The sequence below is a fragment of the Gobio gobio genome (genome assembly GCF_949357685.1).
Source record: "Gobio gobio genome assembly, chromosome: 1".
In the NCBI taxonomy this organism is placed as follows: Eukaryota; Metazoa; Chordata; class Actinopteri; order Cypriniformes; family Gobionidae; genus Gobio; species Gobio gobio.
Genome location: NC_137097.1, coordinates 24,811,701 through 24,955,879, shown reverse-complemented (window position 1 = coordinate 24,955,879; position 144,179 = coordinate 24,811,701). Strand labels below are relative to the sequence as shown.

Sequence of the window (144,179 nt, the reverse complement as noted above, 5' to 3'; positions counted from 1 at the left end):
AACTCAACTGTTAGGCATACATTTTAATACCTTTTGAAGTAAAACCACAGCTTCATAATGAGACGGTAAGAGTAATTCACACACACAATCTCTCTCTCATTAATGCATTCAGATAAATGTAATGCAGGCCTGTGTTGATTTATCTGTATCTGATGTACAACAAGCAGAAATCTGCCCCATAGACAATAACTGCTGAAAGTGAACCGTTTCCTTCAAGTATTTTAAAATCACAAAGAAATGCACTTTTTCATTAGAAAAAAAAATCCACCTGTTCTATATATAAATATGTAGAACATATTTACAGTACAAGTGAACTTACTCAAAAACCTTGTGAGGGCAAAAAACAAAAAAACAAAAAAAAAAGCCAAATTATCGTTCATTAATCGTAATCGAGGTAAAATGTTCAATTAATCGAGGTTTTTAATTTTGGGCAAATCGTTACAGCCCTACCTGCACGTCATCACCACAGCAATCACCACCTGCACTTAAGCCCCACGCTCACACTCAGTCACTGTCCGGTAACGTTTGCACATGCTACAACACATGCTTGCTTCCTCGGACTCACCTGACAACTTGCCTGATCTCCTATGTATCCTGAGTGTCTCCTCGTCTCGTCCTGTCTCCTGGTCCTCGTCTCCTTCGATCCATTGTCCCTGTGTTCAACAATCAAGAAACTTATCATATCACCAGCATATCCAGCATTCACCTGAAACACTCTCTCTGACTCACCTCATCTGCTCACATCCTGGTTCAGCAAATAAACTCTGCTTTCACCTGCCTCTGTTATCCGTGTCACCTCTGTTTGTAACAGTTGCAGACATGTTGACGGAGATACCAGTAGATTTACAAGGGAAACAATGTCCAGAAAATGTGCAGTTCTCAAAGGCCACCAATGGAAGGGAAACGCTCGGAAGGGACTGGCAATGCTTACAACAAACACACAAATGCTTTATACTGTATTTATTACTTGCTTGCTTTTCTCAAATTAACTGAAAAGAGGTTCCAGCAAACATTCGCAAACTGTATCACAACCTTGTCAGTTTGGAACGACAGCTCTCGACCGTTAGAAGTGTAGCTCCTGTTAGTTTGAGGTGTCGACATCATTGATTTGCTGCATCTTGGCTGTGTTGTATTCAGAGTTACTGTCCTATTCCTTTAGCAGACTTTACCATCCATTTTGAAAACATTTGGAAAGCTTAAATGCATTTAATTAAAATACTCCCCATCTCACAGAATGAGAATTAAGAATGAATGGCATAATGCCACTAACACTGATCTGAGATCAGAGAAATCTCTGCTGACAATGTTGTCTGTCTATTTACCTGTCTGTCTGTCTCTGAACTATATATTTCAGTCTGCCTGTTTATCTGTCTCTTCAGTGTCTCTGTTCTTACCTGTAATTTCAGATGCATTGTGTGTCTTTTAACAAAAGACAGTGATTCTCCACATTTCCCAGTTTCACATAGTTTCTCTCTTATGTCATGAGTTCTAATGTAAAACGGATTCTAGTTTTCCGAGGAAATCGGTATAACAGGTTTAAGTTCTGGAAAACCCCCACTACCACTACCACCACCACCACCACCACCCCCACCTCCACAACCACCACAGTCCTGCAGAAATGAAAATGCAGAACTGAAAGGAGGTTCAAAACAACTTCTGCTCGAGACAGTTCAAGTTCAGTGGAGGAACAAGAAACATCCACATTATAATTATTCATGGTAAGTGAATTCTACTTCATAAAATACTGATAGAAATAGATTTTAAAGTGTCATGTATCCATTCACATTGATCTATACTTAACGTACAGCATTGGGTATAACTTCTTTTATTGTTAACAAAACAACTTTTAAACAACACAGCTTTTTGATGCTTCATGTCTCTATTCTCTCTTAATAAATAGCCACATTAATCTCATAACCTTTATTTCAACTCATTTAGATTATTGCTGTCAACATATAATTTTTTAACTACACGATTGTCGCGGCCAAAAGAATTAAAAATAAAAATATATACTGTGATATTTATAGAAATCTTGACAAATTAAATAATGCTAAAAGAAAATATTTTATGTTTTCTTTTATGGCCAATGAATCACACCATTGCATACTGTTTTATGGTGTGTAGTTTAACCTTAAAAGGGCAAGTTCACCCAAATATGAAAGGTAGCTCATGATTTACTCATCCTCAAGCCATCCTAAGTGTATATATATAAAAAAAAGCCCTGGCTCTTTCAAGCTTTGGCAGTGAATGTTGCTCTGTTTTTGAAGTCCATAAAGGTGCATCTAAATCTATCATAACTGCTACACACGGCTCCGGGGGGTTAATAAAGGCATTCTAAAGTGAAGCCATGCATTTGTGTTAGAAAAATTGTAATATTTAATACTTTAATAAATAAATGATCTAGCTTCCGGCCGACCGCCTTCCATATTAGATCAGCTAATATGGATCATCTTAACTTTTATATAACATATATAGTATTAACATAATATCAGATTTGTCTCATTTTAAATAAACAGAAAACAGAGATGAAAAATAAACTTAAGTAAGAAATGTACTTTTGCTATGGTTAAATACATGTTCAGTGATATCTTCCAAAGACTTTTGAACATTGGTGCAGTTTTATCTCTATATAGTGTTGATATGGCAACTAGTAAATACACGTAGTTTCGTCATGCTAGACATGTGTGGGAATTTTTAAAACGTGTTACAACAAACCCGCGTTACTTTGTGCCCGGCTCGCCCCTAATCAGCTGCGTGTCCCACATCGAGAGATACGGCTCACACTGACTGATCTACTTGTCCAGTCATCTCATTGTCTTTTATACTCAAGCGGTCCACTGCCGAAGCTTATCCTTTGCTGTCATCAGTTGGAAGACTGCCAAGTTTTCCACAATCCTTTTATGTTGTAACCTGCATTTTCTCCTGTTAGCTCTACGCCTCTGTATCCGTCTCCTTTTCGTCTGTAAAATATGCCTTATCTACAGCATTACATTTTCCTTACAAGCAATTTTTATCTAATAAAAACTATAACTAACACTGGATAATAACTAGTAAGTTAAAAAACCCTGATCTGAAGTTTTATACTGCCAAAAAAACCGACGGAGTTGTTCGTCAATTGCGAAAGCCTGTGCAATACGTCCATTACAATTAAACATTTGTAAAGATTAAAAAAAGAGATTTAATGAATTGCAATGGCAAAAGTTTGTTGAACAAAACGCCAATAAAGTCATACTTGTCATGGGACTTGAACTGCGTCAGAAATGCAGTCAATTTATTGTTAACGTTACACATATTAATACGTAAGGTTATTAATGTACAAAACATTCAAAAGTCTTCTTTATTTCATGATGGGAAGGGCTGGGCTCATGTTTGTGCTTCAAGCTTAAGCTGATAGTCGCATGTACGACACTTGTATTTTCTCGTCAAAATGCTGCTCCCACAAATATTACATTACAAAATAGCTAGCCTACTTCATAAATCACAGTCTTTTGGTGAAGACGGTTGCTGTGAAAAAAGCAAAAACATGTTTTTTGCTATTGTCAATAATTTGAATAATATTGTGACATGTCAACTCTCATTCACTTAATATGTAAATGCTGAACTAGGAATTAATTTGTGCATGGCTGTTACTAACAAGAAAAACAAATACATAAACAGATGAAGCCACATGCATGCAAGACAACAGAAAACTGACGGATGTCTAAACTTTATCTAAACCCATGTCATTGATGCCAAACAGCTCATCATATCACTGGATGTTAGGCTTTTGACAAATGTTTGTTAAACGTGGCACTGCGGTAAATGAACGTTTGACATGTCACGTTTCTATTCTAGCCCAAACAAATACAGAAACAAACACCCTTTGCATTGCACAAGGCATATATATGAAGGTATTTTTGGTGCAAAACAATTGAACACATGTGAGAGTGGAATTTGTAGCTGTAGAGCAAAGGTGTCCAACCCTGGTCCTGGAGGGCTACCACCCTGCAGATTTTAGCTCCAACCTGAATCAAACACACCTGAACCAGCTAATCATGGTGTTCAGGGCTGCTTGATAGAAAGTTATATTGTGCTGTTGAGTTGTTGAGAGCAATGTAAGCGCGAGTTTATTTTGTTTGTATCTGAGAATTTTGAATAAACACGAGTCCCAGTCACGCGACCCTCACTGCATGAAAAGTGGGATTTTCGTCAGTATGTGGCACTGTAGATTGCTGTGGAACTTCAGGTTTATGACTGTGCACGGCAATTTGCAGGCAACACCGAAAACTGCCGTAAATTGTCGGAAATTGACGTGGGCCTTGCTTGGCAGTTGTCCCCCCATGATCATTGGCTGTATGGGTCCTCAGTAAATTAATGTGGCATTTAAATGGCAAAAGTTATTCTTGTCTCTATAACTTATGGCTTCCTAAAGACACGTTTATGGGTAAATAAAATATTAATAATATAAATAAAATGAATATCAAAACATATTTTAAATATAATGAAGTCATTTTATTATAGCACTCATCAGATGTTCCTGGAAACAAAACAGAGACAGAACAGTATAAACAAACTATACAACAAACTAAACACCAAATTACAAAAACATTATTATGTGAAAGTGAATAAAAGTTGTGTGTGTGTGTTTTCAGTTATAAATATGTGCTGTGTAAATTAGCCTATATATACTTTTAGAAATTATATATAGCCTAACTTTAAAAAACAAACAATAACCCATATAGATAAATTATAATAATTGTATAATATTAAGCATTTACTTAATATACATTGTAACATTAGGCTACTTTACTCTAGCACAGTAGTCAGTTAAGCAATTCATTAATATCTTATATTAATATGTATGTAGCCTAGGCTACATCTAAAGGTAAGTCTGCTTTAAAAAAAAAAAAAATTACACTTCGACATATACAGAATGTGCGCGTTAAGAAACACGTTCAAATGTGTCTTCTTAACATGTTAAAACTGTGCGTCTTTACACGTACTAAAGTAACGCGACGACAACTGACGCCTTAACACGACCAGAATGTGCGTGTCTACACATACAAAAGAAACACGTAAAAAATTGCTGCGTTGACGCGGACAAACAGTGCGTGTTGACACGGTCAAAAGTCACGCGTTTCGTATAAAGAGATTTGGCCCCGGGCGCGTTCCATAGTAGAGCCCTAGTCCAATGACGTGCGAGGTCATGGCCATGACGCGTAGAAGACGAGCTTTAAACTTTTTTTTTTTTTTTTTTTACATTTCCTATGTTTTTGCTGCTTTCCTTTTTCGTGATCAACAATGACAGGACGCCGTCTTTAACTCCTCTGCATGGACGCGACCAACTTTTTGGACTCATTTTCAGGAGGCTGTCTTCGTCTTCACAACTCTGAGGTAAACTGCAGGCGCTATGAACCACAGCATGGGTAATGTAACGTTACGATTTAAAGAATATGCTTTTATTCAGCTGTATAAGGAAATGGATGCGTTAATAGATCCGAGCTTAAAACTGCACATTTTGTTTACACAGACTATCCTCGCCTCATAACGAAGCCGTGAGCTCTTATCTGCTTGGAGCGATTTCCGCGAGTCCAGATTTAACCGCTGAACATGGCGACATTGTGTGTAAGTATAACGTCTAATGTTTTTCTCATTCCTTGTTTAATTTTACCGTGACTGTTTTTATTAATACCAGTCTCATGTAATTGTTTTCCAGCTGCCTGTAAGATGTATTATGAATCGACACGCCGGAGCTTCAGATACAAACAACCTGAACTTACATAGCAGGCGGAAACTGCGAAGTTTAGCTCGGAGTCGATCAAGAAGAAAAAGGGTAAGATTTATTATATTAGATCCGTTTTTTGTCAATGTGAGTATTTTTCAGGTTGCTTATTGTCTTTATGGATTGTATTACAGTTGCTGGAAGCGCGAGTGTGCTGGGTGAGGATGAGATGGACTGGAAGTGCGCGACCATTGAACTCATGTCTGATGAGGAAGACGGCATTGTTGACGGGGTGTCTGGATGGATTGTGCGGCCACCGCCATATACGCCTGTGTTTCCCGAATGTTTTGGGCGCTTCTTTTTGACGTTTTTGGAGGACAACATAAGAGACATTACTGCTGCACTGTACATAGTTGTGTGTTTGACAATAAAGCTCTTTCTTTGAATAAACAGCTGTGTGTTTATAAGCTCTTTCTTTGAATAAACGGCACGGTCCGGGCAAATTTTCCCATATATTCCTTGATGGTATGAATAGTGTAGTTCATAGCACAATAACATTACTATAAAACTTAAATTATTACAACATAAATTCTATATTTATTATTATTATTGGGGTTTACATTTATAATGAGCCAGGGTGACCAATAATGATTGGTTTGCAGTGATCTGCCAACCAATCACGAGGGATTTTTCTTGTTTAAATGTAGTGGCTTCAGCCAATACTCAGTGAGTAAATTCAAGTCAGGCCGTTGACTCTCTGGTTTCGCTGCTATTCATATGCTAATTAGAGGCGTCGCACCTCCGTGCGGTCTCTCTGCGGGTGGGCTCTCCACCTACGTCATGGTTCGTTTACGACAATTTGTGGCACAGACGAACGCGACGTTCGCTGCCTCTAAATTGTCGAAAACTGCCGAAAATTAGGGAGATTTCCGGGAGTCTACAGGCGTTTACGGGGTCGAAAATCCCACTTTTCATGCAGTGCCTGTCTTCTTCCTCCTTATTCTACGAACTTTGTAACATATGTAATGTACCATTACAGCCCTTGAGATGAACGAATCGTCAAAGTGTTGATTATAGCATTATTTTTAGATCTTTTCCCATCACATGAAAAGCTGCAGTAATGAGCATTGAGTACACAGACAGTCAGTTCATCAGTGAATGCAGTGATCTCTGTGTTTTCTCTCACAAAATGCTTTGACCACAATTAACAGCAAACACGACATCGATGTGAATACAGAAAGAGCTTTGTGCAGCATAACAGTCTCATTCATTATAATGGCAGTTTGGGCAAGTGTGCAGATACACTCACGACGTGTGATTGACAGATCCGATCATTATAAAGAGAGTGTTCTTTGATCGCTTTCTGTAGTTTAATCATTTAAATAACAGATTTGTTTCATGCTACTAACAGAAAGGATGTGAAGTTTATTGTTTAGTCACTGGCTTGAGTCACTGATGCATTACGCTTAGGGCAAGACGGCCAGCAGTAGGACTGACAGTAGCTAAACGATTTAGAAAGAAAGTCTGCGTGAACTTGAATGATTAGCTACACATCAGAAATCACTGATTACAGATCAGGCATTAATGAAAACTGTTACTCACTGTTTGTCGATGTGCTGTCGAATCCATATGGTAAAGTCTGTTTGTAAAGCCTGTGATGACATCGCGACTGATAAACTGAATCCATTCTCTCCAAATTCTCTGGGCAGGCAAAGCAGAGTAAGTGGAGGTAACCGTTCCCCGTATGAAGGGAAGATTCCAGATCAGCTTGTCTGAGCTCTCATTTTTCTCAAAGGCAGAGAAAGACAGCCAGAACTCGGTTTACACCCATCAAAATTTCTAGCCACCTGGGGACCATATGCAGGCTAGGGGAACTCATATTAATGTTAAAAAACCTCATAAAGTGAAATATTCATGCCATGGGACCTTTAACATAACTCCATTCATAGGGTTTTCAACCTGTGAAGACCACGTTTTCAATAATAAATATAATAAATTTATAATATTTTAAGGGATAAATGGGAAAGTTTGTTTAAATAGAAAATCTATTTTATCGTCATATCCTTTACATGTCTTGATTTACTATATTTTTTTACAGGTTGATTTCAGATTCAGTAACAAGAATGTCCCACACTGTCATACCCGTGACCTCTCCGACGCTTATCCTCCAGTTTCAACCACCAACACAAGCAACAGCAGCTGGAACTGGGACAAATGCTCCTGTGCCTGTTTATGGACTTCAGCCGTTTCTGAAAGGCCAACCAAAAGCACTTGGGGTGAGAAATTGTGCATAAACCCAATTGTATATTTTTTGTGTGTACGTCAGTGTGAGGTAAGGTTTTTGTTCATCTGCAAATCAGTGTGTGAATTCATGCAATGAGAGTCTCTAGATATTTTAGTAGTACAATCATAAATCCATAACTACATTTGTTATAAATGTATATTGTTCATGTTGTACCGTTCACCAAAATGTAATACTGCTTTGTAAAGCCTCTCTTGTCCTTCACAGACTGTCCAGATAATGATCGGTCTGTTGATTCTCCTGTTGGGAATCGTGTCCGCAATTCATGCAGATTCCTTCTTTGTCATTAGTGGTATTCCTTACTGGGGATCTCTCATCGTAAGGAACAATTAAGGGTTGTGTCTTTTATAACCGGGTTACATATTCCAGCAGTCGTGATTTTTGTCTTTCTCTCTGCTCTCAGTACATTATCACAGGCTCACTCTGCATTGCTGCTGAAAACAAACTCAATTCACCCTCCAGTTTGTTTTTGGTATGTATACAACATTAGTTATATTTAGAGGTCCAAGCACTAGAGGTGCTGCAACCCTATTCTGTTTGTAGTGATTTCTTCTTCTTCCGTTATTTTTCTGCATATGGGTATTAGTGCCCAAAATAGACAAAGAACCCAAACTTGTCAGTGTCGTGATCCTGGTTGCGTGCCTTGTGTTTTATATGGAGTTTTATATGGACTTTCGTTTGTTTCTATGTTCAGTTCCTGTTTCTTCTGATGCATTGTTTGTTACCATAGTTACCCTGATTGTTTGTTAGCCCAACGGTTCAAACAAATACACTGTTTAAAATGGTTGTATTGGCCACACATATTATACAATAAATAATAAAGACAAAAAGGACATTAAGATAAATACTTCTGGACACAGACAGTTTTGAGCCTCAAATTATAACTCCATAATCACTTGAAATTGACCTTTGAAATCCTATGACATGCATGAATCTAAATTTCAATGTTTAACACAAGTCCCATATATTTTTTGATCGCATATCTTATGACTGTTTTGGACTAACAGTAAGAGGGGGGATTTCCAGTTATTTTATTTATTTATGTCAGTATGTGTATTTTTATCACATTCAATACACATTAAGAAGCATAAAGTTCTTGTTATTTATTAATCTATATATTTTTTTCTACCTCTAGGTGAATGGTTCACTTGGAATGAACATTATCAGTGCTATAACTGCAGGCACTTCCTTTATCATAATTGCAGTGGATTTGGGTTTAGGGCCATTCAACACTTACTGTAACAATTGTAAAGGTTATTATGTTGAGGGAAAGTATAAGGTATGTCACCAACTTTTATATTCACATATATTTAGTAATTACAATAAGATCATTGTGTGGTCAGTACACTTGGACAGTCAAAAGTCAAGCCTTATTCTGCACTCATCTGTCCAGTCTTTTCAGAAGTAGTTTATAGATTTACTTTTACTGCTCATTGACTATGCAAGAGAGCATTGGCATTATACATTAATTGTAAACTCATAAATGTGTTGTATTCCTATATGAACCTCAGTGATGGTAGATTCTGACCTGCTGAGCAGCCAGTGTACCAGTGGGAGTGCTAAATATCAATTATTTTCTCTTTATTATTTGTGCTAATGTTGAATTCTCTCTCAGACTCTCTTCTTGGGAATCACTGGTGTATCACTGGTATTCGCCATCCTTGAGTTTATCATCTCCATCTGTCTGTCAGCATTTGCCTGTAAAGCCGTCTGCTGCTGTTCTCCACAGGTGAGTGACGTCAGACGTTCACAAACGTTTTTGTCAGCTGATCCCCTCAGATATGCATACAGAATGGCAATGGTTTCTTTTAAGGGTGAAGAACCCTTTAGAAGAACCAACAAATAATACAAGTTACAAGACATATATATATATATATATATATATATATATATATATATATATATATATATATACATCCATCCATCTTCTTCCTCTTTATCCAGGGCCGGGTCGCGGGGGCAGCAGTCTAAGCAGAGATGCCCAGACTTCCCTCTCCCTAGACACTTCCTCTAGCTCTTCCGGGGGGACACCGAGGCGTTCCCAGGCCAGCCGGAAGACATAGTCCCTCCAGCGTGTCCTTGATCTTCCCCGGGGCCTCCTCCCGGTTGGACATGCCCGAAACACCTTCCCGGGAAGGCGTTCAGGAGGCATCCGGAACAGATGCCCGAGCCACCTCAGCTGACCCCTCTCGATGTGGAGGAGCAGCGGCTCTACTCCGAGTTCCTCCCGAGTGACTGAGCTTCTCACCCTATCTCTAAGGGAGCGCCCAGCCGCCCTGCGGAGAAAGCTCATTTCGGCCGCCTGTATCCGGGATCTTGTCCTTTCGGTCATGACCCAAAGCTCATGACCATAGGTGAGAGTAGGAACGTAGATTGACCGGTAAATCGAGAGCTTCACCTTACGGCTTAGCTCTTTCTTCACCACAACAGACCGGTACATCGACCGCATTTCTGCAGAAGCTGCACCGATCCGTCTGTCAATCTCCCGTTCCATCCTCCCCTCACTCGTGAACAAGACCCCTAGATACTTGAACTCCTCCACTTGAGGCAGGAACTCTCCACCAACCTGAAGTGGGCAAACCACCCTTTTCCGACTGAGGAACATGGCTGCACACTCGGCTGCAAACCGTCCCAGTGCATGCTGAAGGTCCTGGTTAGAAGGGGCCAACACGACAACGTCATCCGCAAAGAGCAGAGACGAAACCGCGTGGTCCCAAAACCTGACACCCTCCGGCCCCTGGCTGCGCCTAGAAATTCTGTCCATAAAAATTATGAACAGAACCGGCGACAAAGGGCAGCCCTGCCGGAGTCCAACATACACCGGGAACAAGTCTGACTTACTGCCGTCAATGCGGACCAAACTCCTGCTTTGGTCGTACAGGGACTGGACAGCCCTTAGCAAAGGACCCTGGACCCCATACTCCCCGAGCACCCTCCACAGGATGCCGCGAGGGACACAGTCGAATGCCTTCTCCAAATCCACAAAACACATGTGGACTGGTTGGGCAAACTCCCATAACCCCCTCCAGCACCCTGTAGAGGGTATAGAGCTGGTCCAGTGTACAACAACCCGGACGAAAACCAGACTGTTCCTCCTGAATCCGAGGTTCTACTATCGGCCGTATTCTCCTCTCCAGTACCCTGGCATAGACTTTCCCGGGGAGGCTGAGAAGTGTGATCCCCCTGTAGTTGGAACACACCCTCCGGTCCCCCTTCTTAAAAAGAGGGACCACCACCCCGGTCTGCCATCCCAGAGGCACTGTCCCCGACCGCCATGTGATGCTGCAGAGGCGTGTCAGCCAAGACAGCCCCACAACATCCAGAGACTTGAGGTACTCAGGGCGGATCTCATCCACCCCCGGTGCCTTGCCACCGAGGAGTTTCTTGACCACCTCGGTGACTTCAGCTTGGGTGATGGACGAGTCTTCCTCTGAGCCCCCAGCCTTTGCTTCCTCAATGGAAGGCGTGATGGCGGGATTGAGGAGATCCTCGAAGTATTCCTTCCACCGTCCGACGACATCCCCAGTTGAGGTCAACAGCCGCCCATCGCCACTGTAAACAGCGTTGGTAGGGCACTGCTTCCCCCTCCTGAGGCGCCGGACGGTTTGCCAGAATCTCTTCGAGGCCAGCCGATAGTCCTTTTCCATGGCCTCACCGAACTCCTCCCAGGCCCGAGTTTTTGCCTCCACAACCACCCGGGCTGCAGTCCGCTTAGCCTGCCGGTACATGTCAGCTGCCTCAGGAGTCCCACAAGCCAACCAGGCCCGATAGGACTCCTTCTTCAGCTTGACGGCATCCCTTACTTCCGGTGTTCACCACCGGGTTCGGGGATTGCCGCCTCGACATGCACCAGAGACCTTACGGCCACAGCTCCGAGCGGCCGCTTTGACAATGGAGGTGGAGAACATGGTCCATTCGGACTCAATATCTCCAGTCTCCCTCGGGATCCGGTCGAAGTTCTGCCGGAGGTGGGAGTTGAAGATCTCTCTGACAGGGGGCTCGGCCAAACGTTCCCAGCAGACCCTTACAGTACGTTTGGGTCTGCCGGGTCTGTCCAGCTTCCTCCCCCGCCATCGGATCCAACTCACCACCAGGTGGTGATCAGTTGACAGCTCCGCCCCTCTCTTCACCCGAGTGTCCAAGACATACGGCCGCAGGTCAGATGAAACGACCACAAAGTCGATCATTGACCTATGACCTAGAGTGTCCTGGTGCCATGTGCACTGATGGACACTCTTATGCTTGAACATGGTGTTCGTTATGGACAAACCGTAACTAGCAAAGAAGTCCAATAACTGAACACCACTCGGGTTCAGATCAGGGGGGCCGTTCCTCCCAATCACGCCCCTCCAGGTGTCACTGTCATTGCCCACGTGGGCGTTGAAGTCCCCCAGTAGAACGACGGAGTCCCCAGTCAGAGCACTTTCCAGCACCCCTCCCAGAGACCCCAAGAAGGCCGGGTACTCTGCACTGCCGTTCGGCCTGTAGGCACAAACAACAGTGAGAGACCTATCCCTGAGCCGAAGCCGCAGGGAAACGACCCTTTATATATTCCGATATATATATATTTTATTCTTCACTTTCAAATGATCAAACCTTCAAGGTTTTACCATGTAAAGTGATCAAGCTTTAAACTTCTGTCCTCAAAATGTTGGAAACTGTGTGAATATAAATAAAGTGAACTTAGTACACTTGTAGAACTACTTTCTTACACATCTCTTCATCCAAAAAGTTATTTCAGAGCTAGTAATGGAGGCCGTTGAAATGCAGAGACTGATTAAGTGTATATGAATCACCTGAGTCTGTGCATCTCTACTATTAGCAAAACTCAAAAACAGCAACATTACCATCTACTGAGAAAGCATAAGATTCAACTGTAGTAAATCTCGTTTGTACGGGAAGAAGGAGGCGGGAACCGGCGAACATTAAACAAACTTTTAATCAAAATAAAATGGCGGCGACAGCCCCTCACGGTCGACTGCCGCCTACATACAAACAAACACAATGAAAATAAAAAGCTGCAGCCCCTCACGGTCGACTGCAGCAACACATAACAAAACATAAATAAAACTCAACATAAAATCCAGGCCTGGTCCTCTCTCGTCCCTCACTGTTGTCGCTCCTCCTTTATAGTCCCTCACTCCTCCGCAAGGGCCGAGATCGCTGCGGCGCGCAGCTGGCGCTCATCCTCCCTGATGAGCGCCGCCTCGTCCCGCCCTCACGGTCCCTCGGCCTCGCTGCCCGCCACATACCCCCAACGCCCTTCGCAGGCCGGGGGGTACTCCCGAGTCTGCGCTCTACTCCCCTCCCTCCCCCCCCCCTCCCCGGGGGGGCCGATCACGGCGGCCGCGGGACCTGGGGGTAAGAACAGCGAGGTGCGAGAACGGAGCGAGGAACCTGAGGAGCGACAGGGACGAGAGAGTGGAGAGAGGAGAAAAGAGAGAAAGAAAAAAAAAAAAATTCTGGTCCGGTTCCCAGACACACTGCCGCTCGGTCCTCAGCCAGCCAAGAGGTTCTTCTTCGCAGTGCCATGCGGTGGTACTGGACGGCCGGTGGACGGCTCGACGCTCCTCCGCCCCCTGGCGGCCGGCGGTGGCTCCTCCTGTCGAGGGCAGCCGGCAGCGAGTCCCGCGCGCTCCCTGCCCCTCCCCTACACGGCGGAGGGATACAGGCTCCGGCCCACGGCAAACGCCGGTGACTCCTCCGCGCTCCCTCTAGGACGGCAGCCACCCCACCTCGACCCAGGGGCACGGCAGCGAGCTCTCCGTCCCACCGACCTTCATCCGCTCCAGCACCACCGCTTCGGGCAGCCGCTCGCGGACTTCTCTCCTCCGCGCTGCCCGAACTCCGCGGCACCGCGATCCCCCTCAGCTGCGAGGGCTCTTCGACAGCGCGTCCCTCCTTCCTCCCGGGTTTCGGCACCACTGTAGTAAATCTCGTTTGTACGGGAAGAAGGAGGCGGGAACCGGCGAACATTAAACAAACTTTTAATCAAAATAAAATGGCGGCGACAGCCCCTCACGGTCGACTGCCGCCTACATACAAACAAACACAATGAAAATAAAAAGCTGCAGCCCCTCACGGTCGACTGCAGCAACACATAACAAAACATAAATAAAACTCAACATAAAATCCAGGCCTGGTCCTCTCTCGTCCCTCACTGTTGTCGCTCCTCCTTTATAGTCCCTCACTCCTCCGCAAGGGCCGAGATCGCTGCGGCGCGCAGCTGGCGCTCATCCTCCCTGATGAGCGCCGCCTCGTCCCGCCCTCACGGTCCCTCGGCCTCGCTGCCCGCCACATCAACTCTAGGTCATTTCAGAAGGATTTTTGTCTTATGCTTTTTTTCTACTCCATTTGAAGTACATAAACCTGTAATACTGTCTGCCTGTGTCATTGCATATGTTGCATTTCACATAAAGAATACATAAAACGCTTCTTATGCATTTATCCAAAGGTGCTGTTTGTTCCACAAGTTGTAACTCCACAGCCCTGTGATTTTAGGTCCAATCACTTCCATGATCTTAACAACTCAGAGGTAAGATATACTTGTAACCCCAGTTTAATTGAACTTGAAGTATAATGGTACTAAAAACAATGTATTTAATTTAATGTCACTATATGTATGAACTCTAAGTGTGTAAAGCACTAAGTAATGGGTGAATTGTTTAATATTATCAAAGAAAACTGATCATATAGCTGTTTTCTTGCAGATGTATGTGGTCAGCAACCCTTCCATGCATCACCATCCTGCAGAAAATCCTCCACAATACAGTGAATTTATTTAAATATGAATATTAAAACAAGAGTCGACAGAGTTGAGGTGGGACACAAGGGTTTCCCATTGATTCCCTGTCCATTATCTCTAATGTAGAAGAATGTGCTGATGACACCACCGTTTTCTCCAGAGCGGCTGTACGGCTGAATCAAATTCTGTTGCATTATTTTCCTGTTACCACTATGAAGCTGCTTTGAAACAATCTGCGCTATATAAATAAAGATGACTTGAATTGACTAATGTCCTTTCATTAAAAAGGAAACATGACAGCAAAGGAAAAATCATTTGATCAGATAAAAGTCTTACATTTTAAGTCACAAACGTATAAACAATAACTATTCAAGACTAGATACTATTTCATGATTTTCTTCCTTTAGTTAAGTCAAGAAAGTTTCCTAATCATTAATGAAACTGGATAGATTGTTTTGAAAAACTAATTGTTTAGTTTTGCCCCCCACGGGAGAACAAATACTTGTAGTATTTGTTACACTGACGATTTTGCAGGTTTGCCCACTTACAAAGCAGGTAGAGGTCTATAATTTGTATCATAGGTACTCTTCAACTGTGAGAGACGGAATCGAAAACAAGAATCCAGAAAATCACTTTTTTTTAAAGTAATTAATTTGCATTTTATTGCATGACATAAGTATTTGATACATCAGAAAAGCAGAACTTAATATTTGGTACAGAAACCTTGGTTTGCAATTACAGAGATCATACGTTTTCTGTAGTTCTTGACCAGGTTTGCACACACTGCAGTAGGGATTTTGGCCCACTCCTCCATACAGACCTTCTCCAGATCGGTGGCGTAGGCAGAAAGTTGATGATGGGTGGGCCTCCAATAGTGTGGGTGGGCCGGAATAATTTGCATTACCCCTTAATTTGGAAGAAAAATCCAAAAATCTGACTGAAACATTGCTAACCCTGCTGAAAAATCCAGCTAAAACCAGCCTAACATGGTCAGGCTGGTTTTAGCTGGTCTCCCAGCCTGGTCATAGCTGGTTTTTCAGGCTGGTTTAAGAGGGGTTTTGAACACTTTTTAGCTGGTCTTAGCTGGTCAGGCTGGTTTTAGCTGGTCTCCCAGCTGGTTTTCGCTGGTCTCCCAGCCTGGTCATAGCTTTTTTTAGCTGGTCTCCCAGCCTGGTCATAGCTGGTTTTAGCTGGTCTCCTAGCCTGGTCATAGCTGGTTTGCGAATTTTTTATTTATTTTAGCTGGTCTTAGCTGGTCAGTGTTGGTCTTAGCTGGTCAGTGTTGGTCTTAGCTGGTCAGTGTTGGTCTTAGCTGGTCAGTGTTGGTCTTAGCTGGTCAGTGTTTGTCTTACATGGTCAGTGTTGGTCTTAGCTGGTCAGTGTTGGTCTTAGCTGGTCAGTGTTGGTCTTAGCTGGTCAGTGTTGGTCTTACATGGTCAGTGTTGGTCTTAGCTGGTCAGTGTTGGTCTTAGCTGGTCAGTGTTGGTCTTACATGGTCAGTGTTGGTCTTAGCTGGTCAGTGTTGGTCTTAGCTGGTCAGTGTTGGTCTTAGCTGGTCAGTGTTGGTCTTACATGGTCAGTGTTGGTCTTAGCTGGTCAGTGTTGGTCTTAGCTGGTCAGTGTTGGTCTTACATGGTCAGTGTTGGTCTTAGCTGGTCAGTGCTGGTCTTAGCTGGTCAGTGTTGGTCTTAGCTGGTCAGTGTTGGTCTTACATGGTCAGTGTTGGTCTTACATGGTCAGTGTCTGTCTTAGCTGGTCATGTTGGCAAGATCTAGACTTGTCCTTGAAAAAAACAAGCTACAAAAAGTAAGCATCACTGTTTAATCTAATTGACAGTCGGACTGATTGATTGATTACATGTTCTCTTCTCTGTGTTTCTTGCCACTGGGTGTTGAGACAAATGTAAATAAGTATACTTTAAATAATCTCCAGGAGCACACGCAACCATTCAAACAAACTGTTTTTATTTGATCTTGCAGCCCCTTACACACATATATATATATATATATAATTGTAACAATAGATGTGAACAACAACAGAATTGTAGACATATTATACATTTTCATGTTTCCTTTCTTTTTTTATGATGTCCTGTATTTTTTGCGATATATAATACCCCACTTGCTTCTCCCTCTTCTCTCTCTCTCCTTTTTCAGGTTCCCTTCGTTTGAGCCAGTCACTGAAGCAGACTTGAAAGAGAAATCATTTAGATTATTAATTTGTCACTTTTAAAACTTAGAAAGGTAAATTATAGTGTCATGTCTTTGTTGTATATTTTCCCTTTTTAGTATTCTGCAGTAATTTAGAAACATGCCTCTGATAGTTGGTCCTTATTTATTGCTAATACAAAGCTAAATAGTTGATGTATAGTAATCTTTTCTGTATACCCCAGTTAAATTAATTAAATACATCTGAAGGTTTAATTATTTTCTATATATTTTATTGACCAATAAGTAAGTATAAAAGGATGACTATGAATAAGGACATCATTGTAACACAACAGGCCGGTTGCATAAACCGTTAAGACTAGTCTTACAAGTTAGACATACATTTTTTTCTTTAAGACTGTTCATAATTTATTTAAATCAGTTACATAAAAACATAGACTGGCCTAATTTAATACGAAAAGTAAGACTGAATGCCACTTGCCTAACTGCTAGTGGCTCATACTAGATCTTAAGACACTGTCTTAACATAATGGCTTAGTTTATGCAACTGGCCCCTGAACATTAACAGTTTTGCAAACAATAAAACTTTTAACTAATGTAAAACCATTTTACAGGATATGAAAGAATATATAGAAAAAATAGCTTACCTCTCAAAATTTGCAGCTTGGAGGGTCTCAGGGGAGGCTTTGCAGAATATTTATTTGTGGGACACTCCTTTCCTGACACACTTCTGCTTTTTAATGTATTTGTCCCCCACAGTGCCACAGCCATCTCCTTGATGTAGAGAGAATCCTTTGTAGCGGAATTAATTTTCTTCCACACCTCTTCTCTGATCCAAATGTTGTCTCCTATGTGGATCTTAAAATACAGAAAATAAATTAGCTTCAAATGTATGAAAACAAAACCATTCAAAGATCCTTCAGAATACCTAATTTTATGTTCCACAGACAAAACAAACGTATATATGTTTACAATGTCATAGGGGTGAGTAAATGATCATGATGACAATTTTAATTGCTGGGTTCAATATTTGTTTAAGGGTATTTAAGGGTATCACAAATTAGCTTGAAATTCAAAAGAATGGACAATCTTTGTTGCTGATGGGTGTTGGGAGTTTTTGTGGACCCCAGAATTACAACATTTCACACCATTATAAATTGTCCTGATATGGTATAAATACTATTATTCCAAAAGACCAGAGGAAGGATATATATATATCAGTTGTTAGCTATAAGTATTGTGCTGTTCCTTTAAGTACTTTGGCTACCACATAAGAAATTGTGGTCAATTGCAATTACAATCAAAAATTAAAGCTGCGAGCAGCGATGACGGGCCCAAGCCGGTGGCACCGCCACCCCGGTGGCATCAGTTTAACTGTGCACGGCAGGCAATAGGCATTTAAAATGGGAAAACATAAAAGGACTATGTCAAAGTCATCTGAATTCACCACATTAACTGCAGCAGTTGGTGCTGCTATGACATCAAACCACAACAGCCACATCTATGAGATCAATTAAATTTATATGAATTTCATGTCAGATTATGTCAATGGTCAAATTGGAATGAGTTCAGAATACCATTCGAATGCTGATGTTGTTTTATTCTAACACTTCTCTTCATGTGTTTTTGAGCTACCTTAGCTACCGTTTGTGCACCAATCTTATGCACCATAAAACATGCTTTAATTTCAATATGGGTGGTCCAATAAATTTCTTTTAATAAAAAATGTATAAATGGAGCCAAATCACAGAAACTGCAAAGATGATTTTAATATCAGTGTCAGGTAAGAGTAAGATGCGTGTCTACATTTTATGGAAGTTTATTATAAATAGCCACTTTTATAAAATCATGTGAAATTTATGTTTTAATACATTTATATTATATCAGTAAATAATTAATTTAAAGACATGTGCATCATACGTGATCTTGGCAAACACATCACATGACGTTTTTATTTCAAGTGATAGTTATTTGTGATAGCCTATATGAAAGGGTTAAATTATGATCAAGAGAGAAAGTCACACACACTCACACACACACACACACACACACACACAAACACAATGATAGAGTGAGAGTGAGGGGGAGGGTAAGGACTGAGAGAAAGGCACACACACAAACTCACAGGGTGAGAGAGAGACCCCCCCCCCCCCCACACACACACACACACACACAGATAGAGAGGGGGAAGGGGAAAGACAGGCAGATGGCATTCCATAGACTTAATGGTTTGTATACTGTACAAACTGTAAATTCTATCCCCCTACACTACCCCTAAGCCTACATATCGCACACACACACACACATACACACACACACACACACACACACACACACACACACACACACACACACACACACACACACACACACACACACACACACACACACACACACACTACCCCTAAACCTACCATCACAGAAAACATTCTGCATTTTTACATTTTTATTAAAAAATTGTTTAATATGCTGTTAAAGCTATTTTGATTTACGGGGACACATGAAATGTCTTCATAAACCATGATTATGTTGTAATAAACACCCCTCCACCTATATATGTTATATATATATTATGTTATATATACCATGATTATATCCCAAAATAATAAATGTTATATTTACCCATGGCCTTCCCTGTTATACAGAAATGTAATAGTTATCAAACCTTCCTTAACTGCATAAATAATAAATGAAATATAGATGAATCATCATTAAAGCTACAATTTTCTCTATTCCCGTTGTTCTTTGATGAACATTAATGACAGGCATCATCAGTGCTCCTGTCACTTTAAGAACAACCGCGGATCTCACGCGCGGTCCCGCGCATCTCATTTCCTCACAACTCTTTAAAGTTCATTTAAGACGTTATTTAACTAATTTAAGACTCTAATATGAGAATACTCAAAATCCTCTGTGTTATTGTTTGTTCAAGAGCAAAAGAGAACTCGATGTGAGCAGGAAACTGACGCGAGTCTATCTATGCGTCGAGTGTGTGTGTGTGTGTGTGTGTGTGTGTGTGTCAGTGTCCCTTGATTAGCTGACATGAGACGCATCCACACAGATAGGACACTGACACACACACACACACACACACACACACACACACACACACACACACACACACACACACACACACACACACACACACACACACCGCAGCATAGCCATACAGTTTAAGTTCACCCACACTATATATTAATAAAAAGGTTTACAGTGCAAATACTGTTGTTGCAAATACTGTGCATAAAATTTGAAAACATTTGCAAAAAACACCACTGTATCATTACATTTTTTTTTTAAACCTTTAAGTAGCCATTTTTTAAACATCTATAAACATTACATTTACATAGATAGACGGACCAGATATTCCTAACACTTTGGGAATACTTTAGGGTTACTAGTTGTTTTGTAAACTGTCTATAAACATTATCTGGATGGTTATTGTAAAGTTGCAACCGATGACTATAATACCTTGTTAAATAGTTTAATAAACAGTACCAGTAAAACGTGGGCAGTACCAGTAAAACATGTAAACAGTCAAACATGTGGGTTGTCCTGATACTGTACTTCAAAATGTAATAGTGTAAAAATTGCCACAGAATAAAGTAATTGTTCAAGATCTATTGGTAACTCATAAAAATAATGTCATATTTGCATAAACTGTCACTACCGTATATCCCGACACTAGCACATTAAGATAAGCTATGAAAAAAATCATGTTCCTCTGCCTCTTTCTGGTTAAATAATGTTTATAATAATTGTTAATATAGCATGCTATATTAACTATTCCAGGTTATTTATGCATAGCATAAATAATAGTTAGTATAGCATGCTATGCCACTTTCATCAAAACCTATTACAAAGCTATAGCAATCTCATGTCATTCCGTCTGTTCGAAAAAAAAGTTGCACTAACTGTTCGTTACAAGCAGCATTTGCCGTCAGGCAGGTAACGATAGCTAACATAAACATATTTTTGCTAGCCTACCTGCTGCAAACTTACACTTTTTTTGTACAAGACAAGTAGAGCTATTTTATCCAGTGTAATTTATCACATACCACTATCTTGTTTTTTCTTATCCTCCTCTTCCTTTCTCTTTTTTCTTTTCTGGCTTCCTGAAGCATAAAATTCCGCTTCAAATCCGAAGATTTTGTATTTTGCCGCAGCAGAGATCGCGTGGTTGGCTGGCTGCTGTCAGCGACTTCTGAGAGGGGCCCCTTAAGGGGGATCCCGATAACAGTGTCATTGCACTTTACTGCATTGACTATCAATGGGGCGCTCACACAGTTTGTCGTTTCATTTTATTCTTAACCTGTCGCTGTCTTGGTGCCCCAGGCCAGCTCGAGGCCCCAAGCAATTGCTTGGTTTGCCTGCCTTGTCGCGACGGGCCTGCACACACACACACACACACACACACACACACACACACACACAGACAGGACACTGACACACACACACACACACACACACACACACACACAGGACATTGGCATACAGCGTGTTCTCTTGTGTCTTGTCGCGCTTGGAAGCATTTACATGAATAGGAGCGTGATCATGTAACGCTAAGCAAAAATGGATATAAAAACGGACGCTGCGTTATTTGCGTTAAATATTTTTAATGCGTTAAGCTTCCGTTTCACGTTGACCGAGTTTGGTGGAGATTGAATAAATCGACTACGAGGAGAACGTAAAAACTCAGAAACTGAATTATACAAATATTCACGTTCAAACAAACTTTCTGTGAAAAAAGACACTTATAAACAGACACTTGTAGAAAATAATGTGAATTTTTTTTTTTTTATAAATTTTAACTATGTCAGTAAATAATGAATTTAAAGACAAATGTGTCAAAAGTGATCTTTGCAAACACAGCACATGACCTTCTGTAAAGCACATGTATAGAAAACACACTCACACTCCTCTGTTTTAAAAAAAGAGTTCTGTCTGAATGAGTACATGAAATCACGGCTGTCAGGTGAAAAGAATTGTAACTCAAATGTCATTTAGAAAATTAGTCCTGTAGTGATATAGTGTCATAGTTCATGTCCACATTAACCACTACGTTGTAATATCAGTGTAATACCCATGTCATCATACACATTTGTGTCCTCATGAATCACATTAACAAGCACACATACAGAGAAAGGGAGTTTCAAAAATAATACAACACTGCCACCTTGTGGTGATAGAGGGGAGGGCACACAAACAGCCAAAAACATTATTAAACTTTGACATGTTGCCATGGCAACATTTTTTGAAATATTAGGAATCCATTCATATGTCTCTATCTGTCATGTTTTCACATTATACTGATGAAGTTTGAAGTCAATCAGGTGAAAATAAGATGGGGATTCAAAGCATTTTTGAAAGTGACACACTTCCTGCTGCCAGTTGGTGGCGCTTTAACTTTGACTCACAAAAGTCATATCCATGTGATCGGCCTCTTACAACGAACACACAGCTGAAGTTTCATCCAAATCATTCAATGTTTGCACAAGTTATTACACACTTCCTGTTTACCTTTTCTCGCCATAAATTCGTTGCTTCGCCACGGCCAAACCGTTTGAGTTATCAAAAATCCGCTCGCAATTTAGCATCCTCTGTGTCTTGACTTCATGCTGACCGAGTTTGGCACTGATTGAAACAATGGCCTCGGAGGAGTATATTAAATTCCAGAGCATGTGTTTTCAGAACAACCCATATTAGCTCACTTCCTGTTGGGCTGACACGTAACTTAGAGCACGAAAGTTGTTTGGCCCAATGAGGTCTATATGTGTACCGAGTTTCATACATGTACGTGCAAGTGTGTTTGATATATAGACCAAGTTTTCAGACCCCACTTTAGGGGGCGCTGTCGAGTCCCCCTGCCACGCCCGGGTACCAGCTTCAGCCCGGCTCTGATGGCCGCGCATTCCGATGTGTGTGCTAAGTTTCAAGAGTTTTTGAGCATGGTAAGAGCCCCAAAAGTGCCAGAGAAGTCGATAAAATAATAATAATAATTAAAGCTGCGAGCAGCGATGACGGGCCCAAGCCGGTGGCACCGCCACGCCGGTGGCATCAGCTTAACTGTGCACGGCAGGCAATATGCATTTAAACAGGAGAATATTTTAGAATCGCTCGAATATGCCACATTTACCGCAGCAACTGGTGCCACTATCACCACAAGCCACACCCATGATGTAATTTAAATCTAGATTCATTTTAATGTCATAGGATAAAATAAATAAAAGTTATATTTTCCTGCTCAAAATTTTGTAAGTCCAGAAGGCCAGTATTTAATTCAAGGTGTTTGTAGTTCTTTTTTACTTATTCACACTAAAGTGATCGTTTTTTGTAATAGTCTATGATACGAAAGGGGTAAATTATCATTCCGAGAGAGAAAGGCACACACACAAACTCACAGGGTGAGAGAGACACCCCCCCCCCCCCCACACACACACACCACACGTGCGCGCACACACTCAAACACACACACACACACACACACACACCCAGGGTGAGCCTGAGAGTGAGGGGGGAGGGGAAGGACTGAGAGAGATGCACTCTGCACATTGAACAAGGTTCACAAGATTTTAACAACAAAAAGAAATAAAATCTAAATGGTGGGAGAAAGTTTTTTTTATTTCACTCTCTGAAAAAAATATGTTGAATATATTTGAAATCAATATGTGTGGTCCAATATAAAAAATAAATAGAAAGTCACACACACACACACACACACACACACACACACACACACACACACACACACACACACACACACACACACACACACACACACACACACACACACACACACACACACACACACACACACACACACACACACACAGAGAGTGATAGAGAGGGGGAAGGGGAAAGACAGGCAGAGGGCATTCCATAGACTTAATGGTTTTTATACTGTACAAACTGTAAATTCTATCCCCCTACACTACCCCTAAGCCTACATATCGCACACACACACACACACACACACACACACACACACACACACACACACACACACAACCCCTAAACCTACCATCACAGAAAATATTCTGCATTTTTACATTTTTATTAAAACATTGTTTAGTATGCTTTTAAAGCTATTTTGATTTACGGGGACACATGAAATGTCTTCATAAACCATGATTATGTTGTAATAAACACCCCTCCAACACACCCATTTCTGAGGCTTTGCCCATTTCCACTGACTGACATCTCTGATGTGTGTGTTGAGTTTCAAGCAATTTCAAGCATGCTAAGAGCCTCAAAAACAGCCAAAAGATGATTAAACTTTGACACACTGCCATGGCAACAGTATGTAAAATATCAGGAACCCTTTCGTATGTCTACATCTGCCATGTTTTGTCATTATACTGATGAAGTTTGAAGTAAATCGGGTGAAAACAAGACAGTGATTTAGCATTTTTGAAAGTGACACACTTCCTGCTGCCAGTTGGTGGACACACACACACACACACACACACACACACACACACACACACACACACACACACACACACGTTTGTTTTTGTGAAATGTGAGGACATTCCATAGGCGTAATGGTTTTTATACCGTACAAACCGTATTTTCTATCCCCTTACACTGCCCCTAAACCTACCCATCACACACACACACACACACACTCACACACACACACACACACACACACACACACACACACACACACACACACACACACACACACACACACACACACACACACACACACACACACACACTGCCCCTGCCCCTAAACCTAGCCCTCACAGGAGACTGTGCAGTTCACTTTCAGTGAAAAAAAACCTTGTTCTGTGATTTATAAGCATTTTGAAAAGTGAGGACATGGGGAACGTCCTCATATTTCACCCTCTTTTTGTAATACCTATGTCATACCCATGTCATTATACACATTTGTGTCCTGATATTTAACAAAAACATGCCCACACACACACACACACACACACACACACACACGGAGAGAGAGAGTTTCAAAAATAACAACACTGCTACCTTTTAGTGAGGGGAGGGCAGACAGAGAATAAATATTCAGAAGAAATATATTAAATAAAATAAATATATTGATCTGAAAAATAGTATGATTATTTTAAAGCTATTTGATTACATTTGAATAAAACATTGTTTTAGTATGTTTTTAAACACACACACATACACGTTGTAATACCAGTTTAATACCCATGTCATTATACAAATTTGTGTCCTCATAAATCACAAACAAGAGAGAGAGAGAGAGAGAGAGAGAGAGAGAGAAACAAGTTTTTTTTTTATCCTGCTTCAAAACTAATACAATGCTGCCATCTTGTGTTCATTGAGGGGAGAGCAGCAGACACAGAGAATTTCTGTTCCCCTTTTTTGTCCTTATTTAATTCCTTGCCATGGAAACACCGTTTGAGATATCCAATATCCGTTCACATTTTAGCATCTTCAGTATCTTTGTTTCATGTTGACCGAGTTTGGTGGAGATTGAATAAATCGCCTACGAGGAGAACGTAAAAACTCAGACCCCGATTTAATCAAAAATTCACCTTCAAACAAAAATATCTGACTTCCTGTTGGTCGGAGCTAATGACTGTAAATTAGAAAGTTGTCCGGCTCGATGAGGTCAATATATATACTGAGTTTGGTGATTGTAGATGAAACGAAGCCCTTCACTTTTGTCAAAAGGTGGCGCTAGAGAGCCCCTCATCCCCACCCGTTTCTGAGGCTTTGCCATTGTGTACTGACTGATATCTCTGATGTGTGTGTTGAGTTTCAAGCAGTTTCAAGCAATTTCAAGCATGCTAAGAGCCTCAGAACAGCCAAAAGATTATTAAACTTTGACACGTTGCCATGGCAACAGTATTTGAAATTTCAGGAATCCATTTCATAAGTCTCTATCTGTCATGTTTTCACATTATACTGATGAAGTTTGAAATAAATCGGGTCAATATAAGATGGTGATTTAAAGCATTTTTGAAAGTGACACACTTCCTGCTGCCAGTTGGTGGCGCTATAACTTTGACTCACAAAAGTCATATCCATGTGATCGGCTTCTTACAACGAACACACAGCTGAAGTTTCATCCAAATCAGTCAATGTTTGCACAAGTTATAACACACTTCCTGTTTCCCTTTTCTCGCCATAAATTCGTTGCTTCGCCACGGCCAAACCATTTGAGATATCAAAAATCCGCTCGCAATTTAGCATCCTGAATATGTTCACTTGATGCTGACCGAGTTTGGCAATGATCAAAACAATGGCCTCGGAGGAGTATATTAAATTCCAGAGCATGCGTTTTTCGAACAACCCATTATAGCTCACTTCCTGTAGGGCTGACGCATAACTTAGAGCACGAAAGTTGTTTGGCCCAATGAGGTCTATATGTGTACCGAGTTTCATACATGTACGTGCAAGTGTGTTTGATATATGGACCAAGTTTTCAGACCCCACTTTAGGGGGCGCTGTCGAGCCCCCCTGCCACGCCCGGGTACCAGCTTCAGCCCGGCTCTGATGGCCGCGCATTCCGACGCCCGTGCGAAGTTTCAAGAGTTTTCGAGCATGTTAAGTGCCCCAAAAGTACCCGAGAAGTCGAAAAAAAACAAAAAAAAAAAAACAAAGAATAATCTGAGGAAGAACAATAGGGCTCTGCGCCCTTTGGGCTTGGGCCCTAATAATAATTAAAGCTGCGAGCAGCGATGACGGGCCCAAGCCGGTGGCACCGCCACGCCGGTGGCATCAGCATAACTGTGCACGGCAGGCAATATGCATTTAAACAGGATAATTTTTTTAAATCGCTCGAATATGTCACATTTACCGCAGCAGCTGGTGCCACTATCACCACAAGCCACACCCATGATGTAATTTAAATGTAGATGATTTTTAATGTCATGGGATGAAATAGATCTCTTTCAAATATGTGAAAAGTTATCTTTTCCTGCTCAAAATGTTATAAGTCCAGAAGGCCAGTATTTAATTCAAGGTATTTGTATAGTTCTTTTTTTACTTATTCACAAGTGATAGTTATTTGTGATAGTCTATGATATGAAAGGGGTAAATTATCATCATCAAGAGAGAAAGGCACACACACAAACTCACAGGGTGATAGAGAGACCCCACACACACACACACCCAGGGTGAGCCTGAGAGTGAGGGGGGAGGGGAAGGACTGAGAGAGAGGCAATCTGCACATTGAACAAGATTCACAAGATTTTAACAACAAAAAGAAATAAAATCTAAATGGTGGGAGAAAGTTTTTTTTTTACTTCAATCTCTGAAAACATTATTTTGAATATATTTGAAATCACAGATGTTGGGTGATGAGAATTGTAACTCAAATATAATTTACAAAAACTAGTCCTGTCTGAATAGTGATATGTCAGTGAGATCAGCTCGGGCGCGCACACCGTCTATGGGTGATGTCACGTATTTTGCGAAATGCGCAGTTAGGTGATGTGTCGCCCTCCACACGTTGCGAAACAGACTCCGAAATGGGGAAATGTAAATTTGCGGACTCCTGGTTGGAGTAGGATGAGTTTAAACAATGACCGCAGGGTTTTTCTATGGTTTTTCCTGCATAGCGGCCGCCTCCGTCACATTTCGTGCCACCTCCGTCTGTCGACAAAACTCAAGACAGGCAGTCACTTGCTCAGATTAGGCATGTCGTGGTAATTAAATAATCATCAGAAATATTTATTGTCACATGATCTTTCAGCAATCATTATTAGTATTTTATGATTTGCTAGTACAAAGTTATCTAAAGCCATTCCATAGCTGAATGTCTTTCCTCCGCTGTAGCTGTCCATCATTCTCCGTTCAGCATTCAAACTGCGTGTCGTGTTTGGTTACAGTCAGTCAGCTGCTCGGTAAAGCTCACTCCAAGATGATATATTCCCGTTATAATACTTGATATGCAGATAAAATAATTTATCTTCCTGGAGTTTATCTAGCGGTTTCTGAACGATGTTGTGCTCCCTACCCGGGTGACAACACAAGGCATCACACGCACAATAACCGGAATTTAAAACTGTGAAGAAACCGACCGATATACATAGTAGACTAGGATTTGTGCGCTCAACGCTCATCGTCTCTTTATGCCGTGAACTTTTTAATGTGCACTCGCGGTGCACTGCGCCCTCTGACTCCATGTTGCTTTAAGCGCATCATTCTGCACCCGGGATGCGCATAAGCGCATTGTGCCACGCTTTCATATATTTTCATAGTTTTGTGCACTTAAAGATGATTAAAAAAAATCTTGTTCTCACGTATCTATCATATATTTGTTGCCCCTTTACAGAGCTGCACATTACGTTTACAATAAACTATAAATCTTGAAATGTTATATTATTTGTGTAGGCCCATATAATTATTTACATTCATATATAAATTAAAGATAAATTGTTTTTTTTATAAATGTATTTAATAAGAACACAAAGTAATTTGTACCTTTTCATTAACATTTTTAGATTTTATAAAATTAGTCCAGAGATGTTTTTTCAAGAATTACTTTTTGTAATTGCAAATTTTTTTAACTATCCACTCACCTAATTTAATATATATTTTTGTTATAGCTTATGATTATATATTTTTATTTTATTTATTTTATTCTCATCGCCGATGAGGTCTTTAAATATTTTGAGAAGGTCTTAAAAAATTCTTAAAAAGGTATTAAAATTTACTTCAGGATTCCTGCATATACCCTGCATATGCATCATACGTGATCTTGGCAAACACAGCACATGACGTTTTTATTTAAAATTAGAAAGTTTTAAATTAGTTAAATTAGAAAGTTGTCCGGCTCGAAGAGAACAATATATGTACGGGGACACATGAAATGTCTACAAATGTATGTCCTCAGAAATCACAGAAGCACACACACACACACACACACAAACACACACACACAGAGAGAGAGAGAGAGAGAGAGAGAGAGAGAGAGAGAGAGAGAGAGAGAAACAAGGTTTTTTTTTATCCTGCTTCAAAACTAAGACAATGCTGCCATCGTGTGTTCATTGAGGGAAGGGCAGCACACATTCCCCTTTTTTGTCCTTATTTAATCCCTCGGCATGGCAACACCGTTTGAGATATCCAAAATCCGTTCGCATTTTAGCATCTTCCGTATCTTTGTTTCATTTTGACCGAGTTTGGTGGAGATTGAATAAATCGCCTACGAGGAGAACGTAAAAACTCAGAGCCTGAATTATACCAATATTCACGTTCAAACCAAAATATCTGACTTCCTGTTGGTCGGAGCTAATGACTGTAAATTAGAAAGTTGTCCGGCTCGATGAGGTCAATATATATACTGAGTTTGGTGATTGTAGATGAAACGAAGCCCTTCACTTTTGTCAAAAGGTGGCGCTATAGAGCCCCTCATCCCCACCCGTTTCTGAGGCTTTGCCCTTGTGTACTGACTAACATCTCTGATGTGTGTGTTAAGTTTCATGCAATTTCAAGCATGCTAAGAGTCTCAAAAACAGCCAAAGACATTATTAAACTTTGACACGTTGCCATGGCAACAGTATTGGAAATTTCAGAAATCCATTCATATGTCTATATCGGCCATGTTTTCACATTATACTGATGAAGTTTGAAGTCAATCGGGTCAAAATAAGACAGTGATTTAAAGCATTTTTTTAAAAAAGTGACACACTTCCTGCTGCCAGTTGGTGGCGCTATAACTTTGACTCACAAACGTCATATCCTTGCGATCGGCTTCCTACAACAAACACACAGCTGAAGTTTCATCCAAATCAATCAATGTTTGCACAAGTTATAACACACTTCCTGTTTCCCTTTTCTCGCCATAAATTCGTTGCTTCGCCACGGCCAAACCGATTGAGATATCAAAAATCCGCTCGCAATTTAGCATCCTGAATATCTTGTCTTAATGCTGACCGAGTTTGGTGCCGATCGAAACAATGGCCTCGGAGGAGTATATTAAATTCCAGAGCATGCGTTTTCCGAACAACCCAAAATAGCTCACTTCCTGTTGGGCGAAGTTTATGACTATGAGTGCGGAAGTTGTTCGCCCCGATGAGATCTATATGTGTACCGAGTTTCATACATATACGTGCAAGTGTGTTTGAAATATAGACCAAATTTTAATAGGGGGCGCTGTTGAGCCCCCCTGCCACGCCCGGGTATCAGCTTCAGCCCGGCCCTGATGGCCGCAGATTCTGACGTATCAGCAAAGTTTCAAGAGTTTTTGAGCATGGTAAGGGCCCCAAAAGTGCCCATTTAGTCGATAAAAAAAAAAAAAATAATAATAATAATAATTAAAGCTGCGAGCAGCGATGACGGGCCCAAGCCGGTGGCACCGCCACCCCGGTGGCATCAGCATAACTGTGCACGGCAGGCAATATGCATTTAAACAGGATAATTTTTTTAAATCGCTCAAATATGTCACATTTACCGCAGCAGCTGGTGCCACTATCACCACAAGCCACACCCATGATGTCATTTAAATGTAGATGATTTTTAATGTCATGGGATGAAATAGATCTCTTTCAAATATGTGAAAAGTTATCTTTTCCTGCTCAAAATGTTATAAGTCCAGAAAGCCAGTATTTAATTCAAGGTATTTGTATAGTTCTTTTTTTACTTATTCACAAGTGATAGTTATTTGTGATAGTCTATGATATGAAAGGGGTAAATTATCATCATCAAGAGAGAAAGGCACACACACAAACTCACAGGGTGAGAGAGAGACCCCACACACACACACACCCAGGGTGAGCCTGAGAGTGAGGGGGGAGGGGAAGGACTGAGAGAGAGGCAATCTGCACATTAAACAAGATTCACAAGATTTTAACAACAAAAAGAAATAAAATCTAAATGGTGGGAGAAAGTTTTTTTTACTTCAATCTCTGAAAACATTATTTTGAATATATTTGAAATCACAGATGTTGGGTGATGAGAATTGTAACTCAAATATAATTTAGAAAACTAGTCCTGTCTGAATAGTGATATGTCAGTGAGATCAGCTCGGGCGCGCACACCGTCTATGGGTGATGTCACGTATTTTGCGAAATGCGCAGTTAGGTGATGTGTCGCCCTCCACACGTTGCGAAACAGACTCCGAAATGGGGAAATGTAAATTTGCGGACTCCTGGTTGGAGTAGGATGACACACACACACACACACACACACACACACACTACCCCTAAACCTACAGAAAATCGCCCACAGAAAAACCCACAGAAAACATTCTGCATTTTTACATTTTTATTAAAAAATTGTTTAGTATGCTGTTAAAGCTATTTTGATTTACGGGGACACATGAAATGTCTTCATAAACCATGATTATGTTTTAATAAACACCCCTCCAACACACCCATTTCTGAGGCTTTGCCCATTTCCACTGACTGACATCTCTGATGTGTTTGTTGAGTTTCAAGTAATTTCAAGCATTCTAAGAGGAATTATACAAATATTCACGTTCAAACCAAAATATCTGACTTCCTGTTGGTCAGAGCTAATGACTGTAAAGTAGAAAGTATTTAAAATATCAGGAATCCATTCGTATGTCTATATCTGCCATGTTTTGTCATTATACTGATGAAGTTTGAAGTAAATCGGGGGAAAACAAGACAGTGATTTAACATTTTTGAAAGTTACACACTTCCTGCTGCCAGTTGGTGGCCACACACACACATACACACACACACACACACACACACACACACACACACACACACACACACACAGAGAAAGTGAGAGTGGGGGGGGAGGGGAAGGAAAGGCAGAGGACATTGCATAGACTTAATGGTTTTTATACTGTACAAACTGTACATGCTATCCCCCTACACTACACTAAATATACATGATAATGACATGACAGAATATACACAGTTAAGAACTGTATAACTGTACTTATAAGTTACATTTGTATAATGTAACCGTAAACCAGAGCTTATTGTACCATATATAGGCACTAAATGCAGCTGCATTAAAAGGAGCAGAGCTGCCGCGGCTAACAAGCGGTGTCCGGTTACAAAAGTGTGTGCACAGGTTTAGCTCTGTATAACAAGTGTTAATATGCCGATCAGACCTGATACATTTTTCCATCAACATACATTACAAGCAAATATTTTCTATAAACGAATAAACATTGTTAATAACTGAATGATTATTCAAATAGGTGAGCATTACGCTATTGTATGTTGATACAAAAATACTTCTGAGGTGACATCAACTGAATTACGCGATGACACACTCTGAAACACATCTACAATGACAATAACTATTATTACTTACGGAGTTATTAACGCACAGAAATACCACACAAGGAAAAACAGACTTTTGAGGAATAAACAAGCCAGGAAAACTCCGTATAACTCTGTTACTGGAGCTGCTGAGATGAAAACTCTCTGCACATGCACCAGACAAGTCTGAACAAGTTGACGCGCACAGTGTTAAAACCGGTTAAAACGCGAAAGGCGAAGCTTGAATTTACGGGTATGTCCCTCTTTGGCTAATGTACTTTCAAGATGGAGGGGCAACATAGCGACCACCGTTAGATCCCATTACCTTATGTATTTTCAATGGCATATTATAAACTTACGAGAATACTTTATTACTTGAAAGAAGTAAATATACATTAATGAGCACATATATTTTTGAAAGAACTAAGTGTTTTTAGCGAAGAATAGACTAAAAAAGTTACACAGTGTAGCTTTAAAAAAATCTTTACATAAACCCAAAATAATAAATGTTATATTTACCCATGGCCTTCCCTGTTATACAGAAATTTAATAGTTATCAAACCTTCCTTAACTGCATAAATAATAAATTAAATATAGATGAATCATCATTAAAGCTACAATTTTCTCTGTTCCCGTTGTTCTTTGATGAACATTAATGACAGGCATCATCAGTGCTACTGTCACTTTAAGAACAACCGCGGATCTCACGCGCGGTCCAGCGCATCTCATTTCCTCACAACTCTTTAAAGTTCATTTAAGACGTTGTTTAACTAATTTAAGACTCTAATATGAGAATAATCAAAATCCTCTGTGTTCTTGTTTGTTCAAGAGCAAAAGAGAACTCGATGTGAGCAGGAAACTGACGCGAGTCTATCTATGCGTCGAGTGTGTGTGTGTGTGTGTGTGTGTGTCAGTGTCCCTTGATTAGCTGACATGAGACGCATCCACACAGACAGGACGCTGACACACACACATACACACACACACACACACACACACACAGGACACTGACACACACACACACACACACACACACACACACACACACACACACACAGACAGACAGGACACTGAGCGTGATCATGTAACGCTAAGCAAAAATGGATATAAAAACGGACGCTGCGTTATTTGCGTTAAATATTTTTAATGCGTTAAGCTTCCGTTTCACGTTGACCGAGTTTGGTGGAGATTTAATAAATCGCCTACGAGGAGAACGTAAAAACTCAGACCCTGAATTATACAAATATTCACATTCAAACAAAAACTTTCTGTGAAAAAAAGACACTTATAAACAGACACTTGTAGAAAATAATGTGAATTTTTTTTAAAAATAAATTTGAACTATGTCAGTAAATAATGAATTTAAAGACAAATGTGTCAAAAGTGATCTTTGCAAACACAGCACATGACCTTCTGTAAAGCACATGTATAGAAAACACACTCACACTCCTCTGCTTTAAAAAAGAGTTCTGTCTGAATGAGTACATGAAATCACGGCTGTCAGATGATAAGAATTATAACTCAAATGTCATTTAGAAAATTAGTCCTGTATTAGTAGTGATATAGTGTCATAGTTCATGTCCACATTAACCACTACGTTGTAATACCAGTGTAATACCCATGTCATCATACACATTTGTGTCCTCATAAATCACATAAACAATAACAGAGAGAGAGAGAGAAAGGGAGTTTCAAAAATAATACAACACTGCCACCTTGTGGTGATAGAGGGGAGGGCACACAAACAGCCAAAAACATTATTAAACTTTGACATGTGGCCATGGCAACATTATTTGAAATATCAGGAATTCATTCATATGTCTCTATCTGTCATGTTTTCACATTATACTGATGAAGTTTGAAGTCAATCTGGTAAAAATAAGATGGTGATTCAAAGCATTTTTGAAAGTGACACACTTCCTGCTGCCAGTTGGTGGCGCTTTAACTTTGACTCACAAAAGTCATATCCATGTGATCGGCCTCTTACAACGAACACACAGCTGAAGTTTCATCCAAATCATTCAATGTTTGCACAAGTTATTTCACACTTCCTGTTTACCTTTTCTCGCCATAAATTCGTTGCTTCGCCACGGCCAAACCGTTTGAGATATCAAAAATCCGCTCGCAATTTAGCATCCTCTATGTCTTGACTTCCTGCTGACCGAGTTTGGTGCTGATCGAAACAATGGCCTCGGAGGAGTATATTAAATTCCAGAGCATGTGTTTTCAGAACAACCCATATTAGCTCACTTCCTGTTGGGCTGACATGTAACTTAGAGCACGAAAGTTGTTCGGCCCGATGAGGTCTATATGTGTACCAAGTTTCATACATGTACGTGCAAGTGTGTTTGATATATAGACCAAGTTTTCAGACCCCACTTTAGGGGGCGCTGTCGAGTCCCCCTGCCACGCCCGGGTACCAGCTTCAGCCCGGCTCTGATGGCCGCGCATTCCGATGTGTGTGCAAAGTTTCAAGAGTTTTCGAGCATGTTAAGTGACCCAAAAGTACCCGAGAAGTCGAAAAAAAATAAAAAAATAAAAAGAATTAAAGCTGCGAGCAGCGATGACGGGCCCAAGCCGGTGGCACCGCCACCCCGGTGGCATCAGTTTAACTGTGCACGGCAGGCAATAGGCATTTAAAATGGGAAAACATAAAAGGACTATGTCAAAGTCATCTGAATTCACCACATTAACTGCAGCAGTTGGTGCTGCTATGACCACAAACCACAACAGCCACATCTATGAGATCAATTAAATTTATATGAATTTCATGTCAGATTATGTCAAAGGTCAAATTGGAATGAGTTCAGAATACCATTCGAATGCTGATGTTGTTTTATTCTAACACTTCTCTTCATGTGTTTTTGAGCTACCTTAGCTACCATTTGTGCACCAATCTTATGCACCATAAAACATGCTTTAATTTCAATATGGGTGGTCCAATAAAATTTTTTTAATAAAAAATGTATAAATGGAGCCAAATCACAGAAACTGCAAAGATGATTTTAATATCAGTGTCAGGTAAGAGTAAGATGCGTGTCTACATTTTATGGAAGTTTATTATAAATAGCCACTTTTATAAAATCATGTGAAATTTATGTTTTAATACATTTATATTATATCAGTAAATAATTAATTTAAAGACATGTGCATCATACGTGATCTTGGCAAACACATCACATGACGTTTTTATTTCAAGTGATAGTTATTTGTGATAGCCTATATGAAAGGGTTAAATTATGATCAAGAGAGAAAGTCACACACACACACACACACACACACACACAATGATAGAGTGAGAGTGAGGGGGAGGGGAAGGACTGAGAGAAAGGCACACACACAAACTCACAGGGTGAGAGAGAGACCCCCCCCCCTCCCCACACACACACACAGATAGAGAGGGGGAAGGGGAAAGACAGGCAGATGGCATTCCATAGACTTAATGGTTTGTATACTCTACAAACTGTACATTCTATCCCCCTACACTACCCCTAAGCCTACATATCGCACACACACACACACACACACCATAGCTGTCAACCCTCCCGTTTTTTCCGGGTTTCTCACGTATTTTAGCTCTTTTCCCGCTGTCTTCCCGTTTTAGTATTTTCCCGTAAAATATCCCGTATTTTTACGTTCTGATTGTGTTAACTCAGAACACGCAACTATCTGGTTTAGTGCCAGAAGACGCGAATGAGAAGTCGCGCGCACTGTGAGAAAATATTCTGTGCACTCATCCGAGAGCGCGCACACGTCTCTCAGCGCGCAAATATTGAGTTCTCTTTCAAGTCTTGCTCTTGAATGGACAAACTCACGCAAAAAGTATGTCAACATATTGATGAGTATTCTAGCAGACATAGTCTGTATATGGCTTAAGTAAGCTTTATACAGTCCAGAAAAGACGACGCATATCCGAGGTCTTAAAGGGGCAGTAGCCTTTACTGCTGTCTGTTTAATGTCAAACAAAAGACAAGGGCATCACTCACTGCTCTTGATTGAATAACTTTTGTAAGTTTAATAGGATTAATCTTTAATTTATACAGTCATATATGCAATGTTATTTTACATTTGATCAATTTCTGTACCTGAAAACTAATGTTAGACGTACCTGAAAAACCTGAAAAGCATAGTTTATTTTATTAGTATCTTTGCTCAATAGTATTTATTTGTGCTGCTGCTTGTATTTAAATGATTTGTTCTTATTATTTTCTTTTGTTTTATTTGACAGTAGTCCTTTTTTCCCTGAACATAGCAAATACTGAACCGTACCGAAACGGGGAACCTTAAACCGTGATACAAACCGAACCGTGAGCAATCTGTACCGTTACACCCCTAGCGTAACGTATGATAAAATGACTGAAAAAAGGTTGGGAAACACTGGCTTAGGCTACTATCGAAGAAGAAGAAGACAGTTGCAGCCGCGCGGTTGGGAGGAAGAGGGAAAAAGTAGCGGGAAGTAAACTTCAAGGAGAGTATAGTAATAATAAATGATAATAAATGGAATAAATAAATAATAAATGAAAATAATAAATGTTATATTTACCCATGGCCTTCCCTGTTATACAGAAATGTAATAGTTATCAAACCTTCCTTAACTGTATAAATAATAAATGAAATATAGATGAATCATCATTAAAGCTACAATTTTCTCTGTTCCCGTTGTTCTTTGATGAACATTAATGACAGGCTGACTCCACAAAATGACTCTAATTTGCCTCTTTGAAAAATAATTCTCTAATTTAACCTTATTACTATACTAATTGTAATATAAATAATACAAATATTAGAAGAAAAATATTTTAAGTGGTCATTATTGACAATAAATATTGCACAACTAGTATTTAGTACCAAAAGATCTCCTCAAAATATTCAATAAATATTATTGAACTAAAATATAGAACATTTATTTAATTGAAAAATAGTTAAGGTGTATGGTCACATTTGACCATCAATTAGTATGAGTATGACCAATTAGTATGGAATACCTGAAGGCTAAGTACAATAAAAAACATTAACATTAATGTTAACATTGTTGCATTACTCTCCATTATAAAACGATCCTGTATGGTTGATGTAATAATCAATGCACACTATGCTGTACTGTTTACCAAAACTTGCTGCAAACCCCTGTAAAGTGGAGCTGTTGTGTATCAAGCCATTCAAATGTATTGACACAGCGCTAGAAGTATTGAGATTTCTGTGAAGCACGACTGCGCGCGCCGCCGGGAGATGATAGAGCATGTCGCAACTCCGTATGGTTTTTCAACACTCTGGCTTTAACTGTTATGCCATATTAGCGCCAAAACGCTATTTATTGTTTGAATTTCGCATTAAAACTTTAAAAAATGTAAAAGCTTAGACATTGTTTAATATCAAAAGCAGGTTTGGCAATTTGGCGTGAGATTAAGTTGGGCAGCGTGAGAGCGTGAGACAGAGCCTGAAAGCGTGAGTGTCACGCCAAATGTGTGAGAGTTGGCAACCCTAGGCAAAAGAGAACTCGATGTGAGCAGGAAACTGACGCGAGTCTATCTATGCATCGAGTGTGTGTGTGTGTGTGTGTGTGTGTGTGTGTGTGTGTGTGTGTGTGTGTGTGTGTGTGTGTGTGTGTGTGTGTGTGTGTCAGTGTCCCTTGAATAGCTGACATGAGACGCATCCACACAGATAGGACACTGACACACACACATACACATACACACACACACAGACAGGACACACACACACACACACACACACAGACAGGACACTAACACACACACAGACAGGACACTGGCATACAGCGCGCTCTCTTGTGTCTTGTCGCGCTTGGAAGCATGTACATGAATAGGAGCGTGATCATGTAACGCTAAGCAAAAATGGATATAAAAACGGACGCTGTGTTATTTGCGTTAAATATTTTTAATGCGTTAAGCTTCCGTTTCACGTTGACCGAGTTTGGTGGAGATTGAATAAATCACCTACGAGGAGAACGTAAAAACTCAGACCCTGAATTATACAAATATTCACGTTCAAACAAAAACTTTCTGTGAAAAAAAGACACTTATAAACAGACACTTGTAGAAAATAATGTGAATTTTTTTTAAAAATAAATTTGAACTATGTCAGTAAATAATGAATTTAAAGACAAATGTGTCAAAAGTGATCTTTGCAAACACAGCACATGACCTTCTGTAAAGCACATGTATAGAAAACACACTCACACTCCTCTGTTTTAAAAAAAGAGTTCTGTCTGAATGAGTACATGAAATCACGGCTGTCAGATGATAAGAATTGTAACTCAAATGTGATTTAGAAAATGAGTTCTGTAGTGATATAGTGTCATAGTTCATGTCCACATTAACCACTACGTTGTAATACCAATAGCCATGTCATCATACACATTTGTGTCCTCATAAATCACATAAGCAAGCACAGAGAGAGAGAGAGAGAGAAAGGGAGTTTCAAAAATAATACAACACTGCCCCCTTTTGGTGATAGAGGGGAGGGCACACAAACAGTCAAAAACATTATTAAACTTTGACATGTTGCCATGGCAGCATTATTTGAAATATCAGGAATTCATTCATATGTCTCTATCTGTCATGTTTTCACATTATACTGATGAAGTTTGAAGTCAATCGTGTGAAAATAAGATGGTGATTCAAAGCATTTTTGAAAGTGACACACTTCCTGCTGCCAGTTGGTGGCGCTATAACTTTGACTCACAAAAGTCATATCCATGTGATCGGCCTCTTACAACGAACACACAGCTGAAGTTTCATCCAAATCAGTCAATGTTTGCACAAGTTATTACACACTTCCTGTTTACCTTTTCTCGCCATAAATTCGTTGCATCGCCACGGCCAGACTTTTCGAGATATCAAAAATCCGCTCGCAATTTAGCATCCTGGATATGTTCACTTAATGCTGACCGAGTTTGGCAATGATCGAAACAATGGCCTCGGAGGAGTATATTAAATTCCAGAGCATGCGTTTTCCGAACAACCCATAATAGCTCACTTCCTGTTGGGCTGACACATAACTATGAGCACGAAAGTTGTTCGGCCCGATGAGGTCTAAATGTGTACCAAGTTTCATACATGTACGTGCAAGTGTGTTTGATATATGGACCAAGTTTTCAGACCCCACTTAAGGGGGCGCTGTCGAGCCCCCCTGCCACGCCCGGGTACCAGCTTCAGCCCGGCTCTGATGGCCGCGCATTCCGACGCCTGTGCGAAGTTTCAAGAGTTTTCGAGCATGTTAAGTGCCCCAAAAGTACCCGAGAAGTCGAAAAAAAAAAAAAAAAAAAAAAAAAAAACAAAGAATAATCTGAGGAAGAACAATAGGGCTCTGCGCCCTTTCAGGGCTTGGGCCCTAATAATCCTTAGGGGAACAATAGGGCTCTGCGCCCTTTCAGGGCTTGGGCCCTAATTAAAGCTGCGAGCAGCGATGACGGGCCCAAGCCGGTGGCACCGCCACGCCGGTGGCATCAGCATAACTGTGCACGGCAGGCAATATGCATTTAAACAGGAGAATATTTTTAAATCGCTCGAATATGCCACATTTACCGCAGCAACTGGTGCCACTATCACCACAAGCCACACCCATGATGTAATTTAAATCTAGATTAATTTTAATGTCATAGGATAAAATAAATAAAAGTTATATTTTCCTGCTCAAAATTTTGTAAGTCCAGAAGGCCAGTATTTAATTCAAGGTGTTTGTAGTTCTTTTTTACTTATTCACACTAAAGTGATAGTTTTTTGTGATAGTCTATGATACGAAAGGGGTAAATTATCATTCCGAGAGAGAAAGGCACACACACAAACTCACAGGGTGAGAGAGACACCCCCCAACCCCCCCCCCCCCCCCACACACACACACACACACACACACACCACACACACACGTGCGCGCACACAATCAAACACACACACACCCAGGGTGAGCCTGAGAGTGAGGGGGGAGGGGAAGGACTGAGAGAGAGGCAATCTGCACATTGAACAAGGTTCACAAGATTTTAACAACAAAAAGAAATAAAATCCAAATGGTGGGAGAAAGTTTTTTTTATTTCACTCTCTGAAAAAAATATGTTGAATATATTTGAAATCAATATGTGTGGTCCAATATAAAAAATAAATAGAGAAAGTCACACACACACACACACACACACACACACACACACACACACACACACACACATACACACACACACATACACACACACACACACACACACACACACACACACACAATGATAGAGGGAGAGTGAGGGGGAGGGGAAGGACTGAGAGAAAGGCACACACACATACTCACAGGGTGAGAGAGAGCCCCCCCCCCCACACACACACACACACACACACACACACACAGAGAGAGAGTGATAGAGAGGGGGAAGGGGAAAGACAGGCAGAGGGCATTCCATAGACTTAATGGTTTTTATACTGTACAAACTGTAAATTCTATCCCCCTACACTACCCCTAAGCCTACATATCGCACACACACACACACACACACTACCCCTAAACCTACCATCACAGAAAACATTCTGCATTTTTACATTTTTATTAAAACATTGTTTAGTATGCTTTTAAAGCTATTTTGATTTACGGGGACACATGAAATGTCTTCATAAACCATGATTATGTTGTAATAAACACCCCTACAACACACCCATTTCTGAGGCTTTGCCCATTTCCACTGACTGACATCTCTGATGTGTGTGTTGAGTTTCAAGCAATTTCAAGCATGCTAAGAGCCTCAAAAACAGCCAAAAGATGATTAAACTTTGACACACTGCCATGGGAACAGTATGTAAAATATCAGGAATCCATTCGTATGTCTACATCTGCCATGTTTTGTCTTTTTACTGATGAAGTTTGAAGTAAATCGGGTGAAAACAAGACAGTGATTTAGCATTTTTGAAAGTGACACACTTCCTGCTGCCAGTTGGTGGACACACACACACACACACACACACACACACACACACACACACACACACACACACACACACACACACACACACACACACACACACACACACACACACACGTTTGTTTTTGTGAAATGTGAGGACATTCCATAGGCGTAATGGTTTTTATACCGTACAAACCGTATTTTCTATCCCCTTACACTGCCCCTGCCCCTAAACCTAGCCCTCACAGGAGACTGTGCAGTTCACTTTCTGTGAAAAAAAACTTGTTCTGTGTGATTTATAAGCATTTTGAAAAGTGAGGACATGGGGAACGTCCTCATATTTCACCCTCTTTTTGTAATACCTATGTCATACCCATGTCATTATACACATTTGTGTCCTGATATTTCACAAAAACATGCCCACACACACACACACACACACACACACACACACACACAAACCCCTTAAAGCTATTTAATTTATCGGACACAGGAAATATTCTCATAAACCATGTTTTCATTGTAATTTGTAGTATATTTTTAAAGCTACTTGGTTACATTTTAATAATACATTATTTAGTATGTTTTTAAAGATATTTTTATTATGTGGACACATGAAATGTCCTCATTAACCACTACGTTGTAATAACAGTGTAATACCCATGTCATTATACAAATTTTCGTCCCTAATAAATCACATAAACAAGCACACACACACACACACACACACACACACACACACACACACACACACACACACACACACATACACACACACACACACACACACACACACACACACACACACACACACACACACATACACACACACACGGAGAGAGAGAGTTTCAAAAATAACAACACTGCTACCTTTTAGTGAGGGGAGGGCAGACAGAGAATAAATATTCAGAAGAAATATATTAAATAAAATAAATATATTGATCTGAAAAATAGTATGATTATTTTAAAGCTATTTGGTTACATTTTAATAAAACATCGTTTTAGTATGTTTTTAAACACACACACATACACGTTGTAATACCAGTGTAATACCCATGTCATTATACAAATTTGTGTCCTCATAAATCACAAACAAGAGAGAGAGAGAGAGAGAGAGAGAGAGAGAGAGAAACAAGTTTTTTTTTTATCCTGCTTCAAAACTAATACAATGCTGCCATCTTGTGTTCATTGAGGGGAGAGCAGCAGACACAGAGAATTTCTGTTCCCCTTTTTTGTCCTTATTTAATCCCTTGCCATGGAAACACCGTTTGAGATATCCAATATCCGTTCACATTTTAGCATCTTCAGTATCTTTGTTTCATGTTGACCGAGTTTGGTGGATATTGAATAAATCGCCTACGAGGAGAACGTAAAAACTCAGACCCCGATTTAACCAAAAATTTACCTTCAAACCAAAATATCTGACTTCCTGTTGGTCGGAGCTAATGACTGTAAATTAGAAAGTTGTCCGGCTCGATGAGGTCAATATATATACTGAGTTTGGTGATTGTAGATGAAACGAAGCCCTTCACTTTTGTCAAAAGAAATATCAGGAATTCATTCATATGTCTCTATCTGTCATGTTTTCACATTATACTGATGAAGTTTGAAGTCAATCTGGTAAAAATAAGATGGTGATTCAAAGCATTTTTGAAAGTGACACACTTCCTGCTGCCAGTTGGTGGCGCTTTAACTTTGACTCACAAAAGTCATATCCATGTGATCGGCCTCTTACAACGAACACACAGCTGAAGTTTCATCCAAATCATTCAATGTTTGCACAAGTTATTTCACACTTCCTGTTTACCTTTTCTCGCCATAAATTCGTTGCTTCGCCACGGCCAAACCGTTTGAGATATCAAAAATCCGCTCGCAATTTAGCATCCTCTATGTCTTGACTTCCTGCTGACCGAGTTTGGTGCTGATCGAAACAATGGCCTCGGAGGAGTATATTAAATTCCAGAGCATGTGTTTTCAGAACAACCCATATTAGCTCACTTCCTGTTGGGCTGACATGTAACTTAGAGCACGAAAGTTGTTCGGCCCGATGAGGTCTATATGTGTACCAAGTTTCATACATGTACGTGCAAGTGTGTTTGATATATAGACCAAGTTTTCAGACCCCACTTTAGGGGGCGCTGTCGAGTCCCCCTGCCACGCCCGGGTACCAGCTTCAGCCCGGCTCTGATGGCCGCGCATTCCGATGTGTGTGCAAAGTTTCAAGAGTTTTCGAGCATGTTAAGTGACCCAAAAGTACCCGAGAAGTCGAAAAAAAAAAGAAAAAGAAAAAGAATTAAAGCTGCGAGCAGCGATGACGGGCCCAAGCCGGTGGCACCGCCACCCCGGTGGCATCAGTTTAACTGTGCACGGCAGGCAATAGGCATTTAAAATGGGAAAACATAAAAGGACTATGTCAAAGTCATCTGAATTCACCACATTAACTGCAGCAGTTGGTGCTGCTATGACCACAAACCACAACAGCCACATCTATGAGATCAATTAAATTTATATGAATTTCATGTCAGATTATGTCAAAGGTCAAATTGGAATGAGTTCAGAATACCATTCGAATGCTGATGTTGTTTTATTCTAACACTTCTCTTCATGTGTTTTTGAGCTACCTTAGCTACCGTTTGTGCACCAATCTTATGCACCATAAAACATGCTTTCATTTCAATATGGGTGGTCCAATAAATTTATTTTAATAAAAAATGTATAAATGGAGCCAAATCACAGAAACTGCAAAGATGATTTTAATATCAGTGTCAGGTAAGAGTAAGATGCGTGTCTACATTTTATGGAAGTTTATTATAAATAGCCACTTTTATAAAATCATGTGAAATTTATGTTTTAATACATTTATATTATATCAGTAAATAATTAATTTAAAGACATGTGCATCATACGTGATCTTGGCAAACACATCACATGACGTTTTTATTTCAAGTGATAGTTATTTGTGATAGCCTATATGAAAGGGTTAAATTATGATCAAGAGAGAAAGTCACACACACACACACACACACACACACACACACACACACACACACACACACACACACACACACACACACACACACACACACAATGATAGAGTGAGAGTGAGGGGGAGGGTAAGGACTGAGAGAAAGGCACACACACAAACTCACAGGGTGAGAGAGAGACCCCCCCCCCCCACACACACACACACACACACACACACACAGACAGAGAGGGGGAAGGGGAAAGACAGGCAGATGGCATTCCATAGACTTAATGGTTTGTATACTGTACAAACTGTACATTCTATCCCCCTACACTACCCCTAAGCCTACATATCGCACACACACACACACATACACACACACACACACACTACCCCTAAACCTACCATCACAGAAAACATTCTGCATTTTTACATTTTTATTAAAAAATTGTTTAATATGCTGTTAAAGCTATTTTGATTTACGGGGACACATGAAATGTCTTCATAAACCATGATTATGTTGTAATAAACACCCCTCCACCTATATATGTTATATATATATTATGTTATATATACCATGATTATATCCCAAAATAATAAATGTTATATTTACCCATGGCCTTCCCTGTTATACAGAAATGTAATAGTTATCAAACCTTCCTTAACTGCATAAATAATAAATGAAATATAGATGAATCATCATTAAAGCTACAATTTTCTCTATTCCCGTTGTTCTTTGATGAACATTAATGACAGGCATCATCAGTGCTCCTGTCACTTTAAGAACAGCCGTGGATCTCACGCGCGGTCCCGCGCATCTCATTTCCTCACAACTCTTTAAAGTTCATTTAAGACGTTATTTAACTAATTTAAGACTCTAATATGAGAATCCTCAAAATCCTCTGTGTTATTGTTTGTTCAAGAGCAAAAGAGAACTCGATGTGAGCAGGAAACTGACGCGAGTCTATCTATGCGTCGAGTGTGTGTGTGTGTGTGTGTGTGTGTGTGTGTGTGTGTGTGTCAGTGTCCCTTGATTAGCTGACATGAGACGCATCCACACAGATAGGACACTGACAGACACACACACACACACACACACACACACACACACACACACACACACACACACCGCAGCATAGCCATACAGTTTAAGTTCACCCACACTATATATTAATAAAAAGGTTTACAGTGCAAATACTGTTGTTGCAAATACTGTGCATAAAATTTGAAAACATTTGCAAAAAACACCACTGTATCATTACATTTTTTTTTTAAACCTTTAAGTAACCATTTTTTAAACATCTATAAACATTACATTTACATAGATAGACGGACCAGATATTCCTAACACTTTGGGAATACTTTAGGGTTACTAGTTGTTTTGTAAACTGTCTATAAACATTATCTGGATGGTTATTGTAAAGTTGCAACCGATGACTATAATACCTTGTTAAATAGTTTAATAAACAGTACCAGTAAAACGTGGGCAGTACCAGTAAAACATGTAAACAGTACCAGTCAAACATGTGGGTTGTCCTGATACTGTACTTCAAAATGTAATAGTGTAAAAATTGCCACAGAATAAAGTAATTGTTCAAGATCTATTGGTAACTCATAAAAATAATGTCATATTTGCATAAACTGTCACTACCGTATATCCCGACACTAGCACATTAAGATAAGCTATGAAAAAAATCATGTTCCTCTGCCTCTTTCTGGTTAAATAATGTTTATAATAATTGTTAATATAGCATGCTATATTAACTATTCCAGGTTATTTATGCATAGCATAAATAATAGTTAGTATAGCATGCTATGCCACTTTCATCAAAACATATTACAAAGCTATAGCAATCTCATGTCATTCCGTCTGTTCGAAAAAAAAGTTGCACTAACTGTTCGTTACAAGCAGCATTTGCCGTCAGGCAGGTAACGATAGCTAACATAAACATATTTTTGCTAGCCTACCTGCTGCAAACTTACACTTTTTTTGTACAAGACAAGTAGAGCTATTTTATCCAGTGTAATTTATCACATACCACTATCTTGTTTTTTCTTATCCTCCTCTTCCTTTCTCTTTTTTCTTTTCTGGCTTCCTGAAGCATAAAATTCTGCTTCAAATCCGAAGATTTTGTATTTTGCCGCAGCAGAGATCGCGTTGTTGGCTGGCTGCTGTCAGCGACTTCTGAGAGGGGCCCCTTAAGGGGGATCCCGATAACAGTGTCATTGCACTTTACTGCATTGACTATCAATGGGGCGCTCACACAGTTTGTCGTTTCATTTTATTCTTAACCTGTCGCTGTCTTGGTGCCCCAGGCCAGCTCGAGGCCCCAAGCAATTGCTTGGTTTGCCTGCCTTGTCGCGACGGGCCTGCACACACACACACACACACACACACACACACACACACACACACACACACACACACACACACACACACACACACACACACACACACACACAGACAGGACACTGACACACACACACACACACACACACACACACACACACACACACAGGACATTGGCATACAGCGTGTTCTCTTGTGTCTTGTCGCGCTTGGAAGCATTTACATGAATAGGAGCGTGATCATGTAACGCTAAGCAAAAATGGATATAAAAACGGACGCTGCGTTATTTGCGTTAAATATTTTTAATGCGTTAAGCTTCCGTTTCACGTTGACCGAGTTTGGTGGAGATTGAATAAATCGCCTACGAGGAGAACGTAAAAACTCAGAAACTGAATTATACAAATATTCACGTTCAAACAAACTTTCTGTGAAAAAAGACACTTATAAACAGACACTTGTAGAAAATAATGTGAATTTTTTTTTTTTTTTATAAATTTGAACTATGTCAGTAAATAATGAATTTAAAGACAAATGTGTCAAAAGTGATCTTTGCAAACACAGCACATGACCTTCTGTAAAGCACATGTATAGAAAACACACTCACACTCTGTTTTAAAAAAAGAGTTCTGTCTGAATGAGTACATGAAATCACGGCTGTCAGGTGAAAAGAATTGTAACTCAAATGTCATTTAGAAAATTAGTCCTGTAGTGATATAGTGTCATAGTTCATGTCCACATTAACCACTACGTTGTAATATCAGTGTAATACCCATGTCATCATACACATTTGTGTCCTCATGAATCACATTAACAAGCACACATACAGAGAAAGGGAGTTTCAAAAATAATACAACACTGCCACCTTGTGGTGATAGAGGGGAGGGCACACAAACAGCCAAAAACATTATTAAACTTTGACATGTTGCCATGGCAACATTTTTTGAAATATTAGGAATCCATTCATATGTCTCTATCTGTCATGTTTTCACATTATACTGATGAAGTTTGAAATAAATCTGGTGAAAATAAGATGGTGATTCAAAGCATTTTTGAAAGTGACACACTTCCTGCTGCCAGTTGGTGGCGCTATAACTTTGACTCACAAAAGTCATATCCATGTGATCGGCTTCTTATAACAAACACACAGCTGAAGTTTCATCCAAACCAGTCAATGTTTGCACAAGTTATAACACACTTCCTGTTTCCCTTTTCTCGCCATAAATTCGTTGCATCGCCACGGCCAAACCATTTGAGATATCAAAAATCCGCTCGCAATTTAGCATCCTGGATATGTTCACGTAATGCTGACCGAGTTTGGCAATGATCGAAACAATGGCCTCGGAGGAGTATATTAAATTCCAGAGCATGCGTTTTCCGAACAACCCATAATAGCTCACTTCCTGTAGGGCTGACGCATAACTATGAGCACGAAAGTTGTTCGGCCCGATGAGATCTAAATGTGTACCAAGTTTCATACATGTACGTGCAAGTGTGTTTGATATATGGACCAAGTTTTCAGACCCCACTTTAGGGGGCGCTGTCGAGCCCCCCTGCCACGCCCGGGTACCAGCTTCAGCCCGGCTCTGATGGCCGCGCATTCCGACGCCTGTGCGAAGTTTCAAGAGTTTTCGAGCATGTTAAGTGCCCCAAAAGTACCCGAGAAGTCGAAAAAAAAAAAAAAAAAAAAAAAAAAAAAAAAAAACAAAGAATAATCTGAGGAAGAACAATAGGGCTCTGCGCCCTTTCAGGGCTTGGGCCCTAATAATCCTAAGGAAAACAATAGGGCTCTGCGCCCTTTCAGGCTTGAGCCCTAATAAGAAACAGAGGAAGAACAATAGGGCTCTGCGCCCTTTGGGCTTGGGCCCTAATGAGCTTATGTGGGATAGGCATAGTCAGTTTAAAACATCTAAATGTTCTAGATCTTCTCATTATCACCACCTATGTTTCTTAAACAGAGATCTTGGATTTACTTAAATGGAGGAGTAAATGCTACAATAATTATCATGTTCACATACAACGCTTCTGCGCTTACGATTTCTCTCAACATGAGGACAGAAGAGCCAGGGCCGTGCACAGACATTTTGAGGGGCAGTGGCCCAAACCAAAAAAAGGGCACTATAAGGAGGTTGAGTATCATCAAACCTTTTACAATCATATTGTAAATACAAGTGTTTGGCTTTAGTGCTAATTCAATATATGTTGTTGTAATTATGCTTCGAAAAAGTTGATTCTGTCCTGTTTTCATCTCATATTTAATTTGTTTTTAAATGTTGGACATTTATGTAGCAAATGATAATTACAAAAACATATTTTTTTTGAGACAAGGGTCTTGTTAATTTTTTTTTTTTTTTTTCAAAGTAAATGAAGCAACAATTTTCGGTAATGGAAGATTGAGTAAAAGTATTTGGGGTAAAAGGCACAACTATTTGTTGGGCTACTACTGTAAAGTATTATGGATCTCGTTTAATGCTTTCAGAATCTTTACTTTAAAAAATGTTTCTGTATTTTTTAAATGTTTTTATACTACCATATTTTAATATTTATTGAATAATACTGAATTATTTTATTTATCAAAATAAACAGAACATTTTGAACAAGTATTAACTTATACATGATTAAAAACTCATTTTGAACATTTATAGTATATTACCTTTTTAATTGTGTATACTATTAATAAGGTCTTAATAAAATATCATAAATATAATGTATGTTATAGATATTAGTATTAACTCAGACAATTGATGATAATGGGAAATACATTTTACAGGAGTTAAAGAGTGACAAACTTCAGCTAAATATTCTATAATCCACCCGTAATATTCTTGTAATCTACAATCGATTCTCACCGATTAAAATATATAAACGATATGAATTCTTAAATCCTAAGAATTGATTAATCATCCTGTTTTCAGTTGATGAATGATGAGAACTATGTAGAGCACCTCCCCATTAGGGCTGTAACGATTTGACCAAAAATAAAAATATCTATTAATTGAACATTGTACCTTAATTACAATTAATGAACAAATATTTTTTTCTGCTTTCCTTTTTTGCACTTATAGTTCACTGATAAGTGAACCTGAAGAGACCTGGATAATGGATAGGGGGTGCTGGCCCAAAAAAGTTTGAGAACCACTGCTATAACGGTTGAGTTTCTAAACTACTTTAGTGATAAATCACGGCAGCGTTGACAATGAGTTTCTGTGCTCCTCACTGTGCACAATCTTCACGTCATGTGCAAGCTACTGAGTGTTCGTGTGTGTCACAATATATCAGGCATTAGTTCAACATAATACACATCTGATGGTCTAAAATCGTTTCCATGTTCAAACTGGCAGGCCTTAAAACACATACAAATGACAAGCTTTGTGAGGACGCAGGTGAAAGGGATCTGGCTTCAGTGCGCGCGCATTGTCAGAGACATGACACAACACAGTTCGGCTCTCCGTGTCACAGAAAAAAGCTCATGAGCACTGAACAGAGAAGCTTTCCATATTTTTGTTCTTGAATAGTGCACAATCACTTTAATGTTCAAACTGGCAAGTGGAAAGCCTTTAGACTCCTTTAGACAAACTTCATGAGGACGCAAGTGAAAGTGATCTGGCTTCGGGGCCTGCGTGCGCTGTTTCGGTGTGTGTATCAGCGCATATCAGAACGGCGGTTAATATCTGTATAAACTGTTTAAAACATGCAGTTACTATAGTGATTCTGAGCATCTATAATAAAAGATAACTACTCCTCCAAGATTTTAGCCAGGTATAGAAGATTAGAGATTGGGCGATAATTTAATAAGATAAGAATTTTAACCTTCAATATTACAGTAATGTAGTACTACCTGTATAGTTTACAGCATTAGTTAAAATATTTTTTTCCTTAAGGAAATTTGCCATATATCCACAATAATTGAAATTGAATCAAATCGAAATCTGAATCAAAAGCTTGTGAATGGAAATAGAATCGTATTGTAAATTTGTGTCAATACTAAGCCCTAAAATTTTAATAAGGGACTAATATTGCGTGCATGTATTGAAGATTTTTTTGTGCAAAAAGGCTTGAAATAATGTACCTTTCCATCATTTATTTCATAAAGGCTCAGAGGTGATTCAAAGGGGTTTTTATTCAGAGGTGGGTTGTTGCCCTCTGAACTATTGGGCAGCTCTGGTCTTCTGGAAGGTGTGCTCTCGACAGGTGTGGAGGTTCCATTTAGAAAAGATGAACCTGCAAACAATGATTGGGGAAAATGTATTATGGCCTTCAAATAAAAGGAAAAGTACTATTCTAGTTCAATATAATACACTCAAAATATAAATCAGCATTTCAACCTGTTTTTTCAACATGAGGTACTATTGAGTAAGCTGTATGCACTTATTTTTGTTAAATCATTTTAACAAAAAAAAAACTTCAACATAACAGAAACTATTTTAAACTTTCTACATAACCGATGAGGGCTACACGGTGGGCTATTCTGTGCTGAATTTTTTGAAAAATCTGTAGAATTATGCAGAATGGTTTTAAATGTGTTAAAAAGATCTAAGAATATTGGAACTGAAAACATTACAAATAAAATATTCACTTCTTAACTTCTATTTAAGGTTTACAATGCAAATACAAATATAACAACTTGTTTTTGTTTTTTTTAAACAAAGCTAGATCTCTCTTACAGTACATCAACTACAAGATGGAGAACATTACTTTATTGAATTGTACACAAATCATCGTATGTATGTATGTATGTATGGATGTATGTATGGTATGTGTGTGTGTGTGTGTGTGTGTGTGTGTGTGTGTGTGTGTGTGTGTGTGTGTGTGTGTGTGTGTGTGTGTGTGTGTGTGTGTGTGTGTGTGTGTGTGCGTGTGTGTGTGTGTGTGTGTATGTATGGATGGATGGATGTATGTATGTATGTATGAATGGATGGATAGATGTATGGAACAGTACTTGTTTCTGAGAAGGCTCTTTGAAGCACTTTGTTCATGTTCTGCTGTAGTGTAATGTTGAGGCTTCTGTATGTAGCCAGCTCTGCAACAAGATCCTCCTTCTCCTTTTCTAATTCAGCACACCTTTAATGTTGTATAGAACAAGAAACAGAGAAGAAATGTAAGTTTTTCTCATCAGATTCTCTATATTTTAAGATTCTGAAATGTATCAATAAACTGTCATTACTAAGAATCTCTTATTATATGCTATGTTTGTAAATAAATGGAAAACATTTAGTATTCATAGACTCTTACTTATGTTTGCATTCTTCCAGCTTTTCTTCAAAGTTTTTGTTTCTTTATGTAGCGGTATCTTCTTTGCAAATCATCATGTATTTTTTGAGGTACAACCCCTCCATCTTCACTGTCAGAACACTCCTCTCTCTTTTTCTTTGGGTCTGTCTCAAAAAGTGGGGCCTCTCTCTTCTTTGCCTTTCTTTCTTCAAGAATTTTCAAAAGGTTTTTTCTTTTTTCAGAAGCCTCAACTGTCTTTAGCATTTTCTGTAAATATAAAAAAAATTGGATAATAATGTGTTTCAATGCTTTGATAACATATAACTTTAAAGTTATACCAAAGTAGGATTTAGAATGAGTGTTTACAATTCTAATATAAAAAAAAATAATTATGCATGTATTAAAATGATTTAAAATATTACACATATTTAATATATACAATTGCTATTAAAAATTATCTTAGTTAAAAACAAACTGATGTGCATATGAGCCAGATTAACTGAAGAGTTCGAAAGAACCGATTCTTTGTGAATCATTTCGACTTCGATTCAAAATCAGACGGTCTGCCATAGCGAGTTGTGTGGGTTCAAAACGAAAGATTCACTCGTTTGCGTACCAGAAGTTAATAAACCGTAAACACGAGGAAACGTTCGTCAATCCATCAGGTAAGTCATGTTCAGATGTTTAGAAAATCAGAGTAAGCTTTTAAAACATACGTTTTTCTTCTTCAGTTCTCCTTTTTCTTTTGCAGTTGCCGTCTCGTCCTCTTCGTCATCCTGGTGGTGGTTATGGATTTTTGCCGTTCTTATCCTTTTGGATGGTTTGGCTAATTCCTCCTCCACATGGGCGGATCTACAGGGGGGCAAGGGGGGGCAGGTGCCCCCCCCACTCTAGAGCCTTGCCCCCCCCAGCTGCCCCCCTAACTTTGATGATCCAAAAACTGTACTTGTAAAAACAACCCGCCAGTATGTCCAATACATTTACCAAAAGTAAACCATTTAATTTTTAATTTTAAATGTATTAAAATTTAAATACATAAAATACCCCTCCCCCCGCCCCTCAAATACTAGCTACGTCCCTGATTCAAACGTGCAGAACGGCGTTCGCTCAGTCTGGCTCACACACAGCGAAGCGAGTTTGCAGCGGTGCAGTGGCCCTTACAAACCGACTGGAGAGACTGAGCTGCCCCAGAGCCCCTGAAGGTGAAGTGAGTTTCCCCAGGTGTAGTTTAAACACACGTTTAACTTAAAATTACATTTGTAATGAATGTATTGTATGCTAAAGACGATTCAGCATCAGCAAAAACAGCGAGTCTATTACGTTAGCCAAAATCAGCGGTTGTGGTTCGTAAGAGCACTCTTCCCTTTGATTAGCCTACTTTTGATTTTAGTAAAGACAGCTTAACAGCTTAATAAAAAATATAAAAAATATTGTATCCATAACTGCCAAATCTCACGCATTCACCATGAGACACGCAATTGACACTTGTCTCGCTCTCACGCACAGAAAAATCGCGAAGCAAAGAGGACACGGAGACCGACAGACTAGACAGAGCAGGTTACTTATGATATAAAAAAAAGCTCTCAGATTCTGTCACTTTTATTACGAAATTCAAACAATAAATGCCGTTTTGGCGCTTGTAAATGTTACGTGACAGATCCCTAGCTGCACGTGGACCGATCATCTCTACTAGCTAATAGTAAATAAACACGAATGAACAATGTTGAAAGAAACAGTAGCCTACAACTTACCTAAATGTATATTCCTCATACATAATATCGACCAATCAATCTAACAAAGGGGTCAATAAAACAACTGGAGAACAATTATGTCACATAACATTTAGCCTACCTCAGGAAAGCCATTTAATGATTATGATTTAATGATTTAGCCATTTAGGCTATAGCACATTAGTTGGCTATAAATGTGCTATAGTCTAGAGTATTTTGCTAAATATGTGTAGTGTACCATATTACATATTTATTATATTTTTATTTATATAATTAAATAAAGTTGTTATTATAATAAAAAAACGCATTATATGTAATTTGAGTTATTTTGAACCTTAAATAACTGCCAGCTGATAGGGCTCTCTGTATGTTTACAGCATTAGGGGAGTTGTTTTTTCTTGAGATTAGGTACATCTTGTGTGCCTAATATTTATCCAAATTAGTCAATATTAAATCAAATCACAATAATTTAATTTAATTGAAATAAAAAAGCGTAGCTTACCAGAAATTGTACCATGTAAACACTGTAACATGTTGAGAAACACATAACGCTGTTTTTGAAAAATTTTGCTGCAAAGCTAAAAAAGATGGGTGATCATGGGTCATTTCATTTGTGGACTGTAATTATAAGTTTTTAATTATAATAAGAACTTGAGTATTGTCCACTGTTGTATATTTGTAGTCCACTGCATCTTGGACACAATTATGGTACTTTTTTTATATTTTCATTTTGCTTTTTATACTGTTTTGTTTTGTTTGAACACTGGGCTTATTCCTGTTGTGAATTAAAAACCTTTGTAGTGTTTAAGGGCATGATTAAACAATAAGTACTGTAGTTTAAAAGTGGTTTTGTGTTTGTTTTGTTAAAGCAATTCACATATAGGGATTTCCATGTACCGTCTACCCCTGCCACCCTGCCAAGACCTCTTGCCACCCCTTTGCCCCTCCATGTAAAATTTTCTAGATCCGCCACTGACCACAAATAAACCATGGCTTTACTACTCTAACCATAGTTTAACCATGTTATTTGTGGTAAAACTGTGGTTGTATAAATGGTAATCAATTAGCCAAAAAAACATGGTTACTTTAATAATAATAATAAATAACTATAATAAAACCATGGTTCATTTTCGTAAGGTGTTTTCCGGGGCGGCTGCTCAGCACTCGTTTGGGAACAGTTTGCCATTACTGCGCTCTTATGTTGCATTATGTTGTGTTTTACATCCATCCATTGGCACTGTCAATACTTCATTTGCTGCATCCATTCACGCACAATTCATACTGATTGACTCACTAGTTGTTATTTTGTTTAATAAACACTTTTGTAGGAATTGTGGGCGCAGACACATAGATGAATGAATCTTCCCAATGATTCGATCAACTGAACATCCCCTTTACAAAGCCCAATTTAGCTCCAGACCCCAGGAAATCGACCATCTATCACCAGAGAGACGTAGGCTCCATTCTGCCCGGAGCTACTACTTTTATATAATAATTACTTGATTGCCAATGAACTTTTGACCAAAACGTAGACAAAGAGAACAAAAGACTCGGTGTGATCAGAAGACAAAGAAACAAACCAGATCTCTGTCTTCGCAATGACCGGTAAATGAACTCCACGTGACACAGCTAAAACTCCAAGCAAACTCACAGAAACTGTGTCGCATATGCAATTGGACTTGCATTCAAATAGCCTTCGACATTATTGTGCTTTTTTTTGTGTCTACAACTGATACACGTGACTATTATGCATGTATATTACTCCCAATTCATGCAATTATGTAACTATTGAATGAGTGGATGAAAAGGCACTGTGTTTGATATCTTTTTGTTCGTATAGGTATAATCCAACAGATGAGCTGAATTAAATCTTTATAGAATTGATCATGTCCTTATAGTAAGAAATTAGGTCTAAATGTACTCTCTGCTTAAGAGCAGGAAACTAAATTACCATAGATAACCCAATTTTATGGGAGGGGTGGAGACACAGTCACCCCTGAACCCTAATTGGCCAGAACCCATCCAAGGGATGGGCAAATATTTGAGTTTTAATCTCAGAACACGGACGAACAGTTCGGAGTTGTTCAGTTGAGTTGAGTCCTAGCAGTTGACCAGAGTTGAGTTCTGAACGAAGAGCTCCCAGGAGACGATCTGACAATCATGGCAGACCAAGATCAGAGAAAATGGGTTAAACAACGATTCAATTCAGGCAATCTACTCTCCTCTCACTTTCCTTTCTTTTACTTAAAGTTTATTTTCTTTCCGTTAATTCTCGGGTTCTGTTAAGTTTCGCCGCAAAGTTTCTTAACGAGTCTCCAACAGCGCGCTTCAACTTCAAACAACGCCCACAAGACTTCCATCCAGCCGCCAACACGCCACGTGATTGGCTTCCCAAGATGTCAAAAGACACGACCAGACCTTCAGCGAATCAAAGACCCGGGAAAACCCCTCTTCAGCCAGGAAAAGGGAATCCCCCTTGTCAGACCACACACGAGACAAACGCAAGTAATACCTCTAGATTCCGAGCTGAACTGGTGCGTTAGATCAAATTTAATAACCCTGCCTAAGAAACGATAGGAGGTTAAATTACTGATCAATGGTTTCTTCAGGTCATGTGTCATAAATGCATATATTGCTTAGGATTTCATAATTTCTCTCTCTTAGAACTTATTCTTTCCTCACCTTCTTCCTTTCTGCAACGTGTGAATGTGCGAGTGCGTGTGTTTATGTTAGATATTAGTTTGATGTGTTAGAGTAATCAATAAATTTCCGTTTGTATTCAAAGATAACTGTTCTTGTGTTATGTGCTTATCAATTTAATGTCTTGAACTGCCGATCTAAGTTACCTGGCTGTTAAATAATGTTTTGCTATTGTTCGGATATTAATATCCGCTGCAGAGTTGATATTTACGGCCCGTTCAAATGAACGCTGGAAGAGTCAGTTGCTCGGCTGTAAAATAGACTCTCAAAATTCCCTATGAATTCATTAATTCATTCATTTGAGCTAAATATACATGTTTCCCTTTAACAGAGCCCCCTTTAAGTTCTTACATATCGGCGGACGAATAAGTTAAGGTGTAAACATTAATTCTGAATTATTTATAAATTATAGTGTCATTCGAGTCTCTTTCATTTTAATTCAATTCCCCGTTGAGTTATTTTATCTGACTCATAGTCGCAACACCTACATGAAAATAACTGTTTATTTCATTTGTATATGTTTGTTCTGCTGTATTTATTTGTGCTTTTGCTCGTAAATTGATTATTTGTTCTTATTTTATTACTGACTGTCTTTAACAATATAAAAAAAATTATATGAGTTAGGATATTAGTTTTTAGAGTCATAACCTTATTTATTAAGCTTACATGGCTCAAAAACAATACTAGGCCTATTTTTATTTTATTTATCAGTTTTTTTGTGGTGGAGCCAGTGAAAATTCTGGCAGGGCAAGTAAAAATTTGAACCCCTGAAAAAAATCCTTAGCATTGAGCCCTGAAATATATAACCACGGATTTGCATGTAGTAACTTTAGTGGTAAAAATTAAAAAATGCGATGGAGAAGGTGACGAACATGAACAGGCAAATATTAGGGTTTTTATTTTCTTAAAAGCAACAAAATACGGAGAAACAACTCAAGCAAAGCCAACCTCTTTAGTGTTGTAAATAGTTGTGTGATGTATAAATAAATGTTGTTTATATTTATTTACCAAATTAATTAATTTATTGTCCATGGCAACACCACGTATCCGTAACACTCCCGCTCCGCGACACTAGTAGTTTTGGGAGGCACTCGTCGAGATGGATCCTGAGGAGTTGAAGAAGAAAATTGCCGCAAATGTGGAAGTTCATCGCTGAGGAAGGTAACAAACCAAGCACACGCAGTTCTATCGAACAGTATTTTTTTTATGTTTCCTGAGTTTGGTCTCTTAATAACACTGTCTTAATACATTAAGCCACGTTAAGCGTTTTCTTATAACATTTTTTAAAAAATATTTTATTTATAGTTTTCATTTTTTACAAAAACAAAAAGAAATAAGGCAACAAAAACCCTCTCTCCACAAGGCAAGATATTAAATAATCATAAAAATAGAAATAAACAGTAATAAGCATAGATTTACATCTAGTCTGTCTACATTTGTTGTTTTTACATTTTAATTTAATTGTAACTAATTACAGAATTTAAAATTCTGATTCTTTTTTGAAAGTATAAGAAAAAATGAGAATCGAATTGTTGGCGCTTTTCATATGATAGAAAAATATCTAAAAATAATGCTATAATCAACACTTACTCGTAACTCGTTCATCTCCTGTAATGGTACATTACATGTGTTACAAAGTTGGTAATAAGGAGGAAGACGGGCTCGACATGACTGGGACTCGTGTTTATTCAGAACTCTCAGATACAAACACAAACTCACGCTGACAGCGCTCTCATAATTCAGTACAATATCACTTTGTTTGTTAGCAATCTCTCCATCTCTGGTCCATTGATGTCTGGTTCGCGAACGAATCGTTCTTTTGAATCGGTTCTTTTTAGTGAACCGGTCGAACCAGTTCACCAAATCGGACTGAATCGTTCTAAAAGGTTCGCGTCTCGAGTCAGCGTTGATCCATTATTTACTAAAGTTACTAACTTTCTGACATGAGTGACAGCCCCTACGACTAGAAATAAACGAATAACCTGAAGTATATGCTAGTAACTACAACAGTTCACTGAACTGAGACGTGCTGTGAGAAGTGATGAGAAGTGACATCCGTCTCTCTGACGAGCCTCGTAGACCTCGTTAAACCCCGCCCCCTCCGCTCATTTCAAATGCAAAGATGTCAGCCAATCACAACAGTGGGCGTTTTTACTGAAGTCTCACAGCAGACACGCCCCTTGAAACAGAGCATTCAGCCAGAGGGCAAACATCAGTATAGAAAAAATGCCTTTTATTTCTAAATTATGACATTTTATGATGTAAAAATCATACTAACAATATAAGTACACCTCAGAATACATTATAAAATAAAATAAAAAATCCATGTCATGGGACCTTTAATAAAAGATGAAAACTGCTCCTGATAAACAGAACGCACATCATAACTGCATGCAAATCCTTCCAGGCTAACACACGTCGAACCAGTTATGTGATTTATTGGTACTTTACTTTTATTTCATGACTTGCATATTGACATCGTAACGTTGCATGCTCGTAGTTTCTATTGCGCTCTTAATATAGGGCGTGCACCACCGAGTGTGCGTGTAACTAAAGTGCGCTACGAGTGCATTATAACTTACAGGACAGGAAAGCGGTTTTCTGAGGTGAGAGAGGTTTTGTTATTTTTTAACAAGCTACGAAAATGACAGTGTTGCCGGGACTCCAGGTAGCATTTTGCCTACCAGCCTAAATGGGGAAACTGGCTCTTTTTGTCCTTCCACCATGCAGCAACTTGAGCGATCACCCAAAGTGAAGTGACATGCACTTGGAAGACAAAAGTTAGTGTATACTCAGTAAATATTATTATTATAATAATATTTAGTAAAAATACAGCTCATATTAGTTGTTAAAAGATACTATTTAATCTAATGTCAAGGAAGAAATTTTTTTTTTGTGGCATAAGGTGAAGTGAGAGCTGAGCTGGGGCAGCAGGGGGCGGGGCACGTTCGGTTCGACATGAGAGGATTGCGGTTCGAACCATGGGTGGTGTATCGCGGTTCGAATATTCGGTTTGAATATCGTTACACCCCTAATATGGCACAGTGGCTCCAGTGTGTCATCAACAGTTATTATAGTGTTGGGGGAGGGGCTATATGCACAGTGGCTCCAGTGCGTCATCGAGCCACTTTTTTAGCCCCGCCCAAAACATCCTGAACACAGTAATGGTGAAAAACTGTTTAACGTAGGGCCCTATGATTTCCGCGATCACCGAATCGCGGACAGAATCGCGGAATTGGCATATTAACGCGGAATCTATTGTTGACGTGGAATTTCCCGGAATTTGACATATTTGGAATGAAATGCGGTTTTGTGTGGGAGAAGAACGAATGTCTGGGGAAAATGCAGACCGGGGGAAGCAAATCTGGGCAACACAACCCCTCCCGTCATTTCAGCTCCCCCTTCAAAACAATGAAAGTATGGCGAAGCGGCTCACCACGGCTCTGATTTCGTCTGCGAAAAAGTTAAGAAACTGAACGCTAAGCCCTCTGTACCGAGCCGAGCAGTTCCCTCACGAGGAGTGCTTGCTGTATTTTGCCTTGTTTTTAATGCACTTTAATGTACTGTATGGAAAATAATGCCTTAAATGAACTTGAGAGAAAATGAGATGCGCGGGTCAGCGCGTCTTATCCACATCATGTTTGGCTGAGGTAGATCTTAAAGTGACAGTAGCACTGATAATGTCTGTCATTAATGTTCAAAGAACAACGGGAACAGAGAAGATTGTAGCTTTAATGATGATTCATCTATATTTCACTTATTATGTATGCAGTTAAGAAAGGTGTTGATAACTTTATTCAATTTCTGTGTAGACTATGTCTGACAGGGAAGGCCACAGGTAAATATAACATTTATTATAATGGGTTTATGTAAAGATTGTTTTAAGTTCAATTAAATTAAAAGTTATTTTTTAAAGCCTAATAAATGTTGAAATTGGTAGCTTTCAGTTATACTGTAATGTAACGTCATCAATGTTTCATATAGACATTAATATCAGTGATACTGGCCTTCATTCATAAAAAGATGCCATTACAACACACATTTAAAATATGCTGTCTTTAAATTGTTTCTAAATTAATTTGGAGAGTAACTGAAATTATTACAATATCAAAATATTAAAAACTCCAATGTTTTTAATTGCAATTAATCATGATTAATTACAGAAGAAATACGATTAATTAGTTTTTTTATTATTATCAATTCACAGCACTAATATCTAGTTGTGACTTGAAGTGCTTAGAGTGCAGTGTTATGTTGCAGTATTTGTCCTGAAAAGTAAATGTGATGTTTGTAACCTCAATAAATTTAAGGTCATTCCTATTTTATGTTTTATGTTCTATTATATTAACATTAAAAACACACTCTTTTTACGACTAAAATAACAGTTAAGGGTAAATAAACACTGAATTCCCAAAAATTAAAACGGAAAAAAAAGGAATTAGCAAAAATTAAAACGGAAAAAACGGAATTTGGGAAAAAATAAAATGGATTTCATAGGGCCCTATTAATGGTCTAATTCCACAATCCAGTACTACACAGTTCACAGTAACGTGTTTCAGCAATACATTTCTAACATTTATAATGTGTTTAGAAACAAATCTCAGAATTGCCTTTACAGGGACTTTAAGGTTTTTCTGTCTGAAACTCATTCCAGACCGATGACATAAAACCGTTCTCTCATAAGTGAATGCTCATGTGCTGCTTAAAGGTGACTCTATATCTGAAACTCTCTCCACAGAGATCACATGTGAACGGCTTCTCTCCAGTGTGAATTCTTATGTGCGTGTCAAGGATTTCTTTTCTGTTGAAACTCTTTCCACACTGAGGGCAGGTGTAAGGCTTCTCTCCAGTGTGAGATCTCAGGTGTGTGTCAAGGATTCCTTTTCTGTTAAAACTTTTTCCACAGTATTGGCAGGTGAACGGCTTCTCTCCAGTGTGAATTCTTAAGTGGCCTTTAAAGTGTCCTTTATGATTGAAACTCTTTCCACACTGAGGGCAAGTGTAGGGTTTCTCTCCAGAGTGACTTCTCATGTGGACTTTAAGGTTTTCATGTTGTTCAAAACTCTTTCCACACCGTCGACAGGTGTAACGGTTCTCTCCAGTGTGAGTTCTCATGTGGGAATCAAGACTTCCTTTATGGCTGTAATCTTTTCCACAGTGTTGGCAGGCGAACGGCTTCTCTCCAGTGTGAACTCTCATGTGTGTGTCAAGGATTCCTTTTCTGTTGAAACTCTTTCCACACTGAGGGCAGGTGTAAGGCTTCTCTCCAGTGTGAGATCTCATGTGTATGTTAAGGATTCCTTTTCTGTTAAAACTTTTTCCACAGTATTGGCAGGTGAACGGCTTCTCTCCAGTGTGAATTGTTAAGTGGCCTTTAAAGTGTCCTTTATGATTGAAACTCTTTCCACACTGAGGGCACGTGTAGGGTTTCTCTCCAGTGTGCGTTCTCATGTGGTCTGTAAGATTTCTTTGTTGATTCAAACTCTTTCTACCCTGAAAGCGGGTGAAGAAACTTGTTTCTTTATTTTCAGTTTTTTCTCTGCTTGTTTTTGAAGTCTTTTCAGTCTGTGAGCAACTAAAATATGTTTCTTCAGTTATGATATCATGATCATTCTCATATTGATCTTTTTCTTCCATTTCCTTTAGTACTTCACACTCCTCTTTCAACAGCATCAGGTCTAAGGCAAAAAAGACAAAAGTAAACCCCAGTTTAATATCACACCACAACAGCCATCAAAACATTTGTAAAGCATTAACCCCTAGAGGTCCGGCATGACCAACTCGCTTTTTTCTTAGTGCGAAAGAGACTCAAAATACTCCATGATTTTAGTCATACAGACAAGTGCTATACATCATTCAAATCTGTTAAGTTTCTACTTCTGTTTTTGTGCACTCACAATAAAAAAACAAAATGTTGTGCTATTTGCAAAACAAAGAAAACAAACATGATGTGCGATCTGCCGGCTTTCTCTCAATGAAGTCCATTCTGATACTCTGCAGAAAATGAACTGCAACTTAGTTAATACTTGTCACACAACATATGAGACATATGGCTAAAGAAATGTCAGGTTTTTAAATTATGAACATCAACTTGAACTCAAATATTCTGTTTATGTGATCCATTTATAAAGAGAGATGTCAGTTGTTCACATGCTGCCTCATCTGCTAATGGGCCACGCCCACGGATCGTGTGCTCTATTCAAAGGCTAATTCTGAGGAGATCTATGCAAACAAGTTAAAACCCACAACAACTCGGTAAAACACATCAAGTTTAGTGCGATGAATTTAGCTCGCTTTGAGATGCGGTGAGGAATAATCCTGGGATAATTTACCTCAGAAGAAAAGTTGGTTTCATTTCGAGGAACAATGGATCTAGCCGAGGATTGTGACAGTTAAATTTATTCTCTGTTCTTCTAATTGCGATATAGACTTGCACCTGCGAATATTAAACCGCAAAAAGACTGTTTAAATATGAAACCTATATATTCTGCATGTGTGAATGAATAGAACTGACGTGCACTTTCACTTACTACACACATACTTACAATTTTCACAGTTTTCCAAAACTATACTGAGATGAAATCTCTATGTAATAAATAATGAAATAATATGCTTTAGGAAACGTATTAAACTGCAGATTAACATTTATAGGTTCTGTAATAGAACAGATATAGCATATTTCTCAAATCATAAAATGTCATATACACAAGAATGTTTAGACAAGATTTCTTTGGCCTGTTTTGGACAGATTATGAAGGGTTTACTGTAAAGTAGCCTAGTGTCACATCAATAAAGATTTTGTTCACAAAGTTCTGCTCAGATGCTATAAATGAAGTCCAGTCAAACATTTGGACATTACTATTTGAATTAATGTTTTTGAAAGAAGTCTCTTATGCTCATCAAGTATTTATTTGACCAAAAATACAACAAAAAATCCATTTAAAATAAAGGTTTTCTATTTTGATAGACATATACTATAAAATATCATTTATTTATGTGATGCAAAGCTGAATTTTCATCAGCCATTCTTCATTTATTCATCCAAGAATCCTGAAAAAAGTATCAAAGGTTATATATATATATATATATATATATATATATATATATATATATATATATATATATATATATATATATATATATATATATATATATATATATATATATATATATATATATATATATATAAAGAAGCACAGCAGTTTCCAACATTGATAGTAAATCAGGATTTATTTCAAGGTATAACTGAGTACTCAAAATGTGCCTTTGACTCTCAAATGTATTTTGTCCTGTTTTTTCCTCACATTCTTTCATGCCGTTTCCTCACATACAGTGGGGAGAACAAGTATTTGATACACTGCCGATTTTGCAGGTTTGCCCACTTAAAAAAGAATGTAGAAGGCTGTAATTTTTATCAAAGGTACTCTTCAATTGTTAGAGACGGAATCTAAAAAATCCAGAAAATCACATTGTATGATTTTTAAGTAATTAATTTGCATTTTATTGCATGACATAAGTTTTTTTAGTAGTTGCCAGTGTATAGGTGTCATTTTCCTTCTGTAAGTATTTTTCTAGATATTATCCATGTTTTATATCTTAATGACACACAAGCAGACAACCAAATAAAGGATTTCAAGAAAAAAAAAAGTATTAATTTCCTTCCTGTCACATGAGACTGCCCACTTCCTACCCCTACTTCCAGGGAGCACAACGAAGGCAAACCCTCCCAAAGAAAGGATATTTTAATGTTACTAATAAGTATTTTTGTTGACATATATCAACATAATCATGAAGGTCTCTAGAATCATCCAAACATAACAAATCTTACAACAGATCTATAGTTTTTAGTATACTTAGTCAAACATAATAAATTTGATTATGAATACAGATTGATCTGTTGAAAGCAGTTATTTTGAGTTAGATGCTAAATGTTCTCCTCTTATCCATATTTGACATTGAAGGGGTGCATACAACATATTTGCCCACCGGCAACTATAGATGCCACAGATTCAAATACGATTTTCAAGAAAAAATACAAAAACCTGGGGAAAATAAATGCAGGACAAGCCATTCAGAAAAAAAATGGGCACAAATGGGTTAAGTATTTATAAAAACTATACAAACAAAAATGCTCCTATAGTTACTCCAAGACTTAAAAAGCTAATTATGACTTAAATGATACACTCTAATAAATTGCACATACAAAAATGTTACAAAGAACGTTGGAGGATATTTAACAAATTATGACTCAAACTATGGATGAACAAACAAAAAGGCTTTTATAGTCACTCCAACACTTAATCAAGAAAATTAAGACTTGAAGGATCAACTGCAATAAATTGTTCATACACAAATGCTAGAAAGAATGTTCAAGGATATTTACCAAATATTAACTCTATATGTATAACTCTGTATAAACTGTGCAAAAACTCTCTTAAGCACCTGTAAAGACACTTAAGCAAATGATGACCCATAAACTGGATTAACTTTACCCTCTACAAACAAAAGTGCTATCATGGATACACTGTACTTACCACTACAAAATTAAAATATATAAGTTCTTGTAGCTCTATCCCTATCTCAAATAATAAAAGATGAACAGTTGTTTCTGGCATTTCTATTCACCTTCAAAATTGACGCAGCATTAAAATTTGGCTCGTCTGGATTTCCTTATTGTCAGTGAAATGCGTAGAAATATGTAGATAACTAGCTAGCTAGTGATAGCTTAGTGACAGCAATAAAACGTCCAATGCTGTCCAATATTAGTTGATATGATAATATCGATAATACGAAGTAAATTTATTTCGTTTGACACCTTTATGGCTGAGATGAGAAGACTTACCTCTATACTGGGCTTTCTTTTGATCGTCTGCCTTTCTCTTTTTCCGTCCCTGTGCACTCGAGGGTTTAGACCACTTCATTTTTGAAGAACGCGCCAGTGATGAGCACATTTCTGACCTAACACATGAACGCCTGTGCTCGACAATAATAATAATTCAATCTAATAATCAGGTTAAGTAATTAAACGTGCGGCTGAGGGGGCGCCCAAGGATGATCATGTTTAATAAACAGTATGTTTTATTTTGCTTGTTTTAATTCTATGCTTAATGGGAAGTAAGTTTAAGGGCGCCACTAGAGGGCGCCTGGCTGCGCCCCCAACACATTTGTCGCCCTAGGCAACCGCCTAGCTCGCCTATAGCAAACGCCGGCCCTGACAGAGATCATACGTTTCCTGTAGTTTTTGAGCAGGTTTGCACACACTGCAGCAGGGATTTTGGCCCACTCCTCCATACAGACCTTCTCCAGATCCTTCAGGTTTCGGGGCTGTCGCTGGGAAATACAGACTTTCAGCTCCCTCCAAAGATTTTCTATAGGGTTCAGGTCTGGAGACTGGCTAGGCCACTCCAGGACCTTGAGATGCTTCTTATGGAGCCACACCTTAGTTGCCCTGGCTGTGTGTTTTGGGTCGTTGTCATGCTGGAAGACCCAGCCACGACCCATCCTCAATGCTCTTACTGAGGGAAGGAGTTTGTTGGCCAAGATCTCGCGATACATGGCCCAATCCATCCTCCCCTCAATACAGTGCAGTATTTTTTTAATCCCCATAAATCATAAGCAGTGTCTCAGAGCAAGCCGTTTGCAGAATCCTGATAAAGTGACGTCACATTTAACAGGCCCCGCCCACGAGTGTTGATGGGGTCTATTAGCAAAGACCCCGCCCTCAGAGAACTGAACACAGTCCGCCATTTTTATCTCCTCGCCAGAGCATTTAACAGCAGCATTCAAGTAAGAAATGTGTTTTTAATTAAGCTACTAAAGTTCATTCAGTCAAGAGTCGTGAGTGATTTTCTGTTTATCTTCTGTTTGATTCATATTAAAGGGAAACTTCAGTGATTTAGCATTAAGCTTTGTATTTAAACTGGGTCATTTATGCAATAGAAATGTGAAATTATTTTTTCATTTGGTGCCTTCTAGACTGAGAAAAGACAGAAAATTTATTTTTGTCTCATGTGGATGAAAGACAACAACTCCCAGAATGCACTTGCTTCGCTGCCCTACGAGGCCACTCCGTACACCATCGTTTTGATCTTCATAGTAATACAATCATTTCGTTCAGTTAGAGAATAAACACTTCAATTAAAAACTGAACGTGTCTTTTCAATAAAGTGTGAGTGAGCCGAACGAAAGTCACGGCACAGACGCAGCAGTGTCAGATTTCATTCATCACGAAGAGCTGAGCAGAGCTGAGGTAAGGTTAAGCGCCAGTCTGGCACGTTTTCAGATCGCATATGGAAGCTAAACTATCACAGGAATTCATTGAAAAGTTGAAACACTCACTTTGTGCAATTTTTGCTCCATTATTATGATTGTCCGTGCGGCCGTCTGTGTCTTACATTCTGTGCGTGAGATCTCTTCCCTACGGGTGGGTTGATAACATGCGGAACAGCGCCATCTAGTCTTTAGCCTCTGGCCAAAAAATCTGAGGAATTTTTCCAGAAATAAAATGCATAATTCTCTCGTCTCAGGGGGATATGAGGAGGGAAAGTACCATAATTTGAATATACTACCGGGTTTCTACTGATACAAAGCCTAATGCTAAATCACTGAAGTTACCCTTTAACAGTTTCTTTAATATTACACTGCTTTCACTTTAGTAAAGTTACACGGATCTAATACGAACACGGGATTTCTGTATTTGCTGCATAGGTGCAGACATAACCAACTGTTTTCATGTGAACTTTGTGTGTTTCTGACATAAAAGTGTGTGCATTTGACATTTTAATTGCAATAACACAAGAAAGAGCACTAGTCTAGTTGAATAGCCTAATCACGGACGGACATCCAGTTCTCTGTGCGCATGCGTCGGGTGTGTGTGCTCAAGTTGAGAGTGTTAAGGCTTTAAAACATACAGATGCCCTCTGCTGTGGGGAGCATTTGCATTAAAGGAGACGCGCAGAAAACAGCTCATTTTACTCAAACCCAAAAATGAGCATTTTCAAAATAGTATATTAAATGATCTGTCATGAATTTTGATCTGAAACTTCAAAGACACACTTTGGGGACACCTGAGACTTACTATATACTTATATATATATATATATATATATATATATATATATATATATATATATATATATATATATATATATATATATATATATATATAAATTATATTATATTAAATTATATTATATTATATTATATTATATATATATATATATATATATATATATATATATATATATATATATATATATATATATATATATATATATATATATATATATATATATTACATCTGGTAAAAAGGGGCATAATAGGCGCCCTTTAATACAGGTAATGAGTGGAGAACAGCTTCTTAAGGAAAACTAACAGATCTGTGAGTGTCGGAATTCTTACTGGTTGGTAGGTGATCAAATACTTATGTCATGCAATAAAATGCAAATTAATTATTTAAAAATTATACAATGTGATTTTCTGGATTTTTGCGTCTCTCACAGTTGAAGAGTACCTATGATAAAAATTACAGATCTCTTGCTTTGCAAGTAGGAAAACCTGCAAAATCGGCAGTGTATCAAATACTTGTTCTCTTCACTGTACGTGACTCAAAGGCTCATTCATTATGCAGCTCATTATGCGGTTCTTTGTCTTCTCAGGTGTGAATCACATCATTATTCATGATCGTTCATGCCTCTTCGCATATGGGCTTTGTAAACAGTTTCTTATGAAAATGATATCAATATATTGTTTTATGTGAATGTTTGCACAATGGTTTTCATTTTAAAGCAAAAACTCCAAAAACATCCATTATTCAAAATTCTTGTGGAAACATTTACCATGCATTTTATGGCCTTATGTTTTTTTTTTTAATAACCACGCATAAACACGATTCTCTCATAAATACAAGCATGTACATACATGTTGCTCTCATATTATGGTAGGCCAATTTATGTAGTATTGTGTTGGATAAGTATTATGATTTTATTGTTTATGGCCAAGAAAGTATTATCCTACTATAGTCTGTTGCCTTGCCCACTAAACTACACACATTTAAGACAGATTCCATCAGGAATCGCTCAAATCATTTACTTGACCCAAATATGTTTACTAGGGCTGTCAATAGATTAACCAGTGGCTGCTTGACTAGTCTAAACTGCTAGTCATCTAATTTGGTTGCATGTGGTCTTTGATGAGCCAAAGATAACCCCATCACACACAATCTGATCTCAACCCACTGGCTGTCGCAGATCATCTCGGGCCACTCATTCAGGAGTACAAATGTGCAAGAACAAATACGCCTGTATTATAAATCAAGCAGTGGCCACACATTTCTAAAACACACTGGAAATGCTGATGAGAGAATCGATACACCCTCATTACAGATGGATCAAATGAGACGGATCGGAAAGAAATGGATTTACATCATGGTACCCACTGAATTATAGCCATATTTCAACTCATTCTACTCAGAGGCTCGCAAAACACCAGCACCACTGACAGATGAAGAGGATATGGTGGAAGGATATTAAGACCCAGCAGGAAAAAAAACTAACTATTGCTTTTATATTTGTAGGAAATAAAGATGACCAAAAAAATAATGAATAATTTGTGTGACTCTGCAGGACAATGGCCCTCCAGGACCAAGTTTGGACACCCCTGGTGTAAACATAACTTTGATAACTTCAAATGTTTACACCAGGGGTGTCCAAACTCGGTCCTGGAAGGCCACTGTCTTGGAGAGTTTAGCTCCAGCTTGCCTCAACACGCCTGCTGGAGGTGTCTAGTATGCCTAGTAAGACTTTGGCTGCGTCCGAAAACCTAGACAGCTGACTCGTTGCCTTATCAGACAATGGCTTGTAAGGCAGTGTTTGTGCATGAAGGCACCTCATGAAACTGATTTCGGACAGACTTCTTAGGCAGTGTAACCGTTTAATGATCTAAAGCAAAATAGAGAGAGCTTTGGTGAGAACTAAACAAATATTGAATTACTACATTACTAATTTCTCGCTAGAAAAGAAATCAGAAGTAGAAAATGTTAGTAAAAAAACGTACATTTGCACACAAACTGACCAGCAAAGGCAACTCTCGGACACAATCTTTTTTCCCCAGCTCAACTGTCACAGAATGGAAAGCACAGGATTGTGGGATATCAAAGGCAGCGAAGAATACAAATATGCTGCCTTCAAAAATCGATCAGATGAAGGAATCTCAGGAGACAGGAAGTGAAGCTAACATTAGATTTGGAGGTGCCTTGGTGCCTTCCTGCCTTGAAATTGGTCCTCCGAAGGCAGCATTTTTCAGGTTTCGGAAAAGGAGCCTATGATTAGCTATTTCAGGTGTGTTTGATTAGGGCTGGTGCTAAACTCTGCAGGACAGTGGACCTCCAGGAGCAGGATTGGACACCCCTGTTTTACTCCAGATAACACTCATAATCTCCATATCAATGACCGTTTCAGTCACCAATGACATTGTGGAATTTGAACAAAATCTTCTATAGTACAACATGTTAGCTAAACAGAGAGCGCTTCTGAGGATGATAGAATAATCCCTTATAGACAACAAATGTAAAGCTGATCAGACACATTTTATGCTTTGATAACAGATTTTGTTAGATACTGTTATCTACTATAATTAAGTGACATAAATTAATGGATTTCAATACAGAAGTAGATTTTGGGTTTAATATCACACAAGTAATTATAAAAGGCTATTACTGAATTATTTTTTCCTAATTTAATAATAACAAATGGAAGCCGGATCTTCACACATCTATCAATCAATTCTGTAGAGCTGGAGATTTGAATAATGATGAAATGAGTGAGTTCAGTTTTGAGAATGAAACCAACCTGTTTGTTCCTCAGTTTCTTCATGTTTCACTCTCAATGTTTCTTCAATCTTCATCTCCTCACTCTCCTCTTTCTTTCCTTGTTCCTCAGGTTCTTCATGTTTCACTCTCAATGTTTCTTCAATCTTCATCTCTTCACTCTCCTCTTTTTCCGTTTGTTCCTCAGTTTCTTCATGTTTCACTCTGAATGTTTCTTCAATCTTCATCTCTTCACTCTCCTCTTTCTCTGTTTGTTCCTCAGTTTCTTCATCTTTCACTCTCAATGTTTCTTCAATCTTCACGTCTTCTCTCTCCTCTTTAATAAGCACCATCTTTATGTTGATGTGGATCTCAGTCACTTCACCAGGAGTTTTTCTGTGTTTGTCCTGTTTAAGATGAGAATAATTAGGCTAACAGAAATAAATCCACGTTAATTATCAGTGTCTCAATACAATAGTTGCCGCAGTGTATAGTTGTCATTTTCCTTTTATAAGTATTTTTCTAGATATTATCCATGATTTATGTCTCAATGACATGCAAGCAAACAACCAAATAAAGGATTTCAAAGAGAAAAAAAAGGTATTCACTTCCTTCCGGTCACATGAGGCTGCCAACTTCCTACCCCTACGTCTAGGAAGCAAGGCGAAGGCAAACCCTCCCAAAGAAAGATAATTTTCATGTTACTAATAAGTATTGTTTGTTGACATATATATATCTACATCAGGGGTGAGGAACCTTTTTCCTATCAAGGGCCATTTACATTTTTGTAACTTCCTTTAAGGGCCATACTAAATTATTGAACATGTTTCACTAACAACACGATCACATGAGAATGCGTATCAATAGTACAAGTGTCTAATGTCGTGGAATGTATACGGCAAAATTAGTTTACGCCAAGTGGCGTATACATTCAACGCCTTTTGCTCATCACTAACCTCTCTAATGCGATGGTTGGAACTGCTTCTCTTTGGCAAGGCGTCTGATGTCAGACGCCAGTGATGATGATGCTACTCGCAGCTGGTTTCCCTAAGTTTGGGTCAGTCAGTCTTGAGCGGGATCGGGTCTTTGCAAGAGTTAGTTGTGAAAAGAACTGCTCACTGCAGTAGGTCGTAAAGTTTATAGAACTCGAGCAGAGGGAGGTTATTGTCCTTAGCTTTGAGCTCATCATTACTTTGCAGCTCAATTATTTTGTGTTGTAGGTTATCCAGGGCCGGCCCGTGGCATAGGCGGAATAGGCAAATGCTAGGGGCGCCACTCATCCATAGGGGCGCCAAAATGTATTACTGATACTATTTTATTAATATTAATTTGAAATATTACCAAATAAAGCGCAAAAAAAACTTAACTAAGTCCCCCGCCTCTTCCCGGTCCGCCTCATCAATCTCCCCCCGCCGATCTACTTGAAGTGCGTCAGAAATACAACGCGCGATCAGTTTAACGTTGGAAATTTGTTGTGTTGCGTCGCCTCTCGCCGCATCCAACGCAGACAGGATTGCTTTCATTTTTTAGGGTGCTTGGCCGCTCGCGCCAGGTGTTGACACGGTGTAAATTGCCTGATTATTTATGACGGATGGCCGAATTATAGTGTCAAAAAAGACAGAAGCCCTCTGATGCAGGGAAGATAAGGGATACACTGCTCTTCTTACATAGTTGTGTTTTGTTTATCTAAAAATTATTAAATCAAGGTGCATTTACTAGATAAGTAAAATGACAGAATATATTTTTCTTGTTTACTTGAAAATAAAAAAAGAGTTTTTGCTTAAAACAAGCAAAATTATCTGCCAATGGAGTGAGAGAAATAATCTTGTTCCTGATTGAAATCTTGTTTCTGTCCCAAACAGAAATAAGATTATTTTTCTCACCCCATTGGCAGATAATTTTGCTTGTTTTAAGCAAAAACTCACTTCATTTTGATTTTATTTTCAAGTAAACAAGAAAAATGTCTTATGTCATTTTACTTATCTATAAAAGCACCTTGATTTAAGAATTTGTAGATATTTGGACTGTAAACAAGAAAAAGATTTGTGTTTAAATAAGAAGAGCATTTTTTTGCAGTGTAAAGACAGAAGTAAAGTGATGTAGGCAAATTAATGAACAGTTTATTTAATTGCATAGTAGTAAAATACTAATGTTTGCTAATTAATTCAGTTATTTTTACCTTAAACTTTATGCAAGCAGCTGTTCTGGGTTCTCCAGAGGCCACAGCCAGTGTGATTTTGTACAAAATAAATAATATAAAAATATTAAACGCATGTAATATCACTTTTTTAATAGCCTAATGTTTTAACTCTGCAGTTGTGCAGTTTTAAGGGAGTTTTAAGGGGGTGTATCAATTTTAAAATGTATTTGCCCAAATTAGTAATGATATTTATGTACAGGTTTATTTAAAATAGCAACATTTTATGTAAAATTCACATTAAATATCTAAATTTCTGTTTAATTCCTGGTGAAAACATGAATGCTCATAGCTTAGTGGAATATTGCTGCCATCTACTGGAAAACAAACACTTTTGCTAGTTCTCAATGAATAGTTTGTGCATGAATGCTGAGATGGTGGAACTGACACACAGAAGGTTGCTGGTTTGATCCCAGCGGTCACCACCAGTGTGTCCTTGAGCAAGGCACTTAACTCCATGTTGCTCCAGGGGGATTGTCCCTGTAATAAGTGCACTGTAAGTCGCTTTGGATAAAAGCGTCTGTCAAATGCATAAATATAAATTAATGCTAGATGAACTCCTGCTCTTTGTGTTTAGGCTGTAATGTGGCATAGGTGCAATTTTTGTATAGTTTGACTATCATCAGCCTTTAAAAAATAAAAAATAATAATAATATCATGAACATAATGACGGGGTAGAATGGACTGGACATCATATAAAACAACAACAATAAATATAAAAATAAAACATCAATGCATTACAAAAATAAAACAGTACGAGTGTTTCCAAAGACTGATAACGCGTAGTGCTAAACCTTGACACAAGGGGCACCAAGTAAAATCTTGCCTAGGGCAGCAAATTGGTCAGGGCCGGCCCTGAGGTTATCAGATACATCAGATGGCTCAACATTAAACGGCGTAGCAAATATCTGCAGTTCCTTTAGTCTACTTTTCACGTCCTGAAACCTTTCACCAAATGCCTGAAGCAGTTTTGCACACTCACCAGCATATTCAGCTGTCATGCAGGCTTTTGTTCTTGCAGACTAGGAAAATGCACAGTGTTACCCTTTTCCAGTTGCAATTGCCACAGCTTTAATTTTCCCTTCGAATGATTTCAGGTTTGAAAGCAGAGAAGCTGGTTCAGACCTTGGAGTTTGACCTTTTCCACCAAGGCAGTGCTGGTGCTAGTTCGGAGCCAGAGCCTAGTTTCAAATCGGTTCTTTGTCTTTCCACACCCAAAGCACCAGCTCCGAACCAGGAAGAGTGGTTCTTAAGTAGCACCAAAACATTGCTGGCCTAGAACTGAGAACCGATTGTGTCAGGGGCTGGAGGCGGGGTTACCGTGACCAACAAGACCAACACAAATAAACTTGTGATTTGACAAAAAAAATTTGAAATAGTAGCTAATCGAGCTATTAGCTGCTCGATTGTAATCTCCGTCTATACAAATCACGGCGAGCTGCACGAATGCGTTGGATTCGCTGTGTTTTGATGCCGGTTTATAGGATCGTAAAGCTATGTGCATCAATAGTAACGCAACGTTTGCCATTGTTGAGGGAAGGCTTGTTCGAGATGCATCGGCGCTGGGCAGACCGATCACCGTATGACAATGAGAGCAGACGACTCCTTATGCTTTTGATTCATTCATGCGGTGTTTTGATATCATACGCTGATCGTCTGCGCAGCGCTGGTGCATCTCGGACAAGCCAGGTGTGTTTGTGTTTTCCGCTGCCTTGCTAGAGTCGCTGAGAAAGATGAGACGTATGCAGTGACGCAAGAACTGGCTCTGTGGTGGCTCTCTAGCCTGTGGAAAGGCAAACCGGTTCTTAGAAGACTCGTCAGTCGAACCAACTAAGAACTGGCACTAGCACTGGCTCTGAACTAGCACCCGGTTCATTCTGGTGGAAAAGGGGTATCTGACAGGTACTTGGTTATGTCCATCACATAGGCCAAATCACACAGCCACTTGCCATCAGTAAGTTCCAAAACAGGTTTTCCCTTAATCTCCATGAACTGTTTAACTTCTTCCCTCAGTTTATAAAACCGTGCGAGCATATCTGTGCGACTCAGCCATCGCACCTCACAATGGTAAACCAGATCTCCGTACTCAGACTCAAGACCACTCAGTAACTATTTGAACTGGTGGCTGTTTAGCCCTCTGCTTTTGATGAAATTTATGGTGGAAACGACAGTTGTCATTACACTGTGGAGCTTCAGGGAATGCGCACACAGACTCTCTTGATGTATGATACAGTTCGGCGGTATTTGTTATGTCCGTTGTTTCATCGCAGGCCAGAGAGAAAAACTGGATTTTTTGCTGACTTTCAGTGTTGTTTCAATGTCTTGTGCTATATCAGTAATTCGTTCTGTGATAGTTCTTTGAGATAAACTTTGGAACAGTTTTACTAGGGCTGTACGATTAATCGAAAAATAACCGAAACCGACATTCAGAACCTCTAACCGACGTATTTTTCCCATGTCGGTTATTTCGGTTTTCACGTGACTCCGCCCGTCAGTCACATCAAGTGCAGTTTGAAGGCACACAGAGAGATGCAGGAGCAGTTATCTGTGTTTATAGATGCCCAGAATCACTATAGTAACTGCATGTTTTACACAGTTTATACAGGTCAGTTAATTGCTGTTCTTATAGCCTATACGCGCTGACACACACACACACACACGGCACGCGCAAGCCCCGAAGCCGCTTTCACTTTCGTGCTCATAAAGTTTGTCAAGTAAATGCGTTTAAAGGCTTGCCAGTTTCAACATTTAAAGCGATTGTGAACTATTCAAAAACAACAATACGGAAAACTTCTCCGTTCAGTGCTCAGTTTTTTTCAGTGACACAGAGAGCCGAGGCGTGTCGCATCTCTGAAAACGCGCGCGCCCTGAAGGCAGATCTTTCACCTGCGTCCTCACAAAGCTTTGTCATTTGTATGTGGTTTAAGCCCTGCCAGTTTGAACATTAAAGCGAGTTTCGACCATCAGATGTGTATTATGTTGAACTAATGCCTGATATATTTTGAAAAACGAACACTCAGACAGAAGCTGTGACTAAAGTAAAGTCACTAAAGTAGCTTAGAAACTCAACCGTTATAGGCATACATTTTAATACCTTTGGAGTAAGTACAAACCACACCTTCATAATGAATAGAGACAGTAAGAGTAATTCACACACACAATCACTCTCATTAATGCATTCAAATAAATTTATATGTATCTGATGTACAACAAACAGAAATCTGCTCCATAGACAATAACTGCTGAAAGTGAACCGTTTCCTTCAAGTATTTTAAAATCACAATGCACTTTTTCATTAGAAAAAAAAAATTCCACCTTTAATAGTAGAAAATATTTACAGTACAAACCTTATCAGTGAACTTACTCAAAAACCTTATGAGGGCAAAAAAAAGAAAAAAAAAAAAAGCAAAATAATCGTTCATTAATCGTAATCGAGGTCAAATGTTCAATTAATCGAGGTTTTTATTTTTGGTCAAATCGTTACAGCCCTACGTTTTACTTTGTCTGGTGCTAGCAGCTCCGCAGCGCCAACAAGACACTCTTTCACAAACTCTCCTTCTAAATGAGGTTTCAGCTTCTTCGCTATTAGCTCGCTCACCACAAAACTTGCAGGAGTAACACTGTCTCTGTCAGAATGCATTCTTGTGAAAACTGCTTGTTGGGCACCCAAACTTTATCCAAGCCTATTTGTCCTTGCAACTCATCCAGTTTAGCATGTTTCGAGCTGTAATGACGCTCGAGATTGGCCTTTTTCATCACTGCTAGCACACCCCCACAAACTAGGCAGACTGGCTTACCTTTCACTTCGACAAAAAAATTATCGTTTTTCCATTTTTCTTGAAAAGCCTGACATTCTGCATCTACTTTTCTTTTCTTGACTGTCCCCATTATGCATGTCAGTAATGACAAACACTGCGTACCTGTTGCGTTCACCCTGACTGTGACCTGGACATATATTATATATTTATTATCTAATATAATTAGTGCTGTAGCTATTGTTTCTTTTTGTAATCGATTAATCTAGCACTTAATCGATCGATTAATCGGATAAAAAATGTTGTGTGTTGAGAGGGAGAAAAAGAGGAAAAGCAATTTAATGTATTAATATGCACAACAGGTTTCATGCTGTAATCTAGCCCTGACATCAAAGTAAATATCTGTGTTATGTAGATTTGTACACCTGCAGCATTTACCATTAGGCTACTAATAAATAATATATAATTTCTGGGGTGAGCCTATTTGCTATGGTAACCTAGCAACTAGGGCTGGGCGGTATGATGGTATATTCCGTGACCACGGAATAAAATGTCTACCGTTACAGATTTTTCTATTCCGTGTATATCGTGAAGTTTAAATTAGTGGGCGTGGTTAACCTCACGTGTAACGCGCCGGGACGTGAGAACGATTGAGAAGCTGCACATAAGCGTATATAAGAAGAAAAACATGGAGAAAGATCAGCATGCTGATAAAGAAATCCCACAAACCAATCCCGAGCAGCAGGAGGAGGAACTTGTTGTGAAAAGAGGCGCGACATCAGTGTTATGGACGTGGTTCGGGTTTACAAAGGCTGACAAAGAGCAGAAAAATGTGATTTGCAAACTGTCACGCGTTAGCCACGGTAGTACGAGTAACTTGTTTTATCATCTAAAGATGAAGCATGTCAAAGAATACAATGAAAGCCAACAGATGCGCTCCACAGCAGGTGTTCCGTCAACCTCTGGTGCTAAAAGCAAAAAACAATCTCAAACTAGTTTGGCCGAATCATTTACCAGAGGAACTCCATATGACAAAACCTCACGCAGATGGAAAGAAATAACGCAAGCCATTACAATGCATATCTGTAAAGACATGTCACCAGTTTACACAGTGGAAAAGAAGGGATTTCGTGATCTGATCAAAACACTTGATCCGAGATATGTAATGCCGAGCCGCAAGCACTTTAGTAAAGTAGAGTTGCCGCGGTTGTATGGAGAATGCCGACGAAAAATTGAAGCGGAGCTTCGCGATGCTTTATACTTCTCAACAACAACTGATTTGTGGACTAGCAGAACTACACAGCCATATAGGAGCTTAACAATCCACTTCATCAAAGACTGGACATTGTGCAGTAGATGTCCCGAGGATCACACGGGAGAGATGATAGCTCAAAGCTTAAAGGAAGCGCTTCAGTCATGGGAATTGCGAGAGGATCATCAAGTCTGTGTCACAACTGATAATGCAACGAACAACATCAAAGCGCTGCAACTAAATGACTGGACGCGGTTACAGTGTTTTGCTCATCGTCTTCATTTAGCCATTGGTAAGTGTCTAACAGAAATGAATAACAATAATAGTTTTATAATTCTTTATGACTTTTATTTTATTATTTATACATCCTGTTATTAGGAAGTACCTATGTTGTTAATCTTATTAATAAATCTTAATTATAGAGATAAACGTTTTAAATATTTTTAAATGGATGCTACTTGTCTTGTGTCATTTGTCAGCTATTGCTACATTATGTTTACACATTGCCCTCTACCCTTTTAATCTATTTATACAGAGATATTTTTTGTGCGCAAAAAAACCCTAAATAACGACTTACATAGTGATGACGATTTCAAAACAACGCATCATGAAGCTTCGAAGCGTTATGAATCTCTGAGCCGAATGATGATTCGGATCGCGTGTCAAACCGCTAAACTGCTGAAATTTGGCGATTCAAACCGCCGAATCGACTCATGTGTAGACATGACTAATGAAGTTCATTTGCGCTTCCGCGTCCTTTTCTGCAGATGCACGTTGTAAGATTACTTTTATGTTGTCTATCTGGTTAATCTAATATAAGAAGCGTTTGGTTGAGCTTAATAAGCTAGCAAAGCGCTGCCGTTATACCGGCTGTTGTTCATTCTCTTCAGTTTCAGCTCAAACGCATATTTCATGCTCGACATGATGGTTTAGAGAGTCATATTCTTTTTAGATAGGCTATTTCTTTCTCAGAATCATTGATATTAGTAATGCGTAGTGCTATAGGCTACTGTTCTCTTCGTTCAACACTTCGATCATGAATAATAAAATGAAGTGCATGATGTGCGTTTCAAACCATAGCCTGTAAAATCTAACACGCTGAAGTTCACGTGCGCATTCACATCCTTTTGTGTTGATTTATGTCGTAATAGGTTCATAATAATCTTCATATTAATATTGATATAGGGTGTGTTTGGTTGAGTTTATTAACCAGCTAGCAAGCTCTGCAGGGTGGTGTTATTTCACTGTTTCAGCTCAAAGGCAATGCTCGATATTACTGACTTGGTTATTTGAGACGGTCATTTTATAAAGATGTTTCTTTTTCAAAGACATTTATGCATCATAATCTAGCAGTTATTTTTTGTTTTATATGTTTTCATATACCTGTTTTCATGTCACGTTTGTATTTGTCAACAACCATTTTCATAACAGTTTACATTATCTCAATGACGGACATGCCCCGCCCCCTGCACATGCCCCGCCCCCAAGTACTCGAGTACTCGTTCTTGAGACCAATCGATGATCGAAATGAGAAATTGACAAAAATGCCCATCCCTAAATATAACTCTTGATTATATTCGTCTGAAAGAAGAATGTCATACACACCTAGGAAAACTTGAGGGTGAGTAAATCATGGGCTAACTTTCATTTTTGGGTGAACTATCCCTTGCAGTCTTCCATTGTGACCTGTGGTAGTGTTTTTGACAGCGGAGTGAACGTTAAGCATATAGTACCGGTCAAGATAACTCTTAGTACTCGGATGGGCGGTGTGTTATTCATTTCGGCAGTTGTTATCTGGCAATAACATACCGCTGGAATGCGCGATTGACCAATCAGAATCAAGTATTCCACAGAGCCGTGTAATAATATAAAATAACAATTATATTGACAGTAATGCTGTTTACTTTTTTTGTACATATTTTTTTTGTTGTAATTCTGAGGGGTTTTTTTAGGGGGGGGGGGGGGGGGGCGGCCGGATGTTCCCTGCCCCTGATCTACATAATCATGAAGGTCTCTAGAATCATCCAAACAAAATCTTACAAGAGATCTATAGTGTTTTGTTTACTATAGTTCACTAAAGTTGCCGGTGGGCAATGAACTTGTAAGTACATATAATGGGGAAATGGTGTATACGGCGTTAATACGTTAATAATAAATGAAGATTTTTGGTCTTGATTAGTGCTTTTTGCTTTCATAATATCCCACTTAAAACATAACTTAACCCTTTAACTGACATTTCTTCTCTACAGTAGACCTTTATTCGTTAGGACAAAATATAATATTTTATGATATTATGTCTTGTAAGGGCCAAGATACTGAGGACCGTTCATTCAGTTTGGATGCGTTTCATTCTAATCGGTCAAGGACCTTCATTCTTCTTATGACTAGTAGCTTATGATTCCTTTATAATGTGGAAATTCAGACAAGCAATGAGTTTACATTTACATTATAATATGAAATCACCTTCTATGGTCAGCCATTGAATACTATGGGACTATTTTGTTTAAAAAAAAAGTAATATATATAGATGTAATTTTTTGTCATTCGTCTATTAATTTATTTTCATTTAACTTTTTGATACACAATACCCTGTTGGGGCAACTTAATGGCTGTATGTAGTTCTGCACTATGGTCCAACACTTTAAGACAAATGTATTTGTTGTGTTTTCATATTCAAAAGATTATAAGATAGATCATATATGCAGCTTTTTTTTGTTTGCATCGAATGTTCTTCGACTTTTATTCATAATACATTTGTTTATGAATAAAGATTGATCTGTAAAGAGCAGTTATTTAGATGCCAAATGTTCTCTCCCTATGTTCAATGTTCAAATTTGACATTGAAGGGGCATAAAACATATTAGCCCATCGGCAACTATAGTTGCTGCACATTCAAATACAATTTTTAAAGGGGAAAAAAAGCTGGGGAAAGTAAATGCAGAACATGTTCAACATAGGACACTTTAACATGACCATATGCTTGAAACCATTCAGGGGGGGAAATGGGCACAAATGGGTTAGAGGGACAGTTCACCCAAAAATGAACACTCTGTCATCTTTTACTGGTCATTTGGTTGCTCTCTCTGCTTTATTACAAACACTCTTCAAAATATCTTCTTTTGTGTTCAGCAGAACAAAGAAACTCAACAAAGAAATACAGGTCATGAGGTTCATTGCGTTACTTTACTCACACAACGCTGACAAATGTTAGATAAAGCAATGCAGTGTTACACTTAATAATACAACATTCATTATTTTACTTTAAACGCTTAAAACACAAACCTTTCTTCAGCAGAATCACAACAGATGCCGGAGCGCGGCGCAGCCTTATGATGTCACACGTAGATGCCAAAATAAAAGTCCCGATCATAAACTGTTGTCTAAAATCACAGACGTGCATAGAAATTTACCTAGGAAAAATCTATTAACAATATGGCCAAATTCAGAGTTGAATGTATTATTGTAATACATTTAATAACACAAATGGTAAGTTAATAATATAGTTCATTGAGAGTTAAAAAAATATTTAAGCAATAACACAATGCAGTCACTTAATTTTTTTGTCTTCTCACTACTAATTACTAATGAAAAAGTTTGATAATAATAATAATAATAATAATAATAATAATAATAATAATAATAATAAAATTACACAAAAAAGAAATTTAAAACAAGAAATGATTAATATTAGTTTCAATTTTGGTTTCAAAACCCCTGAATTTTCATTTCGGTGCATCCCTAATTTGAGTAATGGACTATATAGTCTATAGATGATCTCATTAAACATTTATTAGACGATTCTTTCAGGAATTCCCCAAATAAGTCAATAGATCCCAATTCGTATAATTGATAAAAAAGTAATAATTAATAAAGGAGAACCATTTATTTTCCCCCAACACATGTAAAGTGATATGTTTTATTTTTTACCACAACTGTCCCTGGGGCCGTTTCAGAAAGGAGGTTAAGTGAAAACTCTGAGTATGTTAACCCTGAAATGAGGGAAACTCTGGGTTTTCTGTTTCAGAATGGGAGGTATGTCAAACCTGAGAAAGCAGGTAAAAGAGAAGAAACTTATACTCAGAGTCAGTCACCAGGGTAACTTACTCTGTGAACCCCACCTGGTCAGGAGCAGGTGTTCTTCGGTAAAGCCAGAGTTTCTTTCAGTCTCCTCCCCTTTTAAAGCGCCAGCTGTGTTTAAATACTTTATTCATTCATTCAAAAGTATTTTCAGACATCTCAACCTGCAAAAAGTCCCAAACCCAGATCTAGATACACTGACCTGATTCATTCTGTTCGGGAGAAGAGATAAAAGCCCGCCCACACTGACAATTGATTGGTTGACTTAATAAAATTCCGGGAGATTTTAACTAATTTGCGGGCATCAGGGAGCCGCTATCAATTTGAACTTCCGGGAGACTTGGGATGTCCGTTTTTTTGTCACAAATCTCTAAAATAAAATCTACATGTAAATGTAAAATCTAAAAAAAGCGCATTTTACTTAAAAAAACAAGTAAAATGATCTGCCAGTGGGGCAACAATAATAATCCCAGACAGCATGGTAACATTGATGCAATGTTGAGTTTTGATCCAAACATCATTTTGTTTGAGATAGACATTCAATGTTTAAAGTGTGTTGTATCAGCCTTGAGATTGTGATGAAAGTCGACAGCACACATGAGTGGAGACAGTGGCTGCGTTCGAAACCGCATACTCTTTGAGTAGGTACTCATTTTCAATAAGTACTTACTTAACGAGCTCTAAAAGAGTAGGTACTATATTGCCTGATCTCATTAAGTATGAATGCGATCCGCACTTTATGCGCCATGTTGACGTTATCATGTGACCTACGACGTTATCTCAAGCGCAACGACTTGAAAGATGAGTGACAGGTTTAATTCATCGATCTATAAATATCTTAATATTGATTAAACTTGCTAATTGTGTGGGCTTGTTGAAGAAACAGCTGCCCATTTATTTTGTGATATTAACCCTACTAATCTGACCCAGTTTTATCCTTACCAAAACCCACAATCGTGATCTCTTAAATATGTTGTTAATTTCTTTATTTTATATGCAAAACATGTCATCCACAAGCAAAATTGGCCTAAATCTCCTTTATATTTTCCTTTTTAAATTTAACTCCTGTTTTATCCCTCAATCCCTTATTCAAAGATATCTAACCTTGTTATTGTTTTTTCTTTGTATATAATGTATGCAAACCCATGATATTTGTTTTATTATTAGGATTGTTAAAGATACAACCATGTAATTATAAAATAAAAGATAGGCCTATGAGTGACAGGTGCAGTAACAGCTCAAAGCATCAATAACTCCACAGCCCGACCTGTGCAGTTTCCCTCAGAGTCTGCAACGAGGACGTCTTTCAGCTGCTCGAAGATCTCACCTTGGGAGAACACTGTTGATTTTATACTCTTAAAATGTAAGTTATTACTATTCAAAATTAAGATTACCCCAGAATGAATTGCATTGCTAGCCCACTAAAACACTTACAATAATAATAATAACAAATGCTGACCAATACTTAATTATATTACTTTTTTTTTACTGAAAATTATATTGTTTTAGTTAAACAAGCAAAATGCAACTTGTTGTCATATGACATAGCGATGCATGAATACACACTAGACAAATGCAGCCGATGTGAATACCAATTTTCAGTCAAGCAATGAATAAATGCATGAGTTAATAAAATATTTTATTTACTGACAACAATAGGAAACATGAATTAATGAGTAAAAGAATGAATAAAAGTAAACATCACAAATGAATAAGTCATCATGAAACAAAGCTTTATTCAAACGTATTGTTCTAACAAACATCACACATTTACAGGCGGTGAGCCCCACATCTGCTGCCATCTCAACACAGCTGTGCTTCTGTGGCTTTATATTGATGAAGCAGTGACCACCGTGAACACCTTCACCTGTCCCAGGCGTCCCTCATGTCCCTTCTGAACCCCACAACCTTGAAGCAAGAGTGGAGAACATGTGCGGGACAATCTGACTGCTGATGTCTACTCCAAACATCCGTCTGCCTGCTCTCCATCAGCATGACTACTTAAAACGTTTTACAATTCATGTTGTCAGCATCCCATTTCTTGCCATATTTGATTTAATATTTTTTACAATTACATGCTACACCTTGATAAAAGCATAAAAGTTTATGTGCTCAATAGCCTTAAATGTTGAGGTAGTTGCTGATGTGTTAATGTTCCTCAATTCATCAACAGTACTAATGGACAAATAAAAAAAGATAACTTATGTTTAGTTACTTTATTTAGATCTATTAACATTACTGACGTTCATGTAAAGTAAGCAGTGATGACCACAGTGAACTCTACATTATAGCACACACACATCACTCTGATCAGATGTCTATTTCATGCTGTGATGTCATCTGCAATACTTATCGAAAATGTTCCTGTCAGATGTTAAATAAACATTTAGTAAGCATCTTTATCTTTAAGTATATCGTTTATGTAAATCCACTTTGGAGACGTGTGTGTGTGTTACTGGAGCTCATACATAGGCTAATAAAACGTGTTTTTACATCCCATCACAACTACACTATACTGTCTGTCGTCTTTACACTTTTAACAATTCAACAGTTTAACGTTACTCTACAGTAGTCCAACAAATGCAATTTTAACACAAGGAACGGTGATTTTGGTTTGTAATACTCACATTTGATTGGCTTTTCTCCGCCTGACGTATCCTTTCCTGTGGCCTCATGGGAAGGCAGGGATAGAAAAGTATCCGACGATGGGTACTTCACAATCTGGGCGGAATCAGTAAGCCATCCGGGAACTTCTCGCCTACTCTTTTATGATTACTGAGGTTTCGAACATACTTCTCCTTTCACGTACTGTTTTCGCCTACTATATAGTAGGTAAGTAGGCATATTCGAACGCAACATCAGTATACGCACGTCCGAATCTCGCGAGAAATAGTCCAAAACCCTGGTAGTTCTCGCCTACTCTTTTATGAATACAAAGGATTCCAGCATACTCTTCGCTCGCCTACTGCTTTTTACATACTATATAGTAGGGAAGTATGCGGTTTCGAACGCAGCCAGTGACATTGAACTAGCAGTGATCTGTAGTTGATGAGCCTAATATCATGCAGGTGTGTATCTCTGCAGAACACTAGTGGGTGTTTCCCAATCAGTGGGGCGTTCTAAACCATAATGGGTATTTTCAATCGCATTACCTGATTTGCTCTAATCCACTGGGCGCTTGGTTTAGGGGTGGGCCTTCATGAGTTTAGCAAGTCTGATGAAAAGTGGTTGAAAAACATCTATTGTAGTTTGAAATTGGCCACTGATTGGTAAACGCCCAATTTGGTTTAGCATAGGCTTGTTGGACTTCATACAGCGATGCGCAGACCGATCGGCGGCTGTCTTGAAGCAGTGCATGCCGGTTAGAAATTTTGTCCGACTTGTAGTAGGGGAAAATACTATGGTAGTCAATGGGGATCTGCTTGGTTACAAACATTCTTCCAAATATCTTCTTTTCTGTTCAGCAGAACAAAGAAACTCATACAGGTTTGGGACAACTCGAGGGTGAGTAAATGGAGATTTCAGGGTGAACTATCCCTTTAAATAATTTTTTGTTGAAAAAACTCAAGCTCTTTTATTCTTCAAGATTAACTCTTTATTTGAATGCTGTGCAGTTTCACAGAAAATGAACTGAGATGTATGTAATGGTCTATGGTCTTAGCTCAGAGGTGTTTATTTCTCTTCATGAAGAGTTTAGCTCAACACACCTGCCTGAAGTTCTCCAATCCTAATGACCTTGATCAGCTGCTTCAGCTGTGTTTAATTAAGGCTGAGATAAACTCGGTGGGACAAATTAGACACTCTTTTTTATATTTAAGCATTAGTAGATTTGAGAACTAGAATTTATGTACAGAATTTAAAGGTACTATAATCAGTTTTAATATTTTGTCTTGAGCAACTTTTTTTGAGCGAATTAGTATATTAACATTTATTGAATTTGACTGTATGACAACTGAATTAACTTGTTAAGTAATATCATGCTTTCTTTTTCAGATTTCAGAGAACCCAAAGGAAAAGAGGCAGTCGGCTGATGCAAGATTTCTAAAACCTGAACTGCTGGACCACCTGTAGTCATAATGACATCAGACTTCTGAAACTAGTTTTATTTTTAAAGTGGCTATATGCTTTTTTTCTGAAATTTAAAGGGGTGGTAAAACACATTCTTTTGAAGGCTTGACTGTGTTTGTGGGGTGCACTGTAACATGTGTTCATGCTTCGTTTAAAAAAAAAATTGCCTTATTTTTCATATATTTGACCTTTATTCTACACTGCTCTGTCCCTCCTTGTAAAACGGTCTGATGCTTTCCGGGTTGTATGAAGCCAGTCCCTCAAAAATACGCAGTGGGCTCTGATTGGTTAGCTGGCCCAGTGTGTTGTGATTCGCTAAACGCCTAGTGCACGTATGTCGGAAACGTCACGCCCCTTACCTTTATCGGAGGCTGTGCTTGCTTTGGTCAGTGTTAGAAACAACGGCGTCAATAAAACCATACCAATCTGAGCCCGAATCAGACCCAGAACATTTGAGTGAAGATGATCGAGCAGAACCTGTTCAGTCCTCAAGAGTAAAGACTGCGGATCTATAGTGATCGCTACTGAATGGCACTTTAACTTTTGTATTTTTAGAACGATTATAGCCAAATATCTGTCACAAGAACTAACCCAAAACAAACACTAAGCACTGGCTTAAACTAGTAAGTTAGCCAAATCACACACAGAACCATGTTTAGCATGCCTGTAGATAAACAATACATAAAAGCTCTTATCAAAGAATCATTTACACTAATGCCAGGTTCGCTGTTGAGATTTTAACGTTAGTGTTTGTAACGATAGGTGTTCGTCGGATAACGTTAAGTATGAATGAGCATTTAACAGACTGGTTTGCAGAACAGCGTTGTCATCTGTTTACTTCCTTGCTACAACCTATTACAGGAAAACACATAGATGAAATATAAATCAGACTTACAGGTTGTGGCCCGTGAACAGCTTCTGTTTGTAAATCCAGCTTTCAGGACAAGCTGTTGTGCATATCCTGTATTGAACTCGCGAAGTTTGTGGAAGTTTGTGTTGTCCTCCGTGAAATGTGTAGCGCGCGCGTCGTGCATCCACGCACCGGCAGTGTTTTTTTCACGCAGCTGACGTTGTGCAAATCTGGCATTGAAATCGCGAAGACGGTGGATGTTCTCCTCCGTGGATGTGCTGCAGGGAGCCCTGCGCGTGCCTGATTCCCCGCTGACTCAAACACACGTGCATATAACATGTTTTATTTTAAACGCTCTGCAACGCACCCCCGTCCCTATGAAGGCTGAACAGAGCAAGTACCCCAGACCTGCAATCCGGATGAAAATAACAGCGTTTCCTTGGCATCGCGGCAACAACACTCCAGCCTACTATACCACAACAGCGCCGCGATACAAAATGGCCTCACCCCCCCTTATTTCATATTCCCCGGAGGAGGGGTTTATGTAAATATTGGGCCTGGTGATGTCAGCAAAACCTGGGTGAATGTGTAGTAGTCCCTAGCGGCCGTTTGCTGTAGTCCTTAGAAACTGATTTCTGTAAAAGCAAATATCTCCCTTTGCTTTAAACTTTGAACGTTGTAACTTTGCAGATGTTGTTTATGCTCAAGCAGCAACATTACACGCTAGCTAAAGTTAGAATAGTGAAATCGTGGTTTACCACCCCTTTAAACTCGCGACTAACACCTGTGGCCAAAAAACAGAACTGCTCTCATTTTCTGCTCGCTCTCGCAGCGGTGGTGACGTCACATCCGCAGATAAAAGCAAATCAAATCTTTTATCCGCAAATAAAAAGGCTATTGTTACGTTTATTTTGGGGAAAAAGTTGCATATAGCCCCTTTTAAAGGTTGTAAAATATTTGTTTTTGCATTATTGCTAACAATTGCTTGTAAAAAATTAATCACTAACATAAGTTCATTGAAGATAATGGGAATTGAAAGCTTATGAGATGATTCATGCATTAAGACTATAATGGGGTCCGTATAAGGAATTGTTTTGTCAACAAGGCTCCGAAGAGCCTTGTGTGTGTTCTAATAAAGAAGCAGTTTCTCTGTGCAGAGTAAGAAACAGGAAGTGAAAATGGAGTGAGATGTCCAAGCAGGGGCGATTCTAGGATTTTTTCAAATGGGGGGCACAAGAGGGGCCACAATGAATACAGACGGGGCCAATCTTATATTGTGTGTTTATATGTAGAACTGTAGATATCCAAATCATTTAAAGTTCAGCAAGCTTAAAATCGGTGATGAGCATTAATACCTTATTAACTTTTATTGGCATTCAGTATTTCCCATAGGATTTAGTGAAACTGTGGGTGGACCTCTGTCCCTCTAGGGGGGTTCGGGGGTATGCCCCCCCCCCCCCCCCCGGAGGAAAATTGTGTGCATTTTTATGTTAAATTCATTAATCTGGTGCACTTTGAGAGTTCAAAATTAAGATCTCCAACCCATATTCAGTGTGCAAATTGAGCGAAGAAAAAGTCTTGACTTCAAGCATTGACTTGAACCGCAACTTTAAAGGGGACTCTTACTCTCCATAGTAATATTAATAATAGTTATAATATTAATCCTATGACCGTAATGGCCATATATTGTAAAACAAATGCACTGGAAACAAATGCGTGAGCTTTTATTTTGATGTAAACTGCAGTCAAGCATTTATTTTGGCGGAAAACATGTTTACAAACACTTGTTACAAATCTAAAATGCGGTAATCGTCAACCATGCAGATGTGAATATAATGGGAACTGCTTGTACCCGCTACGTTCCCAAATGCACGCTAAACTCAGCACATGCACAGATGGAGGTCACCGCGTTCATTCAGGGTGCGTTCCATTCGACCGTAAGTGGACTGCGAAGTGGACTTCAGAGGGTATTCTGCCATCTCAAGTGAGATTCCAATCCAAAGGGAGCGAACATGTTCAGAAATGTTCAAACACTGGGAATTTATTCACTGCTGTAGCTAAATCAGAACAATCAAATACAATTTGAAAAAACTTTTCAGAAGTGAAAAACTGTAATAAATAAAATCCAATCTTGTGAAGTGTACAACTCAAAAAAATAATAAACCTCAACAATAAGTTATAAAAACTTTACTCACATCCTCACAACCTTATACATGGCCAGAACAAAAAGACCAGGTTTAAAAAAAATAATAATACTAGAAAAGCCTTATTTATACAAATACAGAATTATATTAATCATTCATTTAATAAATACATAGTTAATGAATTCATATAACTTTATAAATTAAGCAATAATAATACAAATATTTTATAGGCTATGTAAAATTATAATGTATGATTTTTGTTTTGTTTTGAGAATGTTTTTGCATGTTATCAAAGGACGTTTTGTCACAGGCCTACAAATATAGGAAAACACAGGCCTACACACACTAAATTTAATTTGAGAATCATTTCATCCACTTTGCTTGACCAGCTGGAAAATTCTAAACTAAATATGTGTGAAAGGTTTAAAGCACTTTCAAAGTTTTAAAAATAAAAAAATGACAGTTAAATTAAAGTTTGACATTTGTCACATTATTGAAACATATAAATACATATAAATTATTATTAAACAGGTTAATAACTCATGTGGATCCAAGGACAGTCAAGCTACATATAAAAAAATATCTTCATAATCTCTAGATATTAGTCAAATTATCCATAAGAAACATACCTATACCGCGTTTACATGTGGGTGAATAAAGTTTGAGGTTGCGGCGGTCATGTTCGGGTTGCAAATTGTGCGTATACTCGAGTCCTACACCACATTTCTTTTTATGAATCCATTTCAAAGTGTTTATATCCAAACGAACAGCATTCGTAGGTTCTCCTCTACCCCTGTATTGTCCCATGCTTGCCCAGCGTCGTGCAGCCGTGTAAACTCTGATCAGAGGCGCAGACATCGCTGGTTCTGTGGCTTGCCGTTTGTAGCCTATATTAGTTAGTCAACGTCGTAATGATTTAAAAAAAGATTTTTTAAAGTTTAATTACAATTATTATAAAGTCATTATCGAGTCGTGTTTCGTGACAAGTCAAGTCAAGTAGCCTAATTTTCTTCATTGATTAGAAATCTTTAAATTCACAAGTGCAGTCACGTAACTCCTGTTAAAGTGTGGAAGGTGAGATAATCATCCGATTTGCTTCGGCATCTCGCTTGCAATATAACTTGTGTAGGCTATCGCCCAGGAAAAAAATCACAATGCAGGAAAACCCTGCTTGTGTTATTATGTAGCTAGTATTACATTCAGCCACACAGATCATTGTAATGATTAGCATTATCTTGGTCTAACATCAAACCTGGTCTGTCCTAACACTGAAAGACGGAACCAAAATCTAGCGCTGCAACAATCGCTAATGGGAGGAAAAAACTTACAGTGGGGGCACACTGGGGGGCCAATCAGTTTTCAGGGGGGGCAAATATCCCCATGGCCCCTCCCCTGTATACGCCCCTGTGTCCAATCGAGGCGGAGGACCAGAATTCATGTGATTTCCGAAGAAAGACTGCCCACATCTTTATTCTGTTTAAATATTTGGGTCCGGGAAAGGCGAGTCAGTCACAGACGAACTGAACATAAGACTTGCTAGGATTGTGTAATCAGAGACAGCTGTGACCCAGAGCTCTGTATGCTTCATTCATCTGACTTAATTCATGATTAAAACAGTTCATCTAAACTTCATCTCTGCTCTCCTCATTCAACGAACACGCGGGCTTGAGGAATTGATGCCAAGCCCAACACTTTCCCCCTTTCTTTTTTTAAAGAAGGATATTTAATATATTTTTTGTCACTGATTGTGGTAAACCATTCAATAAAATAAATTGACTCAACTGCTAAGAAGGAAGCTAAGATTTATATTTTAAAGGGTTTTCTCCAAATTTGAAATGGTCCAGTTAAGTGTAGTTCAAATATTAATGTTGTTTCAACATTAACTTGGTACATCATTGTTTTATCATGTTGTCATTACATTTCAGCTGTGTTTTAAGTTTCAACACAAGTGATCTAGAATCAACATCACATTGTAACCTTGATCAGACAATATTACCAAAGATAATTTTTCTTAATTTCAATATTGATTCAATATCAGCGATGTAGAATCCATCATAACGTAACGTTGATTCAACAATATTACCATTGATTTTTATTTCACCATTGATTAAACATTAAATGCGGGTGTAAACGTAATATTGAACTAACATCAATTCATAATGTTGAATCAATGAAATTCCAGTTGATTTGTGGTTAAAATCTCAGTATTGCTTCAACATTAACTGAGGGTGCAAGAGATGCTAAAGCAACATCACTTTGTAACGTTAATTCACTGTAATTGGCATTGACACATCAACACTGACTCAACATTGTTTCAATGATTTCATGCTATCTGGGATATGTGTCAGTATTGAAATGCATAGAAATGCTTTTTCTGATATTAAAATGTGGACATATAAAGTTCATCTAAGACTAAAAACTTGAAAATAGGTGTAAAATGTCTAAAAAGATGATTGCCCTTGAATCAGATTTATTTTCATGAAATCCTCATAATCTTTCAACAGTTATTGACATTATTTGGATCAATTTCCCCATTTATTTGAGTCACTTTTCCCAGTTTAAAGCCATAAACTAATAAATGATGATAAACATGATAAAGTAGACATAAGCCTTCAGAAAAAAAGCTTTAGTTTGAGTGTTGAATCTAAACTGCTCTGTCTCTCTACTCCCTCAGACTACAGATATCTGCATATATCCAGACCACAGCGCCTCGGTTTTTACAGAAATTCAAGGCCTAATAAAGCATTTAAGTTTGTTATACTTTTAATGACTTTTATGGCCTAAGGACCCACAGAAACCCTGCTATTTGCTTGTGAAGTTATGGTATTTCCTCATTTATTTAATTTATAATGAATGTTTTCTATATTTTATATATACAAACAGCTAAAATTTAAGTCGGGTACTGTGTCTTGATTTAGAGTAATTTAATATTTTTTTAATCTCTCAATGTGAACTGTACTATTAACTTACCATTGTGTTTTTAAATGCATTTCAATAATACATTCAACTCTGAATTTTGTCATATTTTCTTGTATAAGTTGTATTAATATATCTTTTCTATGTACATTTCTCAGTGAACGGGACTTTTATTTTGGTATCGCGTGTGACGTCATAAGGCCGCGCCGCGTTCCTGCATCTGTTGTGATTCTGCTGAAGAGAGGTTTGTGTTTTAAGCGTTTAAAGTGAGGCAGAATGAATGATTTATTATTAAATGTAACATTGCATTGCTTTATCTAACATTTATCAGCGTTGTGTGAGTAAAGTAACAGAATAAACTCATGAATAACAGAAGCAGCGGCTCATTTCGCTCTTTATGGTGAATCAGTTCAAACATGAGTTCAGTCTCTGGCGACTGGCGAGAGAACCGGAGCTTTAGACTCTCCGAGTCAATTGAACCGATTGATTTCTATTTCCATCTCGATTTATACAAATCATTAAATAGCTAAACTGACTAACGTTAATATATTAAGGGTCTGTATAATTTGCATTCTTTTATTAATGTGTTGTGTTAGTTTGGAGTGTTTTTGTCTCATCAGGTAATTTAAGTCCATTAACTGAACTAGAGCTGATTGAGACACTCAGAGATTTAGTGTGGATTTGTTTCAGTTAATTATTCTCCTCTTAAACAGGACAGAGTTTTCAAACGCACAGACAAACTCCTGGAGAAGTGACTGAGATCCACATCTACATAAAGATGGAGTTTATTAAAGAGGAGAGTGAAGACATAAAGATGGAGTTTATTAAAGAGGAGAGTGAAGACATAAAGATGGTGGTTATTAAAGAAGAGAGTGAAGACGTGAAGATTGAAGAAACATTGAGAGTGAAACATGAAGAAACTGAAGAACAAACAGGTTAGTTTCATTCTCTGTTTGAATTGTAGAATTGTAAATATATCTATTAAAATACAGATATTCTGGTCTATAACTCCTCTCTGAACCTCCAGCTGCCCTGTATCTCACTCTCTTATTGGCTGTATTAATTAATCGCTGATGTCAGAACACATTTCACACAGCAGGAGTTTGAATCGTAAACAGGTCCAGATATTTAGCATGACAAATTTCTTGCGGGCGTCTGCTTCTCTCTGATCGCGTCTTTGATAATTCACACTGCGTGATTGTCACTCACGTGCACGAGATTTGCCTATGATTTGGGGCATTTGTCAGCAAGTCAAAATCGGGGCTAGAATTGGGCAGTCTGAACTAGCCATTTGACTTCCCGCTAACACTGGTTTAGTTTAGTGAGAATGAAGATAGCAGTGGTCTCAAACTCAGCTCCTGTCAAACTCAAACCTGCTTTAACACGCCTGTAAGTTCCTAGTTACCCTGAAGACTTTGATGAGCTGGATCAGGTGCGTTGAATTATGGTTTGAGCTAAACCCTGGCTGTGTCTCATTTGTACACGCTGTGACTATACACATCACAACATGTAAATAGAAAATTTTTGGCGTTATTTTGTCACTTATTGAGCAGTAGGCTAGCTGGAGCCATATACCTCCAGTCTTTGTGCTAAGCTAGGCTAGCGGTGGGTGCGTCCGACAGAGTTATGGGATGCACAGAGATGAGAATGGTGTGTATGGACTTATCTAACTATGAGGGATACGGTGAATAAGCTAAAGTCACCAAAAGTCGGCGTGTTCCTTTAACTTTATCCATCCTTGTGATTTATTGACTAATTCAATCCCTGAACTAGGGCTGAAACGATTCATCGAGTTACTCGATTACAAAAATTCCTCGAGGCCTCGTTAAATTCCTATGATGCGCACTATACGTGCAGGGATCTGATTCACACGGACCATTGTTCAAGCCTATACATTGATGTTCGCTGATTTTAGTCCCACACTGTATTTGTAGCGATGTCGTGATGCGGTTTGACTAGATATGATGTTTAGCTTTGATGTTTTTAAGTAGTACGGTATTCACGTTCAATTGCAAGAGAGTATAGCCTAAAAAAAAGAACCCCCGCTTCACACACACACACACACACACACACACAAACACACACACACACACACACACACACACACACACACACACACACACTCTCGTCTCTCTCACACGCCAGTCAGACCAATCGCGGCAATGCATCACATATGCTTACACTTTTATGTAGCCACGCAACAATAATTTCAGCATTCACTGTATACACCGGGACGTGATGTTGTGACGCGATTTTTCGAACGGATGCTTCACCTAAAATGCACCGCAATGCAAGTGATGCAAGCCAAATGCAGCGTTCTATTGAAAATGAATGTATGTATTTCTGCCGCAATGAAGCAACTGGTCTGACTGGGGCGTCACTCTTCCTCACGCACGGCATGTGTGCGTGCACACACACACACACACACACACACACACACACACACACACACACACACACACACACACACACACACACACACACACACACACACACACACACACACACACACACACACACACAGGTTGCTAGGTTACCATAGCAAATAGGCTCACCCCAGAAATTATATATTATTTGTTAGTAGCCTAATGGTAAATGCTGCAGGTGTAGAAATCTACATAACACAGATATTTGCTTTGATGTCAGGGCTAGATTACAGCATGAAACCTGTTGAGCATGTTCATAAATTAAATTGCTTTTCCTCTTCATTTTCGTTATACATCAGGGTTTTTCCTGGGTCAAAAATGGTCTTCGGTGGTGGCTGACAGACATGGTCATCCATACACACGCACGCACAGTAAAAAAGTACCCTACCCACGTGATCTGCAATCGCAATACTGACAATACATTTTAAATAAATTCAAAGAAAGTTTGTAACTTTTGCTTATCTTATTTTGATCCCACATGAAAAAATACTAGAGTATATTATAGTAAAATTACTCTAGTAAATACTATAGTGTTTTTGAACCGTACTATAGTAAATATACTACAGTAAACAAAGTGTAGTAAATACTATAATATACTACAATATACTACAATTTACTGTAGTATCTTTACTATAGTATGGTTCAAAAACACTATAGTAATTTTACTATAATATACTATAGTATTTTTTCATGTGGGATACCTTGATGCTTGTTTTTGTTCCTCATTTTTACACTATTTACTGATAATTGTTTTGGTATATAATCATATCAATATTAAAAAGTAGTATGAAAAAAATGAACAAATAGCCTAATTTTCTGCCATATACAATTTCATAAAATTATCAGCTAGCTAATAACTTTGGTCTGGTTTCACCTCACTCCAGTCTAAACTAAGTGATTTATAGGCTATTTATTTTACTACACATTGTGAACATAAATAAACTGAAAGACTGTGGATAATTAAAACTAACTCTTACACCCACTCTTACTAAATTGGGTAAGCACACTTGTGTTCTCATTTCAGAGATGTTCAGAGTAAATGATTAAACTGATTCATGAGTTCAGTGTTGGACAGATCAGTTGTTCTAACCAGTTGTTAAAATGATTCGGTTCAAAGGAGTCAAATAGGTAGTGAATCGGACATTAGCAGACGCTTTGTGTGCGAATCCCCTCTGTTTGAACATTGCAAAAGATTTGTCAACACACAGAAAACACTTCATAACCGGATAGGATTTGTTTCCCGTTTATTGAAAGTATGCTTTATGTCAGCTGGTCAGAGAATCAGTCAATGTTTTTTGAGCGCATTTCACACCCAGCGGTAATTAAAGGAAAACATCGTCTGATAGCACCACGTGCAACATGGATTCGGTCTTCCGACCTTTTGATTTTGATTAACGTAATATGTGAAATATTAGAAAGCTAAGAATGCTTATTTTGAAGACAGAGAGCGTGCGAGCGAGGGATGAGCTCTCTGATCGTTCACTCTGTCACTCAGTTAACGCAAGCGCAGCAGTCATCTACTACATCAATCATAAATCACAATAACTCATCAAATAAGGCTTTGGCGGGACAAAAATTTGTTTTGGCGGCCGCCAAAAAATGTTCAATGTAGGATAAACCCTGTACATTATTTGTTTTGGTTGTTAAAATTAGTTTTTATCCGATTACTAGATTAATCGATCGATTAAGTGCTAGATTAATCGATTACAAAAAGAATCGATAGCTGCAGCCCTACCCTGAACTGTGTCATTTGCATTGGGTAAGTCACAATCATTTGTATTCGTATATTTGTTAAGTATATTCGTTTGTAAATGGAAGATGATTAAAGGATTAGTTCACCCCAAAATGAACATTTCCTGATAATTTACTCACCCCATCTCATCCAAGATGTTCATGTCTTTCTTTCTTCAGTCAAAAATAAATTAACTATTTTGAAGAAAATGTTCCAGTATTTTCCATCATATAATGCTTTTCAATTGCAACCAAAATGCTGAAGGTCCAAATCAACGCAGGTTCAAAGCACTTCGAAGAGCTTCTGAGGCTCTGCGTGATCCCAGACGAGGAATAGGGTCTTGTCTAGCGAAACGATCGGTCATTTCCCCCCAAAATTTTTTTAATGAATATACTTTTTAACCTAAATAGCTCATCTTGCGCTGCGAGGCGCTAAGGATGACGTAATCACGTTGGAACGGTCACGCTAGATGTAGGCAGAAATCCCGCCCCCGTGTTTACAAAGCACTCATGTGAAGACTAATACAAACAAACTAACAAACTACTAACAAACCGTTCATGAATCGGGAATAAAGAGGGCAAAATGAAAAATGTAAGTTCTTTTTGTTACACTGTTACATATTTAATTTAATATGAAAATAATTAGGGATGCACGATATATCGGCAACATATCGTTATCGGCCGATAAATGATTATTTTTGATTTTATCGTTATCGGTCCAATAAGAAAATTTGACCGATATAGTCAAGCCGATAGATTCACAGCCTTTTGTAACATTGTAAGTTGTAATATTATATTTATTATTATTCTGTGTGTAATATCATATAGGATGCGTTTGGTTGAGTTAATAAACGATGCAGTAAAGCACTTCATTGTCTTTAGCTTCAGCGCGCGCCCACGGAGTTACACCTTCATGATGAGCACAGTCAAGTTTGCTTGTGCATTCACAGCCTTTTGTGCCATTGTAAGTTGTAATATTATATTTATTATTTTGTGTATATAATCCCATATAGGATGCGTTTGGTTGAGTTAATTAACGATGCAGTAAAGCACTTCATTGTACCGGCGCGCGCATTTCAAACAGAAATGCACAGCATTAATAACTACTGGGACTGTCCTATACATAACACTGCAATGAGAATATTTCTGTTATAAAACGTAGTGAATTCTCTGGGTTTAGTTGTTTTTCAGCGCGCTGTTGTGGGAAGCTCAACAACGCATTCTGACCAGCACAGTCAAGTTCGCTTGTGCATTCGCGTCATTTTAAGCATATGTAAGTCGTAATATTACGTTTTTGTAGTATAAACATCTGATTAAAGTCATATAGGATGTGTTTGGTTAAGTCAATAACCCGCAGTGCTTCACTGTACCGGTGATCATCTTAAGTTTCAGCACGCTCTCAAACAGGGGAAGAGTATCCACAGGAGTTATAACCCTTCACCTATGCGTGATTTTGTGCTAATATAAGTTGTAATATTATATTTATTTTGTATAAATATCTGATTGTTCTCATATATGATGCGTTTAGTTGTTAATTAAACTTCTAAGCTTCAGTTTATGGTTGTTCGTTCATTCTCTCCAGCTTCAGCGCGCTCTCAAACAGCAACATTATTCCTAATAAACTAGACTAATATTACAGATGTTTACTATTACTGTAATATTAAACATATATTTTTTTCAAAAACACAGAAGCATTATTTTTTATAATTAGCACTTTTATTGTTCTCGTATCATTTCCATCAACAATATGGTTTGATTAAAACCATTTCTTTATCGTCTGTGCGGAGGTTATTTCATGCACTTGCATTCTGATTCTTTATTATGCAGCCTAAGTAATGCTGTTCAATTACTTGTTTGCATTATTTAGGTATATTATTTTTATTTTTTAGACAATATAATTTTTGGTAACATTTTACAAATAAGGTCTCATTTTATTAACGCATTAACTATCATGAACAAACAGAGAGCAATAACCTTTGTTTCTTTTAGTAATAAAATGTTTGTGTTTTGTAACAGTCCATTCACAGTTCATACCTAATGTTAAAAGACACAACTTTGGGTCTGAATATGTTGACATTAACATGAACTAAAATTAATAAATCCTGTTGAAGTATTGTTCATTCATTGTTGGTTAACTAATACTAACAAAAATTAAACCTTATTGTAAAGTGTTAAAAAAAAAATTTGGCCATAGGAGTGTACAATTAATTTGAAAAGGTAAGGAATCTCACACTGGTTCAAATAGGCTACGGGACTGTATAGGTTTGATTTATGTTGAAGTGTTTGGGACATGGCTTTTAATGGTGAGCCTTTTGTTTTTGTAATCAGGCTCTCAGAGTTTATTAAAATTTGTATTTAGATTTATCGGCCAATATATCGGTTATCGGCTTTCAAATATTAAGAATTATCGGTTATCGGTATCGGCCAAAATGTTCATATCGGTGCATCCCTAAAAATAATATCCTAATTAATTATTTAAATCTGTTTTAATAGGAAGTTATATAAAGACACACATTATAGTTCTGTGTATTTTATCTCAAATAAAAGATGTTGTTTTATTCCACATGGAAATGAGCAGAAATAAATGAATACAGCTCTTATTCACATGAAGTAAACAAAATGCTGCTTGGTTATTTTAACATAAAATTGCTACCGTAATAACGGCCCATTTCACATGTGTACGTACTTTTCTTTTTTGAGCGGTGATGAAATCTATTGCTCTTGTAAATACTTGCCAGCATTTCAGTAATAAAAACACTAAAAACTATCTTTAAAATGCATCCAAATTACAGCGAATCGCAACCGTACCGTGCTCTGCAGGGGTCAAAAATGTATATAAATAGCAATTAAATTACCAGATGACCTTGGTATTTGGCAAAAAAACAGCAGGTAATTCGGCCAGGGATTTTTATTTGGGTGGTGGGAGAAAAACACTGACATTCTGGATTCGGATGGCAATAGAATCACAGACTAGCCCCTGTAAATGATGACAATGCTTTACGACCCCTCGAGAAACAATTACCATCCGAATAGGGCTTCAGCCAACTCCATCAGCACTAACAGAGCGAGCTGGAAAATCGAACTTTTCCCGAACCCTGTGGGGAGGACGGCCACAACATCATGGCCACCAACAAAACTCAGCAAAGATTGTTCTTGCTCCGGCTTTAACTTCTGGATATTCGGCAGCGGTACCACAATAGAATGAATGGCTTCGCTCGCATCTTTCTCCGCCGCCATTACTGAACTACAACTCAAACTAGCGCACGATATCAACGTCATCGTTCTCAGCCACTCCCTCTGTTCACTGCTTGGACCGGTTAAAATTTAATCAGAGAAAACCAAAGAATATACCACAATCCCAGACGGAGAACTGAAGGAAAATGAAAATTGAGCGGAAGTACGTAGGAGGGCAGAGCCAGGCTATGCCCTACCCACATACATTAGAATAAATTGATAAAAATGTTCTCAAAAACACTCTACATTTTAACACAGTGGTGGAATATTGCATATATTATATTTAACCACAATTTTATGAAAAACATATATAAAAAGTCATATTTTTATTTATTTATTTATTATTTGAAAATCTGTCATTTGTAATCTGTTTGGTCTTTGTCCCTTCAGAAAGTTTCTGTTGATTCCACTAGTTGGCAGTAAACAGGAAAAATATATATTTTTTATAACGCCCTCAAAATAAAGTGATCTACAATGCAACACTTGATGACGTCGTCAAAAAACGTGGCTAACAAAGATGATCAAAACTAAGGATAAGAGTATTTGTCTGCATCACATGTTTTGATCTGGACATCGGTGACATATTACAATGTCGTTTGGCCATGCTTGCTCACAGACGCGTGAAAATAACAAGAAAACAACCTAAGGAATGAGCTAATACAGCGCTAGTAGCTCCACAACGAGGTAGTGGTCCGAACAGGAATATGACTTGTGTGTTTGCTTGTTCAAAGGCTTTTTTCCATTTTTGTGATTCTTTTTAAACTGCACAGTGATATTCTTGAGGGTGAGAGCTTTCTTTTGATATATGACATTTTGGTTTGTGATTTATAAATATGAAATATATTATTCATATGATTTTCTTAAGGGGGGTCATTATTATCATACGTCTATTATCTATAGGAAAGCTGAGTTTGTAATCTTTCAAATAATACCATATATGTCTAGTTTTGTGATGTACAACTTATAGATTTTTTTTTAAAAAGTGGTTTTAATCAGTGTCTTATGGTGCGTTCAAGTCATGTCGTAAAGATCGTATTTACGAGTTGAAAGCACATGAACGCCACCACGAAGTCGTAAATACCAGTGGGAAGTTAGGGATTTTCTTTAAGCCCCGATCTGTACAAGAACATATTAATGATATTTACAGTTAATTTGAATATTTACTTTTTACTTTCGGTACTTGAGTACGTTTTAAATCGGATACTTTTGTACTTTTACTCAAGTGATGTTTGAATGGAGGACTTTCTACTTTTACCGGAGTCATTTTTTATTTATACAGTATATATACTTTTACTTAAGTATAACTTTTGAGTACTTTTACCACCCCTTCAAACTCATAGCTTCTCTTTAATTCCAGGCTAATTTTGTGGCATAGACATGTTTTTATTTACAACCCCAAATCAGAAAAAGTTGGGACAGTATGGAAAACGCAAAAAAAAAGAAGAAGAAAAAAAGAAGTGATTTCTAAATTTACTTTGACTTGTATTTCATTGCAGACAATATGAACACAAAATATTTCATGTTTTGTCTGGTCAACTTCATGTCATTTGTAAATATGCATCCTTTCCTGTTATTCAGACCTGCAACACATTTCAAAAAAAGTTGTGACAGGAGCAATTTAGGGCTAGTAATGAGGTAAAATGGTTAAATAATGATGTGATTTGAAACAGGTGATGTCAACAGGTGATTGTAATTAGGGGTGCACCGATCCGACTTTTTCAGTCCCGATACCGATACCGATGCCTGGGCTTTGTGTATCTGTCGATACCCGATACCGATCCGATATATTGTTGAATTAATAATAAACTGTATATCTTCCACCTTATACCTTCCTTGAAGAGACTAAAGGCACCAGACTTTACTAACTAAACATAACTAAGACAAAAATAACAGATGTATGTAAGGTGTTGAATTCTTATTTATTTAAAAAACAATTGTGCATTCAAATCTAAAATAGAATGTAATCTAACTTCTTTAAATAAATAAAATGTAGCAGTGGAAACAAAAAACAGTGTATTGGTCAAACATACAATAGTAATCTGACAGTTACCAAACATTTTTTACACTACAGATAATTGTTTTGGTATATAATCATATCAATATTAAAAAGTAGCATTACAAATTAACAAATAGTCTAATTTTCTACCATATGCAATTTAATAAAAATTTTCAGCTAGCTAATAACAACTTTGTTCTGGTTTCACCTCACTCCAGATTAAATGATTGTAGGCTAGGCCTATTTATTTTACTACACATTGTCAACAGAAATAAGATGAAATACTGTTGATAATTAAAAACAATTCTTACTACCCATTTCTTGCTAAAATGGGTAAGCACACTTGTGTTCTCATTTCAGTTGCGTTCTGAGTAAATTAATAAACTGAGTTCATGAGTTCAGTGTTGGACAGATCAGTTGTTCTGGCCAGTCGTTAAAATGATTCGGTTCAAAGGAGTCATTAGGTGGCGAATCGGACATTAGCAGACGCGTTGTGTGCGAATCCCGTCTGTTAGAACATCGCGAAAGATGTCAACACACAGAAAACACTTCATAACTGGATATAATTTGTCTCCCGCTTATTGAAAGTATGCTTTATGTCAGCTGGTCAGAGAAGAGTCAATGTTTTTTGAGCGCAATTCACACCCAGTGATAATTCAAGGACAAAATTGTCCGAATGTGTCACGTGCAACATGGTTTCGGTCTTCCGAGCTTTTGATTTGGATTAATATGTGAAATATGAGAGCGAACACTGATTATTTTGAAGACCCAGAGAGCGCGCGCAGGGGAGGAGCTCTCAGATCGGTCTCTCTGTCACTCAGTCACAAGCGCAGCATCTGTTCTACATCACTCGTAAATCACAATAACTCATCAAATTAGGCTTTGGCCGTCAAAAAAATGTCAATGCAGGAAAGACCCTGACTTTGCAGTAATACCCTCGAAACAGCGACGAACTAGTTGGCGTGGCAAGCGTGAAATATCTCCTCCACACAGCCGACTCTCTGGCTCGCTCCCTTCTAGCATGCGACACACGTGAAGCTGACGAATGACGTAGGTTCTGCTGCGACGGAAAAAAACACCTGGATCGGCTTGTGGATCTGTTAATTTCTCCGATCCCCGATCCAGCTATTTTGTCAGTATCGCGGCCGATATCCGATCCTAATATCGGATCGGTGCACCCCTACTTTGTCATTTACAACAAATTAAGCTAGTATTGTAATATAACAATTGGCCTAATATATAAAATACCGTTTACAGTGGCTTCATATATTAAAAACATAAAAGATTAACTCACCCAATGGGCATTTTTTTGTTCTTCATTTTCTATAAGCAGTGTAAACAAACCTGTATTTTCGTGAAATTCATTAAAAGAAGGTACATCGCCTTCTTGCTCTGACCAAAGAAACTTGAACGCACATGATATCGTAAACACGACTTCTCACCTCGTAAATACGAACATCCCAGGAGGACTTGAACGCACCATTACGAGTCCTAAGTAAGACCCTGATTAGCTGGTTCATGTGTGTTTAATTGGGGTTAAACTCTGCAGGACAGCGGCCCTCCAGGACTGAGTTTGAGGACCCCAGATCTAGATATTGGAAACTGGGATACGTTTATCCATTTCTCAAGTGTATTTGTCTGTTTCGAATTGAAGTGAGAGTGCAACTCACTAAAATGTCCTTTAGGTCTTATCTTTCTGATGTGTTTTGGCTGCTTTGGTAACCAGTACCTGGTTTGGGGATACATTTTGCGGATTATAGAGTTGAAGAACTCTAACTCTTCAGACTATCAGTCCTGTCAAATCACATTTCAGGAAATCTGTTTCAGCCGGACTGCTCTGACTGGTTTATGTGACTTTCTTACGGCATGTCAAGTCAAGTCAACCATATTTATATAGCGCTTTTAACAATGCAGATTGTTTCAAAGCAGCTTTACAGTGTTAAACAGGAAAATAATGCAACAGAATTTTATTCTGCCATATGTTATCATACAGTGACAGTGTGGGCTTTTATTATTGTGGACGATATTATTATAAATTACAGCAACCCCTCTCCCTTTACCTTTCAGACACGGCTCATGTTTATAACAATAATCTTGGGGGGTGGACTCATTTAAAGTAATGTAGTCGTCAGGTTTTAGCCAGGTTTCTGTCAAACACAGCACATCTAGATTATTATCTGTAATGATATTAGGGCTGTCGCTTTAGTAAAAAAATCCTGTTCGATTTTTGAGACACAAGTGTTCATTGAATTGATTCTAAAATCGATTTTAAATGACGTTTTCATTTCCAACGCTAAATATAGCCTACGCCAATCCACTGACAACTAACAGGCATTAGGATGAAAGTAAAGAGGGCGCTTGAGACGCTGTAGCGACTATGAGTCAGATAAAATAATAACTCAACGGGGAATTGAATTAAAATGAAAGAGACTCGAATGACACTATAATTTATAAATAATTCAGAATTAATGTTTACACCTTAACTTATTCGTCCGCCGATATGTAAGAACTTAAAGGGGGCTCTGTTAAAGGGAAACATGTATATTTAGCTCAAATGAATGAATTAATGAATTCATAGGGAATTTTGAGAGTCTATTTTACAGCCGAGCAAATGACTCTTCCAGCGTTCATTTGAAAGGGCCGTAAATATAAACTCTGCAGCGGATATTAATATCCGAACAATAGTGAAACACTATTTAACAGCCAGTTAACTTAGATCGGCAGTTCAAGACATTAAATTTGAAAGCACATAACCACAAGAACAGTTATCTTAGAGTAATCAATAAAGTTCCGTTTGTATTCAAACACATCAAACTAATATCTAACATAAACACACGCACTCGCACATTCACACGTTGCAGAAAGGAAGAAAATGAGGAAAGAATAAGTTCTAAGAGAGAGAAATTATGAAATCCTAAGCAATATATGCATTTATGAAACATGATCTAAAGAAACCATTGATCAGTAATTTAACCTCCTATCGTTTCTTAGGCAGGGTTATTAAATTTGATCTAATGCACCAGTTCAGCTCGGAATCAAGAGGCATTACTTGCGTTTGTGTCTCGTGTGTCGTCTGACAAGGGGGTTCCCTTTTTCCTGGCTGGACAAGGGGTTTTCCCGGGTCTTTGATTCTGGTCTGGTCGTGTCTTGGATCGTCTTGGGAAGCCAATCACGTGGCGTGTTGGCGGCTGGATGAAAGTCTTGTGGGCATTGTTTGAAGTTGAAGCGCGCTTTTGGAGACTCGTTGTTGAGAAACTTTTGCGGCGGAACTTAACAGAACCCGAGACTTAACGGAAAGAAAATAATCTTTAAGTAAAAGAAAGGAAAGTGAAAGAAGGGCAGATGGCCTGAATGAAATCGTTGTTTAACCCATTCTCTCTGATCTTGGTCTGCCACGATCGTCTCCTGGGAGCTCTCCGTTCAGAACTCAACTCTGGTCAAACTGCTAGGACTTATCTCATCTCTGAACTGCGAACAGGCCGTGAACCAGCTCGAACCGAACCGAACGTCTGTCTGCGCCCATAATTGCTACAACGCACAAGTCAGCAATATTTCTGATGATTTATTTTGTGCACAATGACAAACAGGAGTGCAACATTCTGGGAAAAAAAAACATTAAGCAGAGTGGACTGCCATAACGTCAAAGAAAAACATTAGCTACAGGCTTTAACATGGCTGTGTTTATGATTATAAATTCCACAACAACAACAAAAAAATTGTAGCCCATGAAAAGAGGTTGAAAATAAAGCTTAATTTACTAGCCTACACTGAATGTGAAGTTTGTGTGGATAATAATTTAACGTAATTATTCAACCGTTCAAAATGAAACTTTGAATGAACTTAGCTTGCGAACAGACCATGTGTTTTTTTTAATTTAACGTAACCGACACTTAGGCTATGCGGGCGTTACTGGTGAAACGTGCAAATAAAGCTCTATTACAAATTATTGGACAGGAAAACAAGTCTATCAACATTTTCGGGGTCCAGAGCAGAGCGTTTCTTATTCACTATATGCCCAGCTGTTGAGAAGACGCGCTCCGACCGCACTGATGTTCCAGGGACACTCAGGTACTTCATTGCCAGCTGCGCATGGTGGGGGTATTTCGAACTGCCAATCTTCCACCACAAAAGCGGGTCGCTGTCAGCTGGCAAAGGTGGTTCCTTTTCATAAATCAACATCTCCTGTAAGAGGTCGCTTTCGACGTCATTCACTCTTTCACTCATCCACTCATGAACCGCTCACCGGTAAAACGCCGTCCGCTCAAAATGCCGCGCTGACAGGAACTTTATCTGTACTGTAGCCTACTTGTTGTAGCATTAAAACACATATTTAGTTTTATATGTTAAATATAAATATATTTAATTAATTAAAAATATTAAATATAATAATGTTATTTTTAAATTTAATTTAGGATACCTTGAGTATTAGCTACAATTGAACAGGACACATAAGATGGGAAATATGGGGGTCAGAAATTATTTTGACCACTCAAAGCATTTCTTCAAAGTGATTTTCGTTTTATATAAATTGTTTCTTAATTTTAATCAATTGTTTTATCGACTAATATTGCATTGATTTAATAAATAATAAGAAAATATGGCATGCGATGACATGGAGGCGCTGGCTCCACGTGAACAACGGCTTAAATGAACAACTACCCTATTAGGAAAAAAGCTTTAGTTGGGGCAGCCCTATAGCCATTTATTTCAGATAGACCTATATTTGTTCCAGCATGTCACAAATAGGGCTGCACAATTAATCGAAAAAAAATCACGATCTCGATTCAAACATAAAAAGCGATCTCATTTCTTAATGTTGGCGATTCACTTCCGTGTATTTCCCTCAGATCATGCTGCGTTCACGCGTTATTGGTCACACCAGAGCTTGTCACACTCACACAATAACAAAACGCTAACCAATCAATCATAAATCTCCACTTCTCTCCTCTCCCTCATTGGCCATGTTTCGCTGTTACTGACGTGTAACAAGACGGCAGAGCAATCCTAAACGGAGTCAGATTTGTAGCGGTAAGAGGTAAAAATTAACCGCAAACTGTGCACGCGCGCACGGCAGAGAGGGAGAGAGAGCGAGAGAACTTCCGTGTGTGTGCTGGTGTGCACCTAATGAAGCGCATGTAAGACGGAGAGCATCCTGATTGGCTTGTTTCGGTAAGTCAACCAATCAATTGTCAGTGTGGGCGGGCTTTTATCTCTTCTCCCGAACCGAATTAATCAGTTCAGTGTATCTAGAAACTGGAGCGCCATGGCAGAGGGAGAGTGCCCCAAAAAACGAAAGTATAAAGTATAAACATAATGACAATCTTGCACGCTGTACAGTTTGTTACTGACATGTTATGTTTGAGTTAAACAAGTTTCATTTCATGTGCATATTTTTCAGGTCGGCTAGTTGCCAAGGCTACACATACCTCCCTGAAATTATTTTTTTCAGGTTGGGATGTCTGTAACACTGTCTTAGTACATTAAGCCACGTTAAGCGTTTTCTTATAACATTTTTTTTATTTATAGTTTTCATTTTTTGCAAAAACGCAAAAACAAAATGAAACAACGAAATAAGACAACAAAAACCCTCTCTCCACAAGGCAAGATATTAAATAATCATAAAAATAGAAATAAACTGTAATAAGCATATATTTACATCTAGTCTGTCTACATTTGATGTTTCTACATTTTAATTTAATTGTAACTAATTACTTTTATTTAAAATTGATTAATTTTTTTTAAAGTATAAGAAAAAATGAGAATCGTGTAAGAGAATCGTGATCTCAATTCCCATGGAGAAAAATCGTGATTCACATTTTAGCAAGAATCGTGCAGCCCTAGTCACAAAGGGCATTTCGGGTTGACCTCATGCAAGTTTTAAAAACACATTTCAACATATTAATAATACCTGCCAATAACTTTTTTTATTTGTTTAATTCGTTCAAAAATAATAGTGTACATATTTGGTTAAAATCAATTCCCTATTTTCGTTTTTGAAACTTGTGTTGGTTGGTCCGATCGATTGTGCAATCGATTTTCGAACGAAAAGTGACAGCCCTAAATGATATCATTAACAATAAGCGCTTTTGGGGAAAGGGATTGAATATTCAGCAACCCAAGCTTTATCAATTGTTCATCTGTATTATATCTGTTGTTTATTTGTTAGACATCGATTACATTTTTACTGTTGAATGGTTTTGATTGTTTTTTGTATTTACTAAATCGGGGAACAGACACAATCTCTATGTGATAATATCTAGGTGAAAGAGTCTCTATGTGCTGGGATTTATCTGACTCCGGTGACGTGAGACAGCTAGTAGACGGTCGGTTTAGCCAGTTTGTCTGCTTCCTGACCTGGGCCCTAGTGAGTCAAGGTTTAGCTCTAAGACTATGTGCCAAATTACTAGAGAGAAGAGCGGAACCTCCCCAGGAGGGATGGATGCCATCCTTCTTCAACAGGTCAGGTCTGCCCCAAAAACTTTTCCAATTGTCTATGCACCCTATGTTATTTTGCGGACACCACTTAGACAACTAGCCATTGAGTGATGATAGTCTGCTAACCATCTCATCACTCCTTTTAACAGGGAGCGGTCCAGAACAATAAACAGCCTCTGACATCGTACTAGCGAGTTCACACACCTCTTTAATGTTAATTTTGGTGATCTCCGACTGGCGAAGTCGAACATCATTAGTGCTGACGTGAATAATAATCTTAGAGAATTTACAATTAGCTTTAGCCAGCACTTTTAAATTTGCTTTGATGTTAGGCGCTCTGGCTCCCGGTAAACTTGTGACTATGGTGGCTTGTGTCTCTATTTTCACATTCCGTGTAATAGAATCACCAATGACTAGGGCACTTTCAACAGGATACTCAGTGGGTGCTTCACTGAGAGGGGAAAACCTGTTTGATGTTCTAACCGTAACGGAAAAGCGTTTTTTAGATCCGCGACTATGCCGTCTCACTGTCACCCAGTTTCCCTGCTGCGGGGGCCCTGCAGCCGGAACTGAAGAATGTACAGAGTTCACAAAGCTATTCGCATCCAAATCAGTGTATAAAGCTGTTACATCCTCACTACTCTCAGATAAAGTATGGATGCGTGTTTCTAATCCTGAAATCTTCTCCGTCAGCCTAACTATCTCCTTACATTTATCACATGTGAAGCTCTGTTCGCCAGCGAAGAAGCCTATACTAAACATGCAGCATGCGGTGTAAGTGACAATGTAAATGTAAATGTCAAAGGTTGTTTTAGGACACGTGCTGAAAGTTACTGCAGAGACGTTGTGATGTTGCAAAGAGCAGAAAATGACAATATAAAGGAGACCTGTTTTGAAACCAGCGGAGACGACAGCACAGATGCCGCCCCATCAAATACCCTGGTTTTTCCCATTTTTTTGAACTCCCATTTTAATGGTTATATCAAATGTAACTAAAAAGTACATAACACGTCTAAATCGTTTAAATCTTTAAACAATTTAACATTTTAATAGTTTAATTAAATTAATAATCAATGATTTATCAGTGATTTTAAGAATCCATTTCAGTACATATTTTCTATTGAGAAATTGTGTGTATTTTTATCAGAAATTTTGTTGTTTATAAAAAAAAATTCTGGCAATCTGGCAAATGGAAAGAAGGCATAAAACATTAATTTAATTTATCTTTAAATCGTATGAAATTAAACATTATCAAAACATCCTGCAGGTTGAATTTTGTCTTTTTTTCTCCTTAGACCTGTTGGCGCTGGAAGAGGAGAATCAAGATCTGGATGAAATGAAAGACAAAGATCAATTTGAGAATCAAGATGACAGAAACTTGACAGAAACTTATTTCACCTGCTTTCAGGGTGGACAGAGTTTCAATCGTAAACAACACTTTGAAGACCACATAAGAGTTCACTCTGGAGAGAAGCTTTACACATGCCAACAGTGTGGAATGAGTTTTCAACAACATGAAAACCTTACAGTTCACATGAGAGTTCACCCGGGAGAGAAGCCTTACACATGCCAACAGTGTGGAATGAGTTTTAATTTTAAAGGAAACTTTAACAGGCACATACAAACTCATACTGGAGAGAAGCCTTACACATGCCCTCAGTGTGGAAAGAGTTACAATCAAAAACGACACTTTAAAGACCACATAAGAGTTCACACAGGAGAGAAACCTTACACATGCCAACAGTGTGGAATGAGTTTTCAACAACATGAAAACCTTAAAGTTCACATGAGAGTTCACACGGCAGAGAAGCCTTACACATGCCAACAGTGTGGAATGAGTTTCAATTTTAAAGGAAACTTTAACAGGCACATACAAACTCACACTGGAGAGAAGCCTTACACCTGCCCTCAGTGTGGAATGAGTTTCAATCAAAAACAACACTTTGAAGACCACATAAGAGTTCACACGGAAGAGAAGCCTTACACCTGCCAACAGTGTGGAAAGAGTTTCAGTCATAACGGAAACCTTAAGAGGCACATGAGAATTCACACTGGAGAGAAGCCGTTCACATGTGATCTCTGTGGAGACCGTTTCAGATATAAAGACACCTTTAAGCAGCACATGAGGTTTCACTTGTGAGTGAACGGTTTTATGTCATCAGTGTGAAATGAGTTTCAGACAGAAAAACCTTATGGTTCATGTGTTAACTCGTACCAGAGAGAATCATTTCATGTGCCAACACCAGCCCTCAACCCCACCGTGGATTCTTATTTGAGTATTTTCTTTTTCTGTCTGGCCAAAATAAATGTTAATCTTGATTTATCTTGTATTACTCCGAAATCATATCATATCTTATCAATCTTAAATTACACTTTTTGTTGAGTGAGCTGGTGCAACTACTTAAAGGTAAAATATTCACTCTGCAATCCTCTGACTAATATCAGAAATTATGAGTTTGTCGTGAGCTGGCGAAATTCGGATGCTTAGTCTGTGTGATATCGGGTCCCTTGATGAACGAATATTTGAAAATAAGAGATAATAAGAAAAATCAACCATCTTAATTAAATCACATCTTAACTTAAGATCAGCTGATAAACTCTAAACGTAACACACTTAATGGAGTCACACAAAATTGGAGTCAGATCAAATTATTCATGGAGTCCGATTTAAAACTAGATATCAATAAATTAAGTGAATTTAACAAAAATGCTGAAAAGGCTTACATGCACAATTCCTTCGACCAAGCCGTTAGATTCAGTTTTTTTGGGCTAACGGGAGACCCTTACAGCTGCGAGCAGCCATTAACGGGGCCAAGCGCAAAGAAGCCAATAAGACATGCCAACATGGCTGGGAGGGTTAGATCAACTGCAACAATGAGCAATTAAAGGCATTTTAAGATGATTTTAGGCAAAATGGCAGAAAAATGCATTGTAGTCTATGGGAATTTCATGTTTTGCACTATTATAGCAAAGTAAACAAAACTCAGCACTGTTCATGCTGCTCCCAAAGATTTATTAAAACATACAACATTTCGACCCAAAATGGTCTTCGTCAGGTTTAAAAGTTTAATTGGATATGCGCACAAGTCTTCCTTTCTACATTGTTCTATTATAGCACCACCAAGAGGCACAATCCTACCATTTTTTTATGTGTCCTCAGAGTGAGCCCATACGTGTGTGTCAATTTTGGTGAAAAAAGCTACTTTCTTTTTGGAGTTATAGACATGTATATGAAAAAACAGAGTTTGATTGGGTTTTACTACCCCTTATTATTAATATTTTGACATTTGGGCATTAGCACATGGCTATCGACCTATGTTTCTGAACTTCAGACGCTGGTTTCGTCTCAATGGGACTAGCGGTTTCGAAGATATCAGCTTATGTTTTTTAAGCGATAAATTGCCACGCTGCACAAACCATACAACAAAAGTTACTCCCATGAAAATAAGTCAACCACACCCAAAGTTATAAGCATTTGAAAGAATCTCCACTAGGTGGCGCTGTTTGGAAACTTCTCAGGGTCAAGACAATTTACAGTGTCATTAATATAATTGATGGTAAATGGTAAATGGACTTCATTTAATAGACCTATGGCCATCCAAAGCGCTTTACATATTGCCTCACATTCACCCATTCATACACCGACGGTGGTGTCAGCCATGCAAGGCACCATCCAGCTCGTCTGGAGCAGCTGGGGTTAGGTGTCGCTCATGGACACCTCGACACTTGGCCAGGTGGAACCGGGGATTGAACAACCAACCTTCCGGTTTGTAGACAACCTACATGAACCACTGAGCCACTGCCGCCCGTAGTTGTAATTCTGTCAGGTCCATTAAGTCAAGAACAGACATGACAATAAAAATTATTTAGAAATTTGTATTGAATTGCAATCAGTTGATGAATTCTGAATTAAATTTGTTTTTTGCGGTATGGCTCTGTTCAGGGAGTCCTCTGACCTTTCATGAGCACCATGAAATAGCAGAGAGTCAGAGGACAGCAGCAGCATTAGGGAACGCTCACACAGTTTAGGACTGGGAGAGCTTAACTATTCCCCCCAAACAAACCACACCTGGCAATCCTTTTGAGAATAAAACAAGAGAATGGAATTAGACAATTAAAATTCTTAGACGTCTTATGAATGAATTACGAATTAGTGCAATATGGTTTTGTTCAGATGAGTCTCCTGACCTTTCATGAGCACCATGAAATAGCAGAGAGTCAGGGGACAGAAGCAGCATTAGTGGACGCTCACATGAATTAGGACTAGGGGAGCTTAACTATTCCCCCCCAAACAAACCACACCTGGCAATCCTCTTGAGAATAAAACAAGAGGATGGAATTAGACAATTAAAATTCTTAGACGTCCTATGAATGAATTACGAATTAGTGCAATATGGTTTTGTTCAGATGAGTCTCCTGCCCTTTCATGAGCACCATGAAATAGCATTGAGTCAGGGGACAGCAGCAGCATTAGTGGACGCTCACATTAGGACTAGGGGAGCTGAAACTATTCCCCCCCCAGACCATACCAGGCAATCCTCCCTGGCTCTTCCAGCTAATTGAAGAGACAGCAGAGGATACAAAGCAATTTCATCTAGCACGAGGATGTAGCTAGTTATTGATACGAGTAAATAAATAGGCGATATGGCTCCGTTCTAAATTCCCCTTCATTATCATGGGGAGCTCCACGAAATCCAAAACAGGGAATAGCAGCAGCTTCTAGGGGTAATCATCCTATTTTATAGACTGGAGAGTAGCATAAATCCCCCCAATAGACCATAACCGGCAATCCTCCCAGGCTCTTCCTTCTAAATCGAAGAGCCACGGAGGATCCAAAAGAGTGTTTCGAGAGAAGGCAATCGAACTGAATTTAATTGTAAAGATCCAATCGATCTACGTGAAGCTAGCATGATGAATGTAACCAGCTAATTGATAGAAGTAATTTATAATATAATATTAATTAGTGAACCCCCTGACTGCTTTGACAGCCCAATCCAGTGTTGACAGGTTTGAAACCTGGCGGCTGAATTTCTTATAAAAGTGAAGCCAAACCATGGCAACACCGTGGGTTGTAGTAGTCTGTTTGGATTGGCGTTATTGTTGAGGAGAGTGGATTGAGTTTATTTCAGTGTCACCCTCTGCCATATTTTTTTCTTTTATTTATTTTTATTATTATTAATTAGAGAACATATGAAAATTGTTACATAAAAAAATGCATAAAAGACAGAAACTTCATAAACCCTCTGCTACATTATACAAGGACAAAGCTTTCACACATGATACTGCCCTGCAAAAAAACCCATAGAAACCATTACAGAAGTTCTATTGGATTTAATGGTTTATGGGAATTTTATTGGTTGTAATGGGAATTATAGTGGTCTCTACTGATATATGTTGGGTTCTATTGGTGGGGGCATTAAATCCTAATGGAATATGTCCCAAACACACTACCAAAAATAATTCTGTAGTGGTTTAAATGGTAAAACCAATGGTTCCTATTGGTATTTTAATAAAAACCATTAGAATTTCTGTGATGTTTCCAACTTTTTTTAAGCTGGTCTGATCTTCTGTCCTTGTCTAAAGAAATAATTACCCACACACACATCATGCTTAATGTTTTATTATCAAGGTGAACACATGAAATTAATCAGTATCTGTAAAATTCACCTAAATGAGTTTCACAGCACTAACACCGTTTCAGCTTTGATCGCCTCGGTAAACACGTAATAAACGGGGCGTTAACGTATAAGCCTACTTGCATTTTATGGTTGTCAGCTTTTTTTGCATTACATTTACTTCACCAGGAGATGGTGCTGCAATTTCTATCTGAATGAAGCTTTGAGTAATGAACCATTTTCGACACAATTGTATCAGAAAGCAATAATGCTTCGAAACGCTTCATTTGGCCATCACTAAGAACAATATCCATAAGCCAAGCATTTACTGAAAACGACTAGCTTAAGCAATGCAGATACCATTGTCAATTACGTTGCCAATTACCTGATAATTTTTAACAGGGTTTTAAAACTAACTTAGCTTCATGAAGACACAGATGAGTGAGAGTGAAAATTGCCAGCTGAGACATATGCTTGAAATACTTAACTTGTGGAGTGCAGATTTCTCTGAAATTGTTCTTGAGTCAGTCACAAAGTTTTAAGTATAACTTCAGAGAGTCCATGAAAATAATGCAGCGATGCAAACTCCAAATTAGACAGTTTATGAACCATGCGACAAAATCGCAAGTTCAAGTTTACAACCTCAATGAATGAGAGGTGAACCGTGTGGGGGCAAATTGCTCTCGCTGTATTTCGCACTGCACAAATCCTTGTGATATGATTCTGTTTTGCCTGCCGTATTCCCCATTTAATTAGCTCCTGACAAATCTTGTTTTAAAGCAAAACATGAACTTGAGCAGTGAGTGATTTTAACTAATAAATATCCCAGAGCCCGAGACACAGAACCCAGTGAAACATTTGCCAAATGATATAATTACAGGCTCATCAAGCGGGGTTGCTTTCGTTGAGAAAATAGCTTGTAATGTTAGAACTTGAACCGGCACACTCGGATAAGCTGGAGAAAAAAAAAAAAAAAAAATTCTTACTAGACAGCATTTAGATATAAGCTGACGAAAGTATCCAACACATGGTCATAATTGTTGCTGCTCCCATAGTTATGAAATAGTCCTGATATAATTCTGCTGAAAATGCAGCTGCTGGCTTTTGTATGTAATATTGAATACTTTATTTGCAAAAATAATGCTCACATTGCATGATTGAATCATTAGCCAACACATACTTATCTCACTCAATAGAACACAGAGTGAAAGGCAATGCACTTTAAAAGAGCCTTGTGTATGTTCGATGATTTGTTAAAGCAGACTGCACAAAATGCATAGTGATAAGCAAAGGAAAACCAATAAATTCTTATCCTGGTTGCAGGGCTGCCAACTCTCACGCATTGGCCGTGAGACACACGCATTTGATTGGTTTCACACGCTCACACGCCACACCCCCGATTTCTCACGCTGAAGTTTCAGCCCTGTCAGTCAAATGTCTAAAAGATGAGTTTATCTATAGATCTACCTGTTGAGCCACTCGTGATCGACTAGTTATGCTTTCGGTGAGGGGCTACTTCACAAGCCACCCCAGGCGCATTTTCCCCCGCATTTCCCCGGCTTCAGGTATGTATGCTTTGAGTATTTATTGAGTGTATGCTTGAGTATTTATGCTCTTGAACTTTAAATAGCGTTTGCTTATTCATTTGTGTGAGTTGTTAAAGGCATTTCGAGAGCTTTGTGAACGTAATTTTTTAAGGGCTATTAAGTGGTGACCAGATGTCTAAAATGGAAACGGGGACACCAAATATATTTGGGTATCAGCATTAGAAGTTGCAATAACATAACTAAAGAATCATAACTAGGCTAATATAAAACAGGGTTCCCGCGGGGTCTTAAAAAGTCTTAAAATGTCTAAAATTTATTTATTTTTTAATTTAAGGCCTTAAAATGTCTTAAAAACGGCCAGATTTTCACCCGAGATCTTAAATTTAATTTAGTTAGGTCTTAAAAAAAGTGTTATCCTCGTTCATTTCCAGAAATGCTGGCTGCAGAAAGTTATTAACGTTACACTGTAGCAAAAAAGTATCGAATAGCGAGTCTTTGCTGCTTCGCCCTCAGAGCGTTCGTTCGGGGTGTTGTAGTTCTTTCTGGGGATATTGGTACACGTACTCTGTGATAAAACTACAAATCCCGTGATAAATGCAATTACCTCCCCGCAAAATACGTCTACATTTAATAACATTGTATTTTTCTGGACAGAATGAGGCAGACATGCATTGTTTTATATTATTCTAAACAGTGATAAAGTCTGCACTCAATCAGCACTGCATACCTTATTATTATGACAATAGTGAAGGCTTGAAGAACTCAAATACACCATAGCTTGATGCAGTCGTGTTTATTGTCTTCGTTTCATCAGTCAAAGCGTTTCTATCTTCAGTTAATCCTACATTGCTAGCTTCACATTAGGGCTAACGATTACTTCTCTGAGGCAAATGTGGAGTTTCTGCTCGAGGGCGCCCTCTGGCTTCCAGTATGAATGAAAGTTTGGGTAACAAATATGAAAAATAATACTTCTCTAAATAAATTTATATGACAACCCATATGTTTTTCTCCAATGTACAGTTTTTCCCCCACAGTGGATGCATAAGAGGCTCATATTTCATATTAAATACATAGACTTTAAGAAATTTATATCACAGATAAAAAGCACAGAATTTCTTTATTTTTTTATTTTATTTTTTACAATAAATCTTTAGACCTTTCTAATGATTTTTAGTCATAGGCTGTCTGCATATTAACAGGTAACCCAGCAGGTTTTTTTTTGTAAAATAAGTTTTCTATAAAATATAAATGTTATTTTATTAGTATTATTATTATATTGATATATTTATTCTTAAATACTCTATTTTTAATTTTTTAATAATTAAAATTTATTGTAATAGTAGTATTTCTAATTTTGTTAAATATTTGTATTTATTGAATATAATCATTATTATTAGTCTCGTTAATATATAAACATTAATATATAAAATGTTATATGCATACACTTTTCATTTGTAAAAAAAATCTCCCTAGTGCATCCCCTGTTCAATCTCTATTAGGCTATTAATATGCTGTTTTGTAATCTATTCTATTTGAGGGCAAGTTTGTTTTAGCCTATTTTCATTTTGGGCCTAAGGTTTTTGGGCATTTGGCACGTTGTTGGCTGTGGAGGGTTACTAATGTCATTGCTTTATTGCTTTTTTATTATTTCTTTGATTTAAATAATTTTGGTAATGCGTCGTATAGGTCTTAAATTTCAATCTTTATGGTCTTAAAATGTCTTAAAAAGGTCTTAAATTTGACTTTCTGAAACCTGCAAGAACCCTGATGAAAGGACACGCATTAAAATGCAGGAGAAGTATACAGTGTGTGTATACAGTTGGGACAGATTGATTGTGAGTAAAAATAGAGTCAATGTCCTTGTGTATTGGAAGTTTGTCTCTAGTCTTTGACCAAATGGCTGGCGTCTGGTCTCCTGTGCTGCCTTTGAGGGTTCCAGGCATCATCTCTGCTAAGGTCGTTCAGGAGAGCAGAGGTGATAATGGCATTTGAAGAGAGGTGGTTTGCGACTCTTTGGGCCGGGCCAGTGATCAAGTTTGACCAAAGGGAAAGGGGGAAGGTTTTTATGGTGCCTAGAGCATTTCGATCATTCCCATCGGTTACAGTGTCATAAAGGCTAGTGTTGACAAGGGTTCAGAGCACTGTTCCATGTTAACCCATTCTGTTTCAGCATCATTATTAATCCATGCCACTATTTGGTAACCGGTTTTTATTGACTATTAAGTGCACAGCTACCAGATACCCGGAAGCAATTCCACTCCAAAAAAAATCACATCCCGAGCAGTTGTTAAAGCTTTAACAAAGTTCTTTACCATTTTTGTTCTACTGAGACTGATCACGTCCAGATTGATCAGGGGGCTTATTTTCTATCTTAATTGTGTGCTCAAGTCTTTAAATCGCTCAATATTACACGTCGTATATCCAGTGCTTATCACCCAGAGAGTCAGGGGTCAGTTGAAAGGTTCCATCAGACCTTAAAAGCAATGATTAGGATATACTGCCTCGAGACCTGGTGTGAGTGGGATGAAGGAGTTCCTTTGCTTTTATTCTGAATCAGTGAAATGGTGCAGGAGTCTCTCATGTTCAGCCCATCAGAGCTGGTCTTTAGCCATACTGTGAGAGGACCACTGAAAGAGAGAATCTTCGGCATTGAGGACTCTAAAGCAAACGTGTTAGATTATGTCAGTAATTTCATGATCGGCTTCAGAAAACGTGTGTACTCTATATCAATGTCCCTCCATTAACTTCTGGGCCCTCCGCACTAGCAATGTGTGTGCTATCTCCCCAACCCCACACCACCACCCACACCCTGGTATGATGCCGATGTGAATAGGATCTAGTTGTATGTTGTTTTTGATACTTTACATGTCTAAATGTTTTGTTTGTTGCTTTGTACCATTAAACTGGTGTTAATTTGCATTTGTCTCTTTTCACCTTAGACCTGACGGTGCTGAAAGAGGAGAGTGAAGTACTGAATGAAATAGAAGAGAAAGATCAATTTAAGAATCATGATTTAATAACTGGAGAAAAACCTTTTAGTTGCTCACAGCCTGAAAAGACTTTGTCAAAAAAAAAGGCTAAAAATAAGGGTACTAGAAGTAATTTCACCTGCCAACAGTGTGGAAACAAATTCACTCTAAAAAGAAACCTTGATAGACACATCAGAATTCACACTGGAGAGAAGCCTTGTACCTGCCAACAGTGTGGAAAGAGTTTTGCTAGAAAAGTAAACCTTAACAAACACATGAGAGTTCACTCTGGGGAGAAACTCTACACTGGAGAGAAGCCGTTCACCTGCCAACAGTGTGGAAAAAGTTTCCACCGAAAAGAAAGCCTTAACAGGCACGTGAGAGTTCACACTGGAGAGAAGCCTTTCACCTGCCAACACTGTGGAAAGAGTTTCGCTCTAGGAGAAAACCTTAAAATGCACATGAGAATTCACACTGGAGAGAAGCCTTACACCTGCCAACAGTGTGGAAAGAGTTTTGCTAGAAAAGTAAACCTTAACAGACACATGAGATTTCACTCTGGGGAGAAACTCTACACTGGAGAGAAGCCTTACACCTGCCAACAGTGTGGAAAAAGTTTCCACCGAAAAGAAAACCTTAACAGGCACATGAGCGTTCACACTGGAGAGAAGCCTTGCATCTGCCCTCAGTGTGGAAGGAGTTTTGCTGAAAATGGAAGCCTTAACAGGCACATGCTAATTCACACTGGAGAGAAGCCTTACACCTGCCAACAGTGTGGAAAGAGTTTTAATCAACATGAAAACTTTCAAGTCCACATGAGAGTTCACACTGGAGAGAAATCCTACACCTGCCCTCAGTGTGGAAAGAGTTTTGCTAAAAAAGTAAACCTTAACAGACACATGAGACTTCACTCTGGGGAGCAACCCTACACTTGCCAACAGTGTGGAAAAAGTTTCACTCTAAAACAACATTTTGAAAACAACATGAGAGTTCACACTGGAGAGAAGCCGTACACATGTGGACACTGTGGGAAAAATTTTAGTTATAAAAAAGCCCTGGAGTACCACATGAGTATTCATGTATGAGAGAACTGGTTTCATGTCATCATTGTGGAAGTAATTTCACAGACAGGAAATGCCTCTTGTTTGGGAGACTGTATAATGTGCTGATTATTGTTACGGTATTAAATTACCTTATGCTGCGTTCACACGAAATGCAAATAGAGCGTCTGCAGTGAGTGATTTCAATGTTAAGTCAATGTAAAGACGCATTGACGCGGTCCTGCGGTGCGATACACGCGAATCGACCATCTTGCACGAGTGGAGCAGGAGCCTGCTTGCTGCTGTCACATGGTAAAGTGACGTGATGAGGAACCCTGCATAATAATACTACTGTTATTGTGTCACAATTTAGTTTTAAGACTTTTTCAGGTGAGAATCTAGTGGTTTATTTATAAAGAGAGTGCCTATTTTAAAAAAAATAATCTTGCGTTTTTGGAGTTGTGAGATCCAGGCGTTCATTAACGGTGAGAGCAGCCTTTCCTCGACCAGTCCTTCTAATGTTTGCCGCTGGCTCTGATGTCTCTGTAGTGTTAAACATGAGGTATAATTCATCTTGTGTAGATCTAACAGGTGATCTTTAGTGTCATGAATCTATAATTAGTTGTCTGCCAAATCGTTTTGACTGAGGGCAAATAGAGGTTCATAACATAATTTTTTAGGCTATTTAAATATACATGCAATGAAGATAATGTAGGTAGTGCGTTGCCTGAACCACATTTGTGTGGCTATTAATGTTTAGTATATTTTTTAATGAAAATGAAAGAGGCAGAGTGGTGTTTTATGACATATTTCTCCTGGAGCAACTTGAACGCGTCAACAAGACGGGGTAGACACGATTGAGACAACTAAACGCGAATTTGACACTCTATTCGCATTTGGTGTGAATGCAGCATAAGAGGCCTGAATTCCCCATTTGTGCCCAATTTTTTGTCCTATGTGAACATTTTACTGCATTTATTTTCCCCAGTTTTTTATATTCCTTTTTTTTTTCCTTTCTTGAAAATCATATTTCAATGTGTGGCAACTATAGTTGCCGGTTGGCAAATATGTTGTATGCAACCCTTCAATGTCAAATTGGAATAGGAGGAGAACACCTACTGACTGCAGTAGGTGAATGTTAATTCATTACTTGTCTGAATTTCAACATTATAATGGAATCATTCTGTAAATATTCCATCTTATACTGTATCCCAAGTTGTACTGGTAGCCATCCCAAAAGAGAAAACAAGGGAGTAACATGATATGATTTCCTAGCATTCATTAAAAAGCTTGCAGCCTCATTTTGTAACAGCGTCTTTAATTTTGAACAACTGTCTTTATCTGTCGATCAAATATGAGGGATGAGTCAAAAATTACTCCCAAGTTCTTTACTTGATCATGCAGGTAGACCTTCCATGGGCCTAAACTATCGTTTACCATCTTGCTACAAGCTGAGCGACCAAAAATAATAATTTCTGTTTTATTTTCATTCAATTGAACAAGATTTTCAGCCATCCACAACTTTACTTCCTCTAGACACTTAAAAAGTTTCTTTGGAGTGTCGTGAGCATACAGATGGTAAGAAATACCATAATTCTTAAAGATCATTCCCAAAGGGAGGATGTACAGTGAGAACAGGACTGGACCTAGAATGGAGCCTTGCGGGACCCCACAGGTAAAAGGTGCTGAAACAAAACAATCTTCACTGAAAAATATCTACTTTCCAAATAAGAAGCTTTGAGTGTTCTCACCAATCCCAATATAGTGTTATCATTTCAGCCAGAGGAACAGAGGGAGCTCTTGAATTAAAAACAGGAGTTATGATGGAGGAGGCTATATTTTATGCAGGTGGGAATTTTCTTGACTCAAAGTTGTCCTGAGGGCAGAAACGTTTGTGATTGGTTCAATCTGACAACCAATCGCAAGAGGGGAGAGAATTGCAGAGGCGGGGCCACCATTTCCAATCTCAACCGTCAAAAAATCCCCTGCCCTGGCTTAGAATTAGTTTGAGGCCAGTGTCTTTTCCTCCATTTAAGTTTTGCCTCAGGGATGTAAGTATCATAGTTATAGGTATTCATAAGTATCCAATTTAATGCTTCAGCAGAAATACATGTTTTTCATTTTTGTCTTTTTGTCTTTGCCTGTAAAGGGAAACTTAACCAAGTCAAATGAACAGTAAGTTATTCAAAATTATTTTTTTTCCTAATCTATGTTACTCATTGGCATCATCTGCATACATAATGATATAATTTGCATACATCCGACCAGGTAGAGCACATTCCGGCACTTTTTTTAGCTGGTGTTTTTAGAACGATTAGACACATGGGCAACACAAGGTCCGAGCACTTGCGAGATTGTTTTTATGTAATAGGCCCATGATGAGGCTTTAGCCTACCAAAAATTTGTGAAATAATGAGAAGTGCTGGCGCTGCGGTAACATAAAACATCATTGGCATGGCATTCAACACAACTAGGCTATTTATAAATTCTATAATATGTGGCCCCGACTTGCCTCAACATAGTACATGTGTCTAAAACTTTTGCCCATATGCTCTAGTTGCCCGTTTCAGCCTAGTGTGACATCACTAACTCACAGATAAGCACTTGAAACAGAGCGCTGTTAGACTGTGTATTTTGATGGTTATCACCAAAACAACGTGTGAAACAAACACATTCAGAAGTCGGCAAAAAAGTCGATAGTCGATAAATGTGAATTTTAGTCGCCAAAGATTATAAAAATCGGGGGGAAAAATTGCCAACACTTCTTTAAAGTAGTTTTGTATGCTACATGTAATAGTTGATTGGATTACATTTGTGCCTGTTAGCCTAAGTAAGGTGACTTATTTTGGGACTTTTATTTTCTTCACCCATGCAGACTTAGAAACACTGAAGTCCCAAGGACTTCATAGTGAAGATGTCCTTGGGACAATTGGGCCTTTCAAAATCTTTCTGGGTAGTTTGGAGGCCCTTTTAGGCCCATTTGAACTTCCAGATGAGGTAATTTTCTATTTCTTTAAAAAAATTATCCTCTTCTAGCCTGACGTCGTCATACTCAATTCTAGTCAGAATATGAGTCTGATACTGCTCCGTTGGGCTGTGATTATGGGGCTTGTTTCAACCGAACCAGGAAAGACCTCAATTGGATAGACCTACAACCAATCAGAGCAACGGAGCCACGCATAACGTTAGTTGTCAAATGTCAACAGAACTCAACTGCACTGTGTTGCCAAGTCCGCGGGTTGAAGCGACCCCAATTATGTGATATACAGACCCAGGAATGCGATTTTTAGCTGCCAGCCCTGCCAAAATAACACATATTTTACCCCCCAAATGCCTTTTTTTCCCGGAAAATATAAATATTTTTAGTTTTCACTTTATAGCAATTTTTGGTACACACACACACACACACACACACACACACACACACACACACACACACACACACACACACACACACACACACACACACACACACACACACACACACACACACACACACACAGTCTTTAATACAGTAGATGTGATCAGCATTCGAGTCACTCACTAACAACATACATGTAGGGATCTTTTCAGTAAGCAATTGTGTCTTTGATGTATTAACTTTGCTGTTAGGAAAGTACAGAGATCTTTCTTTTGAAACAGTTTGTTCCCTGAATGCTGTTCTCTGATTGGTCTTCAATATAGTAGATGGTGGCCTTGCACAGGAATCTGAGTCCACAGAGGGTGAACAAGGTAGGAAGATACTGTATTTATGGTCAGCATTCGAGTCACTCACTCACAACATACATGTAGGGATCTTTTCAGTAAGCAATTGTGTCTTTGATGTATTAACTGATCCACATAGCACTGCTTTTTAGGTAAGAAATATACAAACACACAGCCCACCTGAAGATCTTTCATGTAGGCATTTGTTTTCTTTTATGTTTGGACAGATCAACCTGTTGGAGAGCACCCAAGTGCAGGTAAAAAAAAAAATATAGAGAACACACACACACACACACACACTGCATGAAAAGTGGGATTTTCGACCCCGTAAACGCCTGTAAATCTCCCTAATTTTCGGCAGTTTTCGACAATTTAGAGGCAGCAAACGTTGCGTTCGTCTGTGCCACAAATTGTCGTAAACGAACCATGACGTAGGTGGAGAGCCCCCCGCGGAGAGACCGCGGAGGTGCGACGCCTCTAATTAGCATATGAATAGCAGCGAAACTAGAGAGTCAACGGCCTGACCTGAATTTACTCACTCAGTATTGGCTGAGGCCACTACTTTTAAACAAGAAAAATCCCTCGTGATTTTATTCAAAGAAAGAGCTTAATTTATAAACACACAGCTGTTCATTCAAAGAAAGGGCTTCATTTATAAAACACAGCTGTTTATTCAAAGAAAGAGCTTTATTGTTAAACACACAACTATGTACAGTGCAGCAGTAATGTAATGTAAAGTTCGGCGAGCTCCAGGCTGCGAGAGGGCGGTGGCCGCACAATCCATCCATCCAGACACCCCGTCAACAATGCCGTCTTCCTCGTCAGACATGAGTTCAATGGTCGCAGACTTCCAAATGTCCACCTCATCCTCAGCCTCAGCCAGCACACTCTCGCTTCCAGCAACTGTAATACAATCCATAAAGACAATAAGCAACCTGAAAAATACTCACATTGACAAAAAACGGATCTAATATAATAAATCTTACCCTTTTTCTTCTTGATCGACTCCGAGCTAAACTTCGCAGTTTCCGCCTGCTATGTAAGTTCAGGTTGTTTGTATCTGAAGCTCCGGCGTGTCGATTCATAATACGTCTTACAGGCAGCTGGAAAACAATTACATGAGACTGGTATAAATAAAAACAGTCACGGTAAAATTAAACAAGGAATGAGAAACACATTAGAAGTTACTTACACACAATGTCGTCGTGATCAGCGGTTAAATCTGGACTCGCGGAAATCGTTCCAAGCAGATAAGAGCTCACGGCTTCGTTATGAGGCGAGGATAGTCTGTGTAAACAAAATGTGCAGTTTTAAGCTTGGATCTATTAACGCATCCATTTCCTTATACAGCTGAATAAAAGCATATTCTTTAAATCGTAACGTTACATTACCCGTGCTCTGGTTCATAGCGCCTGCAGTTTGCCTCAGAGTTGTGAAGACGAAGACAGCTGAAAATTAGTCGAAAAAGTTGGCCGCGTCCATGCAGAGGAGTTGAAGGGGAGCTGAAGGTGAAACGGCGTCCTGTCATTGTTGATCACGAAAAAGCAAAGCAGTAGTGATGTTACGTTCGTGAACGAATCGTTCTTTTTGAACGAATCTTTTAGGTGAACGAATCGTTCAAGTGGTCCACTGACTCATATTTCTCGTTCACTGAAATTCCTCCCTCCACAGCAGCGTGGCGCTGTTAGCAGTGGACTGTTTCATCCTGTCAATGACAAAACTTCGAGCCAATAGTGTTCGAGTATAAGATGTGACGGAGCATGTGATTTGTTGAATTCAGTGAACGAATACGCCTTTTACTGACCGAGATGCTTTTGAGTCCGACTCTGAACCAAAGACTGATCTCCTCCTCGACTTGTTCGTGAACGAAATGAACCAGCTATTGAACGATACTGATAGCGAACATGTAGAGCTCGGCTTGTGTAGTTAGGCATATACGGTATGCAGCAATGAAAGACATGTACACTTTACCATTTTAATGAAAACAGTGTAATAATGCAGGCTGATGGTTAAATGATTACTTAAGGACTGATGTATTGTGTTTGTATTATTTATTTTCATTGTTGTTGTTTTCTAAAATGAATACGAATTACTTCATTACGTTCGAGTCATGTCATGCATTTCTCCAAAAACTGCAAAACAATTAAAAAATGCGATATTAATGGAGGTAACGAACACGTCCATCACTGACCGAGTTGCTTTTATTGAGTCTGAACGAGAGATCTCGTCAGTTTATGACAGTTTACAAAGAAGGGAGTCTAACAACAAACTGATTTTAAGAAATGTATTAAATTAACAAGAAAATGAAACAAAAGAATGTTAAGAGGTGAATAAAATACAAAAAATGTTGATGTATTTTGGCTGTGTGTGTGTGTGTGTGTGTGTGTGTGTGTGTGTGTGTCTGCCTGCACAGATGTGTGTGTGTGTGTGTGTGTGTGTGTGTGTGTGTGTGTGTGTGTGTGTGTGTGTGTGTGTGTGTGTGTGTGTGTGTGTGTGTGTGTGTGTGTGTGTGTGTGTGTGTGTGTGTGTGTGTGTGTGTGTGTGTGTGTGTGTGTGTGTGAGAGAGAGAGATAGAGAATCACAAGAGTCAGGAAATCAGTCCACAGAGGGGCTTAATTTATCCCTATATTCTTCAACCTCATTGAGGTTTCAGACCACCAAGGAGCTCCAGAAAAACCTATTATATTTATTTTCACTTTATTTAAGTTAATGGGTGTGGCAAATGTGCTTCAATTACATATAGGCATAACACCGTAACTTTTTATTTTGTGTGTATTTCTTTTACATAACATTGGTTATTGCTAATGACATACAGAGTAATTAATCTACTCTGTTAGCCCGGACAAGTTGAATCTACTTAAAAAATTGGAGCAAACTGGTTGCCCTAAAAATGTAGTAATGTGAACTAAAACGAGTACATTTAACTTAAAATGTTTTAGTTTAAAAAATTCAGAACCTAGATAAAACTCCCCCTGCTGCTATACTCGGATTTGCATTTGTGTAGCTCACAGCATGTTCATTTACATGTTAAAGCCTCCCCTAGAATTAAGGGGAGGGGGGGGGGTCCATGGGGGGACAACTGCCAAGCAAGGCCCACGTCAATTTCCGTCAATTTCCGGCAGTTTTCGCTGTTGCCTGCAAATTGCCGTGCACAGTCGTAAACCTGAAGTTTCACGGCAATCTACAGTGCCACATACTGACGAAAATCCCACTTTTCATGCAGTGACATACGCACCTTTCCTCTGCCACCAACAGCACATTGCTGTTAGGAAAGTACAAAGATCTTTCTTTTGAAACAGTTTGTTCCCTGAATGCTGTTCTCTGATTGGTCTTAAAGGAGAACTCCGGTCAATTTTAACATTGAGCTCATTTTTTTGTAAATTTGGAGTGCTGTCAATACAGCGAACAACAACAAAAATCGGTGTTGCCTTATCCTCTTTTTAAAATTTGCACCCTGTTGACTTCAATGGGGCAAGTCTTAAACCTGCTTTTACCTTCTTAACATCCTTGATGTGTCATTACAAGTGCACAGCCGAGCAGTGAGTGATTCCTTCAGAGTGAACACGGGTTGAATCTGACTGCAGTAGATGTGAAAGATATGAATAAAAGTGAAGTTAATTCAGCCAGCGCTCATACCTGTATTTACATCCTGTTTTCGGTCGAAGGCCATACTAGTCGATTGTCGAGTTCACGCGCATAGGTTTAGTTACCTATGATCACGCGCGTAAACTCAACAATCGATTACTATGGCCTTCGACCGAAAACAGGATGTAAATACAGGTATTTGCGCTGGCTTAAATTACCGCCACAGACACTAACAAGGATAAAGACCGCGATGGAGGCTCAACTGGTCCTATTACAACCTCGCTACGCATGGCCTTGGGCCAGAAATGTTGAAGGGTGCGTTTTCTTTAATTGATGCGTGCCTGGTCGAGGCAGAGAACCTCCACTGCCTCCAGAAGTAAATAAAGCATGTCAATTTTAAAGTGGTATCAGCATTTATGGGTAGCCTTGACAAAGGAATAGTCTTAATGGCTTACTGAGTAAACCACTTTGCACAATATAGATGTGATTTAACCCTTGTGTTAGAGGTCTTCACGGGTCCAAAAATTCATACCGGAACCTGAAGAGACCCGTAATGTGCTTAACGGAACCGACCCGGACCCGTCTATTATTTCAAAAGCTGGACCCGGACCCGTGCAGATCCGAGAAATGGCAAAAACGTAGTACCCGGAACCGACCTGGACCCGTCTATTATTTAAAAGCTGGAACCGAACCCGGCGCGAAGACACAGACCCGATTGTCACATATTCCACTCTTTGCAGATTTGCATTTCGCCAAGTTAACTCGCATAATAACTTTGACTGTTTGCCTTTTTGAACTATAATAACGATTGCTCGTTCGGTGGCCACTGACGTCAGCATTATATATTTGCTGTCATCTCTGTGAGCCGAGTCTGACCACCAAAACTTTAAGAAATAAGACGGTTCATTCATATTATTATTAAAGTCAATCACTGCGGAAGCTCCAGTTGCCATAGAAACATGACACGCGCTTGAGACTGCACATGCGCGGTGGCTGGAGCAACCTGAAATGAGCTTTTTTACGCAATTTGAGCATCATAGAAAACATTTGTGACAGTTCACCTGAGATTTTGTTGCTGATTTGAACTATGTTATTTAAATATAAGTTCAAATCAAACTTCAACAGTGCGTCACACGTAGACAGCACTTTTTTCTCATGTTTGTACACATTATGCATGAAAGATGCCCAGACAGAAGAGGTGCCCGTGGGTTTAACTTCTTTATATTCGTTGTTTTTTAGCTTTTTTCTCACATCACTCATGAAGGTAACCATTATTATTACCGTGCGCTTGCAGAGAGAGCGAGCGAGCGAGAGAGAGAGAGCGAGCATGTGAGGCGAGCGAGCAAGAGATCGCTCGTGTTTTTCTTCTTTCTTTTTTTATACCTTATTTCCCGGCTCACACTTTTCTTATCCTAATTTTACAGTTGCAAGTTACAAAAAAACACACAAGCAGTGCTGACTGACTCTGATCACGGGCAGGTGTTCTCAGAGTCCGGATCGACTCGGGTATTACACACAATGTTAAACAGACCCGGGACCCGAAGTAATAGATTGGGACCCGACCCGGACCCGGCTGACCATTTAAAATATAGACCCGAACCCGTACGGGTCCCGGGTAGACCTCTACCTTGTGTTGTTTTCAATTTTTGTTTTATATCAGAAAATATGGGACGTAGAAATAAGCACCGAAAATGTGTAAAAGAAATAATTTAAAACGTTGGAGAAAGCGAAAACAAACTGAAAAAATGGCATCAAACTTTGAAGGAAGTGTTTTTCTTTTTCTCAAGGTTGACGAGAAGACAACACAAGGGTGAAAACATAATTTGCCAAATACATGTTAAGTTAAACCATAAGAATGTATGGAAAGTCTTGGTTTTGGACTGAGAATGTATCAAAGCATCAAAGTTATAAAGCAATTTTCTTTATTTGTAATTGTGAGTACATTTTTCTTGGGGATCAAAACTTTTACTGAATTACGGGACCTGTGTACTTCACCACTCTGCTGGTATAATTTACATTTCATATTGGTAAAACACTACTATTGCTTCTGCCATTAATGTAAGAAGTCTATATATTTCCCAAAACTTCATAAAACTTTGATTTAATTATCAGTATTTTATTTACCTGATCAACTACCAAGAAAATTAATCAAACAATCAAGACGGGCGCTTTCACATGCAAACAATGGCACCTCCAGAATAACAGAACTAAGTTCTTCTTGCTCTTCTTTTGTTTTTAAAGTTCTCAACTACTGCTCTCTGCAGTCTAGCTTTTTAAATGTTTTTACGGTAACCATGTAAAGGGGTAATTTTCCTTTTTCTGGACACAGCAGTGAATTTTCCAAATGCCAGCTTGTGTGCTCTTTGGATGGTATTGTACAGTTCAGGGGTATGTTCAAATGCTTCGGACTTGCTCCACTCTAGTAGGTCTGATAACATGGACTGTATGGGAGTATTCCCATGGGAGGCTTCAGACACTTGTGCATTTTCTTTGGGGTCTGTGAGAATGTCTTGAGGCTTGAGGACATTTGTGACATGTATGCAAACACATCTTTCTCCAAAACTATTAGCAATGCATGTGCACAAAGTCGGAATTTTCCTATTCACAATACTCATAGTCCCATCACTATTGAAGATGGTTATTTCATCTTCAGTCTGCTGATAGAGACGAAGGCTGATGATTTCTAGCGCTTTATTATTCCGTCAATACCAATGTCCAATGTCCAATTCCAATGTCAATACCTCTCCTGCCTACCTCCATCTTCACCAAGAGAAGATGTTTGCATATGTTTCCCATCCGGAAATTGGTGCATTCACACGTGAAGTGTTAAGGCCTTTGCACACTGAGTCCGAAATTCGCATGCGAAATTTTCGCACGTCAAAAAATAAATTCGACCTCACGTTATGTCAATCACGCTTGCACACTGCCTCCGAAACTTTCGTCCGTCAAAAAAAAATCGGAACAGGTTCGATTTTCTGCGTTTTTCGCATCCGTTTTTCCCATCTACAGTGCTGATGTCCAACCTAAAACTGCTGGCAGTGCTGGGGAATGAATCGCCAGTGCTCCTCAGATACCTACAATTATATATACAAATATTATTGTATCAAAAATACTACAATATCACAGCTATAATTATAGCACACCAACTCCCTGTAAACCGCGCGTGTGTGCGTGTGCGTGTGCGTGTGTGTGTGTGTGGATCCTAAACATACTGCCAGTCTCTGTTCAGGATTGGAAATTGGTGGTCTTCTTTTTAATATGTGGCTCCAGTATCGCTTAGGACTGTCAAAATTGCTCAAAAATGACGTTCGAATATTCCCTCTAAAAAAAGCACGAATATTCGAACTATTCGAACATCTGGTTGCGCATTTTATCAATGCATTACGTCAATAACAGGACAAATGAATACAAAGACACATAACTACTTATATAGGTAGTCTATTTAAGTTTAAACATATTTGACAACGTATAACCTACACAAAAACAAGTAAATCACTAATGGCTAAAGACCGCAGACCTCACTCTCTTTCGCCCTCACCCTCTCTGCGCATAACGGTTTAAATGAACACACACACATTTTGAGACTGATCAAGAGTTTTGTGCAAGCAATTTAAGGTCGCGACTCTTGTCCCAAATATAGCAGGCTTCATTCAGTGATTGAAACAAATATTAATATAAGTTTTACAGCATATTATTGAACGCTCCGAGCGAGCTGTGCTGTGGTAAACATGGAACTTTTCCTTGACATGAAACGGTAAATATTCAAACCAGTGGCAGCAGTGCATTTATCTTTTATTCATGCAATATCTATTCAGTCAGTACCTCGGTTCCATTGCTTGACAGAACTCCCTGAAGCCTGCCCCATCCACGACACTGATCGCTCTCACGTCCTTACAAATGAACAAAATTTCTCCGTTATGGCCTCTTGTCGTGTTGCAGACAGAGAGCTTGTGGCGGGCGATGCAAAGTAAGGCTGGTCCAGTTTGCACATACAAATTAGTTGCTTATATTTACAAAACGAGCCTACAAAAGCATAAAAAAGCCTGTTTAATAAAGAAAAGTTCACGAAACTAAGTGAAAACTCACTAAAGTGTTTAGTGAAATTAGGAAACATTTAGATATCATACATTGAGTTGTATAAGTTAACGTTACATTTCTACATACATTTTGTTCTCATGTCACAAGTAATATCAAGGTTCATTTTGATCTGTTTTACATGATTCTTTTGTAGTGTGGTTTTCGGTGAAGTGTACTAAAATAAATATCGTCACCTGTGTACATTAGCCCACTTCTTCTCAACGCTTTTCCTGATAGTTTATAGAACAATTACTCTGAGTCGCCATCTGTCATTTCAAAGAAAAGCACAACAGCGAGTGTGTCAAGTATAAACGCCTCGTCCGTTTGGGGAGGAGCACGCGCAGTCAGCGTGGGCTCGCGCTCTGGAGACGGGCCAAAGTACACAAGGCTTCAGGCTTGCTAGCGCCCACTCGCAAAGCAGACAGCCACGCCTCTACTACCGCAGGCGTTTTTTTCCCCACATTTTTTTATTTATTCGAATATTAATTTTCACCTTCGAATTATTCGAATATATATTCGAATTTAGAATATTCGTTGACAGCCCTAGTATCGCTAGCAAAGCATCAAACGGAGCCACTGACATTCAACTTTGAATCGGTCTGGATAATCCGCAGCTCCTTGATAAGGAGGTGGAAGACGGCTTTTTGTGTTGTTTTGCGGTTTTTTTTCGTAACGCATTCATTAATACGCATCGGACTCAGTGTGCAAGGTCTCTGTGCGTGACGAATTTTTCGGATCACGAATACGAAAAAACGCATGCGAAAATTTCGGACTCAGTGTGCAAAGGCCTTAACAAGTTAACTTTGTAGGCTGTGTTGGTTGACTGTAACGGCACAAAGCACTGCCCTGCTTCTATGTCCAAATCTTTGCCCACACCATTTTTAAATAGCAGTGCAGCAGCAGGTGAGCAGTGCAGCAGCTGGTGAGCAGCAGAGCTGGATAATGTCAGTCGTCCTGCTTCGCTGAGGCCATCCATGTAGCTGCAGTAATGAAAAACAAGACACAAATTTGGAATTACAGTAAAATAGTAGCCTTTGCCTCAGATAGGACAGTGGGGAGCGACAGGACACCAGTGTGTGAGAGTGTGCCCTAGCTAGCTGCAACACAGGTAAGGGCACCATCACAAACTTTTTAATGGCACACATTTTGCATATTCTGATTGGATGGCCAATAACTTATTATGCAATACCATAAACGCATAACCATACTGTATATTGGCCCTTATTGTTGGATATATTTAAGCTAAATGCAAGTTTCATTGTGTAGTCATTGCCATGGTGATTGTTTTTTAGTGCAACAGCTCCATAAAAACTCTCACTGTTAAGACTGTGAGAGGGTGGCAAGCTTCATGAAAGTAGCTGCGTCTCATTTTATTTTATTCTATAACAGGCTGAAATAGCCATTTGGCAAAATCCACATTCCCTGTTAGAGAGATTACCAACCTGTAATACTTTTCTACATCTCCACATAGCAAAAGCAGAAGTTGGTCGACTCTTCGGTTTGCCTGGCTTCGCAGAAACTGGTATTTCAACGTAAGGAAGAATCTTTAAGACAGAAAGGCATGAAAAACGTGAAAAGCTTGACAATTACAAATCTGACACCCACCATACCATTGGCTTCCTATCAAATTGGGAGAAAATAATTGAATAGCAATACAAAATAAACTATCAGTGTAAAACACTGATTCCTACATATTTTTTCTGACTTTAGTGAAACCTCACTCATTCAACCTAAAGAGCTGCATTAACTGCTGATTTGGGGAATATGGGTTTTTCAACTCATGGTAAACTTTGCCTCCTAATAGACAGGCCACGAGGTGAGCCGACCTTGTGGTAAGACGTAACGTTCATTGCATAGTAAGTCAGTGTTCAATATGTGGTATTAGATAGGCCCATGCCATTTTGAGAAAAGCTAGTAGAGACTGGCCCTATATTTGCATGCATAATTTTAGGAACATGATGTTAGCAACACCTTGATGTTTTAAGCAAATACTCTGATCCCAATATGAAAATCAATTATTTGAAATATTATTGGCAAATGTAAGTAAAATACCTTTCAGCCTTGTTGTTTGTCTCACTGCTACAGTGATAGAACGTGCTGCCAAAGTTTACCCACAGCTCCGCATAAGTAAACCAATTTGTCTTCAGATTAGTTGTTACATGGGGACTATCCAAAAAGGTGTCGATCTCACTGCATTTCTTGGCAGATACATTGAGAAACTCTTCCTCCTTAGGGGAAAAACATATTTAATCTGAGATGCTTATACAAACATTAAAAAGAAAAAGCATAAATAATAGTAAACTCACTATTATGTACACTTCAGAATGCATAATTTGGTCAGGACCACTTAGTTGCACTGGGGTTATGAAAGTAAGAAAATATAGTACCGTCAGACATGCTTTCATTGATGCCATGGCATGAATGACCACATTTCTTTGTTCAGGTGTCAGGTGACCTCCATCTGTCTTCACAAGCCACCGGTTAACAGCCTATAACAACATAAATTGCTTCAGATGCACATTAGGGTATGTTATTTCACCCTATCACGTGGCAGTTAGTTTCCATTGCTTGGCCAGAAGGGAGTTTATGTTATTGTACTGCAATGTAACTCTGTATATATCCCAAATTTTCATGTTTCATGTAAGTAGAATTCAGGATTTGAAATAAGCATATACTGCAAACCTCTAAGTATTTATGTCACAACCACCTGCAATTACACTGCAGACCACTAGTTGATTATCCTTAAATATACAGTACAGTTAAAGATTACACTTGTTTACACACCCACCACATTTTTAAAGAACACTGTTGAAAACAGCACACTTTGCCAAAGATTTCTAGAATAGTACTTTGTACCTGCTCAGTTGACCTTTCCTGTTAGTTTGTCATGTGATGGTGATATTGTATATTCTTCAACTTACCTGAAGCACATGGAACCAACAAAGGAGAAGCTTTGCATTTGGGAAAACGATTTTAATAGCATTAAGCACTCTCAAGTCACGGTCCATCATCACTGACCTGTAACATTGAAAAAGAAAGAAAAGAAAAGAGGAAAAAGTTGCACCACACCCAAAAGCATACATTAGACAGAGTGTATTGTATACAGTGTAAACATTATATCAAGAACATTTAGAATAGAGAGTTAAGAACCTAGTTTGATCCAAAATTCAAAAGCTGTAGCTCAGTGCAGTAGTATTTTCAGATTCAAAATCAAACATGCATATTTCCTGTTGTTCCAATTTTTGTAAAACTAAAATGAATGGTTGTTCATTGTGAAGGGGCTGATAAAAACAGATGTCTCTGAGTTCCATGGAAACCAAATGGTCCACACTGACAGAATCACTGTCACCCACACCTCTGAGGTTTTTCTTTAAAGGTCCCATGGCATGAAATTTTCATTTTATGAGGTATTTCAACATTAATATGAGTTCCCCTAGCCTGAATATTGTCCCCAAGTGGATAGAAATGTTGATCGGTGTAAAACCGAGTTCTGGCTGTCTTTCTCTGCCTTTGAGAAAATGACAGGCCAGACTAGCCAATCCTGAAGTCTCCTGGTTTGACGTCCAAGCAGGAGCGGTTACCTCCCTTTCCTCCACCCAGAGAATCTGGCACACCCATGCAAGCGCGAGAGATCATTAACGTTACTTGTGAACGAGTGAAAGCTGGCAGTTTCTCAGTGTTTGGATGTACAAATGAAAACAGAAGTCTTTCTTCAGTTCCTTCTGATCTGTGATCATTGATTTCTTATGTGAAGCTAATTATTTATTATTCGTGCACACACTGCGGCTTCTCTCTCTCCCGACAGAACGGTGTTTTCGTGTTTTCTATCTTGTGAGTCAGTGTTTTTGTACGTCCTCGTTGCTTCTATCTTTTCTTAAATGTGCATACAGTCGTTTCTGCTCAACATCAGCAGAGTAGTCTGTACTAGACTGTACAGCAGCATCTTTAGAGATAAACCTCACACACGCCGAAGCTCGGCCTTCAACATCCCCGATCCCCAGTACTGCATCTGGCCCACAGCGGAGGCACCATACGCGGCGCGAGATTAAGCAGACGGGGGGGTAAGCGTGAGGGTATCTGGGCTAGGCTAGCCAGCTTTCCCCACAATAAACTGGATTACATTCGATTACTGCTGTTGTGTCTTTGTTTGCGCTGTGTACTCAATGCGCGTCACTGACGCTTTTCATATAATTGGAACATATCTAGAAATACTGCTTTAATCAACACTTACTAACTCGTTCATCTCGACAGCTGTAATGGTATTGCATGTGTTACAAAGTTGGTAGAATAATGATGAAGACGGACTCGGCGTGACTGGGACTCGTGTTTATTCAGAACTCTCAGATACAAACACAATAAACTCGCGCTGACAGACAGCGCTCTCACAACTCAGTAGTTACTATAAATAACTTTGTTAGCAATCGCTCCGTCTCCGTGATGTCCGGTTCGCGAACGAATCATTCTTCTGAATCGGTTCTTTTTAGTGAACCGAACCAGTTCACCAAATCGGACTGAATCGTTCTAAACGGTTCGCGTCTCGAGTCAGCGCTGATCCATAATTTACTAAAATTACTAACTTTCTGACATGTGGTTGTGAAAAGCTGGCAACCCTGGCCTGGCTGTGGGTGCTCAAGCCCTGCCTTTTTTCAGAATTAATCAGAAGTTCCCCTCTCAAACTAATATCAATGATAAACTGGTGGTCAATAACACAAAAATCATTTGATTATAATGCATGTTAACTATGTATATTGATTCTCTGTTTACACACAGGCCTATTATGTGAAGTGTAGGCTGACAAGAACACGCAAAATGGGGACGTCAAGGGACTTTATTATATTACCATTTTTAATAATTATGCAGCAATACTATATATAATAGTATCTACAGTCCCGGTCAAAAAATTTGATACATTACTATTTAAAATATGTAAATCATCATTACTCCAGTCTTCAGTGTCACATCATTCTGATATGATGATTTATTATCAATGCACTGCTTAAGATTTTTTTTTTGGAACCTTTGATCCTTTTTTCAGGATTCATTGATGAATAAAAAGTAAAAAGAACAGCTTTTATAGCCTTAAACAATTCTCTACAAGAAGGTTATAAATAAGAACAAAGAAAGTTAGTATCTTCTCATCACAATGTTGAGTGTCATCAGGAGAAAACAATGCACTCAAACAGAACTAATTCAACTAGTGATACGAGTTATACAAAGTGTCTACTTATAATTAAATACAAGCATATCATTTAAATGTGAATAATATGTTTAAATATTTGGATGAGTTTCTTATAATCATTTAATTATGACCTTTATAACCCCTAAGAAACACATCTTACACTGCTTGTACAAGCATAAGACAAAACTTAAATGAAAAACTGTCTAAAATGTGATTACCTTTGATTATAAAATGATCATTACATAAGTATGAAACACATGCATATCCATAACTGGCATGGGCCCGACCCTCAGTCACAACAGAAAATACACACATACTGTTTGCACAAGAAATAAAAGACATTGGCCCTCATTTATCAATCTTGCGTAGAAACGGGCGTATAAACGTGCTTACACTCCTCTCACCGCCTGATTTATGAAGCTGTGTGCACCTCTGAAATCCAGGCGTACGCAAAACCTGCCCTTGATAAATGCCACGGCTGAAAACGATTGTCATTAGAATAACACGCCCCTATATATTCAAGTCTCGGCCTCCCCCACACCCTCATTTTACGGCATGGACACACAGAAGACAGCAAAGAAGCGAAACTTATCTGACGTGGAGATCGAGACCATCACCAGGGAAGTGGAAAAAAACTAAATTGTTTTATTTGGGAGTTTAAAGAGTGGGATTAAAGGCGCCCACAAAAAGGTGTACAGTGGAAATCCAGTTTAAATAGCTGTTTGGATGAGAAATTACCTATCACAATTCATTATTTTACAGCACGTGTTTTGAAATAATTAGCATTTAATTTCGTATCACGTCACATGTATTGGGGTGTACAATAGTGATGATGATGTGATGTGGAGTACCGTTCATTCACATTAATATAATTGCATGACAATTTGTTAGATTCTTATTATTATTATTATGATTTGTATTATTAATGACGCTTATTGTTATTTAGAAAAAGAATGTTGTTATTATTATTATTATTTATTTTATTATTATTTAAAAGAAGAAGAATGTCACTTTTATTATTTTGTCAGTCTGAATTATTTTCAGTCCCAGTCCGTGCGCAGCTGCCGGGCCTAACCAACGTCAGGTAAAGCGCACAGGCTCACAACTGGAGGGATACATATGCCTACAAATCAAATGCTTTGGTAAAGTCACACAAATTAAACATTGAAGTCCATGTTGCAAAAAAATAAACACTGAAGTTTATAATTACTATATTCCTCTTCGCACGGGATTAGTATTATCTGGGGAGCTCTGGTGATTTGTAATAATTGCAGAGAATGTCTTTGATCTTAATCCCGTGCGAATCGGCCATGTCTGTAATTTGTAAAGTAAAAATTCCCCTGCAAATGACCTACCATATTTCGCCAAACACCGAGGTCCTGTAATAACATTAGTCCCGTGCGAATCGGCATCTCTGTGATTTGGCCGGGATTAGGCGGATCGTATGTAATTGTTGCAAGGTTTTTGTGTCCTGTGCGCATTTCTATCTTTATCTTTCACGAAGAATGGAGCATATAATGCGCACCGTTATGAATTCCGTGCGGCCGCGCGGATTATACTTTCACTTTAGAATGAGTGCAATTTGGGAGTAAATTGCTTTAATGGTGTGTTTAATATTATTCTTAATGAAAAACACAAAAACAGAACAGTACAATGACAACTCGCTTAAATGGGCGCTTTTACATTTAGCTTTAAAACTGAATCTTCCGTCGTATTGTTATTATATTGCTCAGTTACGTTTTTAATTGCGTCTGTTCTCTAACTGAACTAAATTATTTTTATTACTATAAAACAATCAAAATTATATCGATACGACTGTTTATTTCATACAGCTATATCTATAACGAAAAAACATTTTCAAGTCTTTAGCCTGCATCATATCCGGGAGATAAGTCAGTAAATTCGAGTAAAATCACAGCTTATCCCGTGCAAATGCGCCACGCAAAATTCAGATGTGGGGGAGTAATTTCTAAATCACACGAGGTCCCCAGATAATAGCCTACTTATCCCATGTGAATAGGGCTTTAGTTGTTGTTGTTGTTGTTGTTTCACAGTGGGTCATAATATAGCATATCTTTGTCAGTGCGTTTTGTGGTGTTAGGAATTGTTTTTCTGCGCATTTTCGCACTAACTCAAAACGTGTGTACACCACCTCCTGAGCTGGCGTAGGATTTCAGCGTGCCGTACGCCAACGTCCATATTGATAAATCTCAAAGTCACCGTGGTTTTGGGTGTATGCCAGGTGTACGCTGGAAATTTGGTGTACGCACTTTTGATAAATGAGGGCCATTATAATTAGTGATAATACACAAATTTAATTTTCAAATATATATGGCATTTATATCTTTTACAGCCAGACTGGCTCTTTATTTAGTGTCGATCAGTAATAGTTTGGTCTCACCCATCTCAGTTTGGGTACTGGAGGCCATGGACTCCGTCTGGATTGATGTCTTGTTGATACTGGGGATCTTTGGTCAGTTGTGGGTTGGTGGTGACCTCCTCTTGTGCGGGTCGTCCTGGTAAACAGGGTCCTTGCCCTTGGGTGTAGTCCGTCTACCCCATTCAATGTCTTTAGATTGCAAGCATTTTGACCTTGTCTTTAGGTGCACATGGTCATGGTCTTTTACTGTGATGTTAGAGAGGTGAGTGAGCACACTGGGCAGAAGAGCACAACTTCTGGAGATGTCAACTTTGACTTTGTGGATGGTCTCTGGGTGGAAGTCTTCGCCAGGAATCTGCTTCCAAATTGTCAAGCCTTTGTCTTAAAGGGTTAGTTCACCCAAAAATGAAAATTCTGTCATTAATTACTCACCCTTATGTCGTTCGAGACCCGTAAGACCTCCGTTCATATTCGGAACACAAATGAAGATATTTTTGTTGAAAGCTGATGGCTGAGAAAGGCTTCATATAGGCCTCCATTGGCATTCAGTACACTTATACTCCCAAGACGGATAAAAGGCTCTCAAAACATCGTTACAAAGTCCATCTCACCACAGTGACTCTACAATAATCTTACGATGCGACGACAATAGTTTTTGTGCGCAAAAAAAAATCTAAATAACACCTTTATCCAGCTTGTTATTGCCTTCCGCGTGTGCCTCCACGACGCATGTGCGAGAATATGACGCAGATCCGGCGTTCGGACAGATGACCCAGAAGTGATTTGTTTACTATCAGAGGAAGACGCGCGTGTCTCAGCTGTTGGATTCTACATTGATCGTGCTTTAGGTCTCGGCGTAGTTCTCAAAATGGGGTTAAAGTGTGCATTTCATGGATTCCCGAACCCCGGCGCTACGTCATATTCTCGCGCATGCGTCGTGGAGGCACACGCGGAAGGCAATAACAAGCTGGATAAAGGTGTTATTTTGATTTTTTTTTGCGCACAAAAACTATTGTCGTCGCATCGTAAGATAATTGTAGAGTCACTGTGGTGAGATGGACTTTGTAACGATGTTTTGAGAGCCTTTTATCCATCTTGGGAGTATAAGTGTACTGAATGCCAATGGAGGCCTATATGAAGCCTTTCTCAGCCATCAGCTTTCAACAAAAATATCTTCATTTGTGTTCCGAATATGAACGGAGGTCTTATGGGTCTCGAACGACATAAGGGTGAGTAATTAATGACAGAATTTTCATTTTTGGGTGAACTAACCCTTTAATAAAGAAAAGGTCTCATTTTCAAAGGTTGTGATCACTGGACGTGCTCCCTGCAACACTACACTTCCAGAATTGAACATGTTAACTCTTAAGTCTATTTCCTGTGGGTTCTCTCAGTCCCTTATGCTCAGTTGCATGCCATCTTGAATGTCCCGTTCTGTAACCCTACCGCTATAATATCTGTTGAATATGTTTCTCCATGCAGGGCTGCGATGTGTTTTAAGGCGAAGGTTCGTGCCCCAGTTACATCTAGTGATTGTCTCAAGGTTTCCCCTTGGGTTTGCTGCTGCCGCCATAATCTTATACTCCAAACTCCTTTGAATAAAAGGGCTCAATACATCAACTGGCCAACCAGAGGTTTTGAAGGCTCACTGTCCTTTGCTAACATTATCCTTAGCAAGCTGAAGGGATTTCTCTAATTTACTGTGGGAAAATAAAAGTTGTTATTGCTTACCTCTTACATAGGGCAAGTTGAAGGTATCTGGTAATTTTTTCTTTAGTCCTGTTTGATTCTAGTTGTATCTTTGTTGTCGACCCCCTGTTCTCTCCGTTTCTCCCTTTTGTTGTTTTTGTTTTCCCCAATGTATTTTCAGAACCGCTTGGATGAGGGTTCGTATTCTGGTCATTCCCCAGTTTCTGTTGTCTTCTTCCTTCTAATGTCTCGCCTCTGCTCCTGCCATGAGATGCTTTCCAGTGGGAGTGAACTGTCTCTCAGTCATATCAGTGTTTATATGCCCATCAGGCTGCGTTCCGTCCCTGAGAAAAACAGCCAATAGCACAGCTGGTACCACACCCAACATGGTGGAGGCCTGTATCTATATTCTAATACGTCAGCACTTAAGCAATTTCACTTTCAGGTTGTGAGTGACAGACATGCTTAACACTTTCCCTTTTGTTGTGCTCATTCATGATGTCTGCAATAGAGATGTGCAGCATTCTAATTGGTTGTGGATGTTTTAGTTGACCCCAGAGGGGTTTATTGAAGAAGAAAAGTAAAACATAGGGATGTTTAGGTGGATTCTGTGCTGATCTGTGTGGCTGGTTACTGGGTGATGGAGAGAGGAGAAAGGGCGTGCTGGAGAGCAGGTGTAGCACAGGAGCAGAGCGTTGGGAATGGTCTCAGTAACAGAGAGAGGGAAAAAACAGCTCTTCGGAGTCAGGGCTGCTCTTCTGTGGGTCTTGCTGTCCTCTTCTTGATTGGGGACAATGACTTCAGGTGCTCTCAATCACATGGCTCCACACAGGTGTATTGCTGCCAGTGTGGTGGTTGCCAGGGGCGACACTAAGCTCTGCATATGCCAAATATATACATATCTAATTATTTAATGTGTATTATTATTTATATTTAAAACGCTAATGATTACATTGTAAGGATAATGATTAAAGTATTGATGTATAGTCTTTGAAAGTCAGCTTGAGTAGAGTAATGCAGGCTGTTTTTTTCTAAAGAGCACTTGTGTGATATTACACTTCATAAATCAAAAATATATCTTTTTAGAGCTCTTTGCACTGAGCACATTACACATTTCATTTTTGGGAGTTTTGTTTTTATGGTCAACTTGAGTTCCTGCTCAGAATGTTCTGTCCTTTGGTTATGGAAATTCAGTGAAACAATGCTTCTCATCTTGCATAACATGTTTATGAACACATTGCATCCTTCGCATGTTTGTCAAACTATCAGTTGCACATTGTTCTACTATACACCCTTAAAGGGGTCATATAATGCCATTTTTGTACAAGTTAATATGATTCTTTAGTGTCTAAATGAAAAGTTTGTAATATCCTTTAATGAAAAATTCTCATTAGTATTGTAAGAAAACACTAATTTTACCTGGTCAAAAACAGCTCTATTTTCAGCAAGCCATTTCAGTGCATGTGTCTTTAAATGATAATGAGCTTTGCTCACCCCGCCCCTCTGTTGTGTGGGTTGCCTTGACAACAGTTGAGGGTATATTTTGGATTACGAATGACAACGGGAGTCTCTGAGGACACATCGCAACCGTATCATTTTAAACCGGAGTCAGACCTGGAACAAGATGACGGCCCTAACGAAGTTCGACAATTAAGGTTTCTGACGTTTATAACGTTCCTGAATGGTTGGTTAACGTAATGTCACTTTGATCTATCTTTGTACTGGCAGGGTAGCGTAGTGAGATACGAATGTATCACGAAAGTGTTTACTGATGTATACGTTAGTTCATTGACAGATTGTAGTGTTACCACATTATGAATTATATTGAGAATGTCATACACAGAAAGCATGCCGTAATGTAACTTACATTAAACTTTAGCCGCATTCATTGTGAAGCGTGCAAGCGATTTGCAAAGATTAATTTAAAGGTTAATAAAACATAACACTCACTTCTTCTGGTGGTGCAGCAGGAACATGAATAGTTGGTAGCTATCCTTTTTTCAGGAGCAGCTTCTTAGCAAAACTGCTTTATACTGGCCCTCGTTTATAAAGCAGTCTGGTGAGAAATGATTCGCGGAAACAAGAAAGCATTGACGTTGATCGGGGGGAATATTCCCATCGAAAACAAAACTCAGCCACTGCGTCTTCGGTTTTTTCGGATTTAGGAACATCAAAATGACTGCTGTGTTCCTTATTACACCCAAAAACAGAACACCACAATCGCTTAGACGCCATTCTGCTCCAGCGTATCAACAATGGCGGACTGATGATAGCTCGCTCAGGGCGGGTCTGTGTTGAAATGCTGCTGTCAATCAACAATCGTGGAAGGGTTCGGCTCGATTTGAGACAGGGGAAAACATATAAGGAGATTAAAAAAAAAACACTGGATGGATTTTTATCATTATAGGATGGTTGTGTACAGGCACTGCCAACACACATTTCCATACAATTAACTTAAAAAGTGCATGTATCATTATATGACCCCCTTTAATACATATGTTTCCCCAAGCAACAGATCTAGTGCTGAAGAGATTTTTTACTTTATTACATTTTATTTCGATTGTTGTATGGTTTTAAATGTTTGTTTCATTTGTAGTTATTGAAGAAATATGACTTAAATAAGTAAAGTAGTTATTTTATTATAATTATACGTTAAGTCTAGCATTTATTTAAATATTGTGTAGCTGTTGACAGTGTTGTAGGCTGGATATATCTCTCAGTTATAGGATAATGACTTCTTGTTATTTGAAAAGATTTCATAAAGGAAGGGGGGTGCGACTTGTTATATGATATCGCCATCTTTCTTTCTCTCAGCGTGGCTTGATGAATCCTCACCATGCGCGTAAATCACAGCGGAAAATCCAAACTTAATTTTACATTTACATTTATGCATTTAGCAGACGCTTTTATCCAAAGCGACTTACAACTTAGGAAGTTGGGGAGTAAGCGCAACAAGTGCCCGAAATACTGAGACCGTGTACATTGCTCAGTGTAGCACAGGCTAGAGTAGGGAGGGGAAAAAAGGAGGAGAAAGAGGAAAGGAAAGTTTTTATTTTTTTTTATGAGGTTAAGTAGTCACAGAAGAGCTGAGTTTTTAGTTGACTTTTGAATTATGTCAATGATTCTGCGTTTCGGATGGCATTGGGAAGATTGTTCCACCAGCTGGGAATGTTGAATGAAAATGTTCTGGAAAGGGATTTTTTGCCTCTCTGTGATAGTACCACAAGCCATCGCTCCTTAGCTGAACGAAGGCTTCTGGTGGGGGTGTGGATTTGTAGAATCGGGTCAAAGTATGCAGGAGCTGAGCGCGTGGTGGCTCTGTAGGCAAGCATCAGCGCCTTAAACTTGATGCGAGTGGTAGCCAGTGCAGGGAGATGAAGAGAGGTGTGACGTGGGTAATTTTGGGCTCGTTGAAGACAAGACGTGCTGCTGCATTCTGGATCACTCAAAGTGTTTGGATCGCACAAGAGGGGAGTCCAGCCAGAAGCGCATTGCAGTTTTCAAGTCTAGAAATAACCAGGGCCTGTACAAGAAGCTGTGTTGCGTGTTCTGTTAGGAACAGTCTAATCTTCCTGATGTTGTGGAGCGCAAACCTGCATGAGCGAGCTGTCTTAGCAATGTGTCTCTGAAGGACAACTGGTCATCAAATGTTACTCCAAGATTTCTGACTGACTTTGATGGGGAAATCAAGGATGTACCTAACTGGATGGTGAAGTCATGTTGTATAGTGGGACTGGCGGGAAGATGAGAAACTCAGTCTTTGCCAGGTTGAGCTGCAGGTGATGTTTTCTCATCCATGCAGAGATGTCAGCCAGACAGCTGGATATTCGTGCAGCTACTGTGGGGTCGTCTGGTTGAAATGAAAGGTAGAGCTGAGTGTCATCAGCATAGCAGTGGTATGAGAAGCCATGTGCCTGAATGATGGGTCCCAATGAAGTAGTGTAGATGGAGAAGAGGAGAGGACCAAGCACTGAGCCCTGAGGAACCCCTGTGGTCAGTTGATGTACTTCAGATTCCTCTCCTCTCCAGGCAACCTTGAAATACCTACCTGTGAGATAAGAGTGGAGTCCAAAGGAGAGGAGTCCCTGTGATGCCCAGTGATGAGAGGGTGGACAGAAGAATCTGATGGTTGACTGTGTCAAAGGCCGCGGATAGATCGAGCAGGACGAGGACTGATGATTTGGAATCAGCTTTAGCTATCCACAGGGCTTCAGTGACCGACAGTCACTGCATGAAAAAAGGTGTATCCGGACCAGTATACTCCTGTATACACTGCTGAAATTCGGAAGAATCCAGGAGTATACTGGCCGGATAGGTCAAATTCCATGGATCCGCATATATCCGTATACATCCGAAATGATACCAATTCGGAGGTATGTTGTGGCCGTATACTCCCATGCTACAGCCATTTGTTGCCATGGCAAATAATCACATCAGTGGTTTTTCCCAGGAGACAGTAGGCTTGTTTGAGATGAGCAAAATCTGCACAGAACCGATCACCGGTGATCAGCGCGAGATGCATGCCGGTTAGAAATGTGTCCGAGGGCAGTCCGCCTTGCTCTGATGTCATGCTGACGTATGTCAAAAAACTCGGATGTGTCGGATTCTGCAGTCGAGTGCAGTTGCTCTCCACCGACTGCGCTGAGCAAAAGCATGATGGGAAACGACTTGCTGACGACACAGCTTAATGCTTATTGGTTTAAACAACCGTGATGTATGGTTCTTTTTTAAAATGTTTGATTTTAAAACTCTGATATCATGTTTTTATGTGTGAATATTCCCAAACTCTCTAACAAAGGCGATCTCTCTGTGGGTTATGTGATTGTTGTCATATTTATATATATAAAAAAAAAAACCATATATATATATATATATATATATATATATATATATACAAACATGTATGTAGGCCTAATTAAAGTAAAAATGATTAATAAACACGTCTTTCGAATGTAAATAAATAACAAAAACTTTGGGTGTCTTGTTCATAATATTTATTTTCATATAAAAGTAACAGAACTTAAATTACATCCAGTTTATCAGCAACAAAGCGCACGAGTGTGAATCCCGCGATATCCGCCTTTGATCTCGCAGGTGTCTGATCCACTACGAGAAGAGAGAATTGTCTGTTTTGCCTGCATATTTTTCACTCCTCCCCTCACTGCAGCCGCCTAGTCTCGGCTGAATTTCAGGCGAGGCGATGCGCATCTCAAACAAGCCTATTTTCACACCTCTAAACAGCTTTGCCTTCCATCCCCTATTGGTCCTTCATCTCAAACTGGATTGGTTGTTTTTTTTTTAAAACCACTCCCAAAACCCAGACTGCTATTGGAGGACAGGACGCATTGAAAACCCAGTCAAGTGACTTTATTGGTTACTTCTAAGGCTAAGGGTGGGCTAGGTTTTGTAGCATAGGGACTTGATTGGTTATAGGCCAGCTATGCAGATTTTGCTCATTAATATATATATAATATCCCCTCTCCATCACAAAAGAAAAATACACACAAAACAATTTGAGAAAGTCTGAAATATTTATTAAAAAGGTATAAAAACATTCT

The 144,179-nt window shown here is 38.8% G+C and overlaps 3 protein-coding genes across 3 annotated transcripts; 2 read left to right on the top strand and 1 right to left on the bottom strand.

Moving 5' to 3' along the window:
* The first annotated feature begins 1,620 nt into the window (after nt 1–1,620).
* LOC307129108 (membrane-spanning 4-domains subfamily A member 4A-like) lies at nt 1,621–15,013 on the top strand. The gene is made up of 8 exons (XM_079821298.1): nt 1,621–1,718; nt 7,800–7,977; nt 8,211–8,321; nt 8,407–8,475; nt 9,139–9,282; nt 9,619–9,732; nt 14,458–14,538; nt 14,714–15,013. Exons 2-8 carry the CDS (start codon nt 7,825–7,827, stop codon nt 14,786–14,788), a joined length of 747 nt encoding a protein of 248 aa, XP_079677424.1. The 5' UTR covers nt 1,621–1,718; nt 7,800–7,824; the 3' UTR covers nt 14,789–15,013.
* Nucleotides 15,014–58,845: 43,832 nt separating this feature from the next.
* On the bottom strand, nt 58,846–80,308 carry LOC307129142 (uncharacterized protein). The gene is made up of 3 exons (XM_079821342.1): nt 80,241–80,308; nt 69,798–70,161; nt 58,846–61,628 (listed from the first exon to the last, which is right to left on the bottom strand). Exons 2-3 carry the CDS (start codon nt 70,105–70,107, stop codon nt 60,628–60,630), a joined length of 1,311 nt encoding a protein of 436 aa, XP_079677468.1. The 5' UTR covers nt 70,108–70,161; nt 80,241–80,308; the 3' UTR covers nt 58,846–60,627.
* LOC307135661 (uncharacterized protein) lies at nt 76,395–110,257 on the top strand (the record flags this gene model as incomplete). Its single annotated transcript, XM_079832234.1, has 4 exons — nt 76,395–77,212; nt 91,172–91,257; nt 91,727–91,948; nt 108,131–110,257. The coding sequence occupies 4 exons, from the start codon at nt 76,395–76,397 to the stop codon at nt 108,973–108,975; spliced, it is 1,971 nt and encodes a 656-aa protein (XP_079688360.1). The 3' UTR covers nt 108,976–110,257.
* Nucleotides 110,258–144,179: the final 33,922 nt, after the last annotated feature.

Bases quoted from the DNA above. Each gene is read 5' to 3' on its own strand.
- LOC307129142 (XM_079821342.1), bottom strand. From the start codon at position 70,107: ATGGTGCTTATTAAAGAGGAGAGAGAAGACGTGAAGATTGAAGAAACA. The intron at 61,629-69,797 runs GTTGGTTTCATT...TTTTTGCCTTAG, and splicing joins AGAAACTGAGGAACAAACAG to ACCTGATGCTGTTGAAAGAG.
- LOC307129108 (XM_079821298.1), top strand. From the start codon at position 7,825: ATGTCCCACACTGTCATACCCGTGACCTCTCCGACGCTTATCCTCCAG. The intron at 7,978-8,210 runs GTGAGAAATTGT...TGTCCTTCACAG, and splicing joins GCCAACCAAAAGCACTTGGG to ACTGTCCAGATAATGATCGG. The intron at 8,322-8,406 runs GTAAGGAACAAT...CTCTGCTCTCAG, and splicing joins CTTACTGGGGATCTCTCATC to TACATTATCACAGGCTCACT.